Source organism: Stegodyphus dumicola, chromosome 6 (assembly GCF_044657685.1).
Source record: "Stegodyphus dumicola isolate Sdum_Otavi_A_Nest chromosome 6, ASM4465768v1".
NCBI lineage: Eukaryota > Metazoa > Arthropoda > Arachnida > Araneae > Eresidae > Stegodyphus > Stegodyphus dumicola.
Window position 1 is genome coordinate 179,644,933 of NC_140773.1, and position 121,896 is coordinate 179,766,828.

The window sequence follows — 121,896 nt, forward strand, 5'->3', positions numbered from 1 at the left end:
ACTTGATTCTAAACCTGGATATTTGTGTTTGTGAAGAATCGGGTTCCGTTCATGACTCTGATGCAAAATTTGGAGCTAGTTCCCAGGAAACGGAGGAAAATAAGCATATACCAGCTGCTAAAAATACCGAGGTGAACTGTATGCATGCTACGAATGAACTACAGAGTGGTGAACAAACTGTTTCAGATCTTTCTGTGGATGACAAGTCTGAAAGGACTGAATCTTCAGACTGTGATATGCAAAAAAAGAAATGCATCTGAGAACTGCAGTGGAAAAGTATTTGACCCCGGTATATTTTAATGAAAGGACTGAGACTGAAATTCATTGAGAACTTTAAATTGTATAATTTAAAATTGTTACGTGTTTAATTTGTGTATATAACTTATACATAGTGTAAATATTTGTTTTTTTTTAGTTATGTTATTTGTTTGTTTTATTATGTTTTGTGTTTATCGAATTTGGCTTCTGACCAAGGGTTGTACTGCCCGGGACGTGCAGTCCTTGGGAGGGGGCAGTGTTACGAAATGTCCAGGCGCGGTAAGATAGCTTTCCCGCAAAGCAGTTTTAGGGTTGCCCTAAAATGGCAGTGGGAGGCAGGGTTGCCACATTTGTCGAGAAATCGCTCATTTAAAGCCTCTTTTAAAGAGGCGCCCGAACTTAAAAAATATGAACGAGTCTATCTATTTAAAATTTTTTGGAGGAGGAAATGTGAGAAAATCAGCATTGCCTTCTCTAGGATTCGAAAGCCGGACCTTCCGAGTCCTACTTAGACGTACTTTTAATTTCACCATGGAGATGCACAGTGAGAAAGGAAGAACTTCCTTATAGCTTTTCAACAAAAGAATAAAATCATTTGGGGCAATAGGTCTTCGTCTTAGAAAATGTTCAATGTGCACCCTAAACAGCCGTATATTTAGGCTTGCCTCGCACTTCTGGAAGCTTCGATAAAAATCGCTTTCAACGCTTGAAAGTTGCGTTTTCTCAAAACTTTCGAAATATCTCCATACCTACGAAAAATTGCAAGATGTTGCCAACTTATCGTTAAAATTGTCGCTAAACCAGTCAAGAGATTCTCTCTATATCTTATTTAATTCAGCTATCTTCGCAATTTAAACATCATTCTATTTAAAATTACGAGATCTACAACATAATACACGAAGAAAACATTTATAACTTAATAAATGACCACAAATTTAATTAAAGCAAGGTACATAGCATAATTGTAGTACAAAACGCACCAAATAAATCAATAATTATGTAACACTATTGTAGAATCGGTATTTACTGTCTAGGAATATGATGTTCGTAAACTTACTTCCGATGTGGCTGTCTAGGGGCTAATAAACTAGTCCAATTTACAAATAACTTGAATATTTAATGAAACATGAATAGTTGCTACAAACTACAAAGTAATTACATACATAGAAGGAAATAGATGAGATTATTTACAAACGAAGAGAAGGAATCGTATTTCATAAGCAAACATCTTTGAATCGCGTCATCGTCTTAATACCGGAATCGTCTGCCTTCTATCATCGGAAAAGTAAAAGATTTATTTTGACAGCTTGTCTCGTCATCCGATTATAAATGAACGATGCCAACCCACAATAAATCAGGAATCATCAAAATCATTATTTTATTATCAAAGATTTTCGATTTTTTTCCTGGGTCTTCTGAATCTGCATTTCCGCTTCTTTTTTCTCACCTTCTTTAGTTTCTTTTGTTCCGTCTTTGCTTTCTGTATCAGCGTCGTTGTGATCAGGTTTTCTGACAGACTTTTGCTTTTCAATCTTTTCTTCTTCAGTGGTCTCTGTAGTTTCCTTGTCTCCAGTGGTTTCTTTTGCTTGTCTGTTATCAGATATGTTGATGAAGTTTTTTTAGTAGAATTAGCAATTAATTCATCATAAACTTTAACATGAGACTCTTCTTTAGGAACATGCTTCTTTTGAGAATCTCCTTTTTCAGTGGCGTTTCTCCGCTTTGGCATCAAAGCTAATTGTATTTTGCTTGAGTTTCCTTTTTGCACTAATTCATCTTCAATAGTATCATTTTCATTTACATCAGAATCTGTATCACTCAGGACGTCATCAGAATTCAAAATCAGGAAATCATTGCCACTTGCTTTGATTGTGGGTGAGGTATCCAGTTTGATCACATTCTGTACTGTAACAGGAACTATATTAACAGGATCAGTTTCTGGCTTTGGAAGTAAAAAATCATAATTAACAACTTTTTCAAATCCTTCTTCAGAACCATTTCCATTGCAATAAGCATTTCTTTGCTCTTCAGAATCATTCTCAGATTTCTTGTTTTCTGCGATAAAACAAATATTTGATCTAAATGAAGAACCATCAATTTGGAATTCACCTTCAAATCTCTCTATAGGTTTGTTGCCAAATTCCGTTAACTGTAGATCTGCCAACTTAAGTTCAGGAGAACCTATCTTCTTATGTATAACTTCTCGGATTAGCGTTACTTGACTACCAGTATCTATTAAAGCATCAATTTGCAAATTCCCCAAATTAACAATTTTATGCATTTCTTTCTGACAAGTCTGAGTTATTGGAGTAACAGCTTTGGCATCTTGGATATTTTTAGATGATGTTTTCGAACAATCTACGGCTTTGTGTCCAAACAAATCGCATTTAAAACACTTAAATCCTTTACTCTTATTGTTACAAAAATTAGATTTATGACCTAAACTTCCACAATTATAACACCTCTGTTCTTTACTCTTATTAGGTATAGAGCGTGCTTTATTTTGTGTGTTATTACTTGAATAACCCTTATTCTTCGTATCTGGAACGCGAATTTTCTCATAAATTTTTAATTTCTCTTTGAATTCAGAAATAGTTTTACAACAGTACAAAACAATTTTGTTACTACTCTGATCTGGTATCCCATTTATTACATAATTAAGAATTGATGAATCATCAACAGAACCTCGACTGGCTATTTCACGCATGGTAATTAAATATTCGAAAAGTGATTCACCAGGTTTTAAGTGTCGTTTCTGTAACAAATTATGAAGTTGTGCACTGTTTATTTTAGAACCAAATTCAGATAAAAGATTTTCTTTTAATTTTTTCCATGATATTATACCTTTCAAAGACCTAATAAATACTTTAGCCGAACCAGTAAGCAATTTTTTAGCAAACACAATTTTCTGTAATTCCGATAACTTAAATAATTTAAAAGATTCTTCTAAATCACCAATGAAGGATTCAACTGGATATGTATCAGTGCCATTAAATTCAGAAACAGTTTCTAAAATATCACGAAAATGTAAGGAAATATTGCTAGGCATTATAATGTTTTCATTCACTGAGTTATTAATGGGAGGTGATTCTGACTGAACAGAATTAATATCATCATTTTTATCAGAATCATAAACACTTTCGTTTTCAGATAACTCATCATCGTCATCACTTTCGGATTTTAAAAGCTCAAAATCACAAAGACTATTCAATATTAAATCACAGTTTTTATCAGGATTTGAATCATAATTAAGATGTAACAAATTACACACAGAAATAAAATCATTTGCAGTAAGAGTTTTAAGTAATTTTTGTTTTGTTTCTTCAATATTAAAATCAGATGGAAAACCGCAAAAGTTACGCAATCTAGCTCTATTTTTTCGATCACCCAAAGTTCCAAACACAATTTGATGTAAAAGTTTAATTGACTTAGTAGGCCCAGTCTTTAAAGAATTTGAAATTCTAGGAATAGAATTCAAGGTAGTCATCTTAATTCACAGTATCATAGAACACTATTCTTAGAAGTAACAATGTGGAAATAATCGAAACAAAACTTACTTATTTTGTAATATTCATAATGCTTCTTCCTAGGCTTATCCCGGCCCGAGCGCCCAAATCTGTAGAATCGGTATTTACTGTCTAGGAATATGATGTTCGTAAACTTACTTCCGATGTGGCTGTCTAGGGGCTAATAAACTAGTCCAATTTACAAATAACTTGAATATTTAATGAAACATGAATAGTTGCTACAAACTACAAAGTAATTACATACATAGAAGGAAATAGATGAGATTATTTACAAACGAAGAGAAGGAATCGTATTTCATAAGCAAACATCTTTGAATCGCGTCATCGTCTTAATACCGGAATCGTCTGCCTTCTATCATCGGAAAAGTAAAAGATTTATTTTCACAGCTTGTCTCGTCATCCGATTATAAATGAACGATGCCAACCCACACTATAAAAATAGGTCAAATATGCACATTTAGTATATATTTGCAACATAATTTTGATAGAATAAATCACAGAAATAATAACAGTAGAATAGCTTTTGAAAAGAATTTAAAAACAATATCCTTATAAATTATTTTTTTCTAAAATATTTTTATAAATCGATTTATCGTCGTTGGGGCTTGGCTTTTGCTATTTTTTAAAGTATTTTTAATCACATCCGTGAGTTGATCGGTCGATACAGAGAAAATCTTGTAAACAAGAGGTATTAAAAAATGCCATTTCGGATCCAAATTGTAGTGAGACCAATCAGAAATGTTTACAGCATTGATTTCAAACCACGAGTGTAAGGTAAGAGAAACACGATTCGTGCATTAACTTTCTAAAATGTACATCTCCCTGAGGTAAACACAAGGTTGCAAATGTTCTCCCAACATGCCCTGATCTCATCCTTCATTTATCTTGCCGTCATTTTAAGCAAGTAGTCCTGCTACAACACTTCTCATACTCCTTCGTTCTAAATTCGAGAACATTTTCGCTGAATATCCTGCCAATAAAATCATCAAAATTAAACTCTTCTGCGGAAAATATGACGTCCCGCCCCCCCGATTTATCTACAGAGGAAACGTGTTTATCGATGAACTCCATATAAGCAAATTTATTTTCTTTTGTAACAGAAATAGTAATTATTAACAAAGTAAAAATATTAGAACGTGACTATAACTAAGCTTAACTACATCAATATTAATTTAATTTAACTGCAATAACTATAATTTTACAAATTATAACAATAGTAATCTTAATATTATCTATAATTATCAAATCTGTAACTGTATCTATAACTTATTTATATTTATAATTAACTACATCTATAACTAATTATATCGGTAACTAACTACATCTTTAATTATATCTAACTATAACTAATATCATTTACAACAAATTTATAATAAATATCTATTTAATAACATAACTATATTAACTAATTACTCTACAATAATAATATAAATATAATAACAAAACTATAATAGCTAATTGCATTTGAAAATAACTGAGCAACTAAGAATAATACAACTCAAGATACGAGTATTTTAGAAATTATTTACTCCAATTCTTGAGCTCTGGACAAATACGGCGGATTTTAGTATTAGGTAAACTTAGGCGATAGCATACATTACTTCGCATACATTAGCGAAGAAATGTTTTCGATTTTCTAATTCTAAAAGAAATATGTATTAATTTTTAAGATAAATAACCCGCGGTTTGAGATGATTTGGTGTATGTTTGAAGATGTGTCATTTTAGAGAAGTGATATTCAGTGAAATATTTATTTTCTTCGAAATACTGACCGGTTTCAGCGATGTTGACTACAGGAAGGTTCCCTGTGTTTAATTTAGTATTAAATAACTATTGTGTATAATATAAGTAAATATATAATAAAATTAATAAAAAACGCAGATACATATATGTAATTAGCTAAGATAGATTTTTTTTTTTTCAATTACTGACTGATTCTACAATTGCCTTTGTTGGTGATAGGTTTAAGTAACTGTTTACAATGAAAGAAAGGTTTAATTTCTTTTAAACATTCATGATTTGGAAAGGAAAATTTTTTTTAAAGCTGAAAGGTTTCAGATTTTAAATTACCTGCAGAGGGGCTCTTTTTAACGTTTTGTGTATTACCTTTATTTATTAAATATCACGTTCTTTGCACTTAAACCATAAAATTCAGCTCAATAGCAATGTCGCAAAATAATTTTAAAATGAGCATATCTTAAGATTTCCGATACAGTTCCGAGCGCTGGAGATAAAAAGTCCCCCCCCCCGATAGAGTGTTGCCATTGCTCGCTTTGAAATCCTTGAGTTTGTTAATCAAAAATTCGTTAATGTTTTGCAAAATATGAAATCGATCATAAAAAAAATTCTAAATTTCAAATTTGGTCTTCCACATGCCCATATTCGTAGGAGGATTACGTCATTCAAAATTCGATGGCTCTATGTACCGTTGTTTTATCACAATGCGAGAAATATACATACATTTATGCAGATTTTTCATTATTTAATTTCTTCAAATATAATGCAGGGCTCTAACATTCGGTGGCAACAGTTTGAAAAGTGAAACGGACATTAGAGTGATTCAACGCAAAATCGCAAAACGAAAACAATAGTCCTTCAGGGACAAAGCCTGTTTTTGGACTTTGAAAAAAAAAAAAAAAAAAAAAAAATAACCTGAGCCGAATTGTTTAAAAATATTTCGTATTATAAATACAAAATAATGCATAAAATACAACAATTTATGCATATTTACCGAAAATTTTCCTTGTTTTTTTACAAATACAGCTTATTATCGTGATAACGACCTTTCTCGTTCTACAGAAAAAGGACGTTTTAAAGATTACTTTTGTTACGATTTTTGTACCTGTATGGATAATTTTAGCGAAATTATATGCGCATATGTACATGTTGGGAGAATGATTGTATTTTTCTGTATAATATAAAATGGAAATCTAGACAGGATGCTCTGTCAGAAAAATAAGAATACAGGGGCAAGCCAATTTAACATTGAGTAACTGGCTATCATGCTAAACTGGCGAGATATCGCCAAGCTGGCAACGGTTTTGGTGACTAGTTCTTGCTTCCAAATTTGGAGAGAAGTCACCAAAATATAAAAGAAAAAATAAAACTGTGAAAACTATAAAAGCCGGTGAGAGCACGTGCCCTCAATTGTAGTTGTTAGTTGTTAGAGCAACCTTGGAGATCTTCGCCTTTTAAATGCACTTTGCATTCTGTTGTGTTTTACATTCCTATTAGTTTGAACCATAACTACTGATTGCGCTTTGTGATACTGTGAAGAACTGTACCAGTATTTTTGTGGAAAATTCCCAAACTCTAAAGCGTTTTTTTTTTTTTTTTCTTTGATAAAATAAATTTTATTAACCTGTTATCGTACCTATGGGCATTCAACCTATTACGAACTCGTACGCAGGCAAACTACTTACTTACTTACCATCAGCTGAGTTATTGTACCACCTGTTATATGACTATCAGCATTTGTACTCAATTGGTGGACCTTTCTATTATCGCTAAGCCTAGCCAAAAATCACTATAGAATATTAAAATTTAATTAAAAATTAAATAAATTTGTAGCTGAATTTATAAACTTACTTCGGAAGATAGGTATTTGTGATTTGTGGTTATTAAAGAGACTTTGTCAAGACTAAATGATATATATTGTTACGTTATTGTTAAACACACTTTAGACACTGTAGACACTGTACTGTAGACAATTTTTATCAGTACAGCTCCAAAATCACGTTTACATTCGTCGAAGATCTACTATAAACTCTCGAACAATCAGCGACCCAGCCTTCAGGTTATCAGGCTATCACGGTGAAGACAGCTTCACTGCAAAGCACCAGAGTACAGCTCCCGACTCTGCTCGGTCGTTCTCGGAACGACACGTACTCTCGAGACTCTCCACCCTACAACTCGCGATGCATTCGACGATACCCTAGAGTACAGCTCCCGACTCCTCGGTTCAGTTGTTCCCGGAGCTCAACACGCTCTCTTGACGATGCACTAACCGCGATACACTAAGAGACTCTTTCGGTGCACTCGACGACCAACTCGGCACTCGCTGACCGACTATCAACTCGATCGACTCCGCACGAACTAACTAACTCGACTCGATACTAACTAACTCTGCGCGACCAGCAGGGTTTATAGAGTTTTTGGCTTGTGTTCGAGAACCTTCTGGGCTAAGCCGGCAAGAATTCGTTCCAGAAGGTTCTCCATCCGTCAATGGCATATTGCCAATTCTGTCACCAAATGTCACCGAATGAGCGATTTCTCGCCAAATGTGGCAACCCTACCTTTCTTTGCCATTTGATGGCAACCCTAAACCTGCTTTGCGCGGAAGCTATCTTACCGCGGCTGTACAATTCGTATATATATTTTAAGATTGCTTTTAGATTTTCGCAGTTCATTACTAAGTAGTCTATGAGGGTTTTAAGTTTGTTTCGTAGTAGCTTACTCTTTTGGATTTGTTTCACCCATACCTGGGCATTTTCAGCTGTGTACGGGCGGAAATGTAGGTCTCTGGCGATTTCACTTTCGAACATATAGTGATCGATGGTACCTATTGAGCCGCTATTAATACCATACTCTCCTTAGTTGGGGACTTTCTGTACTGGTCGTTATCGAATGTTCGCTATAATAAGCGGTCATTATGCTAGAGCCTAATATATAAACCGAAATTTTCATTTTGCGTTCTTGTAAAGATTTCAATGTAAACACATACATGTTTTTAAACTTGTCAATAGTAATGCAACTTTATCCTTTTGTCTCCACTATTATAATCCACACTTCCAAGCAGGCAATTCTCAATAGGGTTGTTAAGTAAATTATCATCAATTTTTTTTTTACTAACGAAGGTATCAATCAGTCTGAGATTTATACGAGACTTAAAATATCAGGAGCTCTGAAATATTCTTCAATTTGGAAGTAAGTGTCTCTCTCAATTTAGAACAGGCATGCCAAACTCCGTTTTTCAAGTGAGGCAAATAGTCATCAGTGTACAGGAGTGGAGACTGTAAGAAAAAGAAAAATGATATTTTCTTACTTAATGACGTCATCTGACACTCCCTTTTTAAAGCGACTAACTACATAGAAATTAAAAAAAGGTAATAACTTATATACAATAATAATCAGCAAACTATGCACATTTCGTTCACATTGAAAAATTATGTGAAAAATACAAAAATCTTAATACAGAAAGCTTCACATTTCCATATCACTGAAAAGGAACTTCACGAAAAACAAGAACAAATTGGCAAACGCAAAGCAATGTCAATGAACTGATAGTGTTATGCCGCCAGTTTTTAATTATTGTAAACATAATAATCATCACTTACTCAGCAATGGCGCCATCGATCAACAGTTAGACAAAACAAAAACAGAAACTTCTAGTGATACAATTATAAACAAGAATGCGGATGAGCCGCCTGCATTCTTGCTTATAATTCCATCAAGTTCCATCCATAAAAACCCGTCAAGTTGCCTATTGATACGGAGAAAAACTGTGTTATTAACGACTACAATAGCATATGCTTGTAATTCAAAAGGAAAGAGAATTCGGGTTTGCGCTAATATTGATAATAGCAGCATATCCATGGATGCCAACTCTCACTTTCAAATGTCGCTTAATACACCTGCAAAAGTAGCTAAAAAGTCTCTAAATTCAGAAGGAATTTCTCGAAAAGTAGTAGCCAAAATTTTTAAAAACAAAGTATAATCCGTATTCCATAATAAGGCTTGTTACTCGTCATTGGTACGTGGACCACCGGTCGGTGACCCCTGGTCTAGAGGACGCTGCGTATGATCTGATAGTCAGTGGCAGGCAAGATGTTAAGCATGTAAGATATGAGAGGCCGAGAGAGCCTAAAAATATAACCTCAATAGTTTATTGTTATATTTTTGTTCTCAGTAAATTTTGTTGCGTCATTTGGAGAAACAACCTTGCACAATTAACCACACTGAGTCATCAGATGCAATAACGTTCTTAAGGAAATGAACAAGATGAGTTTAACGCTGCAATTGCAAGTTACGGTATATATTACTAAAAATTTGTAAATATTTTTTAATCATAAGCATTTTTGTTCCTAAAAATTATAGTATAAATTTGAGGTGCCTCTTATAATTGTTATCGGAAGGTCAACTTATTGTCAGAAAAATACAGCACTTTTCTTACAGAATTAATAAGGATTTTTATCCGCTATCGCAAGCCATTAAAAATGTTTTGAATTTTAGGATCTTTTTGCTCAAGATGGAGAAATTCGAATTTTTGAAGACGGAATTGTTCGTGCTAACCTTCATCGACAACGTTCCTAAGCTTCTGAAGTTACAATTACGAACACAACTTGAGGATTCTAAATATGAGTCGGTGTCATTATTATATTTGCTTAGATCAAAATGTGAATTCCCCATAGGAGCATAAATACGTATTCTCATATCTGTTCTACGATTTGGAAACAATAGCTGTAGTTTACAACCAAATGAATGATAAATCGGGAAGTTTAAATAAATCGCTTAGTATCTTTCCCTATTATTCTTTTTTTATCTCTTTGTGTACACTTCCGCGTTGAATTAACATACGTGAGAGGCAAACCCTTCCACCCCAACCTTGAAAGTAGAGTTGAGGTTAAATAAGGGAAATTCCATTCGCGACAATGTGCACCTTTCGAGCTGCGCGCTCGTGCGACAACACGAGTGCCACGTGGAGGGCAACGTGCTCTTGGTTCATTTCGAATCAACCCATCAAAACAAAAGCCGCATTTTCCCATTTTATCGTTTTTCGATATCCAAAATCGATAACTGCGTTCTGTCACAGAGAATGTTTTCGCTTTGCAAGGCGTGTGGTAGAATTGCCTCTAAAACTTCCTTTTAGCTCATCTTTTCCTAATTTAAAAATTAACTGCTATATAAGAACATTTTCTAAGGCGACCACCCCCCTACTTGTTGATTTTGATCTTTTGTGGAGGTCGTTGTCTAAGAGAGGTGATATTCATTTCTAATATTTACAGCGAACCTGGCGACGACCTGTCTAAAACGACCATATTTGAAAGTGAGCAGTATTTCTGAGAACATAGGTACGCATCGGAGCGGAATACCATCTTTTTAAGATGACCATTTCGACAAAGTTCAAAATTTTCAGGCGCAGTGAATGATGGATTCACCGTATGTATATTCTTAGAAGAACTCAGTTACCGGGTGTAATCGTCATGGGAAGATGCTCGTCACCATAAGTTTAGCTGTAACTGTATTCTACAGTTCAACTTCATATACTGTGTTTGTTTCAGTTCACGTAATTTTCATTTTAAATTTCATTAATAAGCTCATATTATAAAAATATGGAATATCACAATTTTTCATAGGAATCAAACTATATTCTAGATCAAATTAAAAGTTCTTAAATTTAGCCCATGACTCGACGTAGATATGTATGAGAAACCACTTCTGGTGCGAATAAAACCTTGAATTTTTATTGTTAATGTCACTGCAAAAACAAAAGTAATTTTTTCGAGACACAAGTCAGACGTTTTCAAGTTTTTCAAGCTACCATGGCTCTAAATGATTTTGTGTCTTCTATGAGGGTTAATGATGCGATGATAAAAACGGGTCTTTATTTATATTTTTAGAAATATGGAGTCAGGCTTCTACCGAAAGTGATCTCTATTTAAGGAATATTGCGTTCCAAAAGTTAAATGCTTTTTATAGTTCAAGTCATAAATATCGTTTTGTGCCGTACTGGTATTAAGCTTGTAGCGTTGCGCGCCTCCAACTTGCACGCAACCAAGAAGTGACTGTTGAAACTGGATAAATGACAGAGTCTCGTTAAGGGTTTAAGTCACTTTTTATTCAACGTAATAAATTACAAGTGCGTGCTCTTGACGCTCACAAACTACGCCAACTCGGCGGTAAAATAAAATAATAACCTGAAAAGAAACTAATGACAAGACTCTAAATACGAGGCTCTCTAAAAGTAACTAACCTCACCGCGTTTTACAATACCGCTGCTAATTCAGCAAACTTGAAGATCACTTGAACGATTAACAATTCTTCCAGGCTAAGCACACAGGCCGAAACGCGGGGTTCTTCAATTTCCGGCTAACTACCTCCGCGCTCGTGAAGTAAGAACAGCACACCTCGAACTCGTTTCCTTTCTATTTAACTCAGAATACTTCCGCTGATAATTTGAATCCTTGCGCGTTCTACTAAAATTTACATACTCTGGCATTGGCAGTTCCAGGGGAAAGTAAGGCTTGACAGGAAAGATAGTTTAAACTTAAAATAAATGTTAGTTAAAATAAATATAAACCCTACATTTGCCGCTGCCAGATTTTGGAAAACTTGGAAGCAGGTCCTACAAACGACCTGTTGTAAGTTTCTATAATTCTGAACTAACTCTCGAGAACCTCGTTCACACACAAAAAAATCTTATGTAACAAATTGTATACTAAATTTCTGTGGATACTTATAACTCTCTCTTCTTACAGCAACTTTTCCTGGACTTCATCAATCAATCTTGGTCTTTCCCTTCCAGCATCTGGAAGGAATAAGTATCAATATCTTTCTAAATACATTATAATTTACACTTTCTTGACACAATAAATTTTTGTTTTTAAACGATTCGTTTTCCTTAGTTATTGCTTAATTCACATTCATTCAATTTTTCAAGCATTAATTTAACTTTGCCCTGGCTCTCCACCATGTGTGGTGTCAAACGGGAATATTCGTGTTTTAGTCTTACAACACTTCCCCTAACCACCATGATTTGTTAGAATTCAACGACCAAATAGACACACCTTCCTCGACATTCTACAACTCGATGAGCTACTTTAATATTTTTAAAAATTCAAGTATAGGTGGAGAACCCTACAAAACACATTCATTCTAACTTCCCCCTCATTCATCTTTAAACATGCAGACTTTCGTTCTAAAGCATGACTTTATCTACAGTTTAATACTTAGATTTTGAATTCATTGCTTTTGAGCATTTTACTTTTAGCATCTACAATTTTATGCTTCTAGACTAAATTCTACTTTTACATAACATTCAAGTATTTACGTACATTTACAAAATTTTAATACATATGATTTTTACAATTTACCATAAAATGAATAAGAGAAAATAAATTTTTACTTTACTCATTCTTCGCCAAGCTGGCGGCACTGAAACTAAAATTCTTATTAATACAAGAATACGAAGTTATTTTTATCTTCGGCCAAATTTTGGCTTTAACATAACAGAATTAGTCTTTCGACCAACAGGAAATGCTTGTTTTTAGCTTTTACACTTAAAGAAAATAATACTTTTGCCTTAGCTAAATAAAGTAAAACAAAACTAAGTCTCAACCGAGACATATTGACTTTCGTCAAAACATAGAACTTCGTACTTATGCATAACATTTCGGAACAAAAGAGAAAAAAAAAATTATAGAAGATTTTAACTTATCTTTGAGTTTTCGATGATTGAAACTCCGTCATTCTTTTCTGGCAATATTGTTCCCAAGTTATTGGTTTCATGGACGTGACCTCTTGGCGGAGTAATCGTCGGGTTGTTGTCGTTTCCGTTTTTCCATGGGACGGCTGGTCTTGACGTCCTCCGGTCTGGAGTCCTTGAATTTCAGCCCACCAGCGGCCGAGCGGTAAAGTCGCTGAACACTGGTAGTTCGGTCCGAGGTTCGAATCCCGCGAACGGGCTGGCTGCATGGGCGTTTTCGTGGTTTTTCCCATGTGTAACGTGTATACGAGCCAGTTTCCCTTAGAAAGTCCTCCACGAAAGGCATCCCTCCCTTTAGGCAGATAGCCCTCGAAGCTTTGCCATAATCACACACACACATACCTTCTTGAATTTCTTCTGTTGTTCCTGGTATTTTTGTTCCTCCTGCTGCCGTTTCAGTTTCCGGAACGGCGGCCTTGCAGGCACCTGAATCTCTGGCCCTGGGCGCGTTCTCCTTGATGTATAATTTCTCCTGCCATCCGTTGTAGGTGGTGTTTTGCTCTTTACCACGGTTTGTTACGCGGTGCATCTGTATTCTTGTTTTTCTTAAATGCTGGAGTTTGAGAGTTTTTATTTTTTCTTTTTGGTACCGTCGTCCGGGTTGTAAAAGGGCTAGGTCTCTCTTCAGTTCTCTGCTTCTTGGGTGGTGGAACAGTTGTTATTATTTCTGGACCTTCTACTTCGTTTAGACTTGAGTCCTGCAAGAAACTTTTAAGGATTTCAAATTCATTTGGATTATAGTATTTTTTCACCTGGTCGGGACTTGCTTTACAGATTTCCCCTCTCTCGTTCTTAAGATATAATACGACTCCTCTGATTTCCTGAATTACATAGGGGCCTTCAAATTTTGGAGCTAGCTTTGCCGTAAAATTGTCTGGGGCACTTGATAAAAAAAATTTCCGCTTCAATACTTTATCCCCAATTTTAAAATCTGCTTCACGGCGTTTTCTATCATAATATGCTTTTTGCTTATTTCTTGCCGTATCCGAGCTTTTAAGCGCCTGATCAATAAGTTTTTGCACATCTTTCTGTTTAAACTCTTGCTCTCTTTGTTGCACAAAGAATAATTTATCTAAAGTCGTAATTAACTTTCGGCCTAAAAATAATTCTGCTGGGGTTTTTCCCGTAGTATCGTGATTTGTCGTTCTTAAAGCATAAGCTAATTCATTTATGTAGCCATCCCAGCGCTTGTGATGTGTGCTCACGTAACTGCGAATTATTTTTACTATGTTTTTATTCACTCTTTCTGCTATGTTTGCCTGTGGTCTATAAGGAACCATTTTGATATGGCGTATGCCAAGTCCATTGCATATGTTTTCAAATATGTGACTAATGAATTGTTTTCCGTTATCGCTAATGACTTTTATCGGTGCACCGTATTTTAAAATGTATCTGTGTAAGAATGCATCTGCGACTGTTTTTACTGACGCGCGTTTAAGTGGAACAATTTCTGTCCATTTTGAAAAATGATCTACTATTACTAAAAGAAAACGATTTTTATTTAACTCGCTCTGGGGAAAGGGACCAAGAAGATCTATGCCTAAAATTTCATTCGGAAATGTAGCGCGAATGCTATTTAAGTACCCGGCCGGGCTGTAATTAATATCATTTATTAACTGACATTGATTGCAGGACCTGACATACGCCGTTACTATTTTGTATAATTGCGGGAAATATACCGCCTCGCGTACCCTTTTTAAAGTCTTTCTGACCCCTAAATGAGCCGCTGTTTTCGCGTCGTGTAATTCTTTCAAAATGCTTAATCGAAGCGAGGCTGGGATGACTGGTTTGTACTCAAGATTTTCGTTTGTTGTTTTCGTATAAAATAATAAATTATCTATTATTTCATAGTTTTCTGCTCTATTTCTTATCGCATCGATATCTGTGTGCTCAAAGCTTTCGGGTCTTTCAAATATGCATAGATATTTCCAAATTCAGGATCAACTTTCAGTTCAGTAATAATCGTATCTCTAGAATCTAAAATTTTTGAAGTCAACACAGCGCATTTAAGTTCATTTCCTTCATCGTCCAGTTTTATACGAGAAAGTGCGTCAGCTACATTGTTTTTCTTACCCGGTTTATATTTTATTCTGATATTATATTCTTGGAGTTTTAAAGCCCATCTTATTAACCTGGGCGTTAGGTTTTTACCCGAGTAAAGTCTACCAACAGCCGCATGATCCGAAAAGACTGTTACTGGCGCTTTGCCGAAATGAACTCGAAATTTGTGTACAGCCATTAATACGGCTAATGTTTCTCTTTCTGTAGCCGTATAATTCCTTTGTGTCTGATTCAACGTTTTACTAAAAAATGCCAGAGGATGGCTATTTTGCATAAGAACCGCACCCACCGCATAGTCTGACGCATCTGCTGCAATTTCCAGGTTTTCGTCCCCCTCCGGGAATTTTAAAACAGGGGCATTGATGAGCGCTTCTTTTAATCTTTCAAAAGCTGTATTTGCTTCCGCTGTCCACGTAAATTTACTCTTTTTTCTTTTGATTACTAAGAGTGGTTCAACAATATTAGCGAAATCTTTTATGAAAGACCGATAGTAAGAACATAACCCAAGGAAAGAAGAAAGTTTCATGGCGGTGTTGGGCGGTGGGAAATTCTTGATGGCTTTTATTTTTGAATCTTGCGTTTCTATACCCTTTTGCGAAATTTTATAACCGAGATATTTGTTCTTTAGTTGCGAACTTGCATTTTGAGGCGTTAATTGTAAGACCGGCCTCTTTTAATAATTTAAAAACTTGTTCTAGATCATTAATGTGTTGTTCCAACGTACTGCTCGTTATAATTATATCATCTAGATAAATTAAAGTTGATTTTCCTAGGACAGGCTTTAGAACAATGTCCATAGCTCTCTGGAATGTTGATGGGGCCCCACACAACCCAAAGGGCATGCGTAAAAATGCATAAGTGCCCGATTTTGTTATAAACGCGGTTTTGTGTATATCTTCGGGTCTCATAGCTATTTGATAGTAGCCAGACGTTAAGTCCAAAGTAGACATGTATCTTGTCGATTTGATCTGTCTAATAATTTCCTCTATAACCGGCAAAGGGTAAACTGGGAATTTAGTAATACTATTTAGTTTTCTGTAATCAATAGCAAACCTCCAAGCCCTTTTATCCGAAGGAGGAAACTCGTTCTTTTTCCTACATAGTACGACTGGACTCGCGTACTCACTATTTATGGGCGTTATTATTTTATTCTTTAACATCTCCTGAATATGTTCTTCAATGATTACGTCTTTTTGTTTGTCATAGCGGTAAGGTTTAGTCCTACAAGGCTTTTCGGCAGTTAATTGTATCTTATGCGTAACTATTTGACAATTTCCCGGCTTTTCTGAAAACAAGTTAGAAAAATTACTCACCACTTGCTGGATGGCTTGCCTTTTATGGTCATTCAGATGGCTAAGGTCCACTTGCGGTTTCTCCACAGGTTCCACCACCCTCTGGTCCATCTCCAGCACCACGGAACTGTCTTGAAAATTCAATTTGGCCCTCGCAGCCCTTAAAAACTCCATACCAAAAATAAGAGGATTTGGCAGATTCTTCACTACAAAAATTAATACTTTGAGGCTTTCCTCTTTTAGCTGCATGTTTAATGATAATTTCCCGATGCAGTGACATGAATTTCCTTCCGCCGCTATAATTTCCGTATTTTTGGTTTTAAATAATCATACCCTATAAAAATTCTTTTTGAAGAAATTTTCGCTCATAAATTTCTTTCTGCTCCTGTATCGATGAGGGCTTCTACTGGTACATCGCCAACCAGGACTTGTATAATTGGTAGATGTGAGTTTTTTACGATGACCGTATTTAAATGTCTTTTTGAGGGTTTTTTTAAAACTTCCGCGGTCTGGACCCTCCCTTTCACAGGCCCCTCTACTCGTTTAAAGCTTTCCTTTCAATTAATGCCTTCTGGGTACGCGGATGTTTATTTTCGAATTTTCTTTTTGGACCTTGACCTTCGAGTTTCGATGAGTTAGCTTGATAGCTCTTTCCCCCATAAGAGCGATTTCCATTTCTGGTTTCCTCATTTGAAGATTTCCTTCGGGTACTTTGAGAATACGTTGCCTCTCTAGCTTTTTCCACTATTCTGCGATTTTGAAACTTCACCGCCAATTCGAAGAGCTCCTGCAATGTGCTTGGGTTTCTAATTTCGAAGTAGTCTTGAACAGCGGGTAACAATCTTGGTAAGATTATTTCAATAATCTCCGCATCGGGTTTCTTCCCATACAGCATATCCGTCAGCTTAATTTTTCGTAGAATAAAGTCCGTCAATTCTTCTATATCCCGTTGATAGAAACTATATAGTTCGGCTTCCAGCCTTGCTCGTTCTTTCACTATGGGGAAGGCCTTTACTAACGATTTTTTGAAATTTTCAAATGTATATGTCTGGCTTCCAAATTCCCCTAATAAAAATTTGCCTATATTTTTCCACCATAGCGCGGCCTGTCCTCTTAGTGGGGATGTGGCGATGGCAACTTTTTGTCTTTCAGGCACAGGGTAGAGCTGAAGGTGATTTTCTAGGCGTTCTAGAAATATCGCCACCGAATTTTTTCCGTCGAAATTGACGTTTGGCTTGATTGACGCTCTCAAAGTCTGGACCAGGTATCCAAATCCTTCCAATTGGCTTGTCATTTCTTGGTGTTGTCCAGCGGTTTCCATCCAATTTTCCGCCATTTCAGTTCGATAATTGCTCGGGCGCCAATGTAGCGTTGCGCGCCTCCAACTTGCACGCAACCAAGATGTGACTGTTGAAACTGGATAAATGACGGAGTCTTGTTAAGGGTTTAAGTCCCTTTTTATTCAACGTAATAAATTACAAGTGCGTGCTCTTGACGCTCACAAACTACGCCAACTCGGCGGTAAAATAAAAATAATAACCTGAAAAGAAACTAATGACAAGACTCTAAATACGAGGCTCTCTAAAAGTAACTAACCTCACCGCGTTTTACAATACCGCTGCTAATTCAGCAAACTTGAAGATCACTTGAACGATTAACAATTCTTCCAGGCAAGCACACAGGCCGAAACGCGGGGTTCTTCAATTTCCGGCTAACTACCTCCGCGCTCGTGAAGTAAGAACAGCACACCTCGAACTCGTTTCCTTTCTATTTAACTCAGAATACTTCCGCTGATAATTTGAATCCTTGCGCGTTCTACTAAAATTTACATACTCTGGTATTGGCAGTTCCAGGGGAAAGTAAGGCTTGACAGGAAAGATAGTTTAAACTTAAAATAAATGTTAGTTAAAATAAATATAAACCCTACAAGCTGATGGCAAAATAAAAGAATTGTTCAGTAACATTCAGATTATACTCAAATTTTGTAAACTTGCTTATTGACATTTGACACTTCCGTCTGTACTTTCTACCACAGTTCTGATTAAGATAATCTCAAGCTATCCTATTTCTTTTTCTAGTTTTGATGAAAGAATCGGACGGTAAGAAATTAACTGTTTAGAGATTCCCTAAACTAGGGTTAACTCTTGTGTCTATCGCTAATTTACAGTTTTCCTTAATTAAAATAGTATAACTCATTTCTTTTATTTTGCGGCTAATGCTATTTTGGGGAAACGGAATTTTTAATATATGCTTTTTTTTTTCAGCAGCCAAAAAAAATTACTTTTGATTTTATAATACCTGAATTATGTGTTAGGTAGATACTACGCATATTCCATGTCCCGGTAAAACAGAAATTGCAGCCACTTCACTTGTGAGGATAGAGTGAACCTTCTCTAAGACGACCTTTGGACATTTCAGACACGTTTGTCCTTCTATGGAGGTCATGTTGTAGAAAAAATTATGTTCAGTACTCAGTGCTTAAATTGCCTGAGCCCTGCTCCGGTGCTTCTCAATTTTCAAGATAAATTACGATTTTAGCCGGAGCGCACCGGAGCCCTAAATAAGATGAGCTCCGATACTTCTCTTTATAAAACCTAACCACAATTTAAAGGGGAAAAATTTAGAATTCCAAACGTTTTAGTTTAACAACAAGCAGACCTTGCATTACTCTATTTCCCTAGAAATACGAACTCATGAGAACATGAGACGTTCAAGTAAAGTCTTCCACTCACATGCGAAAACCTTTCCCTTTAAGAAAAGCAATAAATTTGGGGGAGTTTGTTTAGGAATACGTAAATTTCTCGCCATGCCATCGTATCTAGTGTATTGTTATCGATGCTTACAGTTAGTTATCCTCTGAGGAAGGAAAATGTGTGTTCTTAAATGTGCGTTAAGTGGCAGCGAGGACAATAAGAGTGAAATACTGAGATAAACTGCTCAAGCATGTCCTATGCATCGTCTTCCCACAGTATCCACTAATGGGGGGGAAGCGTAATTAGCAATTTTACATTCATCCTTAGGAGTCAGATTCAGGACTCATTTTACCCCTTACACACATCTGCTTGATGGCTATAATTATATCAGCAGAGACCCGCGGTCAAAGAGAACGTTCTCTCTCACCAAGATTCCCCTCATTTTTTTGTTTCCACCCACTTATACCCTCATACCGTTTTGCCCTGGAATTTTCATCAGCTATAATTTAAGCATATATAATTTTTTTGTGATGATAAAAGAACTTCCCCCCCCGTACGATCAGAGCTTAAATTGGGCCAGAGTCCACCGGGTCTCGGCTCCGGTGCTTCTTAGTTTCTGTAATAAATCATAATTCTAGCCGGAACGCACCGGAGCCCTGAATAAAAAGACTGCGGCACTTCCTTTATGTAATTGAATAACAATTTCAGTAGAAATTTTATCTTGAAAATTTTATTTTAACAATAAAATTATATTAAAAACCGCGTATTAAATTTCAACTTATCTCTTTACATTTTATTTAATTTTAATTATTTAATTACTTTAATCTTTAATTATTTAATTACTTTAATCTTTAATTATTTAATTACTTTAATCTTTAATTATTTCAATACATAATAATTAATTATCAATTAAATTATAATTAATTAATTATATAATAATTATTGATTAAATAACAGTTTATAAACATTAATTAAATAGCTATCAATTAATTTGATAATAATTAACTCTTTAATTTAAAAATTATTAATGAGTTTAATTGTCATTTTATTTATTTATTTACTCTTGTGCCTCTTTGCTGACAGTCTTCCATAGGGCTCCGGTACTTCTAATCTTAGAAATTAAGCCCTGTTTGTACTGATGTTTTTGTGTTTTTAGAAAAACTGATCAGTTTCAAACATGGCGGTCGGTGGGAAATTCACGAGAAGGCTCAATATGTGATTAAATTTTCTGAGCCTTATATATGTAAGATATAACAAATACGATGGCTGCTTTAAAAATAATTGGCGACCTCAAAAATAACTATTCTAGTTTTGGTGTTGTCCCCCTAAATTCATCTGTTCTCCCAAATTCGTATCCCAAATTCATGTTTTTTTTTTTAAATTTAAACAGCCGAATTTTCAGGAATTATATTTTAGTTACTGTTACACACAATCAAAAATCATCTCACACTCAAACTTTCCTTGGCTATGAAAGTATGGAAAATTTATAACTACCACTATAAGTATTGGAATATGACACTTGTTAATTTCTCATTAGAATATATATGTGTGACTTTTGATTTTGATATAAAAGTGTGGAACTTCCCGTTTGGGTATAAAATTGACATATTTTGCATTGAAAGCAGATATATTTTCTGAAAACAAAGGCGTAAAAAATCTACCATTGCAACAAAGCAACATTAAACAGTCTCCAATAAACAACATATGAAAAAGGATTCCTTTTCCAATGCTCGTCTCAAAAAAAGGGACATGCGGACGGTTGTAACCTAAATAGAGGCCAAGGGGACAGCAGGAGGTGACAGGCTTGCCGAGTAGCACACTGTGACCTTCTGTGACCCCGTATTGAGGATATGATATATCTAAAGTAGTTTTTTTTTTTTCAATTCTTGTCTTCCTTTGTTTATTTATTATAAATAAGCCAGGGCAATGATATTGTATATAAAAGAATTAGTGAGTATTTCAAACTTCATCTTTCAAATATGAGGGATTAACAAACAGAAAACCAAAAAAGTTTAATAAAACTGTATCAAAGTACATGCAATGCAATGAACCCTCTCTACGACGACTTCTTTTGGATCCAGAATATTTTGGTCTTCAGTAGAGGTAGTTTTCTTAATAAGATGATGCTCAATAACTAAATTTACAAATGCTTTCAGAAATAATTATCACTTTTAGAGGTGATTATCTTAGGAAGGTGGCTGTCCCAAGACAGTTCACTGTATTCAGCATTGCAAACACTTTTGCTCATTACAGTGAGCAAAAGTTCATGAGTATCAGCTAATAAATAAATGCTCATGAGTATCAGCTGTATATATTATTAATTAATTACAGGAATTACAGGAATCTCAAATTACAGGAATTAGAAATGATATTACAAATAAAAGAAATATTTAAATTATCAAAAAGAGTTTTTATTGCTTTTAAACTGATTAGTTTTTTAAACAAAGCAGTTATGAGATCAAAGATGAATTAAAAAGGTTTTATGTTTTATGCTTTTTATTCCCGTGATGCCTCTTTGGGAAATGGTCATTTGCCAAAGCACGTGGAAGAATGAAAGTCATATCTCGGGCAATGCCAGTACCTATCAGTTGCGTGGATGATATATGCATGCTAGAATAATATAATTGCCTAAAAGTTTTGGGAAGACTCCGCTAAAGCTATTTTTAATGTCAAATTTAAAAATAATTTTATTTAAAGTTTAAAAAATAGCGAGTAAGTTCGAAGAATATAAAAGGCTGTTTGTGTAAAAATTGCAGTTATCTTCAAATTTAATAGCAAATGTAATGAAATTGACTTCATCCAATTCTACGTCAGGTATTTCAATGGTAAACTGTTTCAATGGCTGCATAATATAGTTCTAAAAGGAATTTATTAAAAATAGCGCAGATAAATCTAGTCTAACGAATCAGCATTCAATCTGCATCGGAGCATAAATGGGGTTCCATTTGCCATTTTAAGACAAGATTTTAATAAAGTCGAACGCATTTTTTATAGTTTCTTGTGTTGCCACTCAGTGGTAATGAAAAATTCTGTTCAGACTGAAACATTGTTTTTTAAAACATCATGTTAAAAGGTGAAAAACGGAGGGGGGGGGGTTAATTTTACTTCAGCTTTTCACAGTTCCTAACAGTTCTTTTATGTGTAAGGCGTTTAATTGCCTGTCATGTATGATGCAAGAAATTTCATTAATTATATACTGAACTTTAATGTATAGGATTGCTTCATTCTAATTCCTTTGCAATTATTTTATTAGTTTTTAAACAAAATTCCTTTTCCGAGTTCAACTAAATGAAATATTTCCTTCAAACATTAAAACTCATAATACGTAAATTTAAGGAAAATAAATTAATAGTATAAGAACCTAAAGCAAATGCAGCAAATATTATTTATCATACTTTCGAAAACTTTCTTGACAAATGGATTATTATATATTAGGAATTTTATTCTTTTTAAATGTGCCAAATTAAAAATGTGAAGAACTGCATTTAAACTACAATGACTACTGCATTTTTAGTGAAAGATTAAATCTACGTCATTATAAATTAAAGTTTACAACAAATTTATATGATTTAAGCAATCTTTAACGTGATTATCTTTTACCAAAATTATGCCTATTAGACCCATCTGTATAAAAATGATAAAACGAATAAGACATTAGGGAAAAAAATCTTAAAGCTTTCAGATTTTATATTACATCCTAAGGGAGCGTTTCTTAACGTTTTATGCGTTACCTTATTAAATATCGTGTTCTTTGCACTTAAACCATAAAATTCAATTCAACAGAAATATCGCAAAATAATTTAAAAAAGAGCATATCTTTAGAATTTCCAATACACAGTTTCGCGCGCAGGAGATTTTTTTTTTTTTTTTTTTTTTTTTTTTTTTTTTTTTGTTTTTGTTTTTTTGTCCAAAGGAGCTTTGTCCCTGAAGGGCTATTATTTTCGTTTTGCGATTTTGCGTTGAATCACTATAAATGTCCAAATGTCCGTTTTTAACTTTTCAAACTGTTGCCACCAAATGTTAGAGTCCTGCATTATATTTGAAGAAATTAAGTAATGAAAAATTGCATAAATGTATGTATATTTCTCGCATTATGATAAAACAACGGTACATTGAGCCGCGGAATTTTGAATGACGTAATCCTCCTACGAATATGGGCATTTGGAAGACAAATTTGAAATTTGGAATTTGTTTTATTAGCGATTTCATATTTTGTAAAACTTTAACGAATTTTTGATTAACAAACTGAAAGATTTCTAAGCGAGCAATGGCAACACTCTACGGGAAAAAAATAATAACAATAATAATAATAATTATCTCCAGCACGCGGAACTGTGTATCGGAAATACTAAAGATACGCGCTCATTTTAAAATTATTTTGCGACATTGCTATTGAATTGAGTTTCATGGTTTAAGTGCAAAGCACATGATATTTAATAAATAAAGGTAGCACACAAAACGTTAAAAAAACGCCCCTTTAGAAGTAATTTAAAATCTGAAACCTTTGAGATTTTTTTTTACATTTTTTTTTTTTTTTTTTTCGGTACAGTGTGGCCATTGCTCGCTTTGAAATCGCTGAGTTTCTTAAAAAAATCATAAATGTTTTACAAAATATGAAATAGATAACAAAATAAATTCCAAATTTGGGCTTCCAGATGCCAATGTTCGGGTGGAGACGTAAGTTATTCAAAATTTGATGGGTCTAGGTACCGTTGTTTTATCACAGTGCGAGAAATGTACATACATTTATGCAGATTCTTCATTATTTAATTTCTTTAAATATAATACAGGGCTGTAATATTTGATGGCAACAATTCAGAAAGTGATTCGCCGTTTATAGTCAATCAACGCAAAATGCCAAAACGAAATTAATAGCCCTTCTTGGCTAACGCCCTTTGGGCTAATTAGATATTCAATGTTCAGAAAATGAGCACTTTTGGTATTTTTACAGCAACCTGGAGTAGAAGGAATGGAACAGAAGTATTCTAAAATTTGAAATTTAATCTGGCTGTAAGGTATAGAAATTATCAAAAAATTATGCAGCGAGGTTTTTTTTCTTATTTCAAACGTAATTTTGCGAAATATCTGTTTCAAGCAAATAGTCTTTCTCATTTCTTTTCATAGCTGCGCAGCACAGACTTATAGAAATATATAAATATGCGCGGATAGGAATTACATGATTAAAAGCATTATTAATGCTTTGTATGCTGATATTCTGCAATTCATCTGTGTAACCAGAAATAAAAGCATAATTGTAAATTCACAAAAATTAAAGTGAATCTACAAAACTCAAGGAGAATGTTAATCCAACGGAAACGGAATAACTAACTTTCATGTTAAAAGGTGAAAAACGGGGGGGGGGGTATTTCGATTTTTAACTTTTGAATTTATTTAAGAAAGTAAATAAAGCTCCAGGGAAGCATCAAAATCACTAAAGATTTAAAAAAAAAAAAAAAAAAAAAGTTACGTAATAGATCGTTCTGCGAAAGATGATTCAAAACGCAAAATTAATGATAAGCACTGTTATTGAAATTTACATAGAACATTCAAAACCCTCAAAACAGAAAATCTCACGCGCCATTTAAAAAAAACGGCAGCAGCTGTATCAGTCACAGATTTCACCTGCAAGCAAATTTGCCAAAACAAGAGGTGGGTGTCAACATAAATGCTTAGAAGGGGATACAATGTAAGGTGCCCATGTTTTCATTCTTCCCTCCCCGCCTCGACAAGAAGACAAGAATTCGGTATTCTAAGTTGGGCGTCAATGAACTACGCATGCGCATTCCTACTAGGCTTTCCCTCTTTTCTGTAACTATGTGTCACGTGACCTCAACATTTCCCCTCTGGAACACATTCCCCCCCAATAGAAGTTATTTCTGAAGACTGTAATACTTGGCAAGATTTCGCCTTTTTTGAGATTTTGATGGCAACAGATTGAAGAAGCGCTATGAAACAAATCTGAAATTCAACTTGGTATGAAATTATATTTAGAGTGTTACAAAATGCATGTTAGAGACAAAACAACTGAAATGTGCTCTGAACAAAAGATGTAAGCAATGTGTCTTGAGATTAATTTACCTATAATTTCGCTTTTTCGCAGTTACCGCCTCCCTTCTTCCCTAAATAACATCAACAGTTTAAGGATTTTCAGTGCATCGTATTTGCTTCCTATTTTGTCTGCTAATTTTATTGTTTTATGAAATTTTTTATCTCTTAAGATACTGAGGAAAATGCATCTTCTGAGTTCACACTAAAATTCCATTTTATGATCATCACAAAGTTTGCGAGTAAAGCATAAACTACAGTGCTTTAAAATTATCGAACCCTTTCTAAGGCAACCATTTACTTACTGTTCAAAATGATTTTGATCTTCTGTAAAGGTGGTCACCTTAGACAAGTGAGGTTGAATAAAACTGTTTTTTTTTTTTTTTTTTTTTATGTTCACTGAAATGTATTACTGAATTTCTAGTTCTAATTTTTTTTTCTTTTAACAATTCACATTTATTATTTACTTTTAAAAATTTATTCAGCTTTCTTCCATTGTTACTTTTAGCTACATAATTTATGTACATATCCAAATAACTGTGATGAAATTTAAATTAAATGCATTTCTTATTTTAACAAAAGACTAAAAAAATATTAATTATTTTCATTTTTTTTTAACATCTTGAAGTGATGTTATGGTGCAGTGTCCTCTGCGTTGTCAATAGATGTTACCGATTGAAGTTTCATAAGATCTGCTAGTTATCTTCCATACAAAATACGTTCAGACATTGCTCAACAACAAAACAACTTTTAAAAATCAACAGTTTTATTTTAGACTATTTAACAATGCTGTATTACACGGCTAATGTCACAAATAAAAAGTAGATTCCTAACAACTGCAATAGGCAGGCTGGGAAATTTTGCTACCTGTATTTCTGTGTACATTGTAGTACACATGTAAAATAAAATCAAATGTTTATTATGAAACTTGCAATAACACGTAGTTTATGAGTATCTTTATTTACAGTGAACAATGCCGCGACAACTACGTAGATAAATGGCTAAAGATAGCCATCTCCAAAAGGGACTAGCGTTTCTGAGAACAAAAGCAAAAACAGTAATAAACGCCATCTAAAGCGAACCACCTACTTCCAAGACTAAAATAGTCTAGAACTTCAGGTGGCAATCTTAGAGAAAAATTCACTGTTATTTCGTTTTTTTTTTTTTTGGGGGGGGGGTCAAATGGTAATCTAGTGATTTTTCTGTGTTGCATCGTTTTGGTTAAAAATATGCAGTAAAAAAGTAATTATATTCAACAGTAAAGATTTATTTTAAAGATTTCCAACAATAAATATTATAATTATTTAATAAGAGAAGCAAAATATTTATATTTTTAAATATTTAAAATATTTTATATATTCTTTAATTGTCTTTAAAAGTTTAAATCATGGATTTTTTTTTTTGTAAGATATATTGTATTAAAAAATTTTTGGCCTGCGAATTTTACTTAATTTTATTTAAGAAAAGCTTGACTATCATGCATGCCAGCAATTTGTTTCAATTCTATCTTACTTAAAAAAAAAAAAAAAAAAAAAAAAAAAAATTCTTTCCTATAAATTTATAAACAAAGTAATTTTTTTAACTTTTAAATATATGTGATAACGTCATTATCGTCGGATAAATTTTTACTGTTTTAACGAGTTATTTATAAAAACAGTGAATACTCTCTTAGCGAATTTCTTCCTCATGACGATCATCTCCGAAAGTGACCAGCATTTCTAAAATCATATTTAAACACTGGTCTTGAACATTAACTGCCTAAGACTACCACTTCCACAGAAAGCCAAAATCAAGAGCAATCTTAGAAGGTGTTATAAGACAAGATTTACTGTAGTTTTAATTTGTTAACTTTAAAATTTGAACTCTGTTAAAAATTAAAATAAAGAATTTATTGGTGATAACCCAATAACAAAGTGCTGATTTGGTAAAGCTCAATAAAAAATAAAAAATGTGCAAAAAACACAATCACTTTGTATGAAGAAAAAAGGTAATAAACGTTTTATTTATTTTAAAGGCGTTCCTAAATTACGTTGGCTGGCAACTTTCTGAAATTTTTTGGTGGCAACCCTAGACTCTTTCGTAAAGGGCTCATTCGGGAAAAAGCGTGGGAACCATAGAGCAGATGTTCTGCGTAAGGTGGCCCTGCGTCCAAGGCCGCACAATGGCACTTTTCAATAGCTTTGCATATTGGAATTCGTTAAAGGATTTTTAGAATTCAGGAACATTTTTTTAGTTTCCCTCTCGTCTCCGTGTTATTTTACTTCACCGAAAAAAAGAAACCTTACAAAAAGAATAAAAGAAATTTAAGAATATAAAGAAGATTATTATTTTGTTCCTTAGCAAATCAGATCTGTCCATCATTTTATTTGCTGTTTTTGTCTCATTGAGGTTTATTTGCCGTTAATTACAGTGATAATTTCTCGTGGAAACTATGTCCTTCAGACAATCACCTCTGGAAGTACGTCTGAGAACATAAATAAATACTGATATCGAATACTACTTTTCTATGACGGTCACCTCTGCGGAAGACTAAATTCACTTGGAATCCAAACTGCGTCTGTTTACAGTATTCTTCAGCTAGCTTGTTTACGAAATAATTTTTATACATAAATATATCAGATAATATATAGATATAACTTCTTAATTTTCTAAATTTTTGAACTAAACAGAGCAAAACTAAATCAATATCTCTTCTTTATGTCGAAACAGTGAAGAGAAAAAATATGAAAGAAAGTCTTTTAATTTTTCATTTATTAAGGGCTAACTAGTTTATCCTTCGCTGAATCCTCGTTTCTCTTATAAAATTATATGAAATATGAAAATGAAATGAAAACGCTTTATATGAAAATGAAAAGGCTTCCCGCTCCCTGCACTTGCTTTTCATCAAGAAGAGCTAATTTTATTTCATTTATACTTTGCATAGCTAATGCCTCTTTTTTTTTTTTTTTTTCTTCTTGTTTACCTTTCCTTCCTTTTAGTGTCTTATTTATAAATATATATTGAGAGTGAACTGTAAGACCACCACTCACGTTTGAGATGATTATTTAGACTTGCTATGGAGGTAGTCTCTTAGAGAGATGATGTCCAATACAGACTCTTAATTGTGTTTCCAGAAATACTGGTCACTTCCAGAGGTTACCGTCACGAGAGGATTCTTAGTATATGCTAATTTCCCCCTCCACAGTTATTCAAGATGATTTTGGTTACTTGTGGAGTTGGTCATCTAAGAGAGCTCAAATTTAATACTGATGTTTTTTCTTGTTGCCAGAAATACTGGTTTCTTTCAGAGGCTGTCATTTTAAGGAAGTATATACACCAAAAGAATACTCACCAGGGAATGCAATAATTCCCAAATGTCAGGGCTCACTGTATTTATCCATCTTAAGATAGCACCAGCGGCCGAGCGGGCCGAACGCTGAACACTGGTAGTTCGGTCCGAATCCCGCGAACGGGCTGGCTGTATGGGCGTTTTCGTGGTTTTTCCCATGTGTAGCGTGTAAACGAGCCAGTTTCCCGTAGAAAGTACTCCACGAAGTCCCTCCCTTTAGGCAGATAGCCCTCGTGTGCTTTGCCATAACTGAGTAATCCTAATCCTAATCCATCTTAGGATAGATATAATCTGTTTATTAGTAGTTTTGTACATTAGGATATTTGGAACAAGAAGCGTGAAAATTCGGCTATACATTTTTGCCGAAATTCGAATCAGCGATTTTCTACTTGCCAGCTGGAATTTCTTCCATTTGCACCAAAAGAATACTCACCAGGGAATGCAATAATTCCCAAATGTTTCAGTATCAGTGTTTTCCTAAACTTTGGACATTATAAATTTCAAATGTGAATTTGAAGAATTAACACGTTTTTACACTTATTTTTATAATTCTTTATAAATATCCTTTTTAGAATTTAGGTCTAAATATTCGGAGATTTCTTGAATAAATTTAATATAACCCAACTAAATCGTTCAATGCTTTATGTTTCGAATCACTGTTTTGGTTACTTTAAAGCTAGCTTGCTGCCAATTTTTTTTTTCCTTCAGTTATCTCCAAATTCTCTTTTAATTACATTCGATAACTCTCTGTAACTTCATTAAATATTAATTTAAACAGACATACATCATATGACTTGCAACATGTTTCAGTGCCGAAATTCTTCCTTTCAAGCTCTTTATTCGGTTTTAAACGCTTTTGCTACAGTGGATTTTTTAAATAATAATCGAATTTTCAATTCTTATGTGCTTCACAGAAGTTTCCTAGCTGATGGACTCCGCATTTCTTAAACTTAGAGGAAAAATAGTTTACGGTGGATAATTTTGGATTTTTGAACTTCTGTTAGAATGGAAATAATAAATACTACCATAACGACCACTCACTACAGTAAGCAATATATTTTGGAGGATAAATAAGCATGGGTATTAATTATCATTTTCCTAAAGTGTTTACTATACAGAAGATCTAAATCATCTAGAAAAGATCGCAGTTGACTGAAGAATGTTTTTCTCTATTTCATGATGTTCAGAATGTGTCCGTAATGTGGTTTGTTCTCGATACTGTGCTGTTTTCCTGCTAATTTATAACGTGGAAAACAGCTGAATGTTTGCAATCAATAATTTCAGATATGCAGTGAAAGTTTTCATGATGCCTTTCTCTGGAACCAGCGAGTAATTCTTAAAATGGATATTTAACATCATAGATCTAAGACCACCATGTCCAGACGCGAACCAAATCGTCAGGAATCGTCGATGATCATCTTATGTATTTGTAGAGGATCAAAGGATTACGATACCAAAAGGAAGTCTTAAAAAAAATCCCACGAAAGCCTTTTAGAGTCATTGTAAGGAAACTTGAAAAATGTGCAATGCAGTCGCCAAAACTCGAACCTGGACCTCTCGAATATGCGCCGAGTGTGCTACAGAGTGTGCACCACGAAAGCATGGTGGAAGGAGAGAGAATACAGTCTTTTAAAAAAAATCATAAAAGATGAACGAATTGTAGTAGGAGGATATGATCTGTACTAAAATTCACGCCATGAATTCGGAAATTTTTTAGGATGGGAGGTTCATAATTTTTCCTCTACGCTGAGCCGCACTACAATCCATCCTTTGGATTACATTTAGGAGAAGAAAACTAAATACCTTGCAATTGCTTCATTCAATATGTCCCTCCAGAAATCACGTTCTGCAAGCGTATCATTCCCTGATGCTTCGAGCAATGTGATTTCTGATGTGAGTTCGTGACGGATAGTATCATTTAATTGTGTTAGAAATGATGTAATTTTGCTGTTGTATACTCAGCACTTCAAGTCCGGCGATCGAGGAGGCCAAGAATAAGGCATGAGTAATTAATCAGTCGCTCGAAACTATACCCGTGTATAAGCAACTGCTATACAGGGGCTGCTAGAGAGGGCAGATTATCTTGCATACATACATGATAATCTCGATCAGATTTCTTTCCCTTAAACATAGTACCGCATTACAGCATAAAATTTTCGAGTAGGGCTGTCTTGTTCAAAGTGTATTTTCCAGACGCTTGTTACATATGGCTTGTCCAAAAATAATGCACTAATGCCGTAAAACAACGTCACACGTTTACTCATGATGAGTTTAATGGCTCTTCTACTGACGGGAGTTTTTCCATATTCGACAATTATTAACGTATACGCACAACGAAAAATGTTCTTCATTTATCCAAAGGAAGCTCAGAATCATGTATGGAACATCAGCAACTTTTTTACTGTTCCTATGGAGAACTTCTCCCAGTTATGGCTATCACTTGGTTACAGCTGATCGCAGGTTGTGGGGATACAACTGAAAAGCACAATCATGCAAAATTCACTATACACTGATGAATTTAGCAGAATCGAGGTTCTCGTAATATTCTGAGTACTGCCATAATAGTTCTGCGACTATTTTAATAGAGTCACTAATAATTCTGGTCTTTTGTGTTGAAACTTTAGATATGTAATATACTATCATTTTCATCGTGTGATGTCTCATTGCTTTTCAATTTAAATTTTACAATGAAAACAGTTTTATACATGAATTGAAACTGTAATAATTGCAACGCTATGAAACGGGACAAATAGTATTTCTCACCGCAGAATTTTAGGCTGGACACATTGTAGAGACATTAGGAGTTTTGAGGCCGGAGAGAGGAAAAATTAGCAACGTCTTCGCCTGGAATACGCGTCTAGCGTGGAGAAGGAGAAAGTCTCATGTGCGTTGACGGTTTTAAACTGTGTAACCACGATTTTCTGTAAAAAAAGGAACAACAGAGTTGTTCGAGATTAAAATGTGACTGCGATCAAATGTTTATTTAATCCACTTGTAGCGGCGGAATGAGTGTAAAGGATAGGCTTTCTTACGTTGTGTCATTAAATTTGGCTGAGGTGTAGGGTTTATATTTATTTTAACTAACAATTATTTTAAGTTTAAACTATCTTTCCTGTCAAGTCTTACTTTCCCCTGGAACTGCCAATGCCAGAATATGTAAATTTTAGAAGAACGCGCAAGGATTCAAATTATCAGCGGAAGTAGTATGATTTAAAATAGAGAGGAAACAAGTTCGGTGTGTGATATTCTTACTTAGCGAGCGCGGAGGTAGTTAGCGAGAATTGAAGAACCCCGCGTTGCGGCCTATGTGCTTGGCGGGAAGTAGTGGTAATCGTTCCAGTGAGCTTCAAGTCTGCTGAATTAGCAGCGGTATTGTAAAACGCGGTGAGTTAGTTATTTTAGAGAGCCTCGTAGTTAGAATCTTGTCTTTACTTTCTTTTCAGGTTATTATTTTTATTTGACTGCCAAGTTGGCACAGTCTGTGAGCGTCAAGGGCACGCAATTGTAATTTTATTACGTTGAATAAAAAGGGACTTAAACCCTTCACAAGGCTCTATCTTTTATACAAGTTTTCACAGTCACCTCTTGGTTGCGTGCAAGTTGGAGCGGCGCAACGTTATATTGGCGCCCGAACAATTATCGAACTGAAATGGCCGAAAACTGGATGGAAGCCGCTGGACAACACCAAGAAATGACAAGTCAGTTAGAAGGATTTGGATACCTGGTCCAGACTTTGAGAGCGTCAATCAAGCCAAACGTCTATTTCGACGGAAAAAATTCGGTGTCCGTATTTTTAGAAGGTCTAGAAAACCACTTTCAGCTCTACCCTGTGCCTGAAAGACAAAAAGTTGCCATCGCCACATCAGCACTAAGAGGACAGGCCGCGCTATGGTGGAAAAATATAGGCAAATTTTTATTAGGGGAATTTGGAAGCCAGACATATACATTTGAAAATTTCAAAAAATCGTTAGTAAAGGCCTTCCCCATAGTGAAAGAACGAGCAAGGCTGGAAGCCGAACTATATAGTTTCTATCAACGGGATATAGAAGAATTGACGGACTTTATTCTAGGAAAAATTAAGCTGACGGATATGCTGTATGGGAAGAAACCCGATGCGGAGATTATTGAAATAATCTTACCAAGATTGTTACCCGCTGTTCAAGACTACTTCGAAATTAGAAACCCAAGCACATTGCAGGAGCTCTTCGAATTGGCGGTGAAGTTTCAAAATCGCAGAATAGTGGAAAAAGCTAGAGAGGCAACGTATTCTCAAAGTACCCGAAGGAAATCTCCAAATGAGGAAACCAGAAATGGAAATCGCTCTTATGGGAGAAAGAGCTATCAAGCTAACTCATCGAAACTCGAAGGTCAAGGTCCAAAAAGAAAATTCGAAAATAAACATCCGCGTACCCAGAAGGCATTAATTGAAAGGAAAGCTTTAAACGAGTAGAGGGGCCTGTGAAAGGGAGGGTCCAGACCGCGGAAGTTTTAAAAAAACCCTCAAATAGACATTTAAACACGGTCATCGTAAAAAACTCACAGCTACCAATTATACAAGTCCTGGTTGGCGATGTACCAGTAGAAGCCCTCATCGATACAGGAGCAGAAGGAAATTTTATGAGTGAAAAGTTCTTCAAAAAGAATTTTTATAGGATATGACTATTTAAAACCAGAAATAGGGAAATTATAGCGGTGCAAGGAAAAACATGTCACTGCATCGGGAAATTATCATTAAACTTACTGGTAAAAGAGGAAAATCTCAAAGTATTAATTTTTGTGGTGAAAGACCTACAACACTCTCTTATTTTAGGTATGGACTTTTTAAGGGCCGCGAGGGCCAAATTAAATTTTCAAGATAGTTCCGTGGTGTTGGAGATGGACCAGAGGGTGGTGGAACCTGTGGAGACACCTGAATTGGACCTTAGCCATCTGAATGACCATGAAAGTAAAGCAATACAGCAAGTGGTGAGTAATTTTTCTCATTTGTTTTCAGAAAAACCAGGAAACTGCCAGATAGTAACTCACAAGATTCAATTAAATGCCGAAAAACCTTGTAGGACTAAACCGTATCGTTATGATAAACAAAAAGACCTAATCATCGAAGAACATATTCAGGAGATGTTAAAGAATAAAATAATAACGCCCATAAATAGTGAGTACGCGAGTCCAGTCGTACTATGTAGGAAAAAGAACGAGTTTCCTCCTTCGGATAAAAGGGCTTGGAGGTTTGCTATCGATTACAGAAAACTAAATAGTATTACTAAATTTCCAGTTTACCCTTTGCCGGTTATAGACGAGATCATTAGACAGATCAAATCGACAAGATATATGTCTACTTTGGACTTAACGTCTGGCTACTATCAAATAGCTATGAGACCCGAAGATATACACAAAACCGCGTTTATAACAAAATCGGGCACTTATGCATTTTTACGCATGCCCTTTGGGTTGTGTGGGGCCCCATCAACATTCCAGAGAGCTATGGACATTGTTCTAAAGCCTGTCCTAGGAAAATCAACTTTAATTTATCTAGATGATATAATTATAACGAGTAGTACGTTGGAACAACACATTAATGACCTCGAACAAGTTTTTAAATTATTAAAAGAGGCCGGTCTTACAATTAACGCCTCAAAATGCAAGTTCGCAACTAAAGAACTTAAATATCTCGGTTATAAAATTTCGCAAAAGGGTATAGAAACGCAAGATTCAAAAATAAAAGCTATTAAGAATTTTCCAACCGCCCAACACCGCCAAGAAACTTTCTTCTTTCCTTGGATTATGTTCTTACTATCGATCTTTCATAAAAGATTTCGCTAATATTGTTGAACCACTCTTAGTAATCAAAAGAAAAAAGAGTAAATTTACGTGGACAGCGGAAGCTAACACAGCTTTTGAAAGATTAAAAGAAGCGCTTATTAATGCCCCTGTTTTAAAATTCCCGGAGGGGGACGAAAACCTGGAAATTGCAGCAGATGCGTCAGACTATGCGGTGGGTGCGCTTCTTATGCAAAATAACCATCCGCTGGCATTTTTTAGTAAAACATTGAATCAGACACAAAGGAATTATACAGCTACAGAAAGAGAAACATTAGCCGTATTAATGGCTGTACACAAATTTCGAGTTTATTTCGGCAAATCGCCAGTACCAGTCTTTTCGGATCATGCGGCTGTTGGTAGACTTTACTCGGGAAAAAACCTAACGCCCAGGTTAATAAGATGGGCTTTAAAACTCCAAGAATATAATATCAGAATAAAATATAAACCGGGTAAGGAAAACAATGTAGCTGACGCACTTTCTCGTATAAAACTGGACGATGAAGGAAATGAACTTAAATGCGCTGTGTTGACTTCAAAAATTTTAGATTCTAGAGATACGGTTATTACTGAACTGAAAGCTGATCCTGAATTTGGAAATATCTATGCTTATTTGAAAGACCCCGTAAGCTTTGAGCATACAGATATCGATGCGATAAGAAATAGAGCAAAAAACTATGAAATAATAGATAATTTATTATTCTATACGAAAACAACAAACGAAAATCTTGAGTATAAACCAGTCATCCCAGCCTCGCTTCGATTAAGCATTTTGAAAGAATTACACGACGCGAAAACAGCGGGTCATTTAGGGGTCAGAAAGACTTTAAAAAGGGTACGCGAGGCGGTATATTTCCCGCAATTATACAAAATAGTAACGGCGTATGTCAGGTCCTGCAATCAATGTCAGTTAATAAATGATATTAATTACAGCCCGGCCGGGTACTTAAATAGCATTCGCGCTACATTTCCGAATGAAATTTTAGGCATAGATCTCCTTGGTCTCTTCCCCCAGAGCGAGTTAAATAAAAATCGTTTTCTTTTAGTAATAGTAGATCATTTTTCAAAATGGATAGAAATTGTTCCACTTAAACGCGCGTCAGCCAAAACAGTCGCAGATGCATTCTTACACAGATACATTTTAAAATACGGTGCACCGATAAAAGTCATTAGCGATAACGGAAAACAATTCATTAGTCACATATTTGAAAACATATGCAATGGACTTGGCATACGCCATATCAAAATGGTTCCGTATAGACCACAGGCAAACATAGCAGAAAGAGTGAATAAAAACATAGTAAAAATAATTCGCAGTTACGTGAGCACACATCACAAGCGCTGGGATGGCTACATAAATGAATTAGCTTATGCTTTAAGAACGGCACATCATGATACTACGGGAAAAACTCCAACAGAATTATTTTTAGGCAGAAAGTTAATTACGCCTTTAGATAAATTATTCTTTGTGCAACAAAGAGAGCAGGAGTTTAAACAAAAAGATGTGCAAAAGTTGATTGATCAGGCGCTTAAAACCTCGGATACGGCAAGAAATAGGCAGAAACTATATTACGATAGAAAACGCCGGGAAGCAGATTTTAAAGTTGGGGATAAAGTATTGAAGCGGAAATTTTCTTTATCAAGTGCCCCAGACAATTTTATGGCAAAGCTAGCTCCAAAGTTTGAAGGCCCCTATGTAATTCAGGAAATCAAAGGAGTAGTCTTATATTTTAAGAACGAGACAGGGGAAATCTGTAAAGCAAGTCCCGACCAGGTGAAAAAATACTATAATCCAAATGATTTTGAAATCCTTAAAAAGTTCTTGCAGGACTCAGGTCTAAACGAAATAGAAGGGCCAGAGACTACAACAACTATTCCACCACCCAAGAAACAGAGAACTGAAGAGAGACCTAGCACTTCTACAACCCGGACGTCGGTATCAAAAAGAAAAAATAATTTTCAAACTCCAGCGTTTAAGAAAAACAAAAATACAGATGCACCGGGTAAAGAAACCGTGGTAAAGAGAAAAACACCACCTACAAAGGATAGCAGGAGAAATTACACATCAAGGAGAACGCGCACACGGCCACAGAGTCAGGTGCCAGCAAGGCCGCCGTTCTGGAAACTGAAACGCCAGCAGGAGGCACAAAAATACGAGGAACAGAAGAAATTCAAGAAGGACTCCAGACCGGAGGACGCCAAGACCAGCCGTCCCAGGCAGAAACGGAAAGGCCAACAACCAGACGATTACTCCGTCAAGAGGCCAGCATGTAGAGGACGCAAAAGAAAAAGCAACGTGGACGACACTCGGAGATCAATAAGGAGAAAATTGACATCCATGAAACCTCTAACTTGGGATCAATTTTGCCAAAAACGGATGACGGAGTTTCAAGCATCGAAAACTCAAAGATAAGTTAAAACCTTCTATAAATTTTTTTTTCTCTCTTTTGTTCCGAAATGTTATGCATAAGTACGAAGTTCTATGTTTTGACGAAAGTCAATATGTCTCGGTTAAGACTTAGTTTTGTTTTACTTTATTTAGCTAAGGCAAAAGTATTATTTTCTTTAAGTGTAAAAGCTAAAAACAAGCATTTTCTGTTGGTCGAAAGACTAATTCTGTTATGTTAAAGCCAAAATTTGGCCGAAGATAAAAATAACTTCGTATTCTTGTATTAATAAGAATTTTACTTTCAGTGCCGCCAGCTTGGCGAAGAATGAGTAAAGTAAAAATTTATTTTCTCTTATTCATTTTATGGTAAATTGTAAAAAGCATATGTATTAAAATTTTGTAAATGTACGTAAATCCTTGAAGGTTATGTAAAAGTAGAATTTAGTCTAGAAGCATAAAATTGTAGATGCTAAAAGTGAATGCTTAAAAGCAATGAAGTCAAAATTAAGGTAGTAAATTGTAGATAAAGTCATGCTTTAGAGCGAAAGCCTGCATGTTTAAAGATGAATGAGGGGGAAGTTAGAATGAATGTGTTTTGTAGGGTTCTCCACCTACATTTGAATTTTTAAGAATATTAAAGTAGCTCATTGAGTTGTAGAATGTCGAGTAAGGTGTGTCTATTTGGTCGTTGAATTCTAACAAATCATGGTGGTTAGGGTAAATGTTGTAAGACTAAAACACGAATATTCCCGTTGGACACCACACACGGTGGAGAGCCAGGGTAAAGTTAAACTAATGCTTGAAAAATTGAATGAATGTGAAGTAAGCAATAACTAAGAAAAACGAATCGTTTAAAAACAAAAATTTATTGTGTCAAGAAAGTGTAAATTATAATGTATTTAGAAAGATACTGATACTTATTCTTTCCAGATGCTGGAAGGAAAGACCAAGATTGATTGATGAAGTCCAGGAAAAGTTGCTGTAAGAAGAAAGTTATAACGAGCAACAGAATTTTAGTATATAATTGTTACATAAGATTTTTTTGTGTAAACGAGGTTCTCGCCAATTAGTTCAGAATTAGAGAAACTTACAACAGGTCGTTTGTAGGACCTGCTTCCAAGTTTTCCAAATTCCGGAAGCGGCAAATGTAGGGTTTATATTTATTTTAACTAACAATTATTTTAAGTTTAAACTATCTTTCCTGTCAAGTCTTACTTTCCCCTGGAACTGCCAATGCCAGAATATGTAAATTTTAGTAGAACGCGCAAGGATTCAAATTATCAGCGGAAGTAGTATGATTTAAAATAGAGAGGAAACAAGTTCGGTGTATGATATTCTTACTTAGCGAGCGCGGAGGTAGTTAGCGAGAATTGAAGAACCCCGCGTTGCGGCCTATGTGCTTGGCGGGAAGTAGTGGTAATCGTTCCAGTGAGCTTCAAGTCTGCTGAATTAGCAGCGGTATTGTAAAACGCGGTGAGTTAGTTATTTTAGAGAGCCTCGTAGTTAGAATCTTGTCTTTACTTTCTTTTCAGGTTATTATTTTTATTTGACTGCCAAGTTGGCACACTCAGTGAGCGTCAAGGGCACGCAATTGTAATTTTATTACGTTGAATAAAAAGGGACTTAAACCCTTCACAAGGCTCTATCTTTTATACAAGTTTTCACAGTCACCTCTTGGTTGCGTGCAAGTTGGAGGCGCGCAACATTATAGAGGCATGGGTCAGATAATACGAGCCCAAACTGAAGCACCATTCGAAAAAAATAGAAATCACGAAAATTTTTTAAGAAATCAGAAAAACCTATCATATCATAGAGATTATAGTGGTTCTTTTATCTGCGACAAAATATGTCAAAGTCAGACTATCAATGTGCAGTATTATTGTTCATTTTTGGATCATAATTTGAGACCAGCATCCTGAAAGAAGCGGCTGCACTTTTTGTAGAATCCTCCTTTCGTTTCATAGGACAATGTTTGGGCGCATTTAACGCAACCTATTTGTTCTTTCGGGGCTGAAAATTTCGCTTATTTTCATCATAAACCGCTTCATGGCATTCTTTTCGAAGATTCGTCAGGCAATAAATTGCTTCACTCGAACATCAACAGAAGAAGCGCTGTTACGGTTGGTTATATTATGATTTTTACATCGCTGGATCGCTGGCCGTGGACTGTACATAACACTTATGATCATACTGTAGTTTCACAGAAGTATTTCTTTTGCGTCAGTTGTAAACAAATATCTGCAATTACAAAGTTCCGACCCTCGTATTTTTATTTTTCAGAAGTCTTGGAAATAGTGATACAGTGCGAGGAGTAGCACGGTGGCAAGAGCAGGTTTCCCAAATCAATTTTGGAGATGGCGTTCAGAAAGGTGATGACTTAAGAGAAGGGGATCATTTTGAGAGATTTTAAAAGGTTGGCACAGATATACCTAGATGACATGATATTAATATCAACCCTTTGTTATGACTGAATATTTGTTATGACTTATTAATAAGTGTAACTGTGTCATATTTTGACTCTCTTTCTGAAATTTAACAACTTTACGAAAACAAAGTAAAGAAAATAGTTTTCTTAAGAAGTTATAAATTAGTACTAATCTAAAAAAACTCCTGAAGACGGAATGGTTGTGGAAACTTTTATCGGCGGCTTACTGAAAAATTTATTTAGGATTTCGAAAGTTTCTCCGCTCCTGACGTGCAGAAACGTGTGGGACGGCTGCGGCAATGCAAGTATTGGTACACACGTACATGACTGGAGTTAGTAAAAGTAAACAGGAGCTAACAGATGGGAAAATGGTAAGCAAACATCTGAACAAAAGTCTTATTTTGAGAATTTCCAAAACAGTACTTACGTTGACAAAGCATGCTTTTTCAGTCTGAGATTGCACGTTTCCGTTTTAAGTGCGGTAAGAATAAAACAGAACTTGCGTTAACATACAAAGAAAGTTAGAAATAGCTTTTAATATAGTTTAATAGTTTTTAATGTAAATTTGCTTGCATTAACTTTCTGCTCGGCTTGCGATATTACTATCGCAAGACGAGCAGAAAGATATAAATGGCAGAAAGTTATAAACGGTATGTGGATCTTTCAGAATAACGTCATCAGCCAAAATCCATGTTTGTAATTTCGATTCAACAACAATTGTATTCAGCAAGAACTATTTTTCGTTATTTGTCAGATATTTTATTATTTCGTTATCTGCCATTTTGTTTCCTACGAAGAAATACTTTAAGCCAGTTCTGAAAATTTTTGAAACGACGCCTGCTATCTGTACAATGAAACCAAATATTAAGATGCTATATATATTAGCTTATATTCAATGCTCATATATTTTGGTTTACTTTAGTTGATTATGCCAAAGCACACTAGGGTTATCTGCCTAAGGCAGGGATGCCTTCGTGGAGGACTCTATGGGAACTGACTTTAATACAAGTTACACATAAGGAAAACCACGAAAATGCCCATGCAGCCAGCCCGTTTTACTGGAATCGAACCCAAGTCCAAACGACCAGCGTTCAGCGATTTTACAGCTCCGGCACTGGTGAGCCGCACATTTTCTGAGTATTCTAGAAGCAACAATTGCATTATACAATATCGTGTTAAAAGGCATTTCTCCCGCCTTCTAGCATGCCTTCGTGGTGTAATGGTCAGCACGCTCGACGCGTATTCGAGAGGTCCGTCGTTCGAGTCCCGGCGAGGCCATTACTCATTTTTCACATCCTCCTGTTTCGAAAAACCTAATGTCTCTACAGTGGCACACGAACTAAAAGGTGGTGAATGATGATTCTTCACCACCAGAATTTGGCGACTGGGTCCCCTAAAGCCCAATCGCCCTTTAAAAGGGAAAGTATATAAGACATTTCTCCCCCCTTCTTAGCATTTCTTCGAGGTGTAGTGGTCAGCACGCTCGACGCGTATTGGAGAGGTCAGTGGTTCGAGTCCCGGTCGAAGGCGTTGCTAATTTTTCACTTCTCCTGCTTCCAAAAAAATCCTAATGTCTCTACAAGATGTCCAGTCTAAAATTCTGCGGTGAGAAATATTTTTCCAGTTTTATAGCGTTGCAATTATTCTATTTTCAACTCGTGTATAAAACTGTTTTCATTGTAAAACTTAAATTTATAAACAATGAAACATCACACGGTGAAAATAATAGTATATTACCTGTCTAAAGTTTCAATGCAAAAGACCAGAATTATTAGTGACAAGATAGAAGGGTAAAATAACCCTTTATTATTCAAATAAGATTTAACAGAACTCCGTCTTGGAGTTGTATAATAAAGCCGACACTTGGGCTTGAACTTAAGAAACTAAGAATTAAACTAAGCTAATCTTAACTAAAGAGATATAGCCGAAACTATCAAAATTCTAACAGAGTTGGCCCCTTAACGCTAATTGACTGCGAAGCTATCAATAGCCTAAAGTACGGCCGAGCGTAATAATAGCTTACGAGAGAGTAGCCTGAAAAGGCCATCGCGTGCAGCCAGAACATCTGGTATATCTCTCACTAAGACTATAATGATAAGCTGCCATAAACTATAATGATAAGCGTAGAAAACGAGTCTTAAAAAATATTTTGTTTTATTCTACGAAACTTACAGGGCGCATTTTAATAAGCTACCGTATATCTTTTATTCTAAGAAGGTATATATTCTAAGATACACAGTTTAATTTCAGTACCACCAAAGGAAAAAAAAAGATTTTGATTCTAAGAATATTAAATAAATGAAATAAAATGCTGAAACATTAATCTAACAAAATATTCTAACAGTAATATTTTATATAATATCTCACAGTACCTCATAATAATATCTCAAACAATTTGGTATATAGTACTTAGATAAAACTACTATATACCAAATAATTTAAGTAATCGATTTTGATGTAGGAATACAAATTGTATATGTATTTAAATTAATAACTGCAAAAAGTTAAGTACTTCAGCAGAGCTGCGCCTATATAATTTTTCAGTTGAGGCAAAGAGGTAAATGCAACCCCCTCCAAAAAAAAAAAAAAAAAAAAAAAAAAAAAATTATTTATAACGATTCGTTTATGCTGACCAACTCTCTCACACGAACCCCTGTGAAAGTGAAAAATACTTCTGTGGACGTTATTAAACATCGGTACTGAACGTCATCTTTTTAAAGTTAACTACCTCTAGAGATGATCGCAATCATCTGAGAACCATGTGTCATTATCTTAGGTTAGGTTATGTATAAGTGCAGCGGCCACCTATTGTTTACCCTGAGTGAGTAGATAAACATCTGATCGATCATCTTCGGGAGGTAGGATCCGCAGAATATGAATGTATTTTGTATTACACAAATGTAACTATATTGAACCATAGCTGTTATAATAATTTTCATTCGCAAATTTATATATTCAGAAAAATTTATTTATGATTTTTTTAAAATGCCTTTTTGATAAACAAAAATGATAGACAGTACCTGCTATTGACTCCCCCCTTCTAATCTAATTTATTTTAGTGTACTTGTTTGTTCGTTTAATTCAGTAAAACGAATAATGCGAGAGCTGTTTGCTTAAAGGGGAAATAAAAGCCTTTGTAGAGAAATTCCTAAAGGCAAGCAGCTCGTACTTTTGCGCTACACATGGAGAAACCACGAAGAGATACAGCCACTGCATTCGCCCAGATTTGAACCGAGGTTAATCCCTGTATTTAAGCGTGCAGTTACAATTTTTCATTGAAAAACTTGATTTACCTCTTTCGCTTTTTATGGTTTCTAATTTCATGCAGATAACATACCTAAAAACTAAAACCGATTTGCTTCAGGATGCGATTATTTTCAGCTCAATGTGATGATTTATTATTTGGTATGTTATTTAAATTTGATACAATATATGTTAAATGCATAATATATAATGCATAATTATGAAATGCTAAGCAATAATAATATAGTGATAGTTATACAAAATATATGATATTGATTTTTCTATCTCATTAAAATACTTCTTGATTTGATTTGGTTCATTATAAAAGCAAAGCACGTAAGGACGACCTGCCTAAGACAGGAGGCATTTCTAAGATTTATGTAATTCATATTTACATAACATATGTATTAGTTTATGTTATAAGATTACGGAAAAGCACACTAAGTTATCTGCCTGACAAAAGGGTTGCCTTAGTGGAGGTATTTCTTTCGTATTTATATTGTTACGAATTTTGCACACAGATAGATATTTTTAGTGAAATTTTATGTGGAACTGTTGTATTTTTCTGTATAATGTAACATGAAAATCTGCAGACACGATGCTGTGCCAGAAAAATAAGAATACAGTGGCAAGTCTATTTAACATTGAGTAAATGGTTATCTCGCTAAAAAATATCACCCACCTGGCGATGGTTTTGGCGATGGTTTGTCGCCAAATTTTGGAAAGAAATTTCAAAAGTTGTCAAACGACATTTTGGTCCAGTATCTGTATAACTGTAATGGGTACTGTAATTGAATAACTGCAATTGATGTACCAATAACCGTATATGCCTTCCAGTAATTTCCACAAGCAGAAAGTACTAGAAATATCTCGGCGGCCAGGTAAAAACTATATAAGACAGGGGAGAACATCAGTTTCTCAGTAGCTGCAGTTGTTATCTCCGGGTTAACTTTGCTTTTTAGATACGCTTTGCATTGCATTGTGTTTAACGTTTTCAGAAGTTAGAAGTGTAACTACTGAAAGTACTCGGCGATACTGTGAAGATCTGTACGGTTTTTTTTTGTACAACGTTCCAGAACTATGTTCTTTTGGTAAAATAAATTTTATCAAGCTGTCATCAATTCCGTGTGCATTCAAGCTATTACGAACCCGTACCTAGGCAACAATTTTTGGTGACAAAAGTGGGATTGAATGCCGCTGACAGTGCGATGGAGGAGCAACTAAGACAGCTAGTTAATACCTTTGCTGCATTTCAGGAAAAGATGGAAAACGCCGTAAACTTAGTCAAAGAAAAGATAAAAGAGGCCAAGAATCCGTTAAAGCAGACATGCAAGACGGCAAAGATTCCATTAAAGCAGAGTTGAAAGCTGTTCAAGAAAGATTGAAGCAGGTCAAGGAGGATATGAAATCAGAAATTGCCTGCATAATAGAAAACAAATTTGAGGCTATGGAAGCAGAATAAGCACGGTTGAAAACAGAGTTGGAGAAACGGAAGAAACAGTTTCTTCTGTCAAAGAACAAATCAGAGACAGAGTTTCTGCCGTCTCTTAAGTTGACAGCTTAAAGCGGATGGTAAGACCTCCTGGCTAGTGCATTAGACACAATTTTGTACAGTTACGGACGCGAATGGATGGGATTCCCAAGTTAAGGCCTGCCATCTCGCCGCTTCTCTGAGAGTAGACGCAGCGGATATCCTTCAAACTCTGCCCGAAAACCAGAGATTAGACGTCGAGGCTCTATCTTGCGCGTTGGAGCTGCACTTTAGCGAGAAGTTTTTAAAAGAGTACAACAGGCTTTGATTAAAATCCCGTCAACAGAAGCTCACGGAAATACTCCAGGAGCTCGCCACGGATATTGAAAGGCTGTCTCATCTCGCCTTTTCGGAGTGCCCGACAGAAACAAGGGAAATCCTGTCTCTGCAGTACTTCATCGATGGCATCCGAAATCCTGAAGTACAGAAAGCTCTGCGAATGGCGGATGTCAAGGATTTAAAAAGTGTTCTAGTGTACGCCATGAAATTCGAGGCATCCCAGCAAGCAACTCGCAGAGACCGCCACCCAATCAGAGTTACTCAAGTCCAAGAGCCAGTGGATCAAGTTACTGCTCGTCTAGACGATTTAAACCAGACAACTGAATGTATTGAGACGGAATATTAGTGACCAGAAATCAATCTTAAAATGTTTGAACTGTAATACTTAAAATGTTTGAACTGTAATACTTAAAATGTTTGAACTGTAATACTTAAAATGTTTGAACTGTAAGGCCATATACGACGGAACTACAGAACACCCTAGAGCACGGAAGTTAAGACCTCTCCCAGCAAGATGCAGGGAAACTAATTAGTGGCCATCTCGCAGGGCGGAGGTTGCCAGGTGATGAGAAGCCCCATTTTAAAGCACTTCAGATTTCTGCAATGAGTGGCTGCAGTAATGGACTCTTCATCATGAGACATATCAATGAAGTTTCTTGCAATATGACCATCGACACTAGAGCCAATATTACTATCATCAAGAAAGATTTAGCTCAGTAGTTGGAGGATAAACTCTTAGGGACACCGCCCTGTGTTATGCTCCAGACTGTGTTTAGTGATAAAATCGAAATTGTTAGGAAGTTAAACGTTAACGTCTCGTTTGGAAGTGCCGCATACCATTCTGCCTCTGAGGACATAACTATCTGTTACAGGAAGGGATCATCACATGGAAATGCTGATGCCCTTTCTAGAAGAACCTGTCCAGAAAGCTACCGATATTGTTCCAGGGCTGAAGCGAATCTGAGCTGCTTAATACGGAATTCATTAATGAAATCCTTAAATAGGAAACCTACCTGTCAAGATATTTCGTTCTACGGTTCTACCAGAAAACAATATTGGGCTCTCTGGGACTCACTCCTTATTCGAAACGGCGTCTTGTACCAGAAGTTCGAATCAGATGATGGAAAGGCTTTCCGATGGCAGCTTATACTTCCAAGATCCCGAATTTCTGATGTCTTTAAAGAATACATAGCAGCTCTACCGGAGGCCACTTCGGAATAATGAAGACTTTGCAGAGAGTTCGAGAGCGCTTTTACTGGAGTGGTGCAAGGGCTGTCAATTCCCTCTATGACATTGCTCGTAAATTCAAAAAGCCTTTCAAGCAGATTCCTCCACTTCATGGTTGCAATGGACTTGTTTATTCTGATGAAGATAAAGCCAATACTTTCGCTGACAATCTTGAAGATACTTTTACTCCCAATGCTTCCCCATATGATAATGATCATATTACCAAAGTCAATAGCACAGTATATTCTTTCCTTAATAGCCCTGGACCACCTAATTTCACCTTTCTTGCTTCTCCGAGAATTGTTGCGGATTTTATTAGCTCTTTAAAAACTAAAAAAGCTGCTGGATGTGATGGCATTTCTTCCAAAGCACTCAAGCATCTTCCAATTAATGCAATTACGTGCTCAAATAAAATAATTAACTCAGTTATCAAGCTCTCTTACTTCCCAAAAGTATGGAAGCATGCAGTTGTTGTTGTCTTCCCTAAGCCTCATCAAAGTTATACTTTTCCTCAAAATTATCGGCCTGTCAGTTTACTTAGTCAAATTTCTAAAATTGCTGAAAAAATTATTCTGTTTTATATTAATCGAATCATGCCTCCTAGCTCTTGTACTCCTGATGAACAATTTGGATTCAGACATCTGCACAGCACCAATCATCAGCTGCTCCGCGTTATCAATTACATTACTGATGGATTCAATTGCAAATTTCCTACCGACGCAATTTTCTTATATATTGCCAAAGCCTTTGACAGAGTGTGGCACCAAGGACTTATATTCAAACTAATTCAGCTCAATTTTCCGAACCACTTTATTCGACTTATTGCCTCTTACCTCAGAAATCGCACTTTTGCTGTCAAAGTTGGAAACACCCTCTCAACTACTAGAAATATTACTGCAGGTGTCCCTCAAGGCTCCGTTCTCTCTCCTTTTCTTTACAATATTTATACTCAAGACATTCCAAAAGAATCTCATATTACTATCGCCTTATTTGCCGACGATACCGCTATCCTATCTCAAGCTTCAACCATCAATACTGTAGAAATTTTTCTACAAAACTATTTGGAGCTTCTTGAAAACTGGATGACGCTGTGGAGAATTGCCGTTAACACTGAAAAACCAAAGCAGATATTTTCAGAAAAGGACAAACAAACTTCCTTCCGCCTAATCCCATCTTCTTTGACAACGAAATTCAGTGGACGGATCAAGTGAAGTATCTCGGAGTCACACTTGACAAAAAACTCACTTTACACGAAACTCGGCAACATTTACACGAAACTGTCAGGAAATTCAATATCTCAATAGCTACTATGCGTCCTCTCCTCGGCAGACATAGCAATCTGACTATCAACAATAAGCTTATTTTATACAAGCCCATCCTTAGACCTACTTTACTTTACGGCAGTCCGGTATGGAGACACGCCGCTAAAACCCACATAAAAAGATCGAAGTTATACAAAATAAAACCCTTCGTGAAATTATTAATGCACCCTGGTTCATCCCAAAGTCATATATTCACAGAGATCTTCAAATTGATACTATACAAAATTATATCAAAAAACTTGCAACTAATTTTTTCCTTTATGTGCTATTACATCCAAACACCTGTATCAGCTCTTTGCGATGCTCACCTTTTCCTAGAGCAAAGCACAAATATCCTTCGCATATTCTAACCAAACATTTTGTTAATTATTGGAAGTACCTACTACCTTACTGATCCAACTTTTTTTCACATTGCTGGTCTGCTTTCATTCATTTCATCTTTCTTCATCATCATCATCATCTTCGCCGACTGATGGCGGCTAAGTGAAATATCCCATTCTACCATCTTGATTCTTCATATTTTCCTTTTGTTGTTCCAGACATTCTTTTATCTGATGCAGAGAAAAAGCACGCTCTCGCGCGCTGTCACTCTCTTTCCATTCGACACAAGCAAATCAACTGTGCAGCCTTGAGACAAAATAAAGATTAATATGACAACATGAAATCCCGATGAATACGTCTGGCTCAACAGCAAGCTTCTTAACAACAAAATGGATCAAGAAGCTCTTATTGAGATATATTCCATTTTCAGAAAATCTGATTTAATCTCTTGATGCAATCCTAATGAGTTTTAATACGTTAGATCTTGGGTGTCCGCCGATAACATCGCGGCAAAAACATCGCGGACGAAAACGTCGCGGAGAAAACAACGCAATGCGAAAACGTCGTGCTACAAAACATCGTGGGAGAAAACATCGCAAAGAGAAAACATCGCAGTTCTAAAACATCGCGGTACAAAATATCGTCGTCGAAAATAAAGCAGTTCAAAAACTTCGCAGTTTAAAAACATCGTCGTCGAAAATATCGTGGTAAAAAATAAAGTATGTACAAATCATCGCATGACGATAACATCGCAGATATGCTTTTTTCAGGTTTTTAATAATTGTAAATGGATATTCCCATAATGATTTGTGAGCGCAAGATGTAAAGAAGGATAATTTTTACTTTCACATTTTTTTATTAACTAATAAATTTTTGCTGAAAAAGTAAGAAGGAAACTTAAGCATAGAAAACTAAATGCAACTTATAGATTATACTTTTCATGAAAAATTACCAGTGAAAACTTTACAAAAAATGATTTATTAATGGCCTTTGTTAGTTAACTATGTCGGTTTAAAATTCTATTCAATGCTATAAGTTGCATTAATTTTCTATGCTTAAGTTTCTTTTTTATTTTCTCAGCAAAAATTTATTGATTAATAAAAAATATGAAAGTAAAAATTATCCTTCTTTCCATCTTGTGCTCACAAATCATTACGGGAATATCCATGTATAGTTATTAAAGCCTGAAAAAAGCATGTTTGCGATGTTATCGTCATGCGATAATTTGTAGATACTTTATTTTTTACCACGATATTTTCGACGACGATGTTTTTAAACTGCGAAGTTTTTGAAGCGCTTTATTTTCGACGACGATGTTTTGTACCACGATGTTTTAGATCTGCGATGTTTTCTCTTCGCGATGTTTTCTCCCACGATGTTTTGTAGCACGACGTTTTCGCCTTGCGTTGTTTTCTCCGCGACGTTTTCGTCTGCGATGTTTTTGCCGCGATGTTTTCGGCTGTAACCAGATCTTGCTGAAATGAGCTTAAATAAATAAATGTCATGCCATTCTAAGTTCAGTTTGTGGATTTCAGAAAGCATATTATGGCAAAATTGTTCTAGTTTCAGTTTAATGGGTTTTCTTATAGTGAAAACTGTAGTAAAAGCTAGAAGTAAATAGAAGCACCGAAAGGGGGCATTTTCGATGGTCTGTCTGAGTTTCTAATGCAATTCAATCTGTACATCTCATTAAACATAAATCAGTGTCAATGCGTTAGTTCTCTTAATAAATTTTAATATCAGGAAATAGTGTATACAGCTCTATAAGATCCCAGAGCGTTTGAGAATAAAATAAATTCATTAATTCTTCTCTGAAAATTTTAATGAGTTATTTATATTATAAAATTTTTCATGATCTCTTGCCCTGAATATATGGAGACCACGCAAAGGCAAACTATATATTATACATATATCAGCTTGCATTAAGTTAAAAAAGCAAATACGCTAATCCATGTTTAAAGAGCTTATTAAGTTTGTACTACGTTGTGTCAAATAATATATATATTTTTTTTCCAACGGCATAATATTTCATTTCCATACTTTTCAATCATCGTAAATAGCGTTAGTAAAGTTTTTTTTCTCCTTAAAATATAATATTTTAAAACTTTGCTTCTTAATTCCTTTCAAAAAGAAATGTTTTGATAAACTTCTAACGATATGTGGCTAATTTAGAGACCTTTCTAGTAATTCACCCGAGGCAAATTCCTTACTTGCCTCACCCTTGTCCCGGCTCTGTACTTTAAAATAGATAGTAATTCAGGGCATTGAGCAAGAGGGGAAAAAAATGCGCTTTCAAATTACAGAATTACGGTAAACTTGACAAGAAAAGTAGTTTACGTTGATAAATTTTATCTTTACTTCTTTGTAACAAACAGGGGGGAATAAATAAAATCTGAAAAGTCTCAGATATTAATTTTACACTTACACCTACTAAACTATTTTTGTTGTCTTTTTAGCTTTATTATTAAGCATCATTTTCTTCGCCTTACGCCATATATAATTCAACAACAAAATTTCAAAAATTTTAACAACAGCATACCAGTATGCTCTATCCATACGTACAGATGTTACGGAAACAAAAATCCTCCAAATGGATTCGAGAACTGAAATGGATAATTTCGTTGAAATATGGTGCCCAGAATTTTTCACGTTTACAATACTTCCTTTGTTTCGTACAAGGAAGTAAAAAGAAGCTCCGTGATGAATCATCTGTGACTGAACGTTCGAGTTTGAGTTTCTGTTGGTGAACTGTTACTTTTATATTACTTTTATTTAAATTACACCCTTCATATATTGACCAGTCAGTTAGTTGTCTCTTTTTCGTTTAGTTGGTATGAAGAATTCAAAATGAAACTTGCTTCGACATAGTTACTTGTTTCGGACCCTAACCAGTTTACGCATTCGAATTTGTTGTATATCATAGAAATCGTATAACGGCTAGAAAAGCTAGGTCAAATCAAAAGCCTTATTTCAGTTCCGGTGTATCAGAATGAAAGTCCAGTCGTTGAAAGTCACGTTTTAAACGTGACCAGTTTTTCTCAGAATATAAATAAACATCTGCACTGAACACACTTATCAAAGATGAACGCTTCCTTAGAAGACCAAAGTCATCTTTAAGAGGATTCACTACACATTTTTCGCAAAATCTGAATAAAACAAAATTAATTTTTCTCTGATTTGGAAAGACTTAAAATTAAATCTGCTAAGAGTATTTTTATATTTCTAGAATTAGAACATACTAATTTTCTGTTACTGTCATTCAGTTTTACATATTTTCAAAATAAACATGGAGAAATTTGAAAGTACTTTGTTTTTCAGTACCTACTTTTATCTCAAACTAAGCTAAATGAAAAACATTTTGTTTGTCCACGTCTTCATTTGTTACACTATCACACAAATATGTTCAGAATAAAAAAAAGTCGTTGGAAGAATTGCTGATGAGATTGTAAATTTGTTTATTCATTTATTTTTTTATTTTATCAGCTTAATCCTAACGGTTGTTGAACTTTCTGCTGATAAAATGTATAAGTTACACGATATGCACACATTTGCACTCCTGTTTTTTTTTTTTTTTTTTTTAAATATTTGTTCATTTTTTTATTTGTTTTTTCGGTATGTTTCCTTCATCTTCGAGTTTGAAAATCGATGGGGGGGATTTTTAACTGCGGCACGCCATCATTATAACGAGTCAAGTGGTGCTGAAATTAAACCCCCGTTAGAAAACTTTCCAAGCTATGCAAAGCTCCCGAGCGAAAATGCTGAAATGAAGAAAGAAGAAAATTATAATTATGAAGAAAATCATAATATAATAAAAATATAATAATATTATTCATTTTTAAATATATAATTATGTGTTTAATACTGAGTACCAAATATTCAAATATTTCAATACAAGAATTGCACAAATAAATTGAAAAAAAAATAAAAATAAACATACAAAATTACAAAATGTAAGAAATAGTACACAAAACGTAAATCATGTATTGATGATATATATTTATCTCATAATGAGCACTTCTAAAAGTGATTTCTACTTTTTAGAACGCAAAAAGCATCAGTATTCATCCTCACCTGTCTAAAGCAATCACTTTCGCAGAAGATCAAAATCGTCTGTAATGAACGATAAACAGTGAATGATCGTTCTAAGAAAATGTCAATATATTTCCTAAATTATTTTAACATCATGCATATCTCTAATCTTAGTTTTCTCCTACGCAAAGCTTGTAGTGTTATTATGACATAAAATTCAATAATTATGGCGAAACGCTTTTGTTACCTAATTGTTGGGATGTGCAAAAACATTTATATTAATCACCGAAGCATTCCCAGATTTTTGCAGACATGTCTACCTTTATAAAATGCCCTTCACCTGCATTCAGTCGCCGATAAATTTATCAGTCTGGTTCAGCGGAAAACCCCCAAATTACTACTGATTAGAACCTATCTACATGCCACAGCTTATAACTTCTTGGAATTTACTGTGAAGGGATCAAGGATTCATTAATTACAAAGAACCTGAATCGTAGTTGTATTTACCGTGTCAGGACGCCGAAAGTAATTCATTAATATATTACAATCATAATAAATAACAGATATGCTTATAAAAATTGTTAAAGGATTAAATTAGTCAGTTCGTATGGTATAGTGGTTATAGTAAAATTCACAGTGATGAAGACGAATTACAATCTTCTCTTTCAAAGTTATTCTTTGAAAGGTTTTAAGACTTTGAAAAGTTAAAAATATGTTAGTAAAAATGTATTGTTCAGCGAAATCTATAATATAACATGGTATGAAGGTGACTCATTGGTAACGCTTTGTGTTGCCACTCTGCATAACATAAGATATTTATGTTTCAAATTTAATTAGAAACCCTAGATATGTACAAGAAGTGCTTTGCCAAGCGCAATATATTTGTCTGTTGAATTTAATCAATAAAATCAGCGATTTTAAAAAAAATGTATTCCACTATTGGAATTAAAATATTTTTGCCTTCCATGCGGCAGTGTTTGTTCTTTCAGCAATAAGTAAGGTAATCAATTTTGCTTTAACATTTATTTAGTTATTAATTAACATACTAAAAGATTTAAAGTAACAAAAAAACTGCAAACTTAAAAAAAAAAAAAAAAAAAAAAAAAAAACTGAAAGGATTTTTTTTAGATTTTAAATTACGTCTAAAGGGGCGTTTTTTTTAATGTTTTGTGTGTTACCTTTATTTATTAAATATCATGTTCTCCGCACTTAAACCATAAATTTCAGTTCAATAGCAATGTCGCAAAATAATTTTAAAATGAGCCTATCTAGAATTTCCGATACACAGTTCCGCGCGCTGGAGATAAAAAGATTGCCCCCCCCCCCTCCGTAGATTGTTGCCATTGCTCGCTTTCAAATCGTTGAGTTTGTTACTCAAAAATTAGTTAATTTTAAAATTATATTGCGATATTTCTGTTTAATTGAATTTTATGTTTTAAGTGCAAAGAACGTGATATTTAAGAAATAAAGGTAACACACAAAACGTTAAAAAAAAAGTCCCTTTGTGCGCAATGTAAAATCGTAATGTAAAATATGGGGGAAAAAAAAGAAAATAAATAAATAAAAAAATCTGAAATGTTTCAGATTTTAAATTACGTCCAAAGGGGCGTTTTTTAACATTTTGTGTGTTACCTTTCTTTATTAAATATCATGTTCCTCGCACTTAAACCATAAGATCCAGTGCAACAGCAATATCGCAAAATAGTTTTAAAACGAGCATATCTTTAGAATTTCCGATACAGAGACTCACGCGCTGGAGATAAAAATGTTTTTTCTGCACAACGTTGCCATTGCTCGCTTTGAAATCCTTGAGTTTGTTAATCAAAAATTCGTCAAAGTTTTAAAAAATAGGAAATCGATCATAAAACAAATTTCAAATTTCAAATTTGGTCTTCCACATGCTCATATTCGTTGGAGGATTACGTTATTCAAAATTCGATGACTCTATGTACCGTTAATTAAGACACAATAACACGCCGAATTGTTGTTTGACTTCTGAATCTATGTACCGTTGTTTTATCACAATACGAGAAATATACATACATTTATGCAGATTTTTCATTATTTAATTTCTTCAAATATAATGCAGGACTCTAACATTTTGTGGCAACAGTTTGAAAAGTGAACCGACATTTATGAGTCCGACGCAAAATGCCAAAACGAAACTAATAGTCCTTCGGGATTCAAATCCCTTTGGACTAAAAAAGATTTCAGGGAAAAAAAAAAATTTTTTTTGTCTGAAGCAGTCAGTCAGAAATTTCTAATAGTAATAACTTAGAAATTATATTTAGTATTGTACATTTCGTAAGTTTATGAATTGTATATTTCACAAGTTTATGAAATATACAATTTTATTTTATACATACACGTGGCGAAGCTGTTACGAAGCTCGGACTACAAAAACAAATCACTTATTCAATCCTGTCAAATCGAGAACAATGCAGTTGATTGGATGTAAACAGGAATTCTTATCAAATTGCTGAATTTAGGCTGCAGATGAAATTCTCCAGTAACCCTTCAGAGCTGAGAGTTTTATCAGCTGTTGCAGTTAAGAGTTTGCCAAATAAGAATGATCTGACACGATTATAATACTTCCCAATCGGTTATTTTATAGGTTTTCCGAGAATAAAGTGCATTAACCTCGGTGAAGACAGTTCTCAGATAATGCAGCTCGGTACAAGAGCTAAGAAGTCATTCCTGCAAAGCACTTATTACTGCAAAAATTTATTGTATTTTTCATCTTCATACTTCACCGATAATTATTTTCAGGGCTTTCTAAATAATAAATAGATATAATTATAAATTATAAATTGCAACAGTTTAAAACTTATTCAATTATATACCACAAATCCGATAATTCATTGCTTTAATTTTTTCTCTGAAAATTATTCGCTTAGAATTTTGTTCGTCTTGAAGTCTGATATGCTGATATATATATATATATGCTTTAAAATATTAAACATTATTTTCTGATAATTACTTTAATAATTATAACTAATATAAGCAGCTTTACGCAAAATAACAGTTTCTCTTACTTAACGCTTAATCTATAATAAGTCTGTTCAACTAAAAAGATTTTGTAGGCCGTTTTGGAAATACATTTTATTTCGGCGGGCCGCGTAGTGTATATATATAAATTTTTTTAGCTGAAAATTCAAAACAAAGTACATTATTATTACAATTTTTATTACTATTCACAAATTAACAATAGGACATTTATGACTATACATAAATAATTATAACAGTATAATTATATAGTTAAGTAAATAATTAGAACAAAATAGTCAATAAAACGATAGAATAACCATATATATACTATAATCAATGAGATCTTTGTTTCTCCTAGTTATTTTCAAATCGATCCCAACATTTGTATTTTCACATCGTAATTGATGTTATGTTGCATCCTTTCGCCAGTTAAGGGCTTTCGGGATTTATGCTTCGTAAATCTAATTTTCAACAACAACAACAACAACAACAACAACAACAACAACAAAACAAAAAAAAAAAAAAAAAAAAAAGATTCGCAGACGTAACTTGATTCAAAAGTACTCATAATGTTTTGTGTCGCATTTTGTAAATTTCGTAAACTCCACTGCGGAGCGTATGCAGCCCGCGGGTTGGACATCTCTGATCTATACGACGCATGATATATGTTGCACAGATGATACATTATGTATTCATTCTTCAAAAAACAGAGCAGCTGTATTTTGTTAAATTTTACTTAATTTTAGTATTAATCATACGGACTGCAGATACACTCATATTTCTCAAGTTACTATAGACAATGTGCTGATAAATCCATCATAAACTGAAAATACCGTAATGTCTAAAATGCAACCAATTTACCATGAAAATACGCAGAATCCTGAGAAGATTTACTACTCAGCAATATGAGTCTAGCTTATAGTAACACAAATTAGTTGAACATAACGTTTAATTTGTAATAACGTATTAAATATCTCATTAAATTTATTGAACAACGCCCCATAAATACAAACGACGCGGAAGAATATTTACTTTTAGCGTAAACAGCTGAAAATGTGAAAAGGTGTATCAAATTTTTCCCAGATTGGCCCTGAAGATAAAAATGGTGCACCACTTATTTAAGGAATGAGCATTATTTTTTGCGAAATGATCATTTTGCGTAGGAATGCACGCGTTCCTGCCACCACTAGAATGTGGCCTGGAAGCCATTTCCCGCAAGCGAGTCCATCACCTTTTGCGACTTCCCCTGGATCTTGTTACTAGCAATGATCCTTGGACGTCAAGGATTAACTGTACGTTGACGGAGATATCGGCAGATTGCGATGTTCCTTTTGTTCAGGGATCAAGGTCAAGAGACAAATTTGACAGCGACACGCCAGATGTTCAGTTGTTCTAATGATAGGATTGTCTGCAGTAACCCGAACGACACACCAAAAACATTTGCAAAAGCGATGCTCATTCTTCGATGATCCATATACTTGAGTTCCCGAATTCGCTCCATATTTTTGAATGTGAATCTCGCAGGAATTCTTCTAGATCGCTTATTGTATCCAAGGAATATTCTTCCGCTTTTGAAGTGCCACTGGAAACATTACGTACGACTCCTAGCCTCATGATTTCAGTTTTCGGATCCATGGTCAATATTTGTGTGGCTGATTAGGCTAGTTTAACGCAAAATTTCACCCTGGTCCGTCTCTACGCCTCTCTGTCCATGATGCAATCGCAGATCGCACATACTCCATCACAAAACTACAATTATAAGAACTCCCATTGTCAACATAGCGATGTGTTATGGCACATAAACTTATTAAGACTGAAGATAGCTACAGCTGCTCACGCAATTCGTCCTGCGAGCTACAAAGCTTATCCTAACCTATATAGTGGAACTTCGAGACACGAGCACCTCTATATACGAGAAATTTAAGGTACAAGGAAAGAAATGAGCGAAAAATTCGTCTCTAAATACGAGCATTGACTCGAGTAACGAGCAACGAGCCAGGTTGTTGGCAGGCGTAGCGCGTTTTCCAATCCAGCCGGATTGGAAAACGCGCAAGACCTTTCAAAAAATTTTAATTTTTAAAATTTCAAGGCCTTTAAACAACGGAAGTTAAAGATTTACTTCCGTTGAAGAAAGATAGAATGAAGGTTTGGAAAAAGGGAATAAATGTTTTCAAAATGCTGCAAAATATCAATATAATAATAACTTAAAATCTCAGAATATAAGGATTCCATCATTTAAATTTTCTTTTTTCAAATGGATGAAATGTGAGAATTTCTTGTGTATGGAAACTCCATCGTGGTACGCAAGCATCGAAGAAAGGTAAAGGAATGCACATGAAAATGCACTTTAATCATTCTTGCAAACTTCAGAACTATGAATAAGAATGAAGAAACAAGAGCATAATGTTACGGGTAAAAAAAAAAAAAAAAAAAAAAAAAAGGCTCAAAAATCAAATTTTCGAAAAATGTCTCTCTGGTTCTGGCTCTTGAAAATGAGTTACATTCATATGACTGGCACTGCACAGAGCCGAGACTGTATAGGATTGACACTACGTAGGACTGAGACGGGGCAGAACTGACAAGGGCACTCAAATCGGCACCATCATACGACCGACACTATTTACCGGTATATGATCGGTACGATAAAATAGATTATGATGTACTGATGATCGACACTATAAACGATAATGGTGTAATAATGGTTGAGAGGGTTAATACACATTTGTCACCTTTCCACGGTCGTCCCAGGCATAGGGTCGATACCGTTATGCGTTGGACATTGCACAACGAGAACTTATAATTAGTAACAGCACATGATCAAGAGGGAACGATGCTCCCTTTAGGGACCATTCATAACAGGAACAACAACTAGCACAGAGTCGAAAATGGATTTCAAGCTGCCTTGTTGATTGTCTGTCTGCAGGAAGGCTATCTATCCAGTGTTGATCCAGTGCCGCATTCCCTCGAAGATTTCATAGTTTTCCTTTGTCTTTATGAGAACATGAGAAGACTTGAATTTCAGTTTTGGTATATAGTAAATCCTTATATTCCACTCATCTTACTTCTCTCTTTTAAGAAGAAAACTGAATTGCCACATCTAAGGTGTCCAAGCTCCATAAGCCAACGACAGGCGCTTATTGCCAGTGATGAATTCATGGACCTGATGGCGATCCTTTCAGATCAGGAGGCTAAGAAACAACAACAATAGAAATTCAAGAACGCAAGTAACTGCTCTAAAGTGGCATGATGATAAGGGTCTTCAAACAACTCCCCTTCATAACACTTACAGAAAACAGTTTATTGAAACAAAGATTGTCGCAGCATGAGGTTGTCTTGCCTTAGCTTGCAACTTTCCTAAACTTACGCATTTTATGATTAAATTTGCTTCTTTCCCCCTCTTACTTATGACTTTTAAGACTCTTTTTCACATTTCTCGAAACATCGTGAATTAAAAAGCAAATCAAAAGTATTCTATTTTAAATTGTTTTCTTTGACTTCAGGCTTATATTTTGTGCGAATTTTCTTTACATATTTTAAATGAGCATTGATCATTATGTCACATGGATACTTTTATATTTGTTTACATTTTAAACAGTGGTATACTTCGACAACGGATAATCTTTTATGCGCTATTATGCATCGAATTTGCTACATATTTGACTTTAAGAGACATATTTTCTTTAACAAAAACTGCTGCTAGTAAAAGTTTAATTCAATCAGGAGGTATATCGTATCTTTTGAATGAAACTGCTCAGTCATTTAAAAATGCGCGTCAGGTATATGGAACGGCAAGTCTATTTTCATTTTATGGAATACCAAGACTTCAACAAGAGATAGTTTAATTTCATTACATAAATCAAATAGATAGCGCAGCAATTTAAGCCTCGCAGTCAAAATTGAGCTCCATATATTTCACACAAGCTGTCACCCACAACCCTTTTAAGTGCTGCGACCAGGTTTAATGGGGTCTTGCCCTGAGGGTTATGCATCACTGAACTAGAAGACTGAGAGCTTGATTTTGGTGCAGCGGAACCCTAATGCAAGGGAAAATTCTGGAAACATGTGTTGCAAACAAACTGCTTGTATCAAACACAAGAACTTTTTTTTCTTCCACGAACAACACAGCATTGTATCAGTTGTAAACATTCTCAAAATAACATATGTTGTCCATATTCAGCACGGTGTATTCTTTGTTAGAAAACGCGGGAAACAACACACGTAGTTTAATATTTCCTAGCATGATTTGAATTTTGAAAATATACGAGCTGCTGAGGCCAAGCTGAAGCTGATGTATAGCTTTATGCTTTATGTACTCATAGTTTGCAGCAAATTTAAATTCTTAATGAAAAAAAAAAAAAAAAAAAAAATCAAGGAAAGTTTGCATGTACCTTCCTAAGGAAATGCTGCTTGCTGAGCAGCCATGTTTACATACTGCTTTTCTGTAAATATCAATGTTTGCCGGACATTTTAGGTTAATCTCCATGTCATAGTCATTTGTCATTTGTGTAAATTGTTTAATATCGTCTTCGAAAGCTATAAACTGTACTGTATTAACTTTTCAGTTTATGAATGAATGATGAAGTTAAAAACATATAAATAAATTATCGGCGAGCTTAATTTAATTAGAATGATAACCTTGAAAGCCCTAGAAAGAACTTATTTCGATATACTTATTTATTTAGATAGAATAGAAATTTATTCAAAACTCCCTTCAGAGAAGCACAATCTGAAAAATCGTTTTGGTTGATGAAAATATCAGCACCCTGATGCCAATCCGCTGTAACAATTCAGAGTTTTTCATAAATATGCGAACGCCCTTAGACAAAGTACCAATTTTCCAAAGAATTACTAAAGATTTATTTCATCTCCTGATTAAGGAGTAATTTGGACTCAGTTCAAAACCGGACTTGCATAAGAGTGTGCACGTGTGAAGGTTGCTTTTAAGCTAGAAAATTGATCTTCGTTTGTACGTGTTCCCTTATGCCAGGTAACCATTTGAAGGTTTCTATCTTTTGGAACAGCTGCCGACTTGCATAAAGGTGCGTCATCTTTATGACAGGGCACCTTTATGAAGTCGCCCCTTTCTGAAATACTTGATTCGGCTTTAACCTTCCTAGCCTCAACTGCTCGCGTAAGTTAAACACTTGGGCCGAAATTGTAGACGTGCTTTATCTTGTAAATCTCATACTTTAAATACTTTAATTTTAAGTTAAACTTTCGTTTCGATTATTCTCGCAAGTTACGGAGACCATTTCTATTGTTACCCAGGCTGCGTATTGTTAGGCTAAATTTATTTTAAACCTTTTTATTATTACTTTACTGAAAGATGAGGAAACGGTGATAAATCGTCTGGCTGTCCCTCACTGAGCAAAAGATTAACATTTAAAGCAGTTTTGTGCTGTACAAATGTAAAAGTATTTTCTACCACAAGGTAAAGCGATGCAATGAAAAAAAAAAAAAATTGTACAATAAATTATTATTTAGGGAAGAAATCTGATATTAAAGTTTGGATTTTTCAAAGATTTCATTTTCGAAATGTCTTCATCAATATTTTGGACAACATTAGATACTCCATTTTCTTTTCCATACTTATTTCTTTTTACCTATAGACCAGAAAGATCAACCGCGAATTAATGTGTTATATTTTCTCCCTATAGTCAACACCGGACACACTGTTAGTTTGATTATCATCACCAGGACCGGTACCGTAGGTGGTCCCCTATAAGTTAAACATATTAATGAGTCAGAGAGAAACATACCCTTATTTAGTTGTCACTTTAATAGCTTAATTGTGACCCCCCCCAAATCGGCGCCCTAGGCGGCTGCCTATATTGACGGTGTCCCGATCATCATATTGTATACTGCAGGTTGTAAATCAGTTCCAATGTGCACAGTCTAAAAAATGGTAATTTTGAATATTTCATTCTACCTTTCGAAAACGTCTTCATAGTTTTCTGTGAAAGCATACAGATCATAATCCATAGCACCCTATATTCAAAATCATGTTTTTAATACTTAATGCTAAATCCCTTCATTACATAGATTTTGGACAAAACTGAGCGCACTTATGAAGGTCGCTCTGAAGGTTTTGAGATAAAGCTAAATGGTACAAGTTAAATATATTAAATCCTTAAGTGTGTTCATAGTATTGTCCTACAACATCAATGCATTTTTGTAGGCAAAGTTTCCAAAGATTAAATGCTTCCAACTGTCCATTTCTTCCAATCGACGAAAAATATGCTTTTACATCTTCATCAATCTCATATTCGGAATGAAAACGAAAGCCATATAAATTTTGTTTTAGATTAAGAAACAGCCAAAAATCCCACATAGCAGAATCAGGAGAAAAGCGTGGATGTTCTATCATTTGGAATTAATATTTTTTTTTTCCTTCAAGAAAGTCGACTATCAGTCTAGTTGAGTGAGAAGATGTATTATCATGGTGAAGCATGAGTCCCCTAATATTAACTTTCTGAAGAATTTCTGGAAGAGCCTTAGTGATGTGCCAGTTAGCTGTAACTATCGTCTGATCTTCTAGCTCCAGGGCTTTCAAACCAAATTTGCAAAGTAACATTCTAGGAGGCGCGAGGTAATATTTTCGATGATGCTCTCGCATCAGCTCTATTTTCCTTTTTTCAAAAGTTATTCTATGGTTGACAGACTGAACAAATTATCGTCTGGGGACATAAAAGAGTTCATATTTATGTATCTAAAAAAATTGTTTTTTAGCTTATATTGACCTCCCCTGTTTAAAAAATTTCAGAGTTATCTATATAATCTACACATGGTTCACAGAATTTATATGTAATTTAAAAATGTTGCTAACTAATCTCACTTTTAATATATTTTTTTTTTTTAAATTTAAAACAAAAGTGGGAGAGAATAGAAGCTTTGGAAAGACGGTTTTGGGTTTAATCGGGACAAAATATTCAATTTCCACTGAATCACTCAACAATTTCCAATCACTCAACAATTTCCACTCAACAATTTACACTGAATTTTGATTAGGAAAATGAGATAAGAAATCATTAAATTGAGATCATTCATTCAAATCTTAAAATCGGGATTAAACTATGTATATATTTTTCAAAGCAAATAAAAATACTTCAGGATAGGAGGATTCTCAGGCACTGAAATTCACCAGAAAATTTTATGAAAGGGCATGACTTATTCAAATATTGACCATTTATGGAGAATGCATAAAGTTGCAAGAGTCCGGCCATATTTAACATATTCTTCTTGAATCTTATTTAGCTACATTTTTCTTTGCGAAGTGACAGATTAATGAGGTGCGGAGCCCATGTCACCTTCGGTTTTTTGGGGTCCTCACAGCATGTTTACTGTTTTTAAAAATTAATTAATTATTTTTTAATAATTAATGACTTATGGTTATTTGAAAATCGGGGCTTTTGGAAAACACGATCACGATCTGTTCCACTTCAAAAATCCACTTTGAAGGGGCCAAACAATGTCTTGAAGAGTATTTTTGCTTTTCGCTGTTTCGAGTAAAAATTAAAATCTATGTTGGATTTCTTTCGTTAACTGGGGGGAAAAAAGTACTTTCATAAAACCAAGTGGCTCAAAGCGAACGCTCGTAAAATAGAAATAAGGATTACTTGAATTATGGGCAAAGCAGACAACAACACCTAAAGGGAGAGATAATTTCGTGTACCATTTTTAAGGGAAATTGACTGACATTCATGTTACATATGAGGAAAACCACAGAAACTCCCATAAAGCCAGCCCGTTTGCCTGGATTTAAGCCACGATCTAAGAAGCAACATCGTTCACAACGTTCTTACCATATGAGGAAAGCCACAGAAACTCCCATTGAAGCCAGTCCGTTTGCCTGGATTTGAGCCACGATCTAGGAAGTATCATCGTTCACAACGTTCTTACCGCTGGTGAATCGTAAAGGCGGAGTAGCAACACTACGAAATTTCTTAAAATGTATCAGCCAGCCTAAAGTTGTATTAAAACAAGTTTATTTAAATTGGCTTTACCGCCGGTGAGCTCTGAGGAGGTTTCAGGTTGGGGGTCGGGTTATTTTTTATATTTCATAGAGCAGAAAAGAGGAGCTTAGAAGCAAGTGGACAAAGAGAACACATGTGAGAGTTTGGTTGCCAAAAGCAGCAGTTTCCAATTATTTTGAAGCTCGTGCCAATTTTCAGAATCAATTTCTATGGCGGAGCCCCTTATGCATATCTTGTGTGTTACAATTTACAAGTATTAATATTGTTAAGAACAAATATTCAGTGAAGAAGAAAGAGGGACAAGGTAATAAAGAGGTGGAAAGTAAAAGATACATAAACAAATGAGCACTATAAATACGATGAAATTTATATTCTGAAAACTTTGTAATTTATTATAAAATTTCAATTTATTCTCAACTCCCCCCAACATACATGATATTGTCAAAATTTGGTCTTATATAAGTTCTTCGAGCGTTCAATAAACCAAAACATTTGATTGCAACAAATTTTACATTATTAATGAGAGTAACAATAAACTTTCCTTAGAGTAAGCAGAGTTTTTGTTCCTATTAGTTACAGCTTGCTATTCTACGGCCGCACTTAATACATGCCTGCTAGCATACGCCCGTGATCCTTAAATAAAGGCCAACTGCGAGAATCGGTGCAGCTTCGGCTGATTAAATTTATCTAGCATTAGTTTAAAGTTAGTTTAGTTGTTTTCTACGAGTATTTTAAGCCGAAATAGAAGCTTCTTGTACGCCAAAATATATTTACCTGTAAATATTATAGAATAAAAGGGTATTTTAACCCTTCTCCGGAATTGTTACTTATGCACAAAAACTCAGCGAATAGTAGCTATACAGTTCTTCAGTATTTTAGCTTCCCCAGAACTTTAATTTAACTGGAATATTACAAAGTCATCAAACACCTTCTTTGAGCTGTCAGGAAATAATGTTCAAACGGGACATCTGAAGCTTCGAGTTGCGCGTGAATGTTTTTCTGGATTTGTTATTGAATCCTGATGCTATTTTCATTCAAGTAGCTTTTGATAAGCAGGAAAAAAAATCCATATTTTTCTTTTCCACGCACTACAGACAAGAGTTTTTTTACTTCCTTGTACGAAGTAAAAAGGAAGTATTGTAATCGCGAAAAGTTTCAGGCAGCATATTTCAACGAAAATATCCCATTTTGACCTCTTTCAAATGCAATTTAACGATATATTTCCGTGATATCTGTATGTAAGGACAGAATAAAACACTCTTTTCCTCCAAAAAAATTATAAAACTGCTTTAAAATGAATTCTGAAGAGAATTTTTCGTGGCGTCTGTACGAACGTATGTACGTACGTGCGTACGTACGTATCTCGCATAACTCAAAAACGAGTAGCCTCAGAACGTTGAAATTTTGTATATAGGACTGCTACAACATGTAGATGTGCACCTCGTATTTTGGTTGTAATCGGCCGCACCAAACGTATATAAATATATTTATATATATATATCCACTCTGTTACCCGGCTCAGTGATCTCAGTTTCTTTACTCTTACATGTTTGTAAATTGTACATTTTTTGCTTTAAAAATGATTGAATTATGTTGTTCTTATCTTCCGGTTAAGGGTTTTATGCCTTTAGTAAATCTGTATGCAATATTTTTAGAATTACCAACAATTTAAAAATTTTCTAAGTGCCGCTAAGCCTAATAATGTTTTTGATGGCGATCATTGCTCTTGTTTACATTTGAAACAGCAGGATAGCGAATTTGATGCCAATCTAGAGAAACGTAACTTCGCAACAACAAAGATAACGCCTTAATTTATTATTTAAATCATGCTTAATCCTTTCTGGAATTTTTTCGAGGAAATAAGCGTTTAAGATTTACTTCGTAATTTTTAATACAGATATTTTGAGTTTTTATGTATTTTTGCCTTGTCGCGAAGTGAAAACTGAATTAATTGAATGAGAAATACTCAATCGTCTGTGAAAAACTGTTTCTTTTTTGTTTTGTTTTCTTAATTTCTTTTATACATCGTTCTAACTGTATTATATTATTTGAATAGAACATGTGGCAACGATTAGATAATTCTTTAAATGATATAAATTTTGTGCATTCTGAGTTATAATATGAACGAAATATAATACTGTTAAGTAAACCCAGCGCCAGAGTGTCGTTATGGTAAACAAAGTGAATTTTAAAGAATGCATTTATTCTATTGGGGTTTATGCGCTGTCAGCGAAGTAGGTTTAATTCAATCTAATAAGTTTAAATGAAATGCAAGAAAAAATGCGTATAATTTAATATTCCGTACAAGGAAGTCATGTGGTGTACAAATCAGATTTTTTTCTTTAAAGAAGACTCTCTAGCGTATTAAAAACTGTGGCATTTTCCCTCTGCGATGATACAGTCATTTCGTTCATTTTGCAAAAAGTCATGAACAAAGATACGTGGATTCCCATTATTAACTTATACATTAGTTTAAGGTTCCTGATTTTACGATGTCGCATTTTTATGTATTTTAATATTTTTATGGCATCATTTAACACTATCATAAGAATTCTGTGAATCTCATATTCAAGTAAAAGTTGAAAAATTATATCGTACTATAAAGGCAAGCCACAGCATAATCAGAATTATAATTATCGTCGTCTGTCCTTCTCGATTTATAAGAATTAGAATTAGTAACAACAAAGTAAAGAAGCGTTGTCTGCTGTAGAAAGGACTAAATTTACTTGCCAAACTTCCATTCCGAATTCCTAAATTTTTTTATTTTGATGCTACTTTTTATTTATTTTGATGTAATATCATTCAATTTTTATTTGCTTTATTTTGCTGGATCGATCATAGAGTCTCTGAGAAGTGAAAGCGAAGTTCACTTTAAATAAGTTCATTCTTTATTGCACAAAATGTTAAGTACAACGTATTGTATAAAGTTTTTAAAGTAAAATCATTGGTCAGTACTTGCAGTAATATCTCAGTCTTAAATCATTACCGATCTGTTTCTGAATTTCGTGACATTGTTTAATAAACATGTCAACTCAAATCAAGTGCAATAAATAGATATGTAAAAACGTCGAAGCATATTCTGACAGTATGCGATCATTTCAGACGGTAACTTGCTAGAGTTCAGAACAAAACAGAAGATAATGCTAAAAGAGAAAAACTCGAAATTTGGCGATGGGCCAAAAAAGATGGAAATTTATATATTACAGGAACCTTTGCGAGATTTACTGCTCAAATTTAATTAAACTTTTCAACCTTGCAAGCATCAAATTTTGATAAGACAGAGGAGCAGAGTCCTTGGGTCTTTTTGCCGTCTTCCCATGATTGATATTGCTTCCTTTTACAGCCTGGTGCAAATTTTACAGTTTTGATTTTTTTTTTTTTTTTTTTTTTTTATCACGCAGAGCATGATAATTTGTAACTACTCCATAGCTGATTTAGAACAAATCTTCTTTCTCTAGTTAAGTAATTTTTCGGTTTTTATTTAATTTGCATCACTGTTTTCCATCGTTTAGGTAACCATCAAAGATCTTTCATTCATGGGAAAACTACTTGTAGTATAAATATGGAAGCAAAAGATTTTAAAACTCGCGCTCCTTAAAAAAAAAAAAAAAAATCTGAGAGCTTTCAGATTTTACATTATGCCCAAAGGACCGTTTTTTAAACGTTTTGTGTGTTATCTTTATTTATTAAATATCATGTTCTTCGCACTTAAACAATAAAATTAATTTCAATAGCAATATCACAAAATAATTTTAAACTGAGCATATCTTTAGAATTTCCGATACATAGTCTCGCGCACTTAAGATAAGCATGTTCCTCCCCCTCCCGTACAATGTTGCCATTGCTCGCTTTGAAATCGTTGAGTTTCTTAATCAAAAACTCATAAATGTTTTATAAAATATGAAATAGATAATAAAACAAATTCCCAAATTTGGGCTTCCGGATGGCCATATTCGGGTGGAGATGTAAGTTATTCAAAATTTAATGGCTCTAGGTACCGTTGTTTTATCACAATGCGAGAAACATACATACATTTATGCAGATTCTTCATTATTTAATTTCTTTAAATATAACACATTGCGATAATATTTGGTGGCAACAATTCAAAAAGTGAACTGACGTTTTCAAAGCAAAATGCCAAAACGAAATTAATAGTCCTTCTGAGAAAATTGCCCCTTTGGACTAATTAGTACATATTCTCACTGACGTAGTTTTACCAATAGTGCCATTTCGTATAACAGTTACAATAAGGCGTTTGCTGATGTGTACACAGGATGCATCAAAATAAATGCGTTATTAAATATGGCGAAACCTTTCACTGTATCTCTTGAAGACGACTTCCTCTGAAAGTTATTAGCATGTGATAGAACATCAATAAACCTCTGTACTGAATAACACATTACTAAACGCGGCCACCTTTCCAGAAAATTAAAATTTCCTGCAGCTATGAGTTGCTATTTATCACGAAGAAGTTTTATTGTATCTCTTCAATAGCTGGCCGCAGGCCTTTGCTTAAGCTATTAATGACATAAAGTACACTTTCAGGCGGTGACAGTTTTGGCCCTACGATAATTTTCAGTAAAAATGTACCAAATTTAAATTTGTATATCTTCTGTTTACAGTCGACTGGTACAAGGGACGAAATCCTTGCTTAACACAAAATCACAATTAATCCAAGGGCAATTATAAAACGTAAGAAACTGGAATATTCCATATGGTAATTAGTGAAAAACGACAATTAATAATCTATCTTCATTCCAAGAAGTTTTAATTCGAAGGAAAGAAAAAGTAAGCTCATTGCTTTACGTAGATTAAATTCAAAGTTACTTTCTCTCTCTCTCGAGCGCAGTGTACTCTTTCTCACCCTTTTCCTGTTTTCGTTAATGGATTTGGATCCATTAAATGATGGTAGAGCACACAACGGAAGGCATCCATGTCTTAAAGGTACGAGTCCTGCGCGAAGCGCTTTCTAAACTGGCTCTATTAACTTTATACATAGGGAAAAGTCTCTATTGCTGTCTTTGTTGATGTTTCTTATATTTCGGTAGCAGAAAGTATGAAAATAGAAGGTTAATGGTTAAGGATGCTTGATTTATTTTTTAAATTAAACGATTTATTTTAACGGAATGATTTAATATTGTTTACGTATCCCAAGATTTGCAATGATACTAATTTTCTGATCGTTACGCAATAAGTTAACATTAAATTTTTTTTTGAAGACAAGGCCTCATTAAAGCATAATCCAGTTAAACCGTCCTCAGTTAATAGGTCGGTGACAGTAATAAGTTCATCTTATTTACGTAAAGTTTTTCAGGCAAAAAATGGTCCTGAAATATACGGAGTTAGTCTTAGAAGCTGTTAGAGAAAGCTGTTAAAATTATATAATCACTGGAGGAAAGAAAAAATACGAAAAAGCCATATTTTCTCAAAACAAAAACAAAGTACTGAAAAACTACAAAAACTGAAATTCGTCGTATAGAAAATCTGGAAGTTTTACATTTCTACACATGGGAATTTGAAATCCCTATTCACGCTTTTCTAATTTAAAAGAAGTATTTTTTAGAAATTTACATTCATAACATTGACTGCGGAGTTGTCTTATGTACACAATCTTTTTAATTCCTATTTAATCATAGTGCAGTTTTTAAGTTTCTAATTAATTATAGTACACTCTCTTAAATTTATAATTATTTATATCTTGAGTAGAGAAATCTCGAATTAGAATATCTCGAGAACATGGGAATTTTATTTATTTGTTTTCCTTCTGACTTCTTCTTGGATTTTAGATAACACATTACTTCTTGCAGTTTTGCTTATACGACTTCATGTAGAAATTTACTTTTGAATGCTTTCATTACATATTGCTATGTAATCAAAATTATCGAAGTCTGAAAATGTAACTTACTAGATTCATATCTTAAATTATCAGGTTCAATGTTCCGTCTTACTTTCTTCGGGAACATGCAAGGACCTGACCCGGAACAGAGAGCTTACTAAAACTATGTTCAATAACTGTGGGAAGTAGACAGGATACACAAGAAGGGTATACAAAACCCTTTATTTTTCTCTATTTACAATAATTTCCGTACTTCGGAATACACAGACCCACTACTTGTGGTCTAAACGTAAGCATATAAAAATATAACTAAACTTAACTTTGAAGTAATAAACGTGGAAGATTGGCCTTATATTAACAGGAAGCCGTATGTAGTACAGAGAACTGTGAACACTACAATACGTTTAAAATTATCAAGAGAATTAAACCTCTGGCCTGGAAGGCGACCAGCAACTGAGTAAAACTTCTAAGGTAAGCGGCCTGCTTCGACTAACTGCTTCCTCTCTCTCTCTCTCTTGGCAAAAAGCCACAACTTAAGTACTTGGCGTTCGCCAGACAAATTTTGCATAAATACGTTAACGCTTATAATTCTGGCCGGAAGTAGAAAATAAGAAGTGATAGTAAAGATTTAAAATAAAATAAACGTTAGTAAAACTTAAGATCCTTACATACTTCCCGCCAGAGTTAATTAGTTTGAAACTGAGGTCTAAAACGACCTTGTTGAAAACTTTTAGCTCTAGAATCCAACGCGAGGCCAATCTTTTACAAACATTTCTGACTAGAATCTAGAAATTAAAAAAAAAAGAAATTTGTTTTTACAATAGCAGCTCTCAGGACACGCAATTTTTTTCATCTGTACAGGAGCTTTTATTCAAATCTGGTTCCTTCCAGAGATCTGGAAGGAAAACTAGTTTAATGAAATGTTACACAATGAAATGGCAAGTAACATGCATATTTATATTTCTCTTAACATTCTTATTTCATTCATGACTATTTTAATTATCTCTCCCCGTGCTCTCTGATATGTGTTGTAAAAGAACACCAAACACGAATGTGTTTATGTATACGTGTTCAACACTTCCTCCTACAATCAAAACACTAACGTGTTAAAATTCAACATACCAAGACCTCGTAACACACCCTAATTTCAACTCTAAACCCTGAGGTACTGTTCTGAAAGTGGCTAACTCTGAAGTGTAGCGTCAGAGAGCCTAACTACATTCATTCAACCTTTAACACATATTCACCATGATTTAGTCTTTTTACAGTCACACGAATAACAAATTTTTAACATTACTTTCACTTTTACCATATCACGGTATTTCTTAATATTTGAAATAACAGTTCACATTGTATATAAGAACATATTAACATGCCATTAATTTTACGCATTTGAAAACATACATTAGTAGTACATTGTTAACTTCTATTCTTTTCAAAGCAAGTGCCAATTCTTTCTACATTGAAATACTACATTTCAAAAAGTCTTTCAGACTAAAACTTCTTTCTTGCCAAAATGTTTTAAATAAAATTTATACAATAACTTTTACTATATTTAAGTATTTACACATCGCTATTATACATCAACTTTAGTTTTACGCGCGAGTAATTGAAAAACATAATACCAAAATCGGTAACAACTCATTTCTCGCCCTTTTGGCGATAAAGGTAGACTTCGCCTGAGGTAAAACTTCTTGAACTCTGCCACTTGCAGTAAGAATGAAAGATTAACTTAAGTTTGCAAAGTAATATAAAATTTTACTTATCTTTGTGATATTCGGACATTCTTTTCTCAGCCCAGTCCTGTAAAGTAGCGACGATTCTAGTTTGATTTATCCTCCTTCTTGTGCGGGCTCGCCCTTCAGTTTCTTCCTCTAGAAGCTTTCTTTTTCCTCCAGTTCGGTCACCCTTGAATACCTTCTTTTTCGCCTCTGCCTGTGGTCTTGGCCGTTTGATGGCAGCTGGTCTTGGCGGAACCGGGACACTTTTCTCTCGTTCCTGCTTGGACCTCGTTGCTGGCCGTTCAAATTTTCCTTGTAACTTTTCCTCCGCCGCTGGTGGCCCTTCCGCAGTTCGGCGACATTTGCTGCGGAGAGTCCTGTCCGATGAGTAGATCTTCCGTTTTAGAGCCGGGTTATAGTTGCCGTCATTTCTCCTGGCTCTCTTTGCATACGTCGTCCTTCTCCCTTCTTCATTCTGGGGGTGTTCGTGAGCTCTCTTTTCTGGACGGTGGAACGGCTTCTTTTTCTTGTTACCTTAAATTTTCCCGCGGGGAAACTTTCTTTTCACTTGCTCCTGCCTCTTAATGGCTTGCCCTTGTACTTGTCGTTGTTCCACCTCTGGAGCTTGTGCCTGCCGTGTCTGCCGTGCCGGATCCTGCAAAAGATCTTTGAAAATTGGCATTTTATAGTAGGGTTTGATTTGATCAATGTTTGCGGAGCAGGTTTCACCATTCTTGGCTTTTAACACTACTACAGCGTGAGTTATTTTTTCTATGACATATGGTCCTTCAAATCGTGGAAAAAATTTGGCAGTTTTATCTTCTGGTGCTGAAGAAAGTGAATGCTTAATTTATAATACTTCATCCCCTACTTTATAAGTTACTCCCCGTCGTTTCAAGTCATAATACAGCTTTTGTTTTCTCTGTGCTTATTCAGTATTCTTTTTTGCTTCTTTAATTAGTTTTTCTATATCACCCATTTTAAATTCTGGAGCTCTTTGTTGCACATAAAATAATTTATCTAACGGCGTTATAATCTTTCTGCCTAAAAATAACTCAGCAGGAGTTTTGCCCGTTGTATCATGTTTTGCGGTCCTAAGGGCGAAAGCAAATTCATTGACATAGTTATCCCAGCTTTTATGAAAATTTTTAACATAACTACGGATAATTTTCACTATATTTCTATTGACCCGTTCCGCTATATTTGATTGCGGCCGATACGGGACCATTTTTAAATGACGTATGCCCAGTTTTTGGCACGTCTTCAAATACATAACTTACAAATTGAGGACCATTATCCGATATAACTTTTAGGGGCGCCCCGTATTTTAAAATATATTTATTTAAAATAGAATCAGTAACTAATTTCGCGGAGGCTCGTTTTAAGGGAACAATTTCGGTCCACTTACTAAAATGATCAACCATAACAAGGAGATAGCGACTTTTATTTAACTGACTTTTTGGGAAAGGGCCCAATAAATCGATGCCAGTTATTTCATTTGGAAATTCGGATTTAATACTATTTAGAAACCCGGCCGGGCGGAAATTAATATAATTAACTGCTTGACATGTTGGGCAGGACTGGACATACGCCCTTGTTAACTTTTGCAGTTCAGGAAAATAGACTGCCTCGCGTACGCGTTGTATAGTTTTTCGAATACCAGCATGAGAAGCTAAAGGGCTGTCATGCAACTCCTGCAGGATATTTAATCTAAGACTAGCTGGGATAACAGGTCGAAATTCGTTGTTGAAATTCGTAGTTTTTGTATAAAATAATAGACCATCTATTAGTTCGTAATGGGCCGCCCTATTTCTTATCGCCACAATATCTTGGTGGCTAAAATTTTCAGGATCCTTTAAATACTCATAAATGCTTCCAAACTCAGGATCCTTACCCAGTTCGGTTATTACAGTTTCTCGGGAATTTATTGTACATGCTGTGAGCATTGCCACCTTTACAGTATTACCTTCTTCATCTATTTTAATTCTGGATACGGCATCTGCTACGATATTTTCCTTTCCGGGGGTATGCTTGATTACCAGATTATATTCTTGTAGCTTGAGTGCCCATCTTATTAACCTTGGGGATAAGTTTTCCCCTGAGTACAATCTAGTTACCGCCGCATGATCAGAGTACACTGTTATTGGCGCCTTTCCAAAATAGACTCGGAACTTTTGCACTGCTAACAGAACTGCAAGTGCCTCTCTCTCGGTCGCGGAATAGTTTCTTTGTGTTTGATTTAAAGTTCGGCTAAAAAATGCCACGGGCTGCTGATTTTGCGAAAGTTCCCCTCCTACCGCATAATCCGAAGCATCCGCTGAAATTTCTAAATTCTCATCCTTTTCAGGAAATTTCAACAGAGGGGCTTGCGTTAATGCTTGTTTTAATTTTTCAAAAGCACTATTGGCTTCGGCCGTCCACGAGAATCTTGCCTTTTTCCTTTTTAATTTTAACAATGGCTCAGCAATAGCTGCAAAATCTTTTATAAAGGACCTATAATATGAACAAAGTCCTAGAAAAGAAGAGAGCTTCTTTGCCGTGTTTGGAGTCGGATACTTTTGTACAGCGATTATTTTTGATTCGTCTGTCTCGATTCCTTTCTGAGATATTTTGTAACCTAAATATTTTAATTCAGGGGCTGCAAATTTGCACTTTTCGACATTAACTTTTAGACCGGCCTCATTTAATAAAAAAACACCTGTCTTAAATCCTGTACATGTTTGTCGAGATTATCACTAGTAATAATGATATCGTCTAAATAGATAAATGTGGACTTTCCAAGAACAGGCCTTAACACAATGTCCATACATCGCTGAAATGTTGCCGGTGCCCCTGAAAGGCCAAACGGCATACGCAGGAATGCATAAGTGCCAGACTTGGTTATAAAAGCAGTCTTAGGCACGTCCTCAGGTCTAACCCCTATTTGAAAATAACCAGTCGTTAAGTCTAAAGTCGTCATATATTTGGTGGATGTTATGTTCCTTAGAATTTCTTCAATAATAGGTAACGGATATACCGGATATTTAGTTATGGAGTTTAATTTACGGTAGTCAATTGCGAATCTCCACCTTTTTGGATGTGTCAAAGGATAGTCATTATTTTTCTTACATAAAACCACCGGGCTAGCATAACTACTTGAGATGGGCGTTATGATCTTTTTACGTAGCATATCGCTGATGTGCCATTCTATAATTTTTTCTTTATTCTTATCATACCGGTATGCTTTGTGGCGAACTGGCATTGAATCTCCGGTGTCAATACTATGGTTAGTAACTTGAGTAAATCCTGGAATATCACTAAATAACGAAGCAAATTCACTTACCACTTGTCGGATTCTTTGTTGCTCTTCATTAGGCTGGTGGTCAAGGCTTAACATCGGCTGCTCCGATTTTTCTTCTCGAACTGGTTTCATCGTCAGCTTAAGGGACGCTTCATTAAAATCCAGCGTTGCTTGTGCCTCTGAAAGAAAATCTATTCCTAAGATAATATGTGCTTGCAGATTCTTTACTATAAAAAACATAACCTTTACTTGTTCGTCCTTGATACGGACCTATAGCGGTAATTTACCTATGCACTTACATCTTTCTCCTTGCGCAGCTAACACAGCTCCGAATTATATATGCGATATTTACGAAAATACTTCCTAAAAAAATCTTCTGCCACACAGGAACACTGCGCGCCTGTATCCAGGAGTACGGTGGATGGGATATTATTCACCAACACTTCAATCTTCGGAAGAGTCAAATTTTTCACCATTACTGTATTTAACTTGAAGGAAGAGGGGTTTTCGTGGCCTTCGGATTTCCGAACCCTCCCGTCAGCAGAAATCCGTTTTAGTTTAAATTATTTTTCATTTCCGTGCTTTCCTTCTTTTTCCACTGGCCTTGAGACTTTTTTCCTGGATTGCTATTGAACTGTCGACGTTCGCCGGCTGTTTTTGAATGCTCGGGTTTCCTTGCCCACTGATTCGCTTTGCTTCCGTAGCCGTGTGCTTGAGTTTGCTGTAGTCTTGGTGCACCAAATTGGTTTCGCTGTTGATATTGGCGTCTTCTTTCAATGTCCGCCGTTCTTCTACTTTCAAACTGGATTGCTAGCTCAAATAACTTTTCCAGTGTAGTCGGATTTCTTAATTCAATAAAGTCTTGCACTTGGGGCAGTAACCTCGGCAAAATCACTTGAATTATCTCAGGATCCGGACGGTTTCCATACAAGAGTTTGAAGACGTGAATTTTTCTTAAAATAAAGCTTGAGAGATTTTCGGTTCTTTGCTGATATATACTGAAAAGTTCCGTTTCTAATTTCGCACGATCCCTTACAACAGGGAAGGCTTTTACTAGGGCAGTCTTGAAATTCTCGTAAGTATAGGTGGGACTTCCTGCTTGACCCAAGAGACTTCTGTCTATACATTTGAACCAGTTAAGCGCTTGGCCCCTCAAAGTGCTGGTAGCTAAGATAACTTTTTGAAATTCGTGCACGGGGTAGAGGATGAAGTGGTCATCCAATTTTTCCAAAAAACTGGTTACCGGTGAGTTTCCATTAAATGTTGCTTCTGGTTTCATCGAAGCGCGCATGGTCTGGACGATGTAATTAAATCCTTCCAGGGCGGCAGCTGGCATTTCTGGATTCTGAGCCGCTTCTGCGGGCATCACAGGTTCTTCTTGAAACTCGGCCATGGTTGTTCTTCTTCGCTGGGCGCCACTATCAGGTTCAATGTTTCGTCTTACTTTCTTCGGGAACATGCAAGGACCTGACCCGGAACAGAGAGCTTACTAAAACTATGTTCAATAACTGTGGGAAGTAGACAGGATACACAAGAAGGGTATACAAAACCCTTTATTTTTCTCTATTTACAATAATTTCCGTACTTCGGAATACACAGACCCACTACTTGTGGTCTAAACGTAAGCATATAAAAATATAACTAAACTTTGAAGTAATAAACGTGGAAGATTGGTTTTATATTAACAGGAAGCCGTATGTAGTACAGAGAACTGTGAACACTACAATACGTTTAAAATTATCAAGACGATTAAACCTCTGGCCTGGAAGGCAACCAGCAACTGAGTAAAACTTCTAAGGTAAGCGGCCTGCTTCGACTAACTGCTTCCTCTCTCTCTCTTGGCAAAAAGCCACAACTTAAGTACTTGGCGTTCGCCAGACAAATTTTGCATAAATACGTTAACGCTTATAATTCTGGCCGGAAGTAGAAAATAAGAAGTGATAGTAAAGATTTAAAATAAAATAAACGTTAGTAAAACTTAAGATCCTTACAAAATCTACAGGAGATAGCCAGTATGGACTGTTGAGTCTAAACAGTTCAAGAAATCGTTAGTCTTGTAACTTTTTTGCAGTATGTTGTACAATCTATATTATTTAAATCTGTGCTCGTCTGTCTGTTTGTTTGTTTTTGGTATCATCTCCTCCGAAACGGCGAGGAGTTGAGTTTCGAGCAAAGTACCTCCGAGAAGCCATTCCGACCATTCTCATCTTCGTACGACATTAATCAGCCGAGATATTATTTAAAAACCCCAAAACGTTAATTTTCGCACCCGTTTTTCCAGGTGGCCACAGTTTCACGCGCTGGAGTTAAAAATCTGCTTTATTTCGAAAACTATTACCACTGCTCACTTTTAAATCATAGAATTTGTTAATAAGAAATTTAATAATTTAATTAATAATAAATAATCTATAAATTCTATCGAAATGACCAATTGCTATGTACAAAAGGGGCGAAGAAACACGCACATAGTCCCGCCTTTTTTAACATAATCTTTCTTTTGGGGATCTGGAATGAATATAGACAGTAAATTAATAAAATATTGCACTAAATCTTCAGTATTATGTTATTGTATTCTGTATTGTTCATACTGGCTATACATACATGCTCTAAGACCATAACGTTAGTTAAGTGGTGAAACCCAGGTACAGTAAATAGGTTAAGATAAGTAATAAGACGGTGGGTGCCGATTAAGTGGCCGAGAAGGACAAAGAGAAACGATAACTAAAAATTATCAGCAAGGTATAGTGAAAGATGATCTTAGGCCTTTTGGTACTCATCTGTTATCAGACCCGGATTCAGAATGTATGCATGTATATATGTATGTATGTATATATGTATGCATGTGTATATGTATGTATGTATATATGTTTATATGCATGGATGTGTTCATGTATGCATGTATATAGCACGTACGTGCGAATGTATGTGTTGTACACATACCCATACACACACGTAAATACACACATGCACACATACAAACATTTCTGAATTCGGTGTCAATAACAGAAGAATGCCATCCTTTTTTACAAAGCTAATCTGCAAATTCATCATATTTAAGAATGTCCTGCATTTCTCTGAAATCAGAGCGCTTTTCATTTTGAAGAAGGTATTGTGACAAGCAGTCAGAGTGCAGGATATGTGTAATGCATCAAAAGATCATTTTAACTCAAGAACTCTATTCTTATATAGTACATTAACTCATCCTGGTGAAAGCCGCCAAAAGTATAAATGACAGTTAAGACAAAAATAATAAGATAACTGCTTAATAAATATAAAAGCTTACATCTTGATTTCTCAAGCGGTCAGCCTTTTATTTACTTGTTAAGTATTTAGTTTTCGGTTACGAATATAAATAAGTTTTATGATTATTAAACTACTTTTATTCAAGTTCAGTGGCGTAGCTAGGGTGGGGCAAGGGGGGACCTCTGTCCCCGGATGCAGCATCTAAGGAGTGCCAAACTGATGCTATGAAAATTTTTAATGAAATGTTTTCCATTCTTGGCACACAGAAAGGGGCGCAAATCCTTCAGTTATCCCCGGGCGCTGGAAACTCTAGCTGCGCGCCTGTTCAAGTTTTGTTATTTAACAATATTTTCTATACTTCTCCTTGTTTAATTTATAAAGCACGTTAAAAATAATATAAATTTAAATAAATGTATATTTATTTTTCGAGTTTTGGAAAGGAGAAGAAGGAGAATGATCGTCAAGCAGTAGTGAAAGGAGTGCGTGGGGCAAAAAAGGTTGAAAATGACTATCCTGAACATTCTCTTTCCATGCAGAATTAAGTGTATATCCTCTGCATTTCATCTCATATTTATTTATTTTAATGCTTCTCAATTTAAATACTTTTATTTTCCGAATTCAATCTTGATTAAATTTATCACTGATCCAAAGTAATTTATTAAATCCAGATTCCACTGATTGAATTATTATTTGATTATTCGTTACAGCACAAAACATAATTAGTCGGAATTGGCTCATTTAATTTTCTGATAATATTAGTTATGTAATGTTACAGTCAAACGTAATGCGCTTTCAGAAGTTATTTTTATATTCGAATAGCCTTTTATCTGTTTTCAGTTTTGTACTGCTGAGAGAATAAATTGTAAAGTAAGTTGAATAAATTGTGTAGATTTCGTAAAAGTAAATTCATGAAATCTCAAATTCAAATGTGATTTAGTTATTCGCCAGTAGATGGCGACACAACTCAGTTGCCTTACAAATGACAGCGTAGCCTTTTTGAGTGAGCCATTATTGCACGAAAGATTAGAATTAAGAATTATGCACTTTTACTAATGTATGCAATCAAATATTTTTTTAAATGCAAAGTACGCAAAAAAGTAATAGAATAATTATCTTAAAATTTAAAATACATTATGTGCGTTTTTTCTAAACTTACATTATTTCTGCGACACTTCAGTTGAATAATTATTACAATGAATGCTGAATCTTTCTAGTTTTAGTTTTTAGTTATGTACGCATTTAGATACTGTACATAATTATTCTACAATAAATTGTAAATTTATAATTCAATCTTTAGACAAATGCATTGATTAACAAAGTATTTTTTACCGTATCTCTGTAATTTAAACAGGTTCCGTGGATGTCTGCACACTTCTGCAAACGCCAAGCAGGCCCGGATAGCTCAGTCGGTAGAGCGTTAGGCTTTTAACCTAACGGTCCAGGGTTCGAGTCCCTGTTCGGGCGGTCGCATTTTAGGCTTTAAAACATGGAAAGTTTGAATTTTCTCACAAATTTAAACATTACGGAAATTGCAAGTATTTCTGTATAGAACGAAACTAACCGCCAATAATTTTTTTAAATCTCGAGTTCTGGCAGGGTGCATTTTACACAAAATCATAAAAATTTAACAGCAATCTATTCATAAAATTCTAGATTTATATCAGTTTGAGAAAACAATGTAAAAAAAAAAAAAAAGTTTTTACCTATGTTTATTTATTTATTTATTTATTTTTCTATCCGCTCATCCATTTACCACATATGTTATTTTATAACAAATAAATTTTTTTTTTTCAGATTTCCGAAAAATTCAAATAATCACATTAATTTTTATTGCAGAAATTCCAATACTAGTTGATAGAATACTGTATTGTTGAAAGCTGGTTGACTGACTGATTGATTTAATGAAGGGCTGTCTACGAAGGACTATGCCTTCTTAAAGGACTTTTCAGAGAAACTGGCTAATTTTCATATTACACATAGATTTATATTTCATAAGAAAAGATGGATGCGTTTTCACATTAAACTCCGATTATCTGTGCTAATTTATACATGAGTAATCGGTACAATGCAGGAAACTGGGGGAAAATTCTATGTAATGTTTAATAAATAAATAAAAAATGAAGGTAATATAAAACAATAATTTGAAAATTTCGGATTATGATATAACATCTCAAAGAAGAATTTTCTGTTTAATTTGTGTGAGAATTTTAAGTTAAATAGTTGTGATAGGCCTGCTAATTTAAGAATAAATTACCGAAATACGCAATAAAACAAGTTTTCCAAAAAGCAGTGCAGATAGCAGGGGGGGGTGATTATTCAAGACGTAACTATACTCCCCCCGTCTCCCTTGGCTTACAATACATACGACTTACAAATGAGGTGACAATAGTGTCTATTTTGCTGTAACATAAAATTCACATATTGACATTCTAAGGACCTTCACAAAAATCAAAATCACCTGGAATTGTGCTTGTCACTTGTATTTTCTAGTACTTTTATACGTTATCGTTATCATATTTAGAAGAGTGATCTCCGAGTTAACTCTGTTTGATGTTCCACATATTAGCAATTTACTTCTGTGAAGGAATTTTTGCTTACGAAAAATGGTATCCTATAATAAGAAGTAGATATATTTTCTAAGTGTTTTTAGGATATTACTATGGGATAAGGATATTATTTTCACAAATTGCTCTTTTGATCTACAATGTTTAAGAGTAGAAAGTTTTCCAGGAATCTGCTGTGTAGGGGGTAGTTCCCCCATATTTGTTTTAGCAGTTTACTTCCTAAATTAGTAGTTTAATAAGTTTTACGTCTAAACCTAAATTGATATGCAACAGTAAATAAAGCTGAAATTGACTGTAAGTCTTAATGTTCCTTGTCCAACTCCTATGGAAGGTAAAAATTAATTGATTAAGCAAAGTGGGCAAAGGTTGTCTGCCTTGGATTCCTTCTCAGAGGACTTTCTAAGGCAGGATTTGTTCGTTTGTTTACTAATGTGGATACGGGAAAGCACACAAAAGCTACGCCATCTAGAAAGATGTGATGAAAAGGGGCTTTTATGCTATTAAATATGGAAAAAAACCACAAATATTCCCATATAGCCGAACCAGTCGCCAGACTTTGAGCCCGGGCTGAACTATCAGCGATCAGCACTTTTAACCACTTACCCGCTGGTAAGTATTTTTAAAGGAAACTGATTCGCAATCACATTACTCAAACGAAACCAAAAAAACTTCTTCATCTTCCAGGATTACCCTATTATTTTGAAGAAAGTGTTTTTGTTCAATTGTGAGTACACCTTTATCAACACATTTAATAAGAAAGTACAAAATAAAATCATGTGGCAGACACGGCAGAGCAGAGCAGTATATGAATAATTAATATTACAAACGTTGATTTAAAACGGTTCATTTCAATTTATGCCTGAGTTTAGATATTTAAAATAGTAACTCATTTTCTTACTCATTTTTTAAAAACACTATGGTCTTAATTGTCCCATATAAAATAACATTCATCTGATTCATTTATGAAGATACGCTTTTTGTTGAAGTTTCATTTAAGCATCTTTTTTAATTCATTATTTACTTTAAAATGTTCCTGTTTAAAATGGGCTGTCTTTAAATGCAAAACTTTAATAAATTGTTTTTAAATGCATTATTTTAAGATAACTTCTTTTATAATACATTTGTTTAAGAAAACATAACCTGTTAGTTTAGCAGTCAAATATTTCCGTAAAAAATGCTACTCACCAACTCTATATCAGACCAGATTTGGTCATTCTTTCTTTCCTCTTCCTTTTAATTTCTTTTATACTTTATTTTATTTAATACTTCCTTGTACGAAGTGCAGGAAGTATTCTAATCACGAAAAATTCCGAGTATCGTATTTCAAGGAAAATATCCATTTTGACATCTATCGAATGAAATTTAAAGATGTTTTAGCGTTACATCTGTACGTAAGGACACAATAAAGGACTCTTTTTACAAGAACAAATTATAAACCTGATTTAAAATGGATTCAGAAGATATTCTTTCGTGGCGTCTGTTTGTACCTACGTACGTACATATGTACGTATGTATATATCTCGCATAACTCAAAAACGAGTAGCCTCAGAACGTTGAAATTTTGTTTCTAGGTCTCCTATAATATGTAGTTGGGCCCTTCCATTTTTGGTTTCAATCGACCGCACAAAAGGTATATATATATATATATACACACACCCACTCTGTTACTCGGCTCAGTGAGATCAGTATTTGGTAAATTGCGGTATTTTGGTAAACTGCGCATTTTTTGCTTTAAAAATGATTGAATTATGTTGTTCTTATCTTCCGGTTAAAGTTTTCATGCCTTTAGTTAATCTGCATGCAGTAGTTGTAGAATTATCACCTATTTAAGAGTGTTTAAGTGCGGCTGAGCCTAATTTTCTTATCATAGCCGCTATATTTGTTTACATTTGAAACTTAGCAGAATAGTGAATTAAGTCTTTCTGCATCTTCAGTGTCATTTTGCCGAGTGGGACAAAAAAGAAACTTTTAATTTTGTGCACCGAAAAATCTGCCTTCTTGCCTGCTGGTCGAATTGCTTGTTTTTTCGCAGAAACCAACGATTTCATAAAACACCAACAATTTCATATAACATTCATATTCCAGTATATATCTCGTTGGTAGAAACTCTAGTTATAATTGTAAAAATGTTTTTTTTTATTTGTTTTAACTGTATTTGGTGTTTTATGTTTATCTATATCTTTTAATTTTTAATGAAGATATTTCAAGTTTTTATGTATTTTTGCCTTGCCGCGAAGTGAGAACTTCATTAATTGAATGAGAAATATATCACTAATGAAATTCGAGGAAATAAGTTTAAATGTAATGCAGGAAAAAATGCGTATAATTCAATATTTCGTTCAAGGAAGTCATGCGATGTACACATCAGATTTATTATTTATTCATTTAAATTGAGGTTATAAAGTGGTAACTTATGAGCTAACATAAATATTAAATGGTCCACATATAAAATTGTTTGTAGCCTTTTATTTCATTACTTGAGAACTACCAATTAATTTCATCATAATTACCTTTTATATTATATTTTTATGAGTAGATAAGTAATATTTACGATTAGAGTTTATTTTTTAACTTCTCCGAAGTAAACTTTTCTTAGTCCCTTTTTAAAGCTGTTTTAAAATACTAGTTAAGTTCGCTTAAATGTTTATTTGTTTAATACTTATTAAAAAGCACTGGTTGCAGAGCATACAATTCGGCAAATCAGCAACATGTGTTTAGCGTAAATTTTAATCACAACTGCACCGAGTTCGAGGAAGAACAGGTGACAATTCCCTCTTCATCAGGGAAAAAATGGGGGGGGGGAATAAAACCCTAAATTTCCCCCTTTTTTTTCCCCATTCTCCTGATGAAGAGGGATCTGTTCTCGAAATCGATACGATCGGTTAAAATCTACGCCAAATACAAAAGTTGCTGTTTTGCCTCATTGTATATTTTTCTTGTGACGTGTTTCTCTTCTCCACATTTTATGCTTCTGTTATAACTGTTAACTGTTCTAGGCTTCTATTATTATCATTGATTTACTATTTACCTATTGTATCTATAAATACTATTTTGAGCTGCCAAATAAGCGCTTTGAAACGTTTTTATTCGCAGAATTCCCAGAATTTTTATTAACTTTTTATTAGAATCTGACTTTGATGTCTTTAGAATTATTTATAAACAATTATTAATTTTGAGGTCAAACGGTTGATAATCTGGACTGTCTTTTATTATACTTTTTCATGCTTTTTTTTCATCTCTCGTAATTTATTTTAATTTTAATATTGAACGAAATGTTTGTTTTTTTAGTTATATGTATGTAAAAATATTTTCATTTAATAATACAATATCACACATGCTAATCGAGTACATTGCGTGCATAGATGAAGCATATTTCTGGAGCCCTACTCGACAAATAACTGTAACTTTTGAAAATTAAACTTTGTTATTAACACTTATCGAAAACTTTTACTTCGTTCCCAGAGCTGCTTGGTTTTAGTTAAAAAAAAAAAAAGGGGGGGGGGAAAGTAAAAGAGTAAAAAGAAAAACTAAAAAGTAAGAAATCATTTTTTAGGAGTGACAATATTTTTGATAGTGACAAAAGTTTTTTCTGCTTATTATATACACAGAAACATTTTAAATTATATAAATTTAAATACTTTATATATTAGAAATATTTTTATATTTAGAAATACTTTATATATTATATATTCCTCCTTTTAAAGGGTGACTGGGGTTTTAGGGAACCCAATCGCCAAATCCTGGGTTTGGAGAATCATCATCCACCACCTTTTTGGTTCAGGCACCACTGTAGAGACATTAGTATTTTTTTTTGAAGGCAGGAGACTTGAAAAATGAGCAGCAACTTCGCCAAGAATTGAACCACGGACCTCTGGAATACGCGCCCAGAGTGCAGACTACCACACCACGAAGGCACGCTAAAGAGACCGGAGAAATACCTTATAAATTCACAGCACTGTTTACAATTTTACTACTCCACAGGCTATATAGTCTGTTATTTTAGAGCAACCACTTCAAGACCATCTCTTCCTCTTCCAACCATGAATCATAGCCATGGCAACAACTGCTACCGAAAAAAGATCAAATCCTCTAATTTTCCGAAATCTCCTAATTCCATCTCTACAATGACGATCAGACATATTACAATTGTAAATGTTGGGAGCGTCGCTACATACCTTGAAATTCCTATTTTAAAGTAACTGATTATAAAAACATCGTTTGCAGAAACAGCGCAGCAAGTTTTTTTAATCTGTCAATATTACTTAGCAAAGATAAATAAATCTACAGAAATATCACATGCAGTTATCACTCATATTACATACAAGAAAATATTCTTATGAAATGTACAGGCGCGGTGGAATAGGTTTCCCGCAAAGCATGTTTAGGGTAGCCATAAATTAGGCAGGGTTGCCATTTGGCGATAAAATTGGCGATATACCATGGACGGTTGGAGAACCTTCTGGAACGAATTCTTACCGGTTTAGCCCAGAATGTTTTCGAACACAAGCCGAAAGCTATGTAAACCCTGCTGGCCCGCAGTCAGTTAGTGTGTGTGTGCCTCGTCTAGCGAGCTAATAGTCAGTCACTGAGCAAATGTCTCGAAGTCTAGCGCCGAGTCGGTCTTCGAGTGCATCGAAGAGTCTCTTAGTGTATCGCGGTTAGTGCATCGTCGAGAGAGTGTGTTGAGCTTCGGGATCGACTGGACCAAAGAGCCGGGAGTCGTGCTCTGTGTGACGTCGAGTGCATGGAGAGTCTCGAGAGTACGTGGAATTCCGAGAACGACCAAGCAGAGTCGGGAGCTGTACTCTGGTGCTTTGCAGTGAAGCTGTCTCCACCGTTATAGCCTGATAACCTGAAGGCTGTGTCGCTGATTGTGTCAGCGTGTTTATAGTAGATCTTCGACGACTGTAAAACGTGACTTTGGAGCTGTCCTGATCAGTATTGGCTAAATAAAGTGTGTTTCGTTACTTCATCAAGTGTCGTCGTTATTCACTCCAAATCTATGAACTCCGTACGAACGTGAAGGAAGAAAATAACGCAACAACTGGTGTCAGAAGTGGGATTTGAGAGTGAATGCCAGTGGAAAACCCGCCTGCAGAGGAAAGCTATGGCGGAGGAAACGAAGACTTTGATGGACTTCTTAGCCGGGATCAAAGCCGGACAGGAAGAGATGAAAAACGAACTGAAAGAGTTAAAAGCCGGAAATGTCGAGATAAAAGCCGGATATGCTGAGATAAAAGCTGGATATAAAGAGATGACACCTGAGATCAAAGCCGGACTGAAAGAGATGAAAGCCGAACTGGAAGAGAAGAAAACCCGACGAGAAGAAATAAATGTCGGCCAAGAAAAAGTGCGAGAGCAACTCCAACAGGTGAAAGTGGAGCTTACAGAAGAAACTGGAGCCCTAAAAGACGATGTAGAAATGAGAGATGTGGCTTCTGAAGAATCAAAGGATGAAGAAATGAAGGAAGAAAACATAACAACTGGTGTCAGAAAAGAAAAGCGCAACAATATATTTCTGAAGTTCCAGGAAGTAGCTCCTTCTGCTGCGCTGCAGGCAGCGAGAGTCAATATAATAATTTGCAGTGAGGTGTCCGTGCAGAACATTGAAATTTTTTTGCATGTGAAAGACGGCAAACTTTTATCTTAAGATGATGTTAATTGTTATTAACGAAGAGTATTAACTGGGCACGCTTACTTTTTTATGGTGATTTCCCCCCTTGTTGGGGTCATTTATGAGTGAACACTTATTAAAGTGAAATTTAACATACTAAATGTGTAGGAAAGCAAATTAGGAAAGTTCACTTTGAATAAAATCGTGCATTGGCTGTTATTATAGGACACCTTTGTCATATAGACTGAAAAAAAAAAAAAAATGCTAAGACTTCTACTGTTTACACGTATAATTATACTTATATTTGATCTAACTTCGCACTGAAAATTTTCACAAGAAATCCACGATGCTTTAATGATTTTGCACAGGAAATTGCGTGGCAAAACATTTTTAACCACTTTGTTTAAAGTGCGCAAAAATAATGTGAAATTACAGAAATATTACTCGAAGCTCATTGGTCCATTCTAGCAGCCACTCCCTCGGTGGCGATACAGACGTGCACTTACGAAATATACCGCCGTTAAATTCTGATGCCTGGTGCAGCCTAATGGGTTGCACCGATTCTGCGCCGGCCCTGATTATATATTATTACTAAAGAGTCAGTTAACCAATCACAAAGTTGAGCCTTCCCTGTGTTCGCTCGCGGTTCGGCTTGTTTAAAGGTATCCGTGTGTGAATCATCGATAATCTGGTATCACCAGTGGGCCAAATTTGCTAGATTACTGAAATTTTCTCGCATATTTATTGTAACAGACTTATGATGTAATGGTTAACAAAGGTATCTACCAAGTCTTTGGGTTTGGATCTTGGAGAAGCCATGGGTGTTATGTATGCGGTGTCTGTGTGGTGTGAGAATATCTAAAAATCTCGTAAGCTGGAAGTCCACTTGAGAGGCTTTATGGTAATGGAAGAAGTGCGGGATGCCCTTTTTCCATCGCGCTGAGCTGAATGCAACGATAAATATATGTAGATGTTTGGATAGGGTTTTTGTATGATGAACTACGCGTATGAAACAATAGGTTGCTTTTAAATAACGAAAATGTTAATTACAACGTAACAACTACACGTTAAATGATATTTGCATCAGAGGAAAATCCGATCGACGCGGCGACAACGGAGCGTGAAGGGACAGAGAGCCAAAGTAGATAGATGTCTTGTTTTGCACCCGCTAAATCTTCCTGCAGCGATGTGCAAAAAATCAAATTTAAGTGCGAAGAGAAAGGTACAGTCTGTCAAAAAAGTATTCGAACACCAGGTATCCATCTTGAAAACGCAAAAACCGCTAAATTTTTTTAAAAAACTTTTTTAAACCCTAACTGTATAAAAGCAAAAGTTAATGTAAATAAAAACTCTAAAGGCATGTGTATATACATTTTGTTTTCACAATCCTAACTAAATAATACACTGCTCGACATTGAAAATGCAACACCAAGAAGGAGTGGCCAGAAAGTGATGAAATTTGGAAAAAAGACAGAGACAGCAAGCAGCAATAAGTGATCTTTATTCCAAAATGATAGTCAGAATACAGAGCGAGAACGGCGTCGGCTCAGTAGGATGTAGGACCACCGCGGACAGCGATGCACGAAGAAACTCGTCTAGGCATAGAATCAATAAGAGTGCGGATGGTGTCCTGAGGGATGGCTCTCCATTCCCTTTCAACCATTTGCCACAGTTCGTCTTCTGAACGAGGCAGGGGCATAATCTGCAAGCAGCCTCCAATCACATCCCACACATGTTCGATTAGTGACAGGTCAGGAGAGTACGGTGGCCAGAGAAGCATCTGTATACCTTGCAGAGCATGTTGGCAGATCCTGCTGAAATGTTATCCTGCTGAAACATTTCATTCGTCAGCCCCTGAAGGTAGGGAATTGCCACTGGCCGCAGCACATTATCCAAGTATCGTTCGGCTGTTATAGTGCCCTGAATACGAACTAGAGGTGACCTGGAATCGTAGGCAATAGTGCCACAAACCATTATGCCACGTTGTCGCGCGGTGAGGCGTTCCACAATCACTGCAGGATTAGATCTGTCTCCACGTCGACGTCACACGCGTATGCGGCAACTGTCACTAGACAAACAGAAGCGTGACTCATCTGAGAACACGACGTTTCGCCATTCTGTGATTCACATTTCTCCAGTCCGGCACCATTCTAAACGTTGGCGTCCTATGCTGTGGGGTCAATGGCAGTCTTCTTAACGGACGCCGTGAGTGCAGGCCACGTTCAACCAATCGACGGGAAATGTTTCTGGTCGACACGGAAACGTCCAGGGTATCTTGCACATGATGCAGAACCGCGGTACAAGTGACTTGCGGGACCGCCACAGCTTGTCGGCGGATGCGTCGATTCATGCGTGTTGACGTCACTCTGGCTGCGCCTGCACCCCTTCTTCTTCCCACATTCCCTTGCTTCAACATATTCGCCATAGCCGATGCACCATGCTCGCATCCATGTGGGTATCCATGTGACTACTCCTTCTTGGTGTTGCATTTTCAATGTCGAGCAGTGTATAAGAACTTGAACAAAGTTAAAAAAAAGCCGAGACTGGCATGTACTTAATACTATTTTTTAACTTTGTTTTCTATTTTACTCTAAGGGCTCCACTAACCGGTAGTTATGTATATATCATTTCAAATGGAATCATCAAATAGAAAAATATACATACATTTACGTTTAATATACACAATTCTAATATAAAGTTGAGGAAAAATGACATTAATAGGTGTTATGAAATTCTGGGGTAGCAAAATAGTTGAAGGTGCTTCAGTACATGTTTTAGGTTTCTCGACAACAGCAGGTAGGAGAAGAGTCCCTTTAAATACTTCTTCCATCTTGTTGTTCCCCGTTTCTTCATCAGACAAACATTGATAAAATTCTTCTTCTGCTTTATCAAACAACTCTGTAAGTTTCGCTTTCGATTCCTCCTTTTTTTTTATTACCCACGTAGATGTCCATGCTGCCACTTCGTCTAAAAATGGAGTCGCAAATGGTTTTTCAATATGGTTATATCTAGAGGATTCAAATATCGTGCAATTGCGAGGGTTCCTGAATTTTATTTTCAGTTCATCTTTTAATTTTCTTGGTATGTTTCCTGAGTCGTCAAAATCACATATCTCCTATCTGATGGTATCAAGTATATTTTATTCGGTTGTAAAATGTACTTTTTAAATTTAAGTTCGTCAACAGGCCTAAACGTTCCAACCATCATAGATGAATTGTGGGAAAAGAGCAAAGTTCATATAATAAACCATTTATGCTTCCCAGTCGTTTGATAAATGTGTACTTGTCCATGTTCCGTTTTCCCACGTCCAAATGTAAAATAGCTTTTTGTCAGAAACATATTTTTTCAACTAAAGCTTGTTCTCATGTCTGTATATTTCTTTTCTGCACTGCATGATTTTACGAGTAGACAAAGTTTCTGATCTATTTTGTTCCGATCTCAAAAGTGCCTTTGACACGCTTTGGTGCCCTGCCATCAAGCAAGCGCTCAGAATAGCTGAATGTCCCGCAAACCTTTATCACATATTTGCCAGCTACCTCAAAGACCTCACTTTAATCATAGCCCACAACCAAGGTATAACAACCAAAGTGCAACAACGAAGCTGCCCTCAGGGTTTGTGTGAGGACCCTATACTTTGGAACATAACTTTTAATTCTATTTTAACTGCCAACTGGCCAGACTACGTACACCTTATCGCATATGCTGATGATGTGGCATTTCTCGTGAAAGGACGAACTCGAGTAAGGAAGCACAAGTTTCTGCAGTCAGTTTACAGTTCTGTGTCATAACCTAAAACTCAAGATTTCTGCAGAAAAGTCAACTGCCTTGATAATCCCTAAGCCGCTTACTAACCCCACACGAAAACCGTGAATCAAGCTTAAGGGGAAGAGTATCAACATCGTCCCAGAATTAAAATTCTTGGGTCTTATATGGGGTAAAGGTCTGACATGGATCCCTCACTTGCATTACTAAGAACTAAAATTGAAGTCGTTGCACGGAAGTTTCGCCAAATTCAAGTTTCGACATGGGGACAAACCCCACATTCCCAAAATTTTTTACACCACTGTTATTGAGAAGATCATCCTTTATGCAGCTGCCAATTGGGCTCAGCCAATGAGGGACCGATTACAAAAACAACTGCTCACAATCCAACGGCCGTTTGCTCTTAACCTGTGCAAGGCATACAGGACAACAGCCACGAACGCCCCCATTGTCCTCGCAGGACTGATTTCCCTTCATATTCGAGCAGAACAGGAGGCTACCTACACCAAGATCATTCAGCTAAGTCGGGATGCCAGTTTTCATAACATAAAATTCAGCACAGTACAGTATGAATGCCCTATCAACCCTACACTCACGCACCCAGGGCATAAAGGCTTGGGCAGATATGTTGAGATCAACAGCAATCGGCCCCATCAATACATACAAGAAACAGACCTTACCATCTTTACAGATGGCTCCAAGACCTCCGATGGAGTAGGCAGCGCCTTTGTACTTTTCGATGGCGCACATATAATTCACACTTGGAAGGGTTATCTACAATACTGGAATAGCGTTTTCCAGGGAGAAGCATTAGCCATAACAGCGGCTATTGAATACACTCTGGCTTCACCCTATCCTTTCATCACTATTTACTCAGACAGGATGTCCACTCTTTTTGGCAGTCTTAAATCATAACCACTCCTTTCCACTCATTGTCAACATACAGCATCATCTGCAAAGCAATGCCCATAAGCGCATACAACTAGTATGGGTCAGAGCACACGCACGTCTGGTAGGCAATGAAACAGCCGACAAACTTGCCAAAGAGGCAAGTAGCAACATAAACGCAGAGGAAATCAATATTCCGGCATCTCCCTCTTACCTGAAAAAGGAGCTGCTTCTAAAAATGGCAACAACCCTAAAATGGCAACAGGAATGGGATTTAAGTAATACCGAGAGATGTACATAAGATTTCTTCCCAAAAGTTAACCTTCAAAGACATGCGTCTGTCCCATAAATCACCAAATTTGTCATGGATCACGGACCGTTTTCTGTTTATTTCCTTCGCTTTGCCATTTCCGAAACTGCAACCTGCGTAGAAAAGATATCCTGTTATGAATTTGATTTCTACAAGCTGATAAAAGAAGGGTATGTAACAAGGTATCATAAATTTTTTTGGTTTGTTATGAATATTATTCTAGAACTAGATGGGTATCATTTCCGCTGATAAGAACATTTCAGTATATATATAAAAGAAGGTAGTCTGCCAGAGTTGTTCATCGCTACTTGCTCAAGTAATTGAAGAGAGAGCTCTGGGATTTTTTAATGGCTGTTGGTAAGTGTTCCTTTTTTTCTTTTTATTTTGAATTATTTGTAAAAGTGGAAAGGATTCCTAATAATAATAATTGTTAAAGTATAATGTAAATTTTAAAACATTCTTTTTTCTCCAGGTTCCTTTTCCCCTTCCTAAAAACCATTTCCAGTCTTTCATTTATAGTATTAACTGTGGAAGGATTACGATATAAACAACCATATGTTAATTATGGTTATTGTAGTGTCGCTTCAGTTCCGTTAAGTTTCTAATGAAGTTTAGTTAAAGCGGAATGGCAACACCTTCTAGTCTCCGCGAAGAACGAAGTAAACAAACTCCGAGTTTTTGTCACGCGATGCTACGTGCATGTAAAATGTAAATAAATATTATGAATAAGAATCTATAACATCATAAGGAATAAAATATTGGTTCCATAGGAGTCAGAGAAGTGTTATTTTTCTATATTTGCACACCAGACACTTCACTGGTGTATCCCGGCGTGATCGAATTCTACAATGGCTGACGAAGACGAAACCGAAATTAAAGCAACAACTGCATCTGTCGCCAAGGTAAGCGTTAAAGTTCCTCCTTTTTGGAAGCCAGATCCTAAAATATGGTTTATTCAACTAGAAGCACAATTTAGAAATGCAAAAATTAGTGTAGATCAAACAAAATATGATTATGTTATAAGTTCCATTGAACCCGATATTTTGTCACAGGTATCTGATATTTTGCTAAGTCCACCACAAGATAATAAATATGAGGCAATTAAAAATAGACTAATTTCATTATATGCTGATTCAGAGACTCAAAAAACCCAAAAATTACTGAGTGAGTTAGAACTGGGTGACAAAAAGCCGTCTCAATTACTGTGTGAGATGCGTAATTTAGCTGGCGATAAAGTAACAGATACTTTCCTAAAAACATTGTGGCTACAACGTTTACCCGTTAATATGCGTAGCATTATATCTGTTAGTAGTGAAGATTTGTCAAAAGTGGCTACAATGGCCGATAAGATTTGGGAATTAAACCCTGTTACTCCCCAAATAGCTGCTGCATCATCCATAACGGTAAAAGCGGAAGTGATTGAAAGTTTACAAAAACAGGTTAGTGAACTTAGCTTACAAGTTTCTGCTTTAAGCAAGCAACGTCATAGTCGTCCCTATTGTCGTAACCGATCCAAATCAAGAGATAGGAGTTACAGTGGTAACAGATCTAGTGATATTTGTTACTATCATAAAAAATTCGGTGATAAGTCATTTAAGTGTAAACAACCCTGCAACTACTCATCAACATCGCAGACAAATAGTCCGGAAAACCAGCTCCCCGTCTCTCATTGACGACGGAGGGACAAGGGGTGCAGCTGAGTCGTCTTTTCATCAGCGACAAAGAATCGGCTACCCAATTTTTAATAGATACTGGGGCAGAAATTTCTGTCATTCCTCCCTTGCCTGCAGATAAAAAAAACATCTCAAAATTAGAACTCTTTGCTGCAAATGGTACGAAAATTAAAACATATGGCCAAAAATTACACAAGCTTGATCTTGGACTCAGACGATCATTCACATGGCCTTTTGTAATTGCGGACGTAAACAAACCGATAATAGGCATGGATTTTCTTGCAAATTTTAACCTTTTGGTAGATTCTAAAAATCGCAAGTTGATTGATGGTACTACATTCTTAACAACCAATGGAACTCCTTGTTTTCAAAATAACAATAATAATATTCCGATTTTAAATGCCGTAAATGATCCATATAAACGTATCATTAAAGATTTTCCGGATTTGTTAAAACTCAATGTAGTTAATAATAAAGTTAAAAATCATAACATCGAACATTATATCGAAACCAGAGGTCCACCAGTTTTCGCTAAAGCCAGGAGACTATCAGCTGAGAAACTTAAAGCGGCTAAAAAGGAGTTTGAATTTATGCAGACCATCCAAAAGTAATTGGTCGAGCCCACTACATCTCGCTATGAAGAAATCAGGTGATTGGAGACCTTGTGGAGACTATCGAGCGTTAAACAACGTCACGATTCCTGATAGATACCCTCTCCCATTTTTAACAGATTGCAGTTCCATTTTAGCGGGAAAAAGAGTTTTCTCATCCATAGACCTCATTAGAGCGTACCAACAAATTCCAGTTCGCGAAGAAGATATACCGAAAACGGCCATTCTCACTCCCTTTGGCTTATTCGAGTTCCCATTCATGACGTTCGGCCTACGAAATGCGGCCCAAACGTTCCAACGTTTCATGAACAGTGTGTTGAATGGACTAGAATTCGTGTTTTGCTATTTGGATGACATTCTAATAGCCTCTCCAGATGAAGAAACTCATCGAAAACATATACGAGCAGTCCTCGAGAGACTAAACGAATATGGCCTGTGTATTAATGCGGCAAAGTGTAAATTTGGTCAAGCAAAACTTGCATTCCTGGGATACGAAGTGTCAGCTGAAGGACTTAAACCTCTCTCAACGAAAGTTGATGCCATCAAAAATTTCCCAGAACCAAAATCATTTACTAGTTTAAGACGATTTTTAGGTATGGTGAATTTTTATCACAGATTCATACCAAATTGTGCAAAACTGCAACAACCTTTAACAACAATGCTCAGTGGTATTAAAAAGAACTGCAGAAAAGAAATAACCTGGACGGCAGAAACAAAAAACGCCTTCCAGATCTTAAAAGATGCACTTATTCATGCCACAAATTTAACTCACCCATCCGAAAAGGCTGAAATATCGCTAACAACTGATGCTTCCGATACTGCCATTGGAGCCGTTTTACATCAGATTGTGAATAATGAAAAACAACCTTTAAGTTTCTTTTCCCGAAATTTGACATCAGCACAACAAAAATATAGTGCCTACGATAGAGAACTCTTAGCCATCTATACAGCAGTAAAACATTTCAAATACATCTTAGAAGGGCGAACTTTTGCAATATACACGGATCACAAACCACTAACATTTGCCTTCCAACAAAATTTGGAAAAAGCTTCCCCACGACAAGCTCGACAACTGTCATATATTGGCCAGTTCTCAACCGATATCCGATTCATACAAGGGCATGAAAATACCGTCGCTGACGCTCTCTCTCGCATAGACACCATTTCTGTACCATCTGCAATAGACTTACAAACTATAGTAGACTGTCAAGAAGATGACGACTTGGAGATACTTAAAAACAACCCAAACTTAAAAATCCTACAGATCCCTATACCGGACAGCGACAAGAAAATTTACTGTGATACTTCTACAAATTATAATCGACCATACATCCCTGCAAAGTTTCGGCAGAAAATATTTTCTTCAATCCATAATTTATCTCATCCTGGAATAAGATCCACGATAAAATTGATAACACGACGTTTCATATGGCCCAATATGAATAAAGACTGCCAACTATGGACTAGAGCATGTTTATCTTGCCAAAGATCTAAAGTTCACAGACATACACATTCATCTTTGGGAGAATTCAAAGTACCTCCACACAGATTCCAGCATTTAAACATAGATCTGGTGGGTCCGCTACCTCCTTGCAAAGGATTCAAATACCTTCTAACCATCATCGATCGTTATACACGATGGATCGAAGCGGTATCGTTAGAAGATCAATCAGCAGAATCTATTGCTAAAGCTTTGATTTATACTTGGTTTTCACGCTTTGGAATTCCGAATCGCATAACATCTGACCAAGGTCGGCAATTTGATAGCCAACTTTTTCAAGCTTTAGGAAAATATCTTGGTTTTCATACAAACACTACAACTGCGTACCATCCACAGGCAAATGGCCTGATCGAAAGACAACACCGAACTTTAAAAGCAAGTCTCAAATGTCATCTACTCGAATCAAAATCATGGCTGGAAGCATTGCCTTTCGTTCTATTAGGCATAAGATCTGCCATCAAGGAAGACTTAGGTTGCTCATCCGCAGAACTTGTATACGGAACTCCTTTAGCATTACCTGGTGAATTCTTTTCAACAGTACCTCATATGAAACAGTCTGAATTTTCTCAAAACCTTCAGAAAATAATAAGAGCTATGAAGCCAAGTTCTACCACCCCCCATGGAAATAGAACAGTCTTTGTTTCTAAACATCTTTCCAACTGTTCTCACGTATTCCTATACAACAACATTAATAGTTCGTCGCTACAGCCTGTCTATCTTGGACCGTATCCTGTAAGAGCAAGAAAGGATAAGTACTTCGATATTGAAATCCAAGGAAAAGTTAAAAGAGTTTCAATAGACAGACTAAAGCCATGTTTCCTAGTGCAAGATTCTGATATTCCTTTTCAAAACTCCCATTCCAAGAAAGCGGAACTTAGGGAAACACCTGCACTCAAGAACACTGAAGAAAATTCAGAAAATCATCATGAAACTAAGACTACTAGAACCGGCAGACATGTGAAGTTCCCCAGTCACTTTAAAGACTATTTTCCATAATCGCTGTCACTAGGAAGGGGGTGTGTAGTGTCGCTTCAGTTCCGTTAAGTTTCTAATGAAGTTTAGTTAAAGCGGAATGGCAACACCTTCTAGTCTCCGCGAAGAACGAAGTAAACAAACTCCGAGTTTTTGTCACGCGATGCTACGTGCATGTAAAATGTAAATAAATATTATGAATAAGAATCTATAACATCGTAAGGAATAAAATATTGGTTCCATAGGAGTCAGAGAAGTGTTATTTTTCTATATTTGCACACCAGACACTTCAGTTATATTTTGAAAGGATTGGGGTATGCTTCGAGCGATTTAAAACATCTAGGGTCCCTTGTAGTTGGTCCTCCATTCGGTTGAGATAAATTATCCCCCAAAGATTAATTATTTATGCAATTAATTATGCAAAATATAGAATGGATTATGCTTGGTTCTAGACTGTCTTATAGGTGTGAACCATACCAGTGGGACAAAAATACATCACAAAATTCGTCTACCCGTGAAATCATCTAGTGCGGAAAAGAAATATACAGATACGAGAACAAGCTTTAGATGGAAAAAATATGTTTGCGACGAAAAGCTATTCTACGTTTGAACTTAGAAAAACGGAGCATGGGCGCAAGTACACATTTACCAAACGACTGAAGCTCCAATGGTTTATTATAAACTTTGCTCTTCTTCCCACAATTCATCTGTGACGGATAAAACGTTTAGGCCTGTTGACGAACTTAAATTTAAAAAGCACATTTTACAACCAAATAAAATATGCTTGATTCCATCAGATAGGGTACATATGATTTCGACGACTCAGAAAACATAGCAAGAAAATTAAAAGATGAACTGGAAATAAAATTCAGGAATTTCCGTAGTTGTACGAAATTTGAACCGTCTAGAGCAGGAGTTCTCAACCAGTGGTACGCGTACCACTGATGGTACGCAAGAGAAAAATAGGTGGTTTAACTATTAAATTCAAAAATTAAAACCCCAGCATCCTGATTGAGTTTATTCTCTAACACTCGTAAATGTATGGGATCTGAGCTTTGTTCATGGTCAACAGCCGCTTATAGACTTAAGCAAGAAGCGAACGATCTGTCTGCATGGCAGTTTTCGTGGTTCCTCCATGTTGCAGGTTTCACAAATATTCTTTTAGCCGTGGACATAACAAAATTTGCCATAAATGATGTTTTTAAAAGGAGTGATACAAATGGATGTTGTATACAATAGGAAATAAAAATAAGTTCCTATAAAAAACATAATAGAGTCTCATTAATTCTCTTAAAGTTTACCGATTTATTAGCATGGCCAGCCCTTTATGCCACCATTTCCGGCCTCTTATTGCTCCATTTTCAAAGGAAAACATTTTTTACGTCGGTTTGCTGTCTCTAACAGTAGATGTTTTCTTGTTGCTTTGCATTCCTTAGTTTTAATAACGTTGTCTTCCAACGAACATGGTCACTTGGAAGCCCGAATTTTGAATTTCGAATTTGTTTTATTATCTATTTCAAATTTTGAAAAACTTTAACGAATTTTTGATTAACAAACTCAACGATTTCAAAGCGAGCAATGGCAACACTCCACGGAAAAAAAAAAAAAAAAAAAAACTAATTTCCAGCGCGCGAGACAGTGTATCGAAAATTCTAAAGGTATGCTGTTTTGCTGTTTTTAAATATTTTGTGATAATGCTGTTGAATTGAATTTTATGCGTTTTAAGTGCAAAGAACATGATATTTAATAAATAAAGATAACACACCAAACGTTAAAAAACACCCTACTGGGCGTAATACAAGATCTGAAAGTATTACGATTTTATTTCTTTCTTTTAGCCCAAAGAGCGTTAGCACAGAGCGACCATTTACTTCGTTTTCGCATTTTGAAAACGTAAATGCTTGTTCCACTTTTCAGATTGTTGCCGCCAAATATTATCGTCCTGCCATATATTTAAAGAAATTAAATAATGAAGAATCTGCACAAATGAATGTATGTTTCTCGCATTGTGATGAAACAACGGTGCCTAGAGCCATTCAAATTTGAATAGCGTAGTCCTCCACCGAATATGGACATCTGGAAAACCTAATTTGGAATTTGTTTTATTAACGATTTCATATTTTGTAACACTTTAACGAAATTTTTATTAACAATTTCAACGATTTCAAAGCGAGCAATGGCAACTCTGTACGGAGAGAAAAAAAAAATTGTCTCCAAGGCGTGAGACTGTGTATCGGAAATTCTAAAGATATGCTCTTTTAACTATTTGGGGTATTGCTGTTGAATTGAATTTTATGGTTTAAGTGCAAAGAACATGATATTTATAAATAAAGGTAACACACAAAACGTTAAAAAAAAAACCCTTTTTGTGTAATATAAGGTCTGAAAGCTTTCAGATATTTCTTTTTAATATTTCTCTTTAGAAATTGAAAAATAATCATTATAGGGTGTAGTAGTGGTACTAAAGATTTTTAATTTTTCTTTATATGGTACGCCCTAGTCAAAAGGTTGAGAACCACTAGTCTAGGTAATGCCGCTGTTGAGAAACTTGTATGCATTACATCAACCGCAAATAAAGTGTTTTTTGCCTGCACCGAGAGAATATAGTATGTACTTGGTAAAACTTTGTAAACAGAGTTGCGTCGTAATACATATTTTTTTTGCATTGAAAACTATTTTCATTTTCTTCAACCATTGCATAAGAAATAGGTTCATGGTGCGTTTGAATAATATGACATTCTTGATGTGAGACATGTTGAGGTTGTATGGTTAAATGGAACATCCTTAATGAAAAACATGTTATGCATTTTGACTCTAAATTCTCTAAGATAAGTTTCTTTCCAGAAAGTGAGAAATAGCTTATAGAATCCATTGTCATTCATTAACATTTCTGATGTCTCCTGGCGACGGATCTTTTAATTGATACAGCGTATTCCATACTATGCAAACATTTATCATGTAATCCTTCATATGATCAAAATCTATGGAAGATAATTGAACGCAAGATCGTGAATCATAAACTTCAAGTAGAGAATCTTTAAATATGAACCATTCTTCTTGTTCATCTTATCAGTAGTCCGTTCTTATCAGCAAGTCACACCCTTAGGAGGCCCCCCTCTTCGTGCTTAGGAATTTCTTGAGAGAGGAAAAATGCGGATCTCTTGACCATCGATGAGTATAGATTGTGATTTTTGTAACTAAGATCCCCGACTTTTTTTTTTTCAGGTATCAAACTTAGAATTACGAGCAAATATAAATACAGTGTGACGGAATTTGTTAAACTTGTACTATAATAAATTACAACGGTTAAATTAATAAATTAATTTTATATTTAACTAATATTTAAGAAAAATAACTGTATAATTTATTTTTGCTGGTATGCTCTCACACTGTGTATGGATTTATGATTTTGTCAATTACTGTTTTTCTGAAATATACATGAATTTTTTGGGAACGGTAATAGTTAATGTTACTTTCGTTAAAATATTATGCACATCTCTGTGATGATATATGTCTTTTCTAGTTAGGTTGTAGTGGTCCAGTTATTGCATGAGAAATAATTATTTTTTATTTCATATATTTGTTCATGTGTTTAATTATTTTATAAAATTAACTTTAATATTTTGTTAATATTCCTATTTATATTTAAATTTCTTTATGCTGAATGGCAACTAGTTCTAGTTCTGATTCATGATTGCTAGGTTTTGGTTTCAAAACGTTGCTCGTAGTGTCGCATTTCGATAGCTGGAAAATAAAATGCAATAACTTAGCTATTTGTTTATAATTCATGCTGTTACTAGTCATAAATTAATTTTAAACATTAGTAGCCAAGGCTACATCGTGGTGACCCTGATTAATTTTCGAAATGTCAACAAATGACTCTTCTGAAACTGCTATGAAAGATACAGTTCAAAATTAGTAATATCGTTTCAGAAGAAACGAAATTTAATTATTTAGTTTCACAGCTTGAACCTAAGTTCGTCGAAAATATTTGGGACATTATAACGAACGATAGTGCCACAAAATATTCGGATGCTAAAATTAGGTTATTACATTTATTCAAAGAAAGTGAAAATGTACGGATTAAACGTTTGATTACTGGTATCGAACTTGGAGACATGAAACCAAGCCAACTTTTGCAGAAGTTGAGATCAGTTGCTACTACAGATGTGTCTGAAAATCTAATCAAAACTTTATGGCTGGAGAAGCTACCTGACTCCATAAAAAATATATTATTAGTTAGTGATGAAGATGTAACCAAGTTAGCGTCTATGGCAGATAAAATTAATGATATGAATCGGAAACCAGAAGTATTTAGTACTAATGCTCCTTCCGTTCCCGCAAATGATTTGTTGCAAAGAATTACCTTTCTTGAAAAAAAAATTGATCAAATAACCATTCGCTCAAGACGAAGGGACTCGGATTTACGTAATTCACGTTCACGATCTCGAAGCCGATCTCGTAAACGATATGACCCTACTGGCAAATTTTGTTTTTATCACTTTCGTTTTGGAGCAAAATGCATTCCAGAGAAATGCAAGCCTCCGTGTGCTTGGGTAAAAAACGATTTCAAAAACCAGGAAAACTCGAATCTGCAGTAGGTTCAGCGGCAAACGCTGCTGCAGAAAATATGAAGGATTGTCGCAAATTTCGTTTATTCGTTCGTGACCGAAGATCAAATTTGCACTTTCTTATTGATAGCGGAGCTGACGTAAGCATAATTCCTGCTACTTCACAGAATAAATGTAAAACTGAATATAAACTGTATGCAGCTAATGGCACAGATATTTCCACTTATGGCATAAAAACGCTAACTCTTGATTTGGGATTACGTCGTGATTTTCAGTTTCCATTCATAATTGCTGATGTCACAAAAGGTATTTTAGGAGCTGACTTTCTTCACAAATATAAATTGCTTATCGATATAAATAAGAAAAAATTAATTGATGGCGTAACACAGCTTTGTGTCCAGTGTGATGTCGCTGCTATTTCTAGTGATTACTCAGTAACCACATTAAATAAATCCATAAAAAATTTCGATTTACTGTCGAAATATCCCGAAATTTCTAAACCTAACCTTTTTCCTACACAAATTAAACATGGTGTTACACATTTTATTACGACTGATGGTCAACCCGTTTATTCAAAGGCACGACAGCTCGATCCAAAACGCTTAGCTATAGCTAAAGAGGAATTTAAATTTATGCTTGACAATGGAATAATTCGTCCATCAAACTCCCAGTGGTCAAGCCCCTTGGACCTTGTTACGAAAAAGGATGGTTCATATCGTCCTTGCGGAGACTACCGACGATTGAATGCGCAGACGATACCTGATCGATACCCAATTCCTCGCATTGAAGATTTTCATCATATTTTAAGAGGTACAAATATTTTTTCTAAAATTGATTTATTCAAAGCTTATTTTCAAATTCCCATTGCAGAAGAAGACAAATGTAAAACGGCTATCATCACTCCTTTCGGTTTATACGAATTTAATGTAATGAGTTTCGGTTTAAAAAATGCTCCTGCAACGTTCCAAAGATTTATTCATGAAGTCTTTAGAGGATTAGAATTCGTTTTTCCCTACTTAGACGATATACTCATTGCATCCAGTACCCATGAAGAACATGAAAATCACCTTAAATTAGTTTTCGAAAAATTACATACATTTGGGTTAAGAATTAATGTTTCAAAATCTGTCTTTGCTGTTCCCCAAATCGAGTTTCTAGGCTACCTAATTACACCTAAGGGTTCCCGTCCTTTGCCAGAAAGAGTTCAAGCTATTACTAACTACAAACGACCAGAAACAATTCATGAACTTAGAACTTTTCTTGGAATACTTAACTTTTATCGTCGTTATATAAAGGATGCAGCGAAGAATCAAGCATTGCTACATGCGTATCTCAAGGGAGCTAAAAAGAGGGACAAACGTAAAATCGAATGGACTGAAGAAGCTGAAAAACAATTTGAAACGTGCAAGAATGACCTGGTGAACATGGCACTGTTGTCTTTTCCCAATTCTGAACTACCTCTGGCTTTATTTACAGATGCTTCAGATACTGCGATTGGCTCAGTGTTGCAACAATATGAAAACTCCTCGTGGAAGCCAATAGCATGTTTTTCTAAAAAATTAAGTGATACTCAGCAAAAATATAGCACCTATGATAGAGAACTATTAAGCATATATCTTTCAGTTAGACACTTTAAGCATTATCTAGAAGGAAGAGTATTTACAATTTATACAGACCACAAGCCCTTAATATTCGCCTTTCGTCAAAAACTTGACAAAGCAACACCTAGACAGGCTCGCCAACTTCAATACATCTCCCAGTTTTCGACTGATATCAAATATGTAAAAGGTGAGAATAATATTGTGGCGGATACATTATCTAGAGTTAATGAAATTTCATCGATAGATTATGATAAAATAGCTGATGAACAAACTCAAGATGAAGAACTGAAGAGTTTGCAAACCACTACTTCCTTGAATTTCAAGCAATGTTCTCTACCTTCGGGGAAATATTTGTGGTGTGATACATCAACTAAACATGTTCGGCCGTATATTCCTCAGGCTTTCAGACAACACGTCTTTCAACGAATTCATGGTTTATCACATCCAGGAATAAAATCGACTATGAAATTAATGACATCAAAATTCATTTGGCCTAACATAAAAAAAGATGTACAGTTGTGGACAAGAACCTGCATTCCTTGCCAAAAAGCTAAAATCAGTCGGCACACCAAAACAAAATTTGGTGAGTTTGAAGTACCACCAGGAAGATTTTCTGTCATCCATATCGATCTCATAGGACCACTTCCACGATCTAAAGGGAATATTTATTGTCTTACTTGCATAGATAGATTTTCGAATTGGATGGAAGCAATTCCTTTATAAAATATTTCCGCTGAGAACGTCGCAAGAGCCTTTTATAGCAACTGGATTGCGCGTTTCGGCACGCCAAGTAAACTCATTAGTGATCGTGGATCCCAATTTAAAAGTGATACATTACGAGCTTTGTCCAAAATCTGTGGCATCAATTTACAACACACTACTGCCTACCACCCCTCGTGTAATGGCAAAGTTGAGCGCCTTCATCGAACATTAAAAACAGCATTAAAAGCACACAACAACATATCTTGGACGGACACGTTACCAACAGTACTTTTGGGTTTGCGTACTGCTATTCAAGAAGATACCAATCATTCTATCGCGCAAGTAGTTTATGGCCAGAGTCTCAGACTTCCTGGAGAGTTTTTCAGCAAACCAAGTATCCAGACAGCATCGGAGACTTTTGCTAATAAACTCCTGAAACAGATGGAAGTTGTTGGACCGAGACTAATTCGTAAAAATTCATCTGAACATATATTTGTCCATAAAGACTTAAAAACTTGTTCTCATGTGTTTCAGCGAATAGATCGGGTAAAAAAACCTTTGGAACCTCCTTATGAAGGACCATTTCCTGTTATTGATCGCAAGGACAAATATTTTACTATTAGCATAAAAGGAAAACATGTTAATGTATCCCTGGATCGCTTGAAACCAGCATATATTTTAGCTGAGGAAAATTCTCAGTTGATACAACCTGACTACACTAATTTGCAGAGACCGGACTCAAATTCGGATGTGAATCAAAAACATTCTCGCACAGGCAGAACTATACGTTTACCTGTTAGATTCAAGGACTGACTAAATTATTTTGATAGTGGTTAACACTGCAATACTAGTTACTACCTATTTCTCCATCTTCGTAACGTAACTTAGTTACTGGTGGGGGAGTAGTGTAGTGGTCCAGTTATTGCATGAGAAATAATTATTTTTTATTTCATATATTTGTTCATGTGTTTAATTATTTTATAAAATTAACTTTAATATTTTGTTAATATTCATATTTATATTTAAATTTCTTTATGCTGAATGGCAACTAGTTCTAGTTCTGATTCATGATTGCTAGGTTTTGGTTTCAAAACGTTGCTCGTAGCGTCGCATTTCGATAGCTGGAAAATAAAATGCAATAACTTAGCTATTTGTTTATAATTCATGCTGTTACTAGTCATAAATTAATTTTAAACATTAGTAGCCAAGGCTACAAGGTCTCAAGATAAGGGCATACACATTACCATATAGGAATTCATTTATTTTTTTTTTTAACTTAGCTAAAGTTTGCTTCTTAAAGACACTAATTTTTGCAAATGAACTCCTTTTAACTACACTCATGGACACAATCCTATTTTTAGGATATTTTCTACTTCTTTTCCTTTTCTTTCTATAGGCCCTTTCACCCCCCTCTATTAATTTTTGAGCCATTTATTTTGTCCCATCTTTTCTTTCTGGCATTTTGAACTCGTACAAAATGTACGAAGTTCCTTTTTACTCTCCTTAAGGGGGATTGTTGACAAATGTCTTCCTATTCTTTTAACATTAGCAAATTTAGAAACACAGTATCACATGAAAAAAGCTCAGTGAAGTAATGAAAAAGTCTGCTGCTACATAGAATACATCTTCAAAATTCTGCTACAGTAAAAAAAAGGGCATGCTTTATCCTATTATTAATAAATATTTGCCAAATATCACTTTTGCTTTTTTACCGTTTTTTTCGATTAGTATCAATATTGAAAAATAGAGGGCACCACTACTCCATACGGACTGATTGTCAATTTCTATTTTGGGGAACATTTAATTTTTTCTGCATTAAAATATAATTTTTTACTTCAGGGAACGAAGTAACATTCACCATCATTCAATTCATTCATTAAAATGTCATTCTTGCGCAGAAAAATATGCACGTACATCAATTTTGTCTAAAACTTAGCAAACCTAAAACGTAATTGCATCTTTCGCCAAGCAGGAAACTTGGCGAACTTTTTCACGCCATTTGTTGTCGATCGTCTCCAGCTTTGCGTCTGCAGAGCTGAACAGGTTTCACTCATGTACTCTCTATTTTTGCCCTCTTCCCCAAGCAATTTAGGACGAAACATTGAATGCTTTCAATAGCCATTTGCAGAATCAGTGGAAATGTTTACTTCCTAGGTCCTTCAGCTAACGAGTCACTCATTGAACGAAAAATTTCTCAAGCGCAATGTTTGTCTGCTAAATATAATTCAAATAATAAATTATTTTACTAATACCATTAATAAATAAATATCATCTCAGGGTTATGAGAGAACGTCGAAAAATCATTCGATATTTTTTTATGAAGCATTAAGATTACCTTTAAAACTCAGTTACCAAGTTGAAATCATTCTACATAAAAACTTGAATGCTGAACTGATATTTATTTTCGGGTAATTTATAGAACTTAATCATAGAAACTGGAGGCCTTCAAATTATACGTATATTTTCCGAATAATTTCATCATATATTAGGTCAGCACTTCACACTGAATACGTTGAAATTAAGCATAACTGAAACGCTTTTAAAATAGTCTCCAGATATTAGGGATAGTGTGTTATACGCTAAATTTTGCCTCTTCAATAATTCTTATAATATGGCGCTTCTTGTTGAATATTTCAGTATTATTTCGTGCATCACATAGTACAAGTTATCTCATTGCGGAAAGGATGGCATAATTTGATGGAAATTTAAAAGGATGGAAAATTAATGGAAATTTCTAAGGATAAATCGCAAAATTCTGCGAATATTTCGCAGCCGACGAATTTCACTTACACTTCCAAAGAACTTGTCAGATAATGACGCATCATGTTAAATTTATTTTCAAACAGCCAAGCTTTGTCAGTACTAACAGAACCGTTATAAGCGATCAAGATCTTGATTTAAGCTGATGGCACAATTTAATAAGTTTACGTCACATCAATAAGTTACGTCACCTTTTTATTTGATATCGGTTATCATGGTTGATTTGGTTTATTTATTTAATTATAGCAAAGCACACAAGAGCTATTGCGTAAATGGAAAGATGCCTTCCTTGAGAACCGCTACGAACGGCAGAGCGGTAAAGTCACTGAACACTGGTAGCTCGGTCCGAGGTTCGAATCCCACGAACAAAGCGGCTGCACGAGCGTTTTCATGGTTTTCCCAAGTGTAACTTGTACAAGAGCCAGTTTCCCTTTGAAAGTCCTCCACGAAGGCATCGCTTCCCTTAGGCAGATAACTCTCGAAGCTTTGACGTAATTACGTAAACCAAACCAAACCTTAGTTAAGGACTTTTTAAGTGAAACTGGCTTGTACCCATGCTAGAATCACGAAACAATCCATTCAACCAGCCCGTTCGTTGCTATTCGAGCCCTTCGAACTACCAGTGTTCAATGGTAGCAGCTCCTCACCGGTACCGCTCGGCCGTCGGTGAGCTAGTCTGCTGTTATGTAACATGGTTAAATTCGAAAATGGATTCTTCAAAATGTCAGCAAATATTAAAAGCCTTTCGAAATTTCCATAGAAATCTACAGAAAATTCGTGATTTTTTTTTAATGGTGTAAAATTACTAAAAATCCTTAAATTTTGCAGAAATTCCTGCTGTAATAAAGTAGGTCTTGTGGAAGAATTCAAACAATGAGTAATAACTTTACTTTAGAGGCATTCTTTGAATCATTGAATATTAATTAATGTTAAAGCAGATGAAAGATCTTTATCTGGGTAAGTATACGTACCTAAATTTCAATGACCGTTTAAACTTCTCACTGTACATATTAGATCAGGGATGGGTAAACTTTTTCGGTCGCGGGCCAAAGATCGAAAAAGAAAAAAAAAAAAAAAAAAAAAATTTGAAGGGCCAAGATAAATTTTTCTAAAATTTTAAAAACAATATACAAAGTACTACAACTTAAATATGTTCATGAGATGAATGAAATTGCCATTTCATTTTTAAAAGTTCCTCATATTGAGGTTCGAAAGGAGATGTACTAATTCTAAGGAACGAGGCTAAAATGTTTGTCGGTCAGTCTGCTTCTGAAATAATTCTTTCTAATTTCACAGTCGAAAACACTTGTTCACATGTATAAGATGAAGAAAAACCTAGCACTGATTTTCTGGGGATGAGATAATAGATTTTGGAAACTTATTTTCGATATGCAAAACTCTAACTTTGGCAACTTTGGCTCAGTTAGAAACAACCGCTCGAGATGATTGTTAGACTGTAACTCAATTTATTCCAGCTGAAAATCTGACCTCACTGCTTCACAGTTTACTTCAAAGGCATGGTAAAAATATCCAATTCTGTTTGAATGATACTGAAGTCTTTAAATCTGCTTTCGAACTCAAAATGCAGTTATTTCAAGCCATCTTCATAATTCTTTCGATTTATGTTTTGCAGAACAAAAACGGAGAAAGTATTCATCAGTCCTTTAATAAAAAATAATAATATTTAAACAAATTAGAAAAGGAGATGGATATTTAATATATCAATATATATTTCTTTTTATTTGCCACCTTTAAATTCTATTGCCGGCGGGATATAGGACCTTCCGGCGAGCCGGAGTTGGCCCTCGAGCCGTGGTTTGCCCATCGCTGCAATAGATGAAAATACGTGTGGATAATATTTTCATATGTTATCAATAATTTTAGTAAGATATAAAATTTTAAGCAATATTAAAAAATAAATTATGATGTCTATTTCTGCTAGTTGCAGAATTTTCACCTTAAACCTTTAAATGGACAAAGAAATTTTTTTCGCCTTCTGGCTATCGAAATCCAAAACCTTAATTAATAAATATTTTGTGTACATCAAACTTTTTCTGTACAAGTTCTTGGAAAAATCTTGATAATACCAGGGATAATAAGCTTTTTGTAAAAAATTATACTGAATAGGTCAATATTGCGCAATAATAAGTGAAAAGAGCCTTTACGTTAAATGAATAAATTTATTATGTTCTTTGTTATTAAATATGCATTTACCTTTTTTATTTCCTTGTATGAAGTAAAAGAAATATTACTATTATTAAAAATTACTACTATTATTAAATATTACTATTATTAAAATTTACTATTATTAAATTATGTACGAAGTAAAAGAAATTAATAATTTTGACTATTTTTTGGGGTGACTTTTGCCACCCGTACGTACAGAATAAAGTACTCCTCCACCGGAGGTTTTCTAAAAATGCAACTGGCTCGTATCCACATTCCCGTCTGAGAAAATTCACGAAAACTCCCCTGCAAGAACTTCTCTGAGGATCTGAACACTAGTCGATTTAGCAATTTTCAGCTATTTTACCGTTTAACGGCTAATGAGTCTCAAGAATTATTTTAATTACTAAACAAATGCCAGGCCTTTTACCATCAGGTCATTAGGCGACGAACTCTCCAATACTTTTTAACAGTGAAATAAAAATCATTTATTGCAGAACACTCGTCCAGACAAGCAGCGGTCGTGCCTTGTTCAGAGGCATAAGCATTCCGTACCGTGCCCATGCGCATAGGTTAAAAATCAATGCTTGGAAAGGCTGTCGGCTGAATTCATTTCCTATAAAGTTTTAGGTATTGGTGTATGTGCTTACGGCAAAGCCTCAAGGGCTATCTGCCTAAGGAGAGGAATGCCTTCGTGGAGGACTTTCTAAGGGAAACTGGCCCGTATACACGTTACACATGGGAAAAACCACGAAAGCCCCATGTAGCCAGCCCATTCGCGGGATTCGAGCCTCGGACCGAACTACCAGTATTCAGCGACTTTACCTCTCGGCGGCTGGTGGGGCCTTATACACTTTTAGGAGCGCCTTGACTTTGCTTAGGCTCGAGAGTACACTTCCTTACCGTTTGCACTTTTATAGGAGTACCGAAAACATTATTACAGTTAATGATGTGCGTTGTATTTTTGTTACCATAAGATTTAATTTATATACAAAAATGTAGTGAATTTTTTTTCCTGGAGAGAGAATTATTTTTTCCAGTTCGCTAACTTCGTAAATATGTATAAATGTTTTTAATAAATGTATTCTTTATTTAAAACCATTCATATTAAAGGTGTTGTAATAATTAATTCATTATTTCATGTTCATTACAGGTCTACCAACAGCCGAGCGGTAAAGTCGCTGAACACTGGTAGTTCGTTTATAACTCTGTTTGAAAAGGAAACATTCAATTTTATTTCTGAGAAGCATAACAGAATGAGAAAAAATTAATATGCAGAATTCAAAATATTCATTTACTTATTTACATTTGACAGAAAATTGCAAATACGTGTCGAAACTGGCTAATATTCAGTCTTTTCATTTTTATTTATTTCCTAAATTATTATTATTAAATCAAACATTAATTATCTATCAGGAAGCAAATTTAAAATAATAAATACTAGAACAAAAGCATAATAAAATCATTTAAATTATAGTTTAGCTTTACAGATGATGAAAGAAAAATTTCTTATATTATATTGATGGAGGGTGTACAATGTGGTGTGCGTTACTCTAATGTAAGTATACCTAACCTAATTTAATTATGCAATATCAAATTTCAATCAAATATAGATTTCTGCAATCTAGATTAAAAACAACTGCTGAACAACAGACTGAGTTAGTACATTGCAAACCTACACAGCAGTAATAAAATAAAACATTACCCTCTATATCAGGGGTCTCCAAACTACAGCCCGTGGTCCAAATTTGGCCCACGAGCCTTATCAATTCAGCCAACCAATTTGTAAATAGTTTTATAAAATTTAAAAGAAGCAAGATACCATACACAATAACTATTTTATATAACAAATAATCGATAAATATATTTACAGTCATGCATGTTCTTTCTAAAGCATATTATAAATATTATACTACTGTTTCTAAATTTACAATGAGTAAAATATAGCCAACACTCTATTATAAAATTTGTCATATTTTTTTTTATGAGAAAAAAGGTTCCATACCCACTTTCATAGTAGAATTCTAGATTTGTTCATAAAAATTTTTACCAACAATTTTGTTTAAATATTCAAAAAAAATTTTTTTAATGTATATGTTAAAATTTATCATCGCATTTTGAGCCCCCCACAAATATGAAATGCCTATGAGAGAGTTTTCATCTGATCAAAATGTGATGCTAAATTGTTACAACAAGCAAGGAAATCCACTTATAAGTAAAATTACATCGCAAACCAAAGAAATCTTTGATATGCTGCGACAAGATTGTTTTTGCAAACGTTTAAACAATTTTAAGAAATTCATGTTAGGTGAAACAACATGAAATTCTAAAAACCCCATTTCTTCGGATTATCATAGTAATATAGATTCAAATTCATTATATTACATCACCACGGAGTGATGAATTAACTACGTATTGGCCGTCAAAAGATAGTAAAAGAGGTAATATGTCCTGCAGGCTAAAGAAGTTTGGAGACCCCTGCTATATATGAAGCAAATTCATAACATATAGAATGCTTTCATATTATGTAAAAATTACTAAACTGACAGTGCTGATTAATGATAGCTTTCATTTTAATTTTAAATGCTATTTCTGAAAACAAACGTACATTGTGTGCATAGAATAAACACATTTTATAAGAAATAAAAGTTAACAAAAGAACACATAAAAAAAATCATGATCTCTCTAATTGATAAAGGTCAAATAAACTATGTTATTAAGTGCTTTAAAAATATCGCATCAGTTTACCTAATTTTTAACTGTAAATGAACAGAAAATTAAAAAACTACACATAACAAGTAAAAATTAATCTGATTATCAAATAATACTGATTACAAGCAATCACTACATAACAAAGAATTAACAAATAGAAAGAAATATTGTCCAGTTAACAAACAGTTTATGAATAACTAGCTTTTACATTTACATCGCTTTTAAATAGCATTTTTGTAAAACAAACTGCTAGTTTACGAAAACTGCTGGAGACAAGATAATTCTTAAATGCTATAATGATAAAACTTAAATATTCAACAGATAGCATTAACTTCTTGCATGTTAAGGGGACATGTGACATGTCGACTGGCAAAATGCAACTATTTCGAGACGAAAGTTATTAAGATATAACTTTTCTCAAAATAAACTTATACACGATTCATTTTTTTCATTTAAAATGCATAGATTACAGATTACAGAAAACACATAAAATATATATTAAATGCCTAATATTTTTAAAAACCAGTTGTTTAATTTCACTTACCTTTGACGAATCTCATCGGACAATGTGCTAGTTCGGTACACTTTTCTTAAAAGGTACTGCACCAATCGTCCTCAAATCGTGCATGGTAGTTAAAAATATATCATTTAAGAATAATAAGCAGTATTTTACATTTTACTTAAAAAGAAAAAATATTAAAAATAAATTAGTAAAATGCTTTGAAAAATCACAAAAAAATTAGTATTAAATTATTAATATATCCAATACTAATGCTCGTAAATTTTATATCCTGCATAGTTTCAAAGAAATAGTAATGATAAACAACTATGGAAAATTGGCACCTTCCAGGTCGAATAGTTTTCAAGAAAAATGTACCGAAAGTTAAGAAAAACACATTTTGAGAAAAACGAAAAAAAAACATTTAAAAACTAATAATTTATAAAAAAATATCATTTTAATATTTTCCTGTACCATAATCATCTTGAATTGACATTTCTACATCAAACTGTTTTTGTTTTATAAATTTATTTTTCTTTCTGGCCATTTTAGAAAGCTTTTAGTAAGCGAGCTGTCCCTCACGAATTCTAAGACAATCTATTTTTCTCAGACTCTTTACCATATAAAACCCTGGTTGCATTCCTAATAATTCCATTACTTTACTCCGGCTTTGTACACCATCATTAAAACATATTATGGCATCGAACAAACCCAATTTTAAGGTGATAATACTCACAAAAACAGTTTTTGGTATGCGTATCCAGATGCAATTATTAAAACTTTCATTGGGGTTTTGAGTTCGTCCGTGTAAGCACTTTGACAGCAGTTTTTTGTCAGACAGACTTCTAAACACAGCATTTCCACTTTTATGTCAGCATTTCCACTGTTATCTGCAACTGTTTCTTTTACAGCTTTCAACATGGATTCTTCAGCAATTTCTGATAATACAGGTAACAAAATTTTGTTATACTTCTGAAAGTCACTTGGCGGAGGGGGTAAGTTCCTAACAGCGCAGAATGTCTCTGCAGCTTTCTTCCCTTTACCAATGCAACGCATTGCATAAGTAAGGCGTAAATTAACATCGTAGCATCTTTTAGATTTTTTAGATGTCACACTACTCGTAGAATATCCACATGCAGTACACAAATACAGTAAACTTACTGCAAGTCCTCTGCGGGAATTACTTTGGTCTATCACATCAAAAGAATCACATTTCCCACAGTTCTTACATTTTGCAAATGCCTTCAATAAATGCAATAATGTTTCTGTTTCAATTATAAAGTTTCTACTCTTCTGAGACTCTAAAACTCATCTTCGCCATTAACTATGCCGATTTTGTACTCAGATGCACTCATATTTAGGGAAGACTTACTTACATTATGGGTAACATCTTTCACATATGTATGTTGATTTCCGATATATTTTCTCTTCCCGAATGATTTTTTTCTCGGCATTTACTTATTTAAAACTTTTATTCACTACGATAACACAATAAAACAATCAAAAATAAACACAGAAAGCACGAATTTAAATGAAAAAGAATGAAAAGAATAGCGAAACACAAATTAAACTAAGCCAAGTTGTAAATACGAAATTCGACAATTATCCACTACACAGCTTAGTGAATAAGCCAATTTAAAAACGTGTTGCCAAATGTCTTTCAAAGAATCATATTCTGACCAAGGAAGTAATAAAAACTGCTAAAACATCTGTATGTGCAAGTGATAATAAACAACGATAAAACATCTGTCCCTTTAAACTTGTGGGCATGCCAGTGCTTGTTTACATTTTAAACGAGAGATTTCGCCCTTTTAAAATTTCGAAACACGCATAAATTATATATTTTTGGAATCGTCTGAGTCTACTTTATTTTTCTAGAGCAAAATTGAAAATTCGAAAATTTTTATGTCGTTTGTCCCCTTAAGAAGCAAATCTTGTTTAATGTCTCCTCCTATATGAAATTATGTAATTTCCTAATTTCAAAGTATTCGGTAACTGAAAATGTTTCAACCAAAAATTAAATAACACGTCTAAATATCAGTATAGCGTGAGCACTTTCACTACTAATTGCATTGAACACACATGCTAGGCCAAATGATCTTTACTCACCATAAAAGTTTTATTTATTCGAATTAATATGATTAAAAAATTTTGATGAAAAGTACGTAATATGGACAATATAAAAATACTAACCCCGAATAAAAAGAATCCTTACTTACCAGAATGCGTTTCTTATACTGTCACGTTTGTTTTACTTGTTTGTTACATTGCACAAATTCATAATAAAAATATGGTGCCAAGAGTTTGTATTTTAACATGAGCGAACACTTCGCCAAAGATAGCAACACATAATTCTGACGTCAGAAATCCAGGGCAACGGTCAGCGCCATCTATTGTCAAAAGGCAGCATTCGTAATTCTCAAAACTTACTCTTAAATACGAAATTGCCCCCTTTCTATATACCTTTCCTTCTCACCTATGCTTGATTTTTCGCCTACGGTGCAGAAAGACTTAGCGGGTGCAAAATAAGACATCTGTCTACTTTGTCTGTCTGTCTGTCTTTGCAATGTCAGAAAAATTGGGACACGTTATTAACCGGACCTCTTCTCGCTCCTCCCACTAAATGGAACCCTCTCATTGGTTATAATGAAAGTCAATCAGGCATGACGTTGAGATGAAGAGTTTGGGCTCCGGGTTACTAGAAGAAGTACTTTATGTATGTCATAGTAATGAAGAGCAACTCAAATATCGCCAATTTGTCGTGATTTTGGGATCTTCGCGCATTTTCTTTGTTCTTTACTGAAATTTTTTGTTCGTATGCAGACAGAAATTTTCCATAAGCTAATCACTAATTTTAATGCTTTAACGTATTAAACGCTATTTTATAAGGAGAAGCATTTACAATATACTCTGAAATATTTTTTAATCACTTAATACTATAACAATAATTCGTATCACTGAAATAATTTTTCAGTATTTCCTGAATTAAGTTTTTATCAGGATCATCAAAAGTCTTTCGATATGAAGCATGGTTTATTAATCTTTGAACAAATGTAGTTTCAAAATATTAGTCGTAATTTTATTTTCTAACATCTCATAGTTAGATCTTTTATAATTTTGAACTTACGTTATCTTTTCTCAAATAAAATTCGTAAATTGTGAATGATCAGAATAGCTATTACTCTACACCGATTTCAGGAGGTTTTTATAACACAAAATAAGTATAATAATAAATGTTTAATAATTTTAATTTATCTTAATTTAATTTGATCTGTTTTTATATTGTAACAGATTTGCAACAACAAAATATCCTTGATTCAACTTACTTATGTAAACTTGTCATTGTGATATATAAATTATACTTTATAATTGAGATTTTCATCAAATTTCTATGCACCTCATACAACTAGTTAATAATAAGTAAATGGTGTATCATGTTGTATATGGTTAAACTTTGTAAAAAATTAAGAAATCATATTGCATGGTTTCAAATTATAAATAAACTGTTTAAATCTCCTTTAATTAGCAAATTAAAATGGTTTGGATAAATTTATGTTACTTTTGTTTTGGATAAGTAATTATCGTTTCTTTTAGAATTTTCTGTTCAATAGCTCATTTTAATAATTAAACATATGTTTGATTTGGATCCCATCAGTGGCCAAGCAGTAAAGTTACTGAATACTAATAGTTTGACCTGAGTTGGATTCCAATCGAAAGGTTTGGCTACATGAGCATTTTTGCAAATTTCCAATGTGTAACTTGGATACCACTCTAGAAAGTCCTCCACAAAAGCACTCCTCCCTTTTGACAAATAGCACTCACATGCTGAAGAATTTTCTGCTGAATAGCTAGCTTCATTTATAAAGCAAACTGAACTATGTTTGATTTGAGATTAATTAAAAAATGAAAGGCAACTAAAAGCTTAATTATCATTTATTTTAATTTTTTAATTTTTCTCTTCAAGTTAAACAGCAAAATACAACTAATAAGTTAATATAGTAGAGAAACTAATACATAATGATCATACTGGGTATTTTCTGGGCACTTGATATAAGAAATACAAAAATAAACTGTTGATTGACTCCATAAAAATAAACAGATTTAAAGATTTTATTCCAGTTATTGAAAAATTAGTATATATATTGATTAAATGTGTGCAAATTAAAGATTAAAACTTTAACGTGCAACTGATTTAATAGCAGAGTAGGTAACACTGATTTCTTGAATTTATGGGTTCCTGTGCTAGGCGAGAAAATGCTGACATCCTTAGCTATTTATAATTCATTCTAAGGAAGCATTAGATCTTTGTATAGTTAATTTTCTTTTTAAAAAAATGTACATTAAGATGGTAAATAATGATTTTATGTTTCTACTGGGTTACTAGAACTTGTATTTTAAGGTTATTTTAGTAATGAAGATCAACTCAAATATTACCAGTTTGTCCTGATATATTCTTTGTAGATGTATTCTGTTCCTTTCAAAATGTTTATTGATCATTTACTTGTAAGATAGTTATGAAATAAAGTATTTTCTCCTGTCCTTCCACATGTCTTCATGGTGTAATTGAAAACAGACTCGATGCATATTCTAGAGTTTCAGGGTTCCTGTGAGAACATTGCACATTTTTCACACCGCCTGCTTCAAAATAATCTAATGATGTCACATAGTACTTAATTGTTCAAAAGCTAGTCAATAATTTTAATGCTTTTTGCTATTTTGTAGGGAGAAACATTTATATTATAATATGAAATATTTTTATAATCACTTTATATTATTGAAAAATTAGTAATTATATTTGCTATTTAATAGCTGATTTAATAACAGAATTGTTAGTGCTGTGGTTTCGTTAATTTTGGTTCCATTTCCAGCTGAGGAGATGCTGATGTCCTTAATTATTTATAATTCATTCTAAAAAAGCATTAGATCTGTGTACAATCAAGTTTCTTATTCAAAAATGTACATTAAAATGCTAAATAATGATTTAATGTGTCTGAGTTAAATTATAAAAATAATCCAATTTCTTTGTGATGATCTTGCATTTCATTATTAGCTTAAAATGTATTATGACATGGATATGTATTAGTTTACTACTCACACATTTAAAAAATAAATACCTTAAAACTTCCAGACTGATATAATTAAAAGTTCAAGATAGTGTGGTATCTTGATATTGTGCTTACATCAAAATTTTAACTAAGCTTTACACATTTGAGCAATATAATCACAAATTAAATAACTGACCTAAATTTCTGTAACATAACATTTAATGATTATGAAAAAGCACACAGTGACTTAACTATCTAAAGATAAAAATTACCTTTATGGCTGGTATTCTATTTAGGATTGAGAAAAACCACAAAGCCACCTTTACGGCTAGCCCATTTCTAATGATTTCAATGCTTTGAACTATTAATGTGTGGATGGAGAACCCCAACATACTGATTTTTTTTTGCTCAAAAGACTTCTCCTTATCTAAGCAATTAAAATTTTTCTAAAAGACATATATTTCATACATAAAATATCAGTAAATGACACATTTAAGTTTTTATATATATATATATATTAGATTTATTTAAAACATTTTAATGAACACTATATATTATACTTAGGTTCAAGTCATAGAATATCTAAATATTAATTCTGATTATTGATTTAGTCCCACACGTAGCTGAGTAGTTAAGACTGCTGAATGCTGGAAGTTTGATCATAGGTGAAAGTACTGGCTGTATGGTTTTTCCTGTGTGTAACGTAAATGTGAGCCGTTTTTCCTTAGGGAAGGCAGATAGCCCTCGTGTTCTTTGCTGTATTCAAATATCCTAATCTAAACTTTTATTCATTTTTTTCCATTTAGTGAATATGGCAGAGATAGTTATAATTCTTATGTATTACAGTGCAAGGATAAATTGTTGTTAATAAAAATAAACAAATAAGTTTCATCTTTACCCTCCCCCCTGTGTGTGTGTATGCATGCATAAAATTTTGATTTTTCCATCTAAATTTGTTTTTGCGTTTAATTATTAAACTTGAAATGTCAGTTTAATGCCGCATATGTAACTCAAGTGCATTTTTATCCAACCACAACTTTTTTTTTTTTTTTTAACTGCAGTGTGTGTACAAAACTTATTTCATTTTACTTTGGATTCACTAAAATTTTTAATTCGATACTGCCATTTTACCTCTGCAAGATGATTGTTTTCAGAGATAATCAAATCTTGAGCTTATGAGAAAACAAATCACTCGTGGTAGTTCTAAATTTTTTTTAGCTTAAGGAACAATGTAATAAAAAACATGAGAATTTCTTAATCTTTTTCTTGAATCTTCATTGGGCTACATTTTGTTATTCTATTGAAGTATTTATCATCCTTGCTGCATAATACAGTCAAAAGTCGTTAATCCGGACTCGTCGGGACTTCGGCGATTCCGGATTATAGATCATCAGTTTAAATCTGGTAAGATGGCATGCAGAAATTATAAAATTAAAAATATGAAACCGTAATTTATGAAATAAAGAGCAATTATTATCTAAAGGGTATCAAAATTTACAAAAAGAAAAAGCTAAATATTTATTTGTTAACTTTATTAAACATTTCTTTCAATGTAAGTTGTTTAATATGCTTCATTTCATGTGATAATACTTTCTCTTTAATGCTATTAAACAGACATAATTTCTTGTTTAATTACAAAGTTCCGCTGTTCAAGTCCTATAATTGCTGTGTCGAGAATACCGACTAATTTGTCAATCGAAATTTTTTCGTTTTCAATAACCTCTGAGTCACTTTCTTCACTATCGGAAGCGAATTATAATGACGAGGAACTTGATTTAAATCATATCAAAGACCGAGTACATCGAGATGAAATACTACATTTAGTAAAGAATTATAAGCCAAATAAAATAAAAACATCTGCCCTGAAGATAAGGATAGTGCTGACAGATCAACTTCCAATTCATTACACGCCGTGTCGTTTCCTTTCCCCCGCAGAGCAGCGTGAAAGTGATAAACATATTTCGGAATGATTAGATAATCAAAGGATACGTCTTTATCCATTTTTTGCAGCAATTCCACTTTCTGTCTAATGGACTTCGAAACATACTTTTGCTTTGTAGATCCTTTACATATTAGTAAATATATATCGGAAATTTTATTTGACATAATCGAAGTTCAAGCTTACTTTTATAAAATTGCTCTAACAGTCTGCAAAAAATAATAAGCAGGATTCAATTCGAAGATTAAAGAACAACGCAATCTGCAACATTAACTGAAATAGATAATTAGATAATTTTAGCGTATACCGTCCGTTATACATTAAACGCGCATGAGTAAACGTATTATACGCATGCTCACATGTATATTCGCAGCCGTAAAGGTCTTACGCGCACGCGTAAACGCCTATGCGCATGCGTGAACGCGACGCATACGAAGAAAGTTTTTAGCTTTGAGGTTCGGATTATAGATCATTCCGGATTATGGGTGTCCGAATTAACGACTTTTGACTGTAATTGCCAGTTTTCAGAAGTTATAATTCAGTGTAATGTAATATTTAATTTATCTTTCACATTAAAACTTCAAAAATAATGAGCATCCTTTTTTATATCTTTATTTCATTTTGATTTTTATAATAATTAAGAGATAGAAGTCTTCAAAGGAATATAGCTGCAATTTGTTTTAAAATTTATTAAGATCTATAAAGAAGGCAATACAAGAACATGTCATATATGCATAAGAATTTTGGTCCTTGTTTAGTAGCAAGAGGCTTAAAAAAGGAAGAGAACGTTCTGACTGGCTTCCCAATGTAATCTAAATATCTTCAAGATTTTGCCATCAAGTAACTTCCTGAATTCTAAAAATTACGTCACCTGTACTTCACCAGGTGACTAGTCCTGTGTTTTAGACACCATACAGTTGGCAGTTTGGAAACATACACTAAAGTTTTAGCATTTTCCTAAAATATGATTAAGTAAAAATAACCTCGACTTTACAATATCCTGATTTAATGAAAAATTTCATGAATTATGTCACACTTTGATTACTCTTAATTGTTTGAAATGATATTTTTGCATCCTTAATTGACAAACTTAATGACTATAGCACAGGGAATTTTAAAAAAATTACTGAATTTAATTCAATGAACTTTTCATTAAGTCACTCGTGTGCAAAATTAAGAGAATTTGCAAATTATGTTTATTTTTAAGAAAAGTTTTGAATCTAAGGTACTAATTATGCCGCCAAAGAATTATGCAAATATTCAGAGTCGAATACGTAACCGTACATGTGCGTATCTGCGGAGCTATGATCGTGAAAAGAATGTCAGCGCACGAGGGGTTATCAACAATACTGGATATTAATCTGCATTGTGATTGCACCTGTATGTAGTTGTGTATATTTGATATCTCCTTTTTTAATATCTAAATTGTATTACACTTCATTTGTATTCTTATTTCATTGTCCCTTTGCTGTGTATATCAGAGACTTCGAGGATTTTTTCATCCCTCCATTTCATGTGTTCTATAACCACTAGTTGGCACCACATTACAGTAAATCACCTATCTGCATGTTGGAAAATTTTTTATCACCAGTTCGGACTAGCATCCACTTTTGCGATGGAATCAAAGAGTTAAATGCAATGGTAACCACAGTAATTTGCTATAGATTTCGCCGATTACGGTGTGTATGTATAAAGCCAATGACCCAGAAGAGTTCTCCCAGATTCGGGTAAAAGCCAGTTAGTTACATGCCTGTTTCAAAGCCACGCTCGGCGATTAACGGTAGATTGTCGCCAGATCAATCAGAAGCGCAGGTAGTTAAAGAGCTCAATGTGACACCCAGTGTCGTCAGCAATTTATGGAAACAGTTTCAGGACTTTGAAAAGTTCAACCAAGATCGACAACCAAGGTCCAAAGCCGACCAAAATCCACAACGACGATTGAAGCTCACTATTTGCCTCTTTCAGCGCTGCGACACAGAACTGCTACAGATTCACAACTCTCACCTGAGCTCTGTGCTGCCGCTGAAATCCGAGTTTCACGGTTTACAGTTGTCTGAAGGCTTCATGAGATAGGGCTGTATGCCAAAAGACCTGCTATTTGCGTTCCGCTCACTTCAATACACAGACTTCAGTGCGTGCTTTTTACACGAGCCGAGATATGCCTGGCCATTGATTCTTATTGTGCCTGCATCTGGAAAGAGCCTGGAACACGATACCATCCCTCCCTCATCATGAGAAAGGATCATTACGGTGGTGGAGGTGTAATAATTGGGTAGGTATTATGCTGAACGGCCCCACACCTCCCTTCATGTGTTTGACAAAGGCTTTCTGATTTCTATGAGGTATAGAGAGGCAGTCTTAGATCGTATGTTTCAGGAGCGCAGTTGGTCCGGTGTTCCTGTTAATGGATGACAAAGCTCGTCCACATAGGGCTCAGCTGGTCAACAGTAACCTGGAAAGTGAGGATATTCGCCACCTGGCTAAACAACGCAACACCTAACTGAAATAATATATCCCTATAAAGCATGTCTGGGACGCTCTTAGAAGGGCAATTTTCCCCCTTCCAAGAACCATCCTGGAGTTGAAAACTGTCTTGTTGCAGGAATGAGACCGACTGCCATAAGGGCTCTTCATCTGCGTCCTGTCTAGTATGCCGTCACGCTACACGACCTGTCTGGCTATAGAAAAGACCATACCTCATATTAGATCTTAGAGAGATGTTAATTTATTTTACCGATGTTTATTTAGAGCTTCATTGATAATCATGAGACATAAAATGACTTGGAATGTCACATTCCTTTCTCTGTTATAAATGTATATTCATAGCGTAATTTTAAAATAATTCATATTCAGCGATTTTAAGTGATTTACAATAAATTTGACAGATGAACTCCTGTGTAAATAGAAAGTTTAAGAAACATTAATGAAGTTCTCCTGTATTTATGTCTTTATTCTAAACAACGCAACACCTAACTGAAATAATATATCGTTAGTTTCGCTTTCAGTTTCAGGATAGTTCTAAAAAATTATTTCAACTTTTTAAAAAATTAACAGTATTCAGGATCTTACCTGTTTTTGAGGTGATCCTTTCTACTTCTCAAGGTTCCATATGATTTCGATCTTGTGCGAAAGTGATTTTCAGTACCGATATTAGACCTAGAAATATTTTGTTCTTTTCAGAGATGGACGCAACTAGAGAGTTTACTGCATTTTGTTTTATTCCGTCACAAATAAGGTGATGAACGATTTCATCACGTTTGAATATTTGTGAATGATTTTATGTTATGCCCTGTTAATTATAATTAAATAAAGGGAAACTTTTTTAAAATTATTTCGTGTGATATTTGAATATGATGCAAATGTTATGGCATTTTTTAACCATATTTAAAGACAATATCCACAGCTAACTTTTAACAGTTACCGTTATTGAATCTAAGAATCTCTAGAAACTATGCATTTTCGTCTCAAAAATATAATAAATAATGTAACTGTTCAATAACAGACTGACAATACTTTTTATAAATTTTAAATAACTTTGAATAATTCGTACATTTATCAGTTAACCAGATTTTTAAATCGCTATAATTTAAACACTTTTTTTTAATATGCTTGGCACTTTTTTCATTTTTGGCATTGCGAGCTTGGTATATAACATTATTCGAATTATCGAAAACAGTTTTAAAAAATTATATTTGAGAATGCAGGTCATGATATAAAGAATTATCGCATTTGGCCTTTGCCTGTTCTCATGACTAGCACGTCCAGCTGTCATGAAGACCAAACATTAGCTTAGTCTTGCTGATTTTTTATGGCAGTTTATGTAGCACCAATGTGCGTAATAAAAAAACTGCCCATTAAATTATTCATAAGTCAAATGAAACAGTTTACACATTGTGTTGTTTATTGAAAGAATACAAGACTAGCGATATTTTTTAAGATGTTTACACATTCACTAAGTTATTTATTTTTGGTTATGTATTATGTTTTATTATTTGTATTGTAATACAGTATTTGTCTAATTTTACCAATTTTTCCTATTGAGACATAGAACTCTTGTGTTAATTTACAATGAACTGAAATGTAATAAATTTATTGTTTAAAATATAAATAGGATTTATATTTTAAACCTGTTATTTGTTTATCTATTTATTAAATATTCATAAAAATATATTCAGATTAGGTAGTGAACTGATTTTTAGGATAAAAAAGACACGAAACCACTAGAATTAAAAAAATGATCCGACAGACTATTTTACCAGATTTTTCTGTGGCACTATGTTAAATAAAGATTACACACCCACGTGTTAAATAAAGATTCTTTTCAAGTACCCTAAAAAACTTTGATTTTAGAAAACATTAATTATGTCCGTGAAGTATTTTATTTGTTATATTTATAATACCGCTGCCATAGCTTCAGCCATGGCATGCGAGTCCCCAAGAGCGAAATAATGATATATTTCATTATTTCGCTCTTTATTATCCATTAAAATGGGGGTATCCCCTCAACCAGAGGTTCATTGTAGCCCAAATAAGTCTGTAGAGTTCAAAAAAAAAAAAAAAAAAAAAAAAAAAAAAAAAAAAAAAAGGTGAATTTAAAGATTTAATAATGTCCTTATTCTTCAGAAACACAATTTGGGTACAGTAAAATTAAGTAATCATGCTAGAAAATTAATTTCTTTAAAGTTGCACAGTAAACACCACGTGATGCGAGGTGGCCAATAGCGAGTGAAGGAGTCATAAGACCGCGAACTAAAATTTTCACTGAAAGCAAAGTCTTTGCTTTAAAACACTACACAGTACTAAATAAATTCTTGGTTAAATAAAAACAAAAGGTAAGAAATATAAGTTGCAATCAAAGTCCATAAGCTTTGTCAGAGCATAGTCCATAACGTAAACTGATCTTGAGTAATGAAGAGTAATAAGATACGCAGTGGCGTCGCGAGCATAACTGGCGCCTGGGGCAAAATACCTTTTTGGCGCCCCCCCTCTCCCGAAAAACAGTAATATGATGAAAATCTTGTTTGGAGGCGCCCCTCTGCGAGCGGCGCCCGGGGCATCATACACCCCCTTGCCCCCCCTTCGCTACGCCACTGAAGATACGTAAAATAAGTAGAAATAAAAGATATACACTGTACACTACCACCCATAATGCATCATGATGTATAGTTCGCGGTCTTTTATCTGTGGGTTCTTTAATGGCTAGGTATTGTGAGTTTTTCAGTTTTTCAAAGAAGTTGTGTGCTGTAGTTAGTATTTGATCATGAATCGGGTGAATTTTTAAACCCTTATGGATTTGCGCGTTCCGCACAAACCAATTTGTTATGCTACGGAGAATCTTATTAGGTAAGACGTTTTTTTTCTAGGGTTCAATTTATCCGGCAGCTGCCCATGCAGGAACTCCATAGAGTAGAATTGGTCTGATGAGGGTGATATAAAGATTTCTCTTAGTATTCAGATTTAATTTAGATTTCCTTCCAAGCAGGGAGTAAAGAGACATAAACGCTGCATTAGCTTTATTGATGGTATACTGGATACCAGTCCTTGAAACTTAAAGCTTTGTCGACGTACACTCCTAGGTATTTATATGAGCTTGCTACTGGAACAGGTGAATTATCTATTTTAATATTGGAATTAACTGGAAATTTTTTTCTGTATCTGCGATATAAAACAACACAACATTTTTCTGCGTTAAGT

General features: G+C 34.7%; 1 protein-coding gene and 1 non-coding gene across 3 annotated transcripts; one reads left to right on the forward strand and one right to left on the reverse strand.

Moving 5' to 3' along the window:
* Positions 1–50,692: 50,692 nt before the first annotated feature.
* On the reverse strand, positions 50,693–111,579 carry LOC118202782 (uncharacterized). Of its 2 annotated transcripts, none has more exons than XR_015041775.1 (2): positions 111,438–111,579; positions 50,693–51,000 (listed from the first exon to the last, which is right to left on the reverse strand). XR_015041775.1 is itself a non-coding variant. In XM_085819215.1 (2 exons), exons 1-2 carry the CDS (start codon positions 110,272–110,274, stop codon positions 50,958–50,960), a joined length of 363 nt encoding a protein of 120 aa, XP_085675341.1. In that variant the 5' UTR covers positions 110,275–110,838; the 3' UTR covers positions 50,693–50,957. The 2 variants fall into 2 exon arrangements, 1 of the variants encoding a protein (XP_085675341.1); XM_085819215.1 differs by lacking the exon at positions 111,438–111,579 and adding an exon at positions 109,955–110,838.
* TRNAK-UUU (transfer RNA lysine (anticodon UUU)) lies at positions 77,704–77,776 on the forward strand. The gene has a single exon. It is a non-coding gene; the product is annotated as a tRNA-Lys (tRNA).
* Positions 111,580–121,896: the final 10,317 nt, after the last annotated feature.

What these genes read in the sequence shown, in the direction of transcription:
- LOC118202782 (XM_085819215.1), bottom strand. Translation starts at nt 110,274, where the DNA reads ATGCGTTGCATTGGTAAAGGGAAGAAAGCTGCAGAGACATTCTGCGCT. An exon ending in GCATACCAAAAACTGTTTTT is followed by an intron (nt 51,001 to 109,954) that starts GTGAGTATTATC and finishes TCTTCATTTCAG; the next exon opens with CATTTTCGCTCGGGAGCTTT.